General features: G+C 45.2%; 4 protein-coding genes and 1 pseudogene across 5 annotated transcripts; 4 read left to right on the forward strand and 1 right to left on the reverse strand.

Moving 5' to 3' along the window:
- Positions 1 to 4,097: 4,097 nt before the first annotated feature.
- On the forward strand, positions 4,098 to 16,577 carry COIL (coilin; the record flags this gene model as incomplete). Its single annotated transcript, XM_084237956.1, has 7 exons — positions 4,098 to 4,342; positions 9,086 to 10,199; positions 10,322 to 10,408; positions 10,826 to 10,873; positions 13,410 to 13,479; positions 13,635 to 13,723; positions 16,491 to 16,577. 7 exons carry the CDS (start codon positions 4,098 to 4,100, stop codon positions 16,575 to 16,577), a joined length of 1,740 nt encoding a protein of 579 aa, XP_084094082.1.
- An 11,855-nt stretch (positions 16,578 to 28,432) lies between these two features.
- TRIM25 (tripartite motif containing 25) lies at positions 28,433 to 50,637 on the forward strand (the record flags this gene model as incomplete). The annotated part of the gene is made up of 7 exons (XM_084237958.1): positions 28,433 to 29,029; positions 34,906 to 35,001; positions 39,486 to 39,719; positions 41,967 to 42,135; positions 46,688 to 46,780; positions 46,859 to 46,957; positions 50,108 to 50,637. The coding sequence occupies 7 exons, from the start codon at positions 28,433 to 28,435 to the stop codon at positions 50,635 to 50,637; spliced, it is 1,818 nt and encodes a 605-aa protein (XP_084094084.1).
- Positions 50,638 to 58,217: 7,580 nt separating this feature from the next.
- LOC311173876 (large ribosomal subunit protein uL23-like) lies at positions 58,218 to 58,728 on the forward strand (annotated as a pseudogene). The gene has a single exon. The product of its transcript is annotated as a large ribosomal subunit protein uL23-like (transcript).
- Positions 58,729 to 63,835: 5,107 nt separating this feature from the next.
- DGKE (diacylglycerol kinase epsilon) lies at positions 63,836 to 80,743 on the reverse strand (the record flags this gene model as incomplete). The annotated part of the gene is made up of 11 exons (XM_084237959.1): positions 80,283 to 80,743; positions 73,925 to 74,084; positions 73,072 to 73,191; positions 71,139 to 71,282; positions 69,946 to 70,103; positions 69,487 to 69,538; positions 68,233 to 68,346; positions 67,126 to 67,197; positions 65,321 to 65,448; positions 64,661 to 64,772; positions 63,836 to 64,018 (listed from the first exon to the last, which is right to left on the reverse strand). The coding sequence occupies exons 1-11, from the start codon at positions 80,735 to 80,737 to the stop codon at positions 63,836 to 63,838; spliced, it is 1,698 nt and encodes a 565-aa protein (XP_084094085.1). The 5' UTR covers positions 80,738 to 80,743.
- Positions 80,744 to 81,012: 269 nt separating this feature from the next.
- Positions 81,013 to 102,130, forward strand: LOC311173878 (uncharacterized protein C17orf67 homolog; the record flags this gene model as incomplete). The annotated part of the gene is made up of 3 exons (XM_084237960.1): positions 81,013 to 81,052; positions 92,444 to 92,544; positions 102,014 to 102,130. The coding sequence occupies 3 exons, from the start codon at positions 81,013 to 81,015 to the stop codon at positions 102,128 to 102,130; spliced, it is 258 nt and encodes an 85-aa protein (XP_084094086.1).
- Between the last annotated feature and the right edge of the window lie 42,049 nt (positions 102,131 to 144,179).

The raw sequence follows: 144,179 nt of genomic DNA on the forward strand, positions 1-144,179 counted from the left end.
CATCCAAGAATCCATAAAAGCCCACAATGCAGGTATTGAAGACAGCCTCTAGAGAAACTTTGATAGATGAACATAAAAGCTAGACCCTTAGTCAAAAACAAATAACTATGCACAACACGATCCTAAGCTTTTCCTGTTTATAGTTTGCAAGTCATTCTGTTGCCAGAACCTCAAGTGCATTTAACCCTCCGCAGCACTTAGACTTTAGGGTTTTTTTCAATGCAAAAATAACACTATAAAAAAAACCTATGTTTTTGCAAATGATACTTCTCATATCTGGGATTACTTATTTTAGCTAAAATAGGAGAAGTGACACTATCGCATAAAAAGCTACAAACATTAACTTTAAAATTATGATTTTTAAATGGGGGGGGTGATGGAGGGAAGGTCAAGAGAACCACCTGATTAAAACATGGTATAAAAATCACCTAGAAACTATAAAGGATAAGGGGCAGGGACTGACAGAGAATCTCCTGGGATAACAGTAATGTATATTCTGACAGGGGTTTGGGTTACACAGAAGTACACTTTTGTCAAAACTCAGCAAATGTATACCTATGATGAGTGCATTTCATAACATGCTATTTTACCTCAAAAGAAAAAAATCATTAACAAAAATTTAGCCCTACTTAATGATGTACATGTTGAAGAGTTTAGGGAGTATGCCAGTATATTATGCAATTTTCTTAGAAATGAACCCAAAATATAAAATGTATTGATAAATGAGAAGAAGAATGAATAGATGGATAAATATGATAAGTCATTATGGGAAAATGTTAATGGCAGAATTCGGGTGGCAGGTGAGTGGGTATTCTTTATACATTTTTTCCAATCTGTCTTGTTTGAAATTTTTTACAATAAAACAGGAAAAAATCAGCTAGAGAAAAAATTGTAACTAGAACCCTGGAAGATATTAAAAGTTGATGCTTAAAAATGAGCATTTCATTTTGAAACACATTATATCTACTTTCTTTTTTAAAATGAAAAATTTTTAGATGAAAACAGGGCCTCCCCAGTGGGGCAGCGGTTGAGCACTGGGTTGCGAAGCTGCCCGCAGCCTCTGCAGCGCTGGTTCGATACCCGGCTGCTCCCCAGCCACCGGAAGAGGGTCCCACATGGCGCACAGACCTCTCCTGCCACCCGCAGCTCCCCTCAGCAGTGTACTTCGGTCCTTCTGCCTGCTCTGCTCCCCGCTCTGGCTCTGGTGAATTCTCTCACCCTCCCGCGCTTCTGACTGTACCCAATGCTTGTATAAATAAATAAATAAATAAATAAATAAATCTTTAAAAAAAAAGAAAAGAAAAGAAAATCAAAGGTCAGGATTGAATAATAAAGGTGTAGCAACTAAAACTTTACAAACTATTTAAAACCTGGAATCACTGTTCAGAAAAATGTGGAATGCCTCACTAATTAGTGTGGCATCCTTGTGCAGAGGCCACGCAGATTTTTGTATATTCCCCTTTTTAGTATTCGTGCTGCCAAAGCAAAGAGTGTTTTCTAAGCTGATGTTATTTCCAGAATGGAATTTCTTGAAGAGATAAGTAAAGGCTATACATAGTTAGAGAACCATGATAATGCTCTTGGGACCCAAGAATCACCAAACAATGGATCACTGATGGTGGCTGTGTTGACAAATGTGGTGCTAAGTATGACAAGCTGTGAGTAGGAGTGGTATAATCTACACTACAGTTTGGCTTTCAACACACTAGAAGGTCTTTCGTTAAGAGAAATATTAAGGTTTTCCTTTTTCATTACAGTTTACAATTACAGGGATAAAACAAACAGAAAACATGTGGGAACCAGATGAAAACTTATACTCAGCAGCAAAGTCCCTCTTAAGGATCAGATTGGTCTTTGTTTAAGAAAAATATCATACAGACTCCTTGAGTTAGGAGGTGGCAGCTGAGAGTATAAGGGCATCGTCCAAGGCAACAAACTATTGCTAAATTGCTGCACAGGACTATGAGAGGAATTTGGTTTGTTCCTAAGAAATGGAGAAAGAGAGATGAGAGGAAGAGGAACTGGATGGCGACAAAGACCAGCCAAAGAGAGTCAAACAGGGATGAGAAAACAAATGGAATGTTCTCTGATGGGGAGTGGCTACAGAATGTTTTCGAAACAGGTGATGCTTATAGTCTGATTTGAACTTGTCATTTTTCTCTGATGTAAACGTGTCCTCTTGGGGCAGAAATGATTGGTTTTAAGAGAATCAAGTTTCCCTATCTCCCTCTTATACTTAGACTCTTTCCTAAAAGTGACTGAGAATGAATGTGTTTATGCATTGCTTCTGTTCCCCCCAAAGAAATGCAACACTTCCCCCCCCCACCATTGCATCTACATAGCCTCAAAACACCTTGCTTATTTGTTTCTACCAGATGTTGTTATATTTAGATTAACTTTAGGGGAAAAATGTATTCGATTCTATTAATCGAATCAGCAGTGCAATCATGGAGATCTAACATTCAGTAATGCCCTAAACTTGAGAAAACAACTTCACTTTATTGGCAGGAACTCCTCTTTTCTTAAAAATTGATGTGCAGTCTCTGATCACAATCCCCGTTCTTATAGAATTGTCATTTTTATCCCAGTTTCATCTAATTTTTTAAAAATAAATTTTATTTTTATATTCCCCATACAATTGCAATCCCCTTATTTTGACCCCAATCCCTCCCCTCCCCACCCCTCAGCCCCCATAGAGTGTCTCTTGTTCATAGTTGTTTGTTGATTTTGATATTTTCTTTCTTATAGTTATTCTTTTTCCTGGTCCCTTATTTAAGTTTTCTAGATTCCTGCTATGAGTGAGACCATCCGGTATTTTTCTTTTTCTTTCTGGCTTATTTCGTTGAGCATGATCCCTTCCAGTGCCATCCATGTTGCTGCAAATTGCATGTGTTTATCTTTTTTGAATGCTGAGTAATATTCCATGGTGTATATGTACCACATCTTCTTGATCCAGTCATCTATTTTTGGGCATTTGGGTTGTTTCCAAAGCTTAGCTATTGTAAACAGTGCTGCTATAAACATAGGGGTGCTCTAAATGTCAGAGTAAATGGTATAATCATCACTTAAGTCTTAGGCACACCTTCCCAGATATTGAGAAGTGAATGGCTCAGTGACTGGGTAAACGTTCCTTTTGAAGGCAAGTGATTTCCAAGTCTTTTTTTAAAAAAAGAATTATTTGTATTTATTTACACACACAAGAACTGGGGTACAGGCCAGAGCAGGGCAAGGGTGGTGGTGGTGAGAGGATTCACCAGGATTCTGGGGAGCAGAAGGGGCAGATCTACTGAAATACACTACTGAAGGGAGCAGCGAGCAAGACAGGAGAGGTCTGCTGTGCCATGTGGGTTGCTCCCTGACTGGGGATCTAACTAGTGCTGCCTAGGTTGCAGATAGCTTCACAGTGCTGTGCTTAACCCCTTGCACCACCAGGGAGGCCCTACTTTTATATTTTAAAATATGAATGGTTGGGTATTAATTGATTAGGGCACTTAAACCCCACTGGACACATTTTAAAGAACGATTAATCGTTTTATTTAACTTAAAACATATTTACCATACGCTCAGAAGTCCATCTTTTACAACTTTTTACCTTGAAAAATTTTGTCAACTAAATGCATAGCGAGTTGTGTTTTGATTATACCATTTACTCTGACATTTAGAGGTGCCAGGTGTATGGGGCTAAAATTAGATGAAACTGGGATAAAAATGACAATTCCATAAGAATGGGGATTGTGATCAGAGACTGCACATCAATTTTTAAGAAAAGAGGAGTTCCTGCCAATAAAGTGAAGTTGTTTTCTCAAGTTTAGGGCATTACTGAATGTTAGCTCTCACCTACGAGCAAATATCTTAGACGATCACTACTGAGAAGCTGCCCAAATTCCGTCTCTACATAGCGATTTTTAGGCAAGGAATAAAGGCATTTCATTTACAATCTTACTGCGACCTGCCCCGCATTCTCGCCGCTCACGAAGCCTGCAGTAGCCACTTCCCACCACTAGGTGTCACGCTCGCAGCCCCAGGGGGCGCGCCGCCCGAGCACGCCTCCCCGGGGCATTGTGGTACCTTTCGGCTTCCGTAGGCCGACGAGCAAGATGGCAGCCTCCGAAACGGTTAGGCTACGGCTTCAATTTGATTACCCGCCGCCAGCCACCCCCAACTGTACGTCTTTCTGGCTTCTGGTCGACTTGAACAGATGCCGAGTAGTCACGGATCTCATTAGTCTCATCCGCCAGCGCTTCGGCTACAGTTCTGGGGCCCTCTTGGGTCTCTACTTGGAGGGGGGCCTCTTGCCCCCGGCTGAGAGCGCGCGCCTGGTGCGAGACAACGACTGCCTCAGGTGTGCCGGGCCCGGCGGGGGCGGGGCGGGGGGCCGGGGTGGCGGTTAACGGGGTGAGCGCCGGGCTGGCCGAGAAACAGTCGCGCGCGCCCCGGGGCGCCCCAGGCCTTTGGGGACCGCTAGCGTGCGGGGTGGGAGGGGTGGGGATGCGGATGGGATAGGCAAGTTCAGCTGCAGCTTAGTGAACCCGGAGACTGATTGGTTTAGTCAGGTAGGGAGCTCAGGAATCTGCATGGCAAAGAGTTTCTTTCCTCGAATTGATGGCTGTGATGCCCGGCGTGGGTGGGCCGAGCTTGGAGAAACCCTGCTCTTGTGTTTAGGCGGGGCCGGTATTTCATGCAGCCTGGATTTAACAAGCTCTCCCTTAGCCAGGCACTACTACGTGGCCACGAAGTAGACATGCCTGAGACCCAGCCTTTTCCTGACAGCTCTCTGGGTCAGGCGCTGGAGACCCAAGTTAACTGAGAGGAAGGATGTTTTCTTCAAAACGTGCAGCTTGTCCTGTGATATCGAGAGACTTCTGGTGTATGACCTGGGCCTTTGAGGGTTCACTATGTTTGAGCTCTTTCTTTCTTTCTTTTTTTTTTAATAGAGGCATGTTTGTTTATTTATTTGTTTGTTTGTTTGTTTATACACGCACTGGGTACAGTCAGAAGCGCGGGAGGGTGAGAGAATTCACCAGAGCCAGAGCAGGGAGCAGAGCAGGCAGAAGGACCGAAGTACACTGCTGAGGGGAGCAGCGGGCGGCAGGAGAGGTCTGCGCACCTTGTGGGACCCTCCTCCGGTGGCCAGGGAGCAGCTGGGGATCAAACCGGCGCCCCAGCGCTCAACCGCTGCGCCACCGGGGAGGCCCATGTTTGAGCTCTTTCTTAAATCAGAAACGGATGATTTATTAATAATGTTTAGCTGTTATGACAGCTTGAAATTTGAAGAGTTCTTTTTCTTTTTCTTTTCCCGCGGTGGACTAGATCTCCATTTCCTCTGCAATTCAGGGACTATTTAAATATTACAATTGTGAGAACTGTAGCCCTTCGTAATATAGATTTATTTTCTGAAATATCCCATGTTTATATCACAGACTCCTACAAATGAATCTGCAGATTGAAGGGGGTACCTTCCATTTTGTTAGTACAGCCCAGTTTGCCCTACAGAGAGTTTTTTTTTAAAGATTTATTTTTTTTTTTTGAGGCATGTTATTTATTTGTTTGTTTGTTTTGTTGTTTTTTGTTTATACATGCACTGGGTACAGTCAGAAGCGCGGGAAGGTGAGAGAATTCACCAGAGCCAGAGCGGGGAGCAGAGCAGGCAGAAGGACCGAAGTACACTGCTGAGGGGAGCAGCGGGTGGCAGGAGAGGTCTGCGCGCCATGTGGGACCCTCCTCCGATGGCCGGGGAGAAGCCGGGGATCGAACCGGCACTGCAGAGGCTGCGGGCAGCTTCGCAACCCAGCGCTCAACCGCTGCGCCACCGGGGAGGCCCCAAGAGAGAGTTTTGAACGAAAGTAGAGAGTCTATTTTAAAAAATGTCTTGGAAGCAAATCTCATTAATTGCTAATTAACCACAGCTAGTTACTTTTCTTTGTAAAAACACAGCTGCATTCACTTTTGTTTGTAAAAGGGCAGCTACATTTGTTGTCTGTGATCAAGCAGAGCAATGAAGAACTTGCCCTGGAAAATAGACATCGGGAAAGGAATGTAATCAAGCAGACTCAGGTGGACCCACCATTTCTTGTTCTCAGGATACATTTTATATCTCAGTATGTTCCAAACTGAAATTATTCTCTTCAGCAGTAGCTGATAATGAGTGAAGGTCATACCTTCATCCACAGATCCATTGTCTTCAGAATGGGTAATATGATGTCAGGGGCTGCTTTAGAAAGTATGATACTGGTGCAGTCTCCTCTGAAAGACAGGGGTCCTGTGTATACGTGATGCAGTACATGCTGTGTTCCGGTGTCTTAGTAGACAACAGTGACTGAACAGTAAGCCATGCAACCATTTTCAAAGTTTGACGGAAAGTTTAATCCTAATTATTCATCTCAGAATTGAAACTGTATTGTAGCTATGAGAAACAAATTGCTCAAGAGCATCAGGAAACAATCTGATATTCTGTGAGATCCCCAGTAGTTCTTAGATTCACAGAGTGCCAAGCTAGCTTTTGCCAGTGTACGATTTTTTAGATACTGACGTCCACAGATGAAACAAGAATATGTTTTTGGAATTAAAATCATTGATATCTCAGTTTTATTTCTCTATTTGATATCAGTAGCTCTTATTTACTTTGATTTATATGTGCTTTGTATATTTGTGTAATCTGAAGAATAAGTGAGGATTCTTTTCATCTGCCACAGTATTATTATACCTTAAAAAGCTTTAAGGGGAGGGTCCCTGGTGGCCTAGTGGTTTAGGCTCAGTGCTATCAGGTTGCTAACCCACATATGGGGCAGTAGACCTCCTTTCTCACCTGCCTCTCCCCTTAATAGTGTATTTCAGTAGATCCGCCTATTCTGCTCCCCACTCTGTCTCTGGTGAATCCTCTCACCCACCACATCTCTGGCTTACACCTAGTTCTTCTTCTATGCATAAATAAATAAATCTTTTTAAAAAAGTTTTAAGGGATGCTTATATCTTCTTATTTGCCAGTTGTACTTTATTTGCAAATTTGATTATCTCTTTCCCTGGTCACTAAAACAACTTGATGAAATACATAGCTGGATGTGTTACTGATCTAACCAGGTCATTTCTCTCCCACTCAGAAAGCCATACTCTGACCCCTGAGATTGTTACCACAAAGGAAGCTTTTTATTAGCAAATGGTACCATGTTGGGAGAATGGCAGAGTTAGTACTCTAAAAAATGTTACACTGAGCGGCAGTAAAGGAAGATTATATAGGAAAGGAAGGAGTACAGGGATTTTGGTGCACGGGGAAGGTTTCTTCATTCTCAGGTCTGGGAGGGTACTGGGCAGTCTGGGGGCAGTCAGCCATGGCATCATTGATGATCTTCCTGGAATTGTTGCTCTCTTCTGCATTATCAGTTTAGCACTGTTTTCATCATCCTCAGAAGGAACAAAAATTGCTTATTAAGCAACCCATTACATTGCATAAAGCTGAGCTACTAAGTTAAAGGTTAAAGCAAGGGGACATTTCATGGTCCTTGGTTCAGACCTGATAATAGATATAAACATATTAAAAGTAAGATGTATGTTCTAGGCGGCATATTTGAGCACCCACTATATGTTTGACCTTGAGGACAGTCAATTTTCTATTATATTGGAATTCTGCACATACTAGAATTAGCCATTGTTAGTTCATGGAATAACAGAATGCCTTTCCTGTAGTGAAATAATTTTTTTTAAATATTTATGCATACAAGAGCTGGGGTACAGGCCAGCGATGCAGGGGGTGAGAGGATTCACCAGAGACAGAGTGGAGAACAGAACAGGCAGATTGACTGAAGTACACTGCTGAGGGGAGCAGCGGGCGAGTCAGGAGAGGTCTGCTGCACCATGTGGGTTTCTCCCTGGCTGGCCGGGGATTGAACTCATGCTGCAGAGGCTGTGGATTGCTTCATAGTTAGGTGCTTAACCCCTTGCGCCACCAGGGAGGCCCTGTAGTGAAATAATTTTTGATGGAGTGGCTTACGGTTCTCTAGAGAAATAGAACCAATAGGAGATATAGATAGGAGACTTATTACAAGGAATTTGTTCATGAGATTATGGAGACTGACCCAAGATCCACCACTGGCAAACTAAAGACACAGGAGAGTAGATGGTGTAATTGTCCAGTTTGAAGGTTTAAGAACCAGGAGAGTTGATCATATAAGTTCCCAGCTCAAAGACAGGCAGAGAGAGTGATTTCTCCCTTACTTCTGATTTTTGGATTGGGTGAGGCCCACCTACTTGTGGAACAGCAGTTTGATTTACTCTGCCAATTCAAATGTTAGTCTCATCCTTAAGCACCAACACAGACAAACCCATAATAATGTTTAACCAAGTATCTGGGTACCTCAGGACCTGTTCAAGTTGACTTATAAAATTAATAATCACAAATATGGGCTGTCACAGTGACTGTCTCTTATAGTAAATTATTCAGCATTTTCCTAAATTTAAACAAAACAAAAATAAAATCTGATTTTTGAAAAAGCAGCCTACATTTAAAAACAAAAGTGGATACTCAGCATTATCTTTTGGGTGTAGGCAATATAATGTAGCAGAAAGATTGTGAACTTTGAAGTTAGATAAACTAAGACTTGAATCCTATTTGTGCTGTTTGTTAGCTGTGGCTTTTGGACAGGTCTCTTGTCTGACCTCAAAATGAAAGATAAACTTTGCACAGTAGCAGTATCATAGCCAATAAGGTTTCTACAAGGTACAATTATTGCTAATTGATAACTTTATCCAATCCCCTACCATGATCACTTGAAATACAGTTGACAATTTTTGACAGTCTGCAGAAACAAAATAGAAAGAAAGAGAAAGAAAAATAAATCTTATGGTGGTGTTTAGATTAATAAAAACATATAGAAAATGGGATGCATTATATAATAAAGCTGGTCATTTGAAAGTTGACTAAATGATGCTATTTAGGATAGTTTGTCCAAAAAAAGTCATTTTTCCTTGAGTGATTTGACTTTTTTTTTTAATTGGTGGTACTGAGAGTCTGGAGTCTTCTCAGTATGTAACTTCATCCTAGAGACACGCTTATGAGTTACTCATTCTGGTTTTCTTTCTCATTCTTTGATAGAGTTAAGTTAGAAGAGAGAGGAGTTGTTGAGAATCCTCCAGTCACCAGTAATGGTGATGGTACTCTCTTATTACCCAGAAAATCGAAGAAGCGGGCATTTAAGTTGGAGGAGGATGAAGAAACTGAACTAACTTACATAAATTCAAAGAAGCACTGGAAGAGGCAAGATACCTGTGACAATAATGAGAAAACCTTGGATCTAGAACTAAAAACTGCCTCAGATCAGAGTGTGAGGAAAAAAAGCAAGCGGAAGAACAAAGCCACGTGTGGGATAGTAGACGAGGACGAAGAGGAGACCAAAAGAAGAACACCAAGGAAAAAGGAGAAGAGTGAATATAAAAAAAGGGCAAAGAATCCCAAGTCCTCTAAAGCCCAGACAGCAAGAGAGTGGACCATCCAGAACTATAATCCTCCAAAAGGTACTCCTGTCAGAAACAACCTTGTTAAAGCCAAAAGGAAAGGTGGAGTGGTTGTTTGTGCGAAAGGCAGTCCCAGTTCCTCCTCAGAGTCTGAGTCTTATCATGAATCAACTAGTGATGGTCTCAGCAATGTCACCTTGGATGTCAGAAATTCCTCAGAGAAAATACCAAATGAGTTATTAAAGGAAGGGTCCATTGGAAAAAACACAAGCACAAACAAAATGGCTACAAAAACTGTCTTTAACTCTGTCCCCATCAAGGGCAAGATAACCAGAGCATCATCTTCTAGTTCAGACTCTAGTTCAGAGTCAGATGACCAATGCCTAATGTCAAAGAGCAGCCTGGAGTGTGCAGCAGGTTTCTTAAACTCAGTAGGCCTGTTTCCAGGAAGAGATTGCCCAGATTCAGGGCCATCATTACAGACTCCAAATGCTACTGGATGGAAGTACTCTGACTCAAATGGTGGCAGACAGGCTCCTGGTCCACCTCCCAATGTGACTCTCCCCACCAGTTTGGGAAGAGGATGGGGTAGGGGAGAGGACTTACTTTCTTGGAAGGGAGCTAGGGGTCGGGGCACTCGGGGCAGAGGTCGAGGACGAGGGCAGGCTGTTGCCAATATTTTAAATAAAAGTACTGAATATCAGAAGCAGCAGCAATTGAATGAAATGTTAACGAACTCATCTACTATTATCCACGTAAGTATTGATTTATTATGAGTTTACCTCTTCTCCTTTCTCCATGTGGTATGTCTGGAATTAACGTCATGCGTTCACATTCTCACCAGCATCAAAGTCATGTGACGAATTCTGTTTTACAGAATCCAGTAGAGACACCCAAGAAGGACTATAGTCTGTTACCGCTGTTAGCAGCTGCCCCTCAAGTTGGAGAAAAAATCGCTTTTAAGGTATATTTTAAAACAACAACAATTACAATAAAAAAATTCTCCCTCTCCAAATAAACCTTGTTAGCAGGTCAGGTTAAATATGTTTATAGAAACCCTTCCTGGAGCCTCTCTTTTGTGTTTCCATGCCTTGTATATGGCAAGTATCCAGTAATTGTTTTCTGGATGAGTAAAAATGGCTTAATCTTTTGTCTGGAACATAGCATGTACTCCGTAAAAGAAGTTATGTTTATCACCCTCAAAGAATCCCTTCCCACTGGAACCCTTGTTTGTCACAGGATCATGGTAGCGCTCCCAGAGTGGTAGAGGGGACACCCCTCTCCCTCTTTTTTCTTTTCTTTTTTCTTTTCTTTTCTTCTTTGGGGAAGGGAAAGAAGTCACAGGGCTCATATGTGTTTTGAGCTTTTTCTTCTTTTTTAGCTTTTGGAACTAACATCCGATTATTCTCCAGATGTTTCTGACTATAAGGTAAGACTGTTTACATAAAATAATTGTTAGTATATTAAAGAAACTAAAGTCATATTTAGTACTGCTAATATGAGTAATATAGTGTTTTTTAGTAAATAATGTCATAGAGTAGAAATGAAAGTATTATCAAAATGTAAATTTTTTAATAGTATCACTGTGCAATCACCCAGTGTTATTTTTTAAGGTTATAATTGGTAATGTTAATACAGTAATGTAGATAGAGTATGTGGAGATTTGATTTAATCTAAGTTGATACCTTAGAAGTCTTTTAAAATCTTGATAAGAATCTTTCCTCAAAAGCACACTAGAAGAATCATTCATGAAGGGATTTGGTGTGTTAGCCTCCTAATATAAGTGACCATATAATTTATCACCTAAATCACAACACGTATAAGTGAAAAGAGGTAATTATAGTGGAAGGAGATGTAGCCACACTTGTCTTAGGCAAACCAGAATGCTTTGTCACTCAAACATAGAAAACTAATTATGTCATATATGAGGAAATGGTGATAAGTATAAAATGTCCCATAACCTCTATGGATTGTGATTCTAGATGATACTGGCTTTTATTTTTTTTTAAATGATTAAAATGAGGAATCACTAGTGGACTTTTATTTATTTTTTTTAAAGATTTATTTATTTATGCATACAAGAGCTGGGGTACAGGCCAGAGATTGGGAGTGCGTGGTGAGAGGATCCACCAGCGACAGAGTGGGGAGCAGAAGAGGCGACTAACAGAAATACACTGCTGAGGGGAACAGTGGGCGGGCGAGTCAGGAGAGTCTGCTGTGCCATGTGGGTTGCTCCCAGGCCGGCTGGGGATTGAACTTGTGCTGCAGAGGCTGCGGATTGCTTCATAGTGGGGTACTTAACCCCTTGTGCCACCAGGGAGTTCTGATACTGGCTTTTTAAATGCATCTTTTTTTTTTTTTAAAGATTTATTTATTTATGCATTCTGGTTTGCCTAAGACAAGGCACAGGTCAGAGATGCGGGGGTGAGAGGATTCACCAGAGACAGAGTGGGGAACAGAACAGGCAGAGTGACTGAAATACACTGCTGAGGGGAGCAGCAGGCGAGACTGGAGAGGTCTGCCTCGTCATGTGGGTTTCTCCCTGGCCTGCTAGGGATTGAACTTGTGCTACAGAGGCTATGAATTGCTTCATAGTGTGGTGCTTAACCCCTTGTGCCACCAGGGAGGCCTTTAAATGCATCTTAAATGGATATTGTGGGTCTCCCTGGTGGTGCAGGGGTTAAGTCTCAGAGCTATCAAGCTATTGCCAGCCATTGTGGCATGAGTTCAATCCCCAGACAGGGAGTCCACCCACATGGCACAGCAGACCTCTCCTGTCTTGCCGGCTACCCCCTGGCAAGTAGATCCTCCTGTTCTGCTCCCCACTCTGTCTCTGGTGAATCCTCTCACCCCTCCATACATCTGGCCTGCACCCCAGCTCTTGTATGCATAAATTAATAAATCTTTAAAAAAAATTTAAATGGATGTTGTTCATCATATTACCTTGAAAAGCTTTACCTTGCTTGCTTTATTTCCTGACATTTTAAGAACTTTTTTTTGAAATTGCTTTTAAAAACATTTCAAGAGTGGGGCCTCCCAGGTGGCGCAAGGGGTTAAGACATGACACTACGAAGCTATCCGCAGCCACTGCAACACGAGTTCAATCCCTGGCCAGGGAGGGAACCCACATGGCATAGTAGACCTCTCCTGACTCGCCCACTGCTCCCTTTAGCCGTGTGTTTCAGTCAGTCTGCCTGTTCTGCTCCCCACTCTGTCTCTGGTGAATCACCCCCCACACCTCTGGCCTGTACCCCAGTTCTTGTATGCATAAATAAAATAAATCTTAAAAAAAAACCAAAACATTTCAAGTGTGAAAATCTGCTTTGATCTCAAATAATGTTATCCAAGTTGATCACTTGCTTTATTCATTAGACTTGTCCTCAGAAATTATATCTGCATTCAAAGAATATAGTTCTTGGCCTCTGACCTTGTCCCATTTGTACCCTTGAGATTTTAATTTTTGGAGGTGACTGAGTGATGACACAGAGAAGTCAGTGCCATTGAAAGAATTTATTACTTGTATTTCTTGAGAGGAGGGGAATGCCAACCCATGCAGGGTGGCAGAGCACAGCACCCAGATGTGGTAGGAGGCAGAAGAAAGAGTGAGAAGAATACCTAGGCCAGAGCATTTATTGGAATTCCACAGGCTAGGGAAGGCAAGGTGGGCGGAGTAGCTTAGGACTGGTTAGTTTGAATACATAGCTGACTTTGGGGTATATGAGCTGTCCTTAATTATATGGTACCTAACACTGGGATGATTTAGACCAGGGGACATTTTGACTTGGTATTTGGTAGTTTTATTTCCTCTCTTTGTTGATATATTTATTTTTAAATTTTTAAGATTGAGATAAAATTCACATAATGTAAAAGTCATCATTTTAACTATTTTAGTGTACATACAATTCAGTGGTTTTAGTTAATTATATTTTACTTGTTGATTTTGATTTGGACTTTTATTTCAAAAGGAAGGAAAAATATTAAGCCACAATCCAGAGACCCAGCAAGTAGATATAGAAATTCTTTCATCCTTACCTGGTGAGTCTTCTTGAAAAGAATTTGAAAATTTCAAATCCTGTGAAAATCAATGGGCAATTTATGGCTGTTTTATAATGATATAAATTCTCTCTTGAGCACCATTTTCACTATTAAGAAATGACCTGTTGTCTCTCCTTTCTATAATTTGGTTTCAGCCATGAAAGAACCTGGGAAATTTGATTTGGTTTATCACAACGAAAATGGAACTGAGATAGTGGAGTACGCTGTGACGCAGGAGAAGAAGGTAGGCATGATTTTCTTGGCCTCCAGTCTCTCTTGACTGGTTACTGCTGGTCTGGAAGGTGACATTATAACTTCCTAAACTGCCTATATTGAAATCCTAGAAGATCTAGCCCCAGGGAACTCTGGCTTGCCTACAGGGTGGCAATAGCAGTGTCGAGTATCAAGTTAGGGTGCCATCTTGAACCTCAAGAGCCTACAAAACAAGAGAATAAAAATCATTATGTAAACATTTTAGTAGAAAAGAATGTTTTTTTTTTAAGATTTTATTTATTGGGCCTCCCTGGTGGCTCAGCGGTTGAGCGCTGGGTAGCGAAGCTGCCCGCAGCCTCTGTAGCACCGGTTCGATCCCCGGCAGCCGACGAGGGTCCCACGTGGCGCACAGACCTCTCCTGCCGCCCGCTGCTCCCCTCAGCAGTGTACTTCGTCATTCTGCCTGCTCTGCTCTCCTCTCTGGCTCTGGTGAATTCTCTTACCCTCCCGTGCTTCTGACTGTACCCAGTGCTTGGATAAATAAATAAAACTTAAAAAAAAAAAGATTTATTTATTTATCCAAGCACTGGGTACAGTCAGAAGCGCGGGAGGGTGAGAGAATTCACCAGAGCCAGAGAGGAGAGCAGAGCAGGCAGACTGACGAAGTACACTGCTGAGGGGAGCAGCGGGCAGCAGGGCGGCAGGAGAGGTCTGCTCGCCATGTGGGACCCTCGCCCAGCGGCTGGGGATGGAACCGGCGCTGCAGAGGCTGCGGGCAGCTTCGCAGCCCAGTGCTCAACTGCTGCGCCACTGGGAAGGCCCCCAAAAGAATGTTTTAAAAACTTTTCATTAATGTATTCGTTCAGACAAGTACACATAAGTATAGAGCTTGAACAATTTTCACAAATGAGCATACAAATGTAGCCAGCTACCAGAACAAGAAATAGGACATTAATAGTTTCTCTGGAAATCTCCATTGTTTCTCCTTGTAACAATTGTGCCCCAAATGTTACAATTCTGACTTATAACAGTGTTGATGAATGACATAAATTGTCTGTTGACTTTGTGTAAATCCTTAAACTGCCATTTTTAGGAATTGGCCCTGGAACATGTGTTTGAGGGTCCACTTAGATGCAGATTTTTTTCTGTGGGTGGGGGTTCTGCTTTCTCTCATTCAGCTGCCTTGGATATCAGTTGACCTAATCTGGGTGTAGAACTTTTTGTGTATGGAGGTCCAGCTCTAAGTCATACTGAGAATTTGTGTAGGGGTGGGTGCTTTCATCTTACATTGTTCAAGGGTCAACTGTGTAGGGTTTATTTATTTTTTTAAGATTTATTTATTTTTATTATTTTTTTAAAGATTTATTTATTTATACAAGCACTGGGTACAGTCAGAAGCGCGGGAGGGTGAGAGAATTCACCAGAGCCAGAGCAGGGAGCAGAGCAGGCAGAAGGACCGAAATACACTGCTGAGGGGAGCAGCGGGCGGCAGGAGAGGTCTGTGCGCCATGTGGGACCCTCCTCTGGTGGCCAGGGAGCAGCCGGGGATCGAACCGGCGCTGCAGAGGCTGCGGGCAGTCTCGCAACCCAGCGCTCAACCGCTGCGCCACTGGGGAGGCCCTATTTTTTTAAGATTTATTTATGCATACAAGAGCTGGGCTGCACGCCAGAAGTGTGGGGGTGAGAGGATTTACCAGAGACAGAGTGGGGAGCAGAATAGGAAGACTGACTGAAATACACTGCTGAGGGGAGCAGCAGGCGAGACAGGAGAGATCTGCTGCGCCATGTGGGTCACCTCCCTGGCCAGGGATTGAACTCATGCTGCAGTGGCTGCTGATAACTTCATAGCGCGGTGTCTTAACCCCTTGCGCCACCAGGGAGGCCCTGTATAGAGTTTAGAGCATTTTAGACAGCCAAACTTCTAGAGTTGTTGCCAATGACCAGCTTTTCTTAGGCTATGCTAGCATTAAAGTAAATAGAATTTACATATAAGAAAATGCTTTCTCTTAATTTGTTTATATTTGAAATGTTATAGATATTGTTCTTTAAGTTTCAGCGTTGCAAACTCACATTTTATTTGTCTTCAGGGTAGATAGGTAACATTTAAGGGATTTATTTCAAAACACATTTTCAGAATCTGTGTAAAGATTAGCAGATTTTGCCGTTCCCTGTACTTCTTTATTTGAAGTGTATGCAGGCCAACTTTATTTTTGTTGAAATGTGTTCTTGGAAATTACACTGGAAAATTAAAACTTTGGAGACTTTCCATCCTATTCAGAGACCTTATTAATCAGAGACCCAGAGTGAAGTCTGTAATTACCTCTTTTGGACACTAGATGGCTCTCGTTGCTCATCCATGTGACACCAGTATAAGCCTTCGCTTTTTTCTTGGTAAAATGGGAAATACCTCCTGTTTTTAGGCAGCACAGGAGAAGAACTACAGAACTTCACAATAGGGCACCAGCAGTGTAGTGATCAGCCTCTGGGCCACATTTCCTCCCACCTGTCCACAAGGCAAATGGACAGATTTGCTTGCTGGGCAAATTTTTCGGACCCAGCTACCTCTCACCTTCCCCACAATCCCTGCTCAAAATTAGAGAAAGATGAAATATATTTGATGTAGAGTTTAGCTGCATTCTGGGTAAACAAGGTCTTGCATTCTAGTTGAATGCAGTTTCCTGGGATTCAAATTATTCCAGGTCTTCAACTCTGCTGCAGAAATGAAGTTTTATTGACCGATTGATTGGTTTTTAACCAATATGAATTCTCTTAATAGAATATTTTGTGTTTTTCCTTAGATCACTGTCTTTTGGAGAGAGTTGATTGATCCAAGACTGATTATTGAATCTCCGAATACCAGCACATCCAAGTTAGAACTTGCCTAACTTTCACCTTTCCACCTCATAGTTTGTAAATGTCTTGTGAAAGTGACTATCACCTGAATTTTTTTTTTTTTAAAAAAAGAAAATTTGAAAGTTGTATGCATTTATCTTCACTTTAATGCATAGGATCAAGTCTACCTCATAAAAATAACATGGGTGTGGTTTTTGTAGACTTTTTTTTCCTGTTTCATTTCTGTAACAGAATTTAAAACATGACATTCCTGGCAGGCATTGTTATGTGCCAATATGTGCAGTTTCTTCTCTTTTTAAATTTTTCTTTCACCATCAAGTAGCCATCAGTAGGAGCTTATAATACCAAGTGCTGCATTCATAAATTGCTGCATATCTTGTCTCAGTAGGTTTTATTAAGTAACATTTTGAAACATGACAGCATGTTACTTGACCTAATTTTTTAACATGTAAGTTGTTCCACCAAATGTGGAATATCTTATAAATTCCAAGTATTTTATACTTGTAATCGTCAAGAATTAACAAGTAGTTTGGTTTGCTGCAGGCGATGTGTTAAGGAATCCTTTCACGTTTTTCCCAACTTTAAAATTAAGGATTCTCAGGGCCCTGTGTAGAGCAGTGGAAATAAGACTTTGAGTGTCTGCCTGGGAAAGAACTGGTTTTCCAGTTCCAGGGGGAGAGGGTTTACTCTGAGTTCAGGCAGGGAATGTGTTATCTTGTGACAAAAACCTAAGCACCTGGCTGAGGACTGGAGGAAGAATCTTGAACAGAAACTTCCTTTTCTGTTATTATTCAACACAAAGCTAAAATGGCTGAATATATACTGTGAAAATTGCTTTCTTTTACAAAAGATCAGATCCTTCCTTCAGCTTTGCAGATTTTTAAATAAAGTCATATTGAACTAAATCTTTCTTGCTGAGTCATTGTGTTTAGTTGAATATTGAAAATCACTGGGCTTAAGAGTTTTTACAATAATGTGAGAGATTAAAATTTTTCAGCACAAGGTTTGCCTTGACCGAAGAGTCTGGTGTTGCTAAGTTTAGTCCAACAGAATTTATTAGATCTGGGAGCTATTGGACCACTGATAATGCTTTGCATTTATAATTTGCATGAGTGACATATATCAAAACGTGGATTTATTGGTTTGTGATGGGAAGTATTACTCCAGAAAGAATGATATTAACATGAATAATGGAGTCTTAGTGCTGAAATTCTTGTTTAACACTTTCAGGGTTTGGAAGAAAACTGAGATAACTAGTAAATGCCAACAGGTACATGAAAAGATGCTCAGCATCACTAATCATCAGGGAAATACAAATCAAAACCACATTAAAATATTACTTCAGACCTACTAGAATGGCTAGTATCAAAAAGACAATAAATAGTAACTTGTGGTGGCTTACATATGGAGAAAAAAGGGACTCCTTGTGCACTGTTGGTGGGAATGTAAGTAGTTGTAGCTGCTACGGGAAACTGTATGGAGGTTCCTCAAAGGTGAAAATAGGACCTAGCTATCTCACTTCTGGGCATTTACCTGAAGGAAATGAAAACACTAACTCAGAAAGGTCAGTACCACTCCTATGTTCATTGAAGTATTATTTGTAGTAGCCAAGATATGGAAACTACATAAGTAGTCATCCATGGATGAGCAGATAAAGAAAATACAGTGTATTGTATAACATTCCATTGTACACAATGGAAATTTTGTGCTCAGAAAGAAATCTTGCCATTCGTGACAACATGGATGGACTTCGAGGGCGTTATGCTAAGTGAATGAGTCATAGAGAGAAGGACAGATACTGTACAATCTCTTACGTGTGAAATACAAAACAAAACCAAAACTAAACTCACAGATACAGAGAGTGGTTGCTAGAGCCAGGGGGTGGGGAATGGCAAAATGGGTGAAGGTGCTCAAAGTGTATAAACTTCCAGTGTAAAAAAAAAAATCTCTTGTGGGCATGTAATGGACAGCATGGTGACTGGCTAGGAATCCTGCACTGCACATTTGAGTTGCTAAGAGAGTCAATTTTTTAAGATTTTACGAGAACTTTTAAGTTCTCATCACAAGAAAAACTTTTTATAATTATGATGGATGGATATTAACCATATCACAACATATACAAACATTGAATCGTGTACACCTGTAACTATTATGCCATTTGTCAATTATACCTCAATAAAAAAAGAAAAAATAGCAGTAAATATTGACTTGTGCAAAGGTGAGTGTTCACCTGAGGGTGTATTTTCTTCAGATTACAATCAGTTTATGAGTTACCTTTTGCCTCCTTTGTGGTGCGTCAAACTATGAATAACAGCCTATAGAAAGGTCATCCTATCAATTGAGGGGGTCATGAACTGGTTTTTGAGAAACTGAAATACAATAGCATAGAAAAATCCTATACCACATCTAGTAAATTTGTTTATGAGACAACTTACATATAGCCATGTGTGTATTGGATTACCACGCAAAATGTGAAATCAGAGATATAGTTATCAGATGTGGAAACTCGAAGTTTACTCCAGCAGGATGAGAAGAGGTGAAAAGGTGCTGGGCAAAAAGTACACACCAGGACTAAATCTGCCCCACACTCCTGCGCCGGTGGTCCGGAAACACTGTTCTGGATGAGGAAGAAATCAAGTCCTCAGATTCCAGCTATTGCTATAGGATTATTCTATGGGCTTAAAGAAATAACTCATCTAACTCCTCTTAAGTCAATAGTGGACAACTTGCCAAAGACCACCCAACTAGAAGAGAGCGTCTAGTAACTTTGGAGCAGTGTTCCTCTCCTGTAGGGTGTTGCCTACTTTCCGTAAAGTGGCTTTGGCTGGGCCTGGGTGTAAGTAGCAGTTGAGGCCCTCCCTCACATTTCCTCCACTGCCTTTATCCTTGGGAACATGAATTTACTGGCTAATCACCTGTCTACTCCACGACTCAGTTTTGTCCATCTTGAGGACACCATTAAGTTATTAAGTTCTTTTCCCCAAAAATTGAATAGTTTGTTTATTTTTTTAAAGATTTATTTATTTTTATACAAGAACTGGGGTACAGGCCAGAGGCCTGGGAGGGTGAGAGGATTCACCAGAGACAGAGCAGGGAGAAGAACAGGCAGATGACCGAAATACACTGCTGAGGGGAGTAGTGGGTGTGACAGGAGAGTTCTGCTGCACCATGTGGGTATCTCCCTGGCCAGCTGGGAATTGAACCCGCACTGCAGAGACTGGGGACAGCTTCACAGTGCTGCGCTCAATCTGCTGCACCACCGGGGAGGCCCTATTTAGTTTGTTTAGATTAAAAAAATGTAATAATTTTATTGAGGTATAATTGATATACCAAAAACTTCATATTTATTCAATGTGATGAGTTTGGACATATTGTAAAACCATCATCATCACAAAGTAATAAACATCCATTAGCTCCAAGTTTCCCTGTGCCCTTCTGTTTTGTTTTTGTTTTTGTGGTTTCTCTTTCCTGATTGGATTTAGATGGAGACAGCAGGCCTCTCGAGCAAAAGCTAAGAACAGTAACCTGGGGAGAAAAACCAACCATTACAGTCACGCTCTAAAGGAAGGAGTATCCCTGTTGAGTCATCCTCATCTTCGTGAACAGTGGGAGCTGTCTACCTGGCATGGGGGAAAGAGGCAATGAGTTGGAGGAGCTGCAATTGGAGAGTGATAGCCAGTGAAGAGCCCCAAGCCCTGGGGCACTGGGGAGAGCTGGCTGGGAAAAAGCCCTGGGCTCAGCTCTGATCTAAACCATCAGGTTCTGTTTTTTAAAATCCACCAGCCAGCCCTGCTCTGCCCTGGCTGTCAGCACCCACTCAGGAAGTTAGGGGGATGGGGCTGTGAGATTCACACTATTACAAAACCAAGCTATTCCACTGGCTACATAGAGGCTAAAGTGCAGCAGTTTGTTGCACTAGCACCATCATTGCAAACATCAACACAGTGAAAAGACATCTTAGTAATTTGGGCATCACCGAGCCCTGAAAGCATCCTGAGCACCCGCAGGAGTCCACAGAGCGCTGCTGACTTAGAGGAAAGAAAATGGGGTTTTGAAGCAGAATCGGGTCCTCCTTCAGGATGAGTGTCAGATTGGGCCTCACACATCCTCAGACTTACACTGAAAAGCCAAAAATGTGACATCCAGAAAGTGTTGGTCTGCTTTTTAGCCTCTAATCAGACTTAATCAGAGGCTAATAAAGTAACTGCTAGTTCATTAACATTCAGGAATAAAATTGCAACTGAAATTTAGTATGGGATCTTCATGGTAAATTCATTTCACTTTGCAAAAGTTAGATTGATTTGGTCGGAAGGATATTTGTATGATCATTCTAAAGTTTCACTGCCTAAATAAGAGTGGAGTGAGTTAGTATCTAGCTCTTTTAGCAGCTCAGTAGACCCTTGGGAATGTGACCGCTGTGACAATATCATCTCTCCTTGTTCCATGGACTTGGGGAAATAAAGCTCTGATCTAAACCATCAGAGCTGGAATCTAGGCACCTAAGCTTTGGTCATTGTGAAGCATATAACATGAAAGCCAGGAGCCACATCCAGAATAATGAAACCGAAGCTCCATTTTACTCTGGGACACAGACCCAGAGGAAGTGAAATAACTATGTGGTTAGAACCTCGACTCCAGGGTCTTTTGACCCAGAGCTCACAATTTGGCAGACCAAATCTACCTTGGTCGCTTCACCTTTGAAAGTTAACTAGCCTCCCTAAGCCTCAATTTCCTCATGATGGTACCCACCAATAGGAGTGAGGTAAGAATTGAATGCGATAATAATGCATGTAAAGCATTTAGCAGAGGCCTGACTAGTAAGGATATAGTGTTTCATGAAGGATTAGTTACCACTTATGTTTCTGTGTTGTGATTTACCCAAGGTCTCACTCCAATTTTTCAGCAGACCATGAATCCCCTTGGTCCTGATTTATTATCTGTTAGAAATAGCTGTTACCACATTGCCTTTAAAGCTGCCATGTTTAGGCTTTTTTTTTTTTTAAAGATTTATTTATTTATGCATACAAGAATTGAGGTACAGGCCGGAGGTGTAGGGGGGTGAGAAATTCACCAGAGACAGAGTGGGGAGCAGAACAGGCAGATGAGGGGAGCAGCGGGCCAGACAGGAGAGGTCTGCTGTGCCATGTGGGTCAGCTCCCTGGTGGGGGATTGAACTGGTGCTGCAGTGGCTACTGATAACTTCATAGTGCTGAGACTTTACCCCCCGCGTCCCCATGGAGGCCCCTGTTAAAGTTTTTATAACTTATGTTTGTGACACTTATCCTAATATTTGAGTGCCGTAGCTTTTCTCCCATGATGGTAGCCACATAAGACATATGAAGCCCACTTTCAAAGAGGTTAAGAATACAACTCAATTTTCTTTTCCTTTCCTTTTTTTTTGTTTTTCCAGTGGACAGGAGAGCATGGTCATTCAGAGATGAACTGGTGAGGGATTAATGGAACATAATAAGTACAATGAAACCCCAGAAAAATGCATTTGGGATATAATGGGGTTAGTGGTTGGCTCCTGTCCTCTGCAGGGCACTCCCCCAGTCATTTTGTAACTTGGTAGTAATGCATCCCATGTGCTAACTGATGAGATTTGGCAGAGGTTTATGATATAAAATGTGGCTATAACGTCTGATATTTTAAGAAAACAAACCCACGAAACAGTCCAAAGGCCACAGCATCGCTCGTGTCACTTACATATCTCAACCAGCACGTTTCCTGGCATAGCTCCGTTCCCCAAGATACGCCCTCAGTGTCAACAGAATACGCCATCTCATTAGCTCCTGGACTTGCCCTCATGAGTCTGCCAAAGAATTCTAGTCCAGTTAAGGGGAAGGGCAGGTGAGCTAGATTCAGGTCTTGCTACTCCAGTGGGTCTAGAGCTCCGCAGCTACCCCCTCCTGGGAGATTATTAGGAATACAGAAACAGACAATTATAAACCAGAGACATCCTGCAGGGGAGGAAGAGAAAGACAGATCAGAGGTAGGGAGGGAGGAGCACAGGGGACTGTGGTGATGGTGCATGGGTGAATTGGTGAAGGAAATTTTATGGGGACTACACCTGAGGTGGGAGTGGGGGAAGCAAACATTGTTTAAAAATGAACAATGAGGGGCCTCCCTGGTGGCGCAAGGGTTAGATAAGCACAGTGCTATGAAGCTGTCCATAGCCTCTGAAGCATGAGTTCAATCCCTGGCCAGCCAGGGAGCTACCCACCTGGCACAGCAGACCTCTCTTGACTTGCCTGCTGCTCCCCTCAGCAGTGTATTTGAGTCAGTCTACCTGTTCTGCTCTCCACTCTGTCTCTGGTGAATCCTCTCACCCTCCCCCACCCCCCGACACCTCTGGCCTGTACCCCAGTTCTTGTATGCATAAATAAATGAATCTTTAAAAAAAAGAACAATGATGTAAAAAATACATAAATAAAAAAATAAAATCATAAAAATGCTTTAAAAATAAAATAAATATCTGTACTGTTAATACTTTATCATTGATAAATTAAACAAAGATAAAGTATTACTTAAGTTGAAAATATATATAAGTTCTTTTATTTTTTTAAAGATTTATTTATTTATGTAAGAGCTGGGGTAAAGGCCAGAAGAGCCAGAGGGTGAAGGAATTCACCAGAGACAAAGCGGGGAGCAGAACAGGCAGACGACCAAAAACACTGCTGAGGGGAGCAGAGGGAGAGACAGGAGAGGTCTGCTGCACCATGTGGGTTGCTCCCTGGCTGGAAGGGAATCAAACCAGCGCTGCAGAGGCTGTAGACAGCTTCACAGCAATGCGCTCAACCAAAATGTGATATAAGGATTAGAATGATACTTAAGTTGAAATATTTTTGGTTTTTCATTTTTTTGTGATCATGATAATATGAAATTTATCTGCATACAAATATAGAATTAAAATTTTCAAAATTATTTATTGAAATTAAAAATTTTAGTTAAAAAGTTAACAATTATGTAAAGAATATATAAATAAAAATAAAAAAAAAAGGCATGCGGGACCCCACACCACCCCAGGCCTCTGCATCAGAAGCTGCATTAGCCCATACCCGGTGACACACCCACAAGAACAGCTGTAAGTGCTGACAAGACCAGGACACAGTTGGGACCTTGATGCTGCTCCTGTTCACTAGACCAATCAAAGTACTCTCTCTGCCTGATTAAAAACTGCTGTCTGCGGGGCTTTCTCCTGGACAAACTTGAGGTGCTCTCCCACTTCAGGGAGAGAGGAAGTGGCACTAGGGACTGGCTCAGGGCTTGCAGAGGCCACACATTTTATGTGGGCCAGGACTGACACATTCAGTTGATCTACTAGTAAGTGATGCTTCCAGATCTTTCCCACATGAGCGTATACTTAGAGAATATTTGTAGGCACATTGGGATGAGCAGATACCGTCCTTAGAGGCCAGAGGTGAACACCCATGGGTTGTGGCTCTTTCAGAGTCATGGGGATCAAAGTTTTGAAACACCAGTGATGTAAGTTATTTGAGCAGACCAGTGTTTTGCGACATGCAGTGAGACTGGGAGCGAGAAATGGACCACGTTGACCTTGTCTTGTGATGGTGTCATTAAAGGCAGAGATTTTCAGACTAGATAAAAGAGCCAGACCCAGCATATCTGGCTTACAAGAGAAGTACTTTACACATAAAAACACAGAGAAGTTTAAAGTGACAGGATAGAAAGATAAATCCTACAAACAATAGAAAAGCCAGTGTGACTATATTGCTATCAGACGAGGTAGATTTCACGAGAAAGATTATTGTGAGAGGTAAAGAAGGACTCTCGGGCCTCTCTGGGGGTCAGGGAGGCCCCCTTATTGTTTACTTTTGGTTTAAGTTGCTCTTCTTTTTCAAGCTTATTAATTGGAATACTAGATCATTATTGTTAAACCTTTTTCTCACATATGTGTTTAAAACTATAAATATATCTCTAAGCACTGCTTTAATGATATTCCACAAATTTGGATTAAGTGTGTTTTCATTATTCATTTGAAATATTTTCCAATTTCTTTTGTAATTTTTTCTTTGTTATGTGAAAAAAAATGTAAGGATATGACTTATTTCCATACGTCTGGGGCTTTCCTGAATATTTTAAAAATGATTTCAGTTTTAGTCAGCTGTATTACCTAAATACCTAAATATATTTATTTATTTTGAAACATGTTGAGACTTATTTTATGGCTTAGCATTTGATCTTGGTGAACATTCATTCCTAATGCACTTGAAAAAGTATGTGTGGTAGTTGTTGAATCTATAAATGTTGTTTATATGAAGGTTCAGGCATTCTCTAGCCTTCCTAACAGTTTTGTCTAGTTACTCTATAAATTTCTGAGTGGATATGTTAAGTTTTTCAATTCGATCATGACCTTGTCTTTCTCACTTTGTGTTCATCCCTTTTTTCTTCATTTATTCTGAAATGTTTTTGTTAGGCATTATTATGGGTTGATTTGTGTGTCCCTCAAATATATTTTGTATCCCCAAAATATGTGAACATGATCTATTTGGAAGTAGTCTTTGCACATGTAATCAATTAAGATGTGGTCAGTATGGGCCTCCCTGGTAGCCTTGGGGTAAAGTCTCAGCGCTATCACTGCTGAGGCTTGAGTTCAATCCTGGGCCAGGGAGCTAACCCACATATAGGGCAGCAGACCTTTCCTGTCTCTCCCGCTGCTCCCCTCAGCAGTGTATTTCAGTCAATCTGCCTGTTCTGTTCCCCACTCTGACTCAGGTGAATCCTCTCACAACCCCCCCACCTCTGGCCTGCACCCCACCTCTCGTATGCATAAAATCAATCCTTTTTTAAAAAAGGTAAATAGTAGGAAGTAGTAGATAAGAGAAGAAATCAATAAAAAAAGTAAACAAATGACAGAAAAAAATTAAAGTCAAAAGTTGCTTCTTTGAAAAAGTTAAAACTAATAATCTATTGGGTAGATTAAGCAAGAAAAAAGGAAAGAAAACATATCACAAATTACTTATATCAGGAGTAAAAGAGAGATTATTACTTAGACTCTAATACATTAAAAGAGTAATGTGGTGACAGCAAAAATGGAGTCAAGAGCCATGGAAAATTCTGTGTACATGAAAGAAAACTAACAAATATTGTCAGGATCAACTTTTTTTCAGAACTCTGGAAATTAGCAGAGACCTATGGGAACACATAAAGGGGATTCCCAAAGGAGAGGAGGGAGGACGGAAAGAATATTTGAAGAACTAACAAAGGGATAAAAATAGTACTCTAGGGGCCTCCATGGTGGCACAAGGGGTTAAGACACAACCTATGAAGCTATCTACAGCTACTGTGGCACGAGTTCCATCCCTGGCCAGCCAGGGAAATACCCACATGGCACAGCAGACCTCTCCTGTCTTGACCGCTGCTCCCCTCAGCAGTGTGTTTCAGTCAGTCTGCCTGTTCTGTTCCCCACTCTGTCTCTGGTGAATCCTCTCACCCCCCTGCACCTCTGGCATGTACCCCAGTTCTTGTATACATAAATAAATGGATCTTTAAAAAAATAGTACTTTAGTAAATATATAATACAGCAGAGGTAGTACTTGAATATTCAATCCAAAAAGATGTGAGACCAAAAAGATGTGAGACCAAAAAAAAAAAAAAAAAGCAAATGGTAGATGTATAACCTACCTTATCAGTCCTTTAACGTAAAAGGGTTGAGTGTGGCAGATATTGGTAGAACACATTTAAAGACATGATCTATCTACCTATACCTACCTATACCTATCTATACCTATAGATAGATATCTATCTATCTACCTATACCAGAGTTACACTTTAGATTCCAGGCGAAGAAAGAATAAAAGTAAAAGGATGGAAAAAGTGAGTCCATGAAGTCAGTAACCAATAACAAGAGAGACTATATTCATATAATAAAGCAAGTCTCCATTCATAATAAAGCAAGTCTCTAAACATTTTCAAAGATTGAAACAGTACAAAGTATATTCTGTAACTGCAAAAAAAGGAATTTTAGCACAGTAGATCTTAGTAAATATTTACTGCATGGAATTTGATAAAGACATCTTCACTGCCTAGCCAGTCCTTCTGCTCTATTAATTCCACATGGAAAGAGAATTCTACCATTACTCTGGCATGAGTCAGCAGGCCACCTCACCTACAAGTGTCTGCTCAGAGGGGATTTTGTAGTGTTTATTTCCTGGAACTGCTCTATTCTTCCCCTTGGGAGAGAGCCCTTCAGAGAAGGAAATAACATGGCATCTGGAATCAGAGTCTGAACGCCAATATCCATTGTCTTAGGAAAGTTATTTAGTTTCTCTAAGCCTCAGTTTTCTCATTTGTAATCTGAGATTATTATACCTTCCTGCAAGGCTTATTGTGAAAGTTAAAAGAGATACTATGCAAGCAGGGTAATTTCCTACCTTTCTCATCTCTCTTCCTCCTTCTTCCCCAAACAACCAGGCAACAGGAAAGAGAATAAACGGGGTAAAGTGTCTGAGGAAATCAAAAGGCAGAACCAGGAAATACAATGGTGAGTAAAAGCAGCTCTGAGCTAGAAGCCCAGTTCTGTTTTGTATAAACCGTGTGACCCTTATCTCTAAAACAGATAAAATGACTTCTGTCTTGAGGGTTTGTAAGGATTGTAAGACATGACATTGTGACACTGCAGGTGCCCCATAAATGGAACCATTTATTACCAGTAGCAGTTTGCCCTTCGCTCATTGTTGCTGCCCACCCTGTCCCCAATGCAAACTCCACCTCGCTCCTCCCAAACACCATCTTTCTCTTTGCCCCCACCTGCCATGCCTTCTTTTGAATGCTTCTCCCCTCCTGGAAACACACTTTTCCTGTGGGGAGGGGGAGGGGGAGGGTGTGTGTGTGTGTGTGTGTGTGTGTGTGTGTGTGTGTGTGTGTGAGAGAGAGAGAGAGACAGAGAGACAGAGAAACACAGAGCGTGCACGCTAAAAAAAAAGGAAAGGAAATAAATCTAAATAATTTTTAGAAAACCGTTTGCTTCTGTATTATGTGTTCTTGCATGTGCGCATGGATGTATGTCCGTGCCTGAGAGAAAGAAAACCTTCATGGAGCTGGGCTGTTTCCAAACCCCAGTAAAGCCGACATGACAAGAAGAGGAAGAAGCAGAGAACATAGTGACATGGAAAGAAATCACCAAGTTGAGCCTGAGAGGGGGACTGGGCTGAAGCCTCGGGGGGGGGGGGTAGGGGGGTGGGGTGGGGGTCGCCTGTCCCTGTGAGAGCCCAGCACCAGCGAAAGAGGAAGGAAGGAAAGAGGAAAGAAGCGAGGTGGGGCTGGGTCAGGGCTGTGTGTGACTGTCCCCGCAGTGACCTTCTTAAAGCTGCGTTCAACGAGGCCAGGCTGGCTCGCGGGGCGGGGGCCGTCGGGGGCAGGGGTAGGGGTGGGCCAGCTCGGGTCTGGACGAGCTCCTCGCAGGAGGGGCCCGGCTGCAGGGACCTTTGTGCAGAACCGGACTTGATTTTGCTTTCGACTCCCGTGCTGGGACCCAGAGAGCTCGCACCCGACGTGTAAGTTTCCTCATGCGCAAAATGGCAGGAAGCACCCCCTCGGGGTGGACCCCGGAGCCCACCGCCCCGCGCGCCTCCGCCACAAGCCCTCGGGGGCCTGCGCGTCGCGCGCCTTCCCGCAGCGGGGCCGGCTGGTTGGCGACCCGGAGCGCAGCGATCCCCCGCGCCCCAGAGGCCCCCCAGTCTCCACCCCCGAGGCCCGCCCGCCCGGCGTCCGGCCCCCACCCCCGCCCACCCCTCACGTGACTTCCCGAAGGCGGCGGGACCTCCCCTCCCGGCGTCAGTTTCGTTTCCCGGGCCGTCTCGGAGCGCTCGTGCGTTTCAGGCAGGGTCGGTTCCTGCGCGCCGGGTCCGGTCCCCCCAGGAGCGCCATGGCGGAGCTGTTCCCTCTGGCCGAGGAGCTGTCTTGCTCCATCTGCCTGGAGTCCTTCAAGGAGCCGGTCACCACCCCATGTGGCCACAACTTCTGCGGGGCGTGCCTGGATGAGACGTGGACCTGCTCGGGCTCGCCGTACCGGTGCCCGCAGTGCCGCGCCGTCTACCATGTGCGGCCTCAGCTGCACAAGAACACCGTGCTGTGCGCGGTGGTGGAGCAGCTCCTGCAGGCCGAGCTGGCGCAGGAGGCGCTCCCCGACGGCTGGACGCCACCAGCCCGCGCACAGACGCCCAGCGCGGCCCACCAGGTGGCCTGTGACCACTGCCTGAAGGCGACCGCCGTCAAGACCTGCCTCGTGTGCATGGCCTCCTTCTGCCAGGAGCACCTGAAGCCGCACTTCGACAGCCCTGCTTTCCGTGACCACCAGCTGCAGCCTCCGGTCTGCGACCTGATGCGCCGAAAGTGCCCCCAGCATAACCGCTTGAGGGAGTTCTTCTGCTCCGAGCACCGCGAGTGCATCTGTCACGTCTGCCTGGTGGACCACAAGACCTGCTCGCCGGTGCCCCTGAGCCAAGCCACCGCCGACCTGGAGGTAGGGATGGAGGGAGAGTGCGCTGGACTAAGGGCACCGTGGTAGACATGTCCGCCAATCCTGGGTCACCAAGTGCTGTGGGGGTGTGGGCCTTGCTGGGCCTGAGTTCTGGGCAGGGGCAGACAGAGTGACCTGTTGATCTAGTGATCTATATGGGTGGCATACAGTGTCATCTGCCATCCAAGGCTACACTCCCTTCCTGTCCCCCCCACCCTCTTTATGATTTTCCGGGGGTGACCACTGAAGACACAGGTGGGGTGTTTGTCTTAAACCCAGTACTGCCTGATGTGGTTTTGTAAAGGGTTCTGAATATCAATAATGAGCACTGGAGGTTACCTCTGAGCACTGTGAAATCCTGGCAGCATCCATGAGGTGGATATAATTAGTTGCATTGTGCATCTGAGAAGTGGAGGTGCAGAGAAGGTAATTCAGCCTTGAGCTAATGCAGTAAATGACCAAGTGGACATGGAGACCCTGGCTGGTTTGACTCCACAGTTTACCATTTCTCCCTATGGCCCTGCCTCACATCCAAGTCTAAATTAGAGTCCGGAGCATGCGCCATTCCTGGAGGCTTGAGGTCATGCGCGCAAAAGCCTTTGGTGAACTGGATAATTATGGCCAGGGAGGATCATTAGGGGCAGGAGTGTTGGCAGATTCTCAGGAATCCCTGGAGATTCAGTACTCCTGCACCCCCCATAGCTTCCCTCTTGGCTGTGTGATGTGGAGCAGAGGATTTGGCCGCTCATCAGGAAATGGTGGATCAGTAAATGGCCTTAGTGGCCTTCTAGGCCTATGGTTTTATCAGGGGGTGTCACAATTTCCCCCTGTGGACTCAAAGGCGGAGACTGAAATGGTGTAATCAATCCCCCTATGGTTATATCAGTCTAGGCTCCAACGTGTGGCCTGGTTTCCTTCGGTCTCCATTGTCAGGGACAACAGGACTATCCTCCTGTTGGCAAGAGAGGATCTGAGGCTTTGGGAGGTTGGCACCAGGATCAGGGTGCAGGCCTTTTTCCCACTGGGCATCAGCCTTCCCTGGCCTGGTCTGCTTCAGATCCAAGCTAGGTTCCTCTGGACTTATTCCCAGAGTCTCAGAAACCAGACCTCTAGGTTAGGCCCGAAAGTAGACCTCTCAGGTACAACTAACTCAGGCCCCGTCACCTAGGTCTCCACCTGTCACCTGGAACACACCTAGTCTTTGGAGACAGGAGTCCTGCTCAATCCCACATCACCTGTGTGGTGTAGGGCAAGTCACTGTAATTTTCTGAGCCTTGGCTTCCTCATTTATAAAATGGGACTAACAGTATTGCTGTACTACCTCCAAGGGTGTTGGGAGGCTCTCAAGAGATGAGCTGGACTTAGTGCCTTGTGGGCAGGTCCCAGTTAGGCTGATTGACAGGCTCTAATCAGAGCTGGATGTTGAGGCCTGGGTTTGAATTCTGGCTCTGCTTCCTAGCTGGGAAATCATAAAGCAGGGTAATAATAGTACCTATCTCAGAAGGTTCTCGTGAAAATTAAATAAGACACTCTATAAATAGCGTTTTACAGTGAACATTCCATAAGAACAGCCCTTAGTGTTTCTGTTGCTTGAGTATAGGGGAGAGGAGAGCTGGAGGGAGGAGGCTGTAGGCCCCCAGTTCTTTGCCTCAGGATAGGTGGGCTTGCAGGGCCTGGGCAGCTGGCTGCTGTGTAGGGCTTCCCTGGTGGCACAAGGGGTTAAGTCTCAGCACTATGAAGCTCTTGTCAGCCACTGCGGCATGAGTTTGATCCCCGGCCAGGGAGCTAGCCCACATGGCGCAGCAGACCTCTCCTGTCTCGCCTGCTGCTCCCCTCACCAGTGTATTTCAGTAGATCCGCCTGTTCTGCTCCCCACTCTGTCTCTGGTGGATCCTCTCACCCACCCACCCCGCACCTCTGGCCCACACCCTAGCTCTTGTATGCATAAATAAATATAAAACCTTAAAAAAATTTTAAAAAAGGCCCTTCTAGCAGTTCTTATCCCTGGAGGCAAAAGGCAAGTAGAGGTAGGGCCCTTCTCAGCATCTCCTGGAGACAGGTTTCCCCACCACGAGGACCCCAGAGCGGAACCCGCACCCGGTTTACTTATGCATTGTACATGCACAAACCAGTAACTTTTATCTTGTAATAGGCCTTCCCCTGCCTGAGTTCTTTAATGAATCTCCTTTACCAGCCTTGCTGCTGCCCATGGCTAGCGGCGGCCATCCCTGGCTGGGCAGTGACCCAGCCTTGGGAGAAGGTTTATTATCTCTGCCACTGGTACCTCCCATGTGGAGTCCCCAATCTGTAAAGGGATCCTCAGTAATTAAAAAAGTTCTCTACAGGGGCCTCCCCGGTGGCGCAGCGGTTGAGCGCTGGGTTGCGAAGCTGCCCGCAGCCTCTGCAGTGCCGGTTCTATCCCCGGCTGCTCCCCGGCCACCGGAGGAGGGTCCCGCATGGCTTGCAGACCTCTCCTGCCGCCCGCTGCTCCCCTCAGCAGTGTACTTCGGTCCTTCTGCCTGCTCTGCTCCCCGCTCTGGCTCTGGTGAATTCTCTCACCCTCCCGCGCTTCTGACTGTACCCAGTGCTTGTATAAATAAATAAAAATAAATCTTTAAAAAAAAAAAAAAGTTCTCTACACTTGATTCAGGGACTGTCAAAGGTATTGGGTCACTTTTGCCTGAAGCCACGCGGGCTTTTCTCCACCACTGGGAGACTGTCATATGCATAGGTTAATTGAGGATAGCAAATTTTAAAAATAGAGGGTTCAGAGGTGCATTCGTGAAGGTGAGACCGTTGGTATGCCGAGATCTCTTCCAGCTTCATTGCCTGTGAGGCGGGATCTGCCTGGGCTTGGCCTTCTGCCTTGGGCTCGCAGTTTATCTTCAACAGTTAGAGGCCAGGTCAAAGGGCATTGTCACAGAGATCAATTCTGTAAAAGGTCAGTGTCTTGGGCTTTTGGGATTGAGTTAGGGTGACCTTGGTCTCAGCTTCCAGCCCTTACATGTCACTGAGTGTGCGCGTATAGATTCAAGGTCAGGTTTTGCCTTGAATATCTTGAGTGGCGTGGGAGAGGCAGGAAAGTAGAAGGAAGGCCAGAGTAAGTTGAGTCAGCTAGTTAGGGAAAGTAAATGTTTGTTTGTTTTTTCTAGAAATTTCCAGTGTTCTCAGTTTGGGCAGCAGTCTAAAATTGTAACACCAGGATCTTCTAACAGCAGTTACAGGGATGTGACCTGGTGTAAACCTCTTAGTCTGTGCTTCAGTGTCCTTATCAGTAGAGGCCAGGTAACTCCCCCTCATGGGATTGTCCTTAGCTTAAATAAGTTAACACATGTAAAACACTAGAACAATGCCTGGCTTATCGTAAGCACATAATAAATAGAAGCTGTTATTATCATGGTGGTTATTGTACTTCCCTTATCTGTGCCCAGCGTTTCTTTTGAACTGGGAGGTGGGCGACTCTGATGTTAATTATGGAAATTTATAGAAATGATGTGAGTCCTTGGATGATGTTGTCTACCTTCCTGCAAATTTACTTTTGATTCTGGAGGTGGCTAAGGGTGTAGTAGTTCTGAATGAATCACTTTAATTCAGTTTCAGGCAACTGCTGGCCACATGGAAACTGTTTGTTCATCCCTCTCTCCTGGGATGGAGCCCTTGGATCCCTGCCTTAGGTCTTATCAAGTGAAACTTGGACTTTGATTTTTGTCCCGCTGTGTCCCTGAGGCTGACAGCTCTCTCCCAGCTGTCTCCTGGAGCCACAGGCGTGGCTGTGAGAACAGCCCACACGCCAGGCTTAGCTCTGCGGGATTCCTTTCCCAGATCTTGGTCTGTTTATTAGCTTTCCATTGTCTTTTAGTAGATTTTCTTCCCAATATTCTGTCTGCTTATCTGGTTGTTCGTAGTGGGAGAATTGGTTTGACGACCTCATCTGTTACTGAAGCAATTGTCTCTGTGTGAGCTTGGCCTCCTTGCTGTTCTTCTTTCATCAGTTTTATCACCTTTAAAATGGGTTGCTAGTGAAGAAGCTCTTAATAATAAGGCTGACATTTAGTTTGTCCTTATTAAGATGCAGTCACTGTGTTGAGGACTTACGTGACTTCAGTTAATTCTGCTAACCCTGTGAGATGGGAACTCTTGTATCTAAGGAAATGAAGGTGAGAGGCACATGGACAACTGGGCATTAGGACTGGAGCCCTGATCACTCTGTCTCCAAACCCTGTGCTCCTAGTTTCTTTATTACACTATATCCCGTCATCAGACAAGGGAGGATCTGGGGTCTCTTAGTTCAATGCCACCCTCCAACGACACAAGTGGATAAGCTGAGAGGGAACCAGCCACCATCCACTGCTCCACCTGCTAGGAACTGAGGGAATGGATTGAGGGTCCTGCTCCCAAGCCCTGGAAAGGACCCTTGAGACCCTCCAGTCAAGACTGAAAAGAGGACTCCACAGACACCTACGAGGGCAGGCAAGGTGTCGGAGCTTATTGAGCAATGAAAGACCAAGGAAAGAGGGCTCTGGGGAGCCCTCCCTGGACATGAGAGATTCTTTTTTTTTTTTTTCAAAGATTTATTTATTTTTTTACAAGAGCTGGGGTACAGGCCAGAGGCGTGGGAGGGTGAGAGGATTCACCAGAGGCAGAGCAGGGAGCAGAACAGGCAGACTGACTGAAATACACTGCTGAAGGGAGCAGGGGGCGAGACAGGAGAGGTCTGCCACACCATGTGGGACCCTCACCAGCTGGCCAGGATTGAACCTGCACTGCAGAGGCTGCAGACAGCTTCACAGTGCGGCGCTCAACCCTCCGCACCACTGGCGAGGCCTGACATAAGAGATTCTGAGCTGCCAGGGCTGGGGGCCTATACAGGTTTTAGCACTGAGGCTTGAGAGAAAGGAATTAAACCTATTGGCTGAGAAGCCAAGCAGAGTAGACTTGGCTAACGTCCATTTGTCCATCTAAGTGGCCCATTTCTTGTGCTAATTGTGAGCACCAATCGGCTGCAGCTCAGCAGTCAGGTGGGGCTCATGGGCAGCTCTGGGGTGAGTGTTACATAGAAACTGTGTGCATGCAGCGCCAGTGTGACCTGGTCTAGTCTCAAGGTCTATGACTCCCTTCTTTGATAGGCTAACTTGATAAACTGTGAAGAGATAACTCAGGAATGCATGGGCTGGGGAAAAACTAGTGAAAAACAAAACAAAACACCCAAAACACTATAGGCCAAAGAAACTTATGGCATGAGATGTCTGGGCCTAGAGTCAGATTTATTTAATCTCTTATTTACCAACCAAGTTCTGCCTTTGAGTCCTGCCTTGTTTTTGTCCTGTGACCCTTCCTGCCCCACCCCTAAAAGAATGAGCAGAGACAGTCAATACAAGAACGCTTCAAAAAGCCTTAAGCGGCACCTATATGTGGAAAATAGAGAACAAAACAAAGGAACAGACCAAACTAAACCAAAACCAACCCTAGAAATCCAACTGTAGAATTGACAATGTTAAAGAAAATGGGGAGTAAAGGGAAGGGGGTGGAATGAAGTTGTGGGGGACTGTGGGTTCTTTGGTGGTGGGTGCGGTATGGTAACATACATCTGAGGAGCTGTGAACCTGTGTCCCTAAATCACATACAGATATCAATGTTACAAAAAAAAAAATCAATGTTACTTCAATAAAAGATTAAAATTAAAATAAAATTTGTTTCCTTTAAAAAAAATAACATTAGAAAAATAACAAAACAAACACTCAAAAACCCAAAAAGCTACAAACAGGCAAGATTTGGGTGGTGGAAACACCTGTAGGATGGATTTACGGGTGGTCCCTGGTGTTGGTGCTGGTGGGGGCTGTACTGAGGTGCTTTTTTAACCTTGTTTGTTTCCTCCACAGACCAAGATGAAACATAAGCTGACTGTCTTATATGGCCAGATTAATGGAGCGTCGAAGGCTTTGGAGGATGTGAGAGCCAAGCAGCAGGCTGTGCGGGTGAGTGGCCCCCAGGCAGGACAGGCTCAACTCTGACCCCCATGAGGCTCATGCTGGGTCCTTGTATAGTGTTAGAGTTAAATGTCAACCTTGCAAAACATTTAAAAAGCTTTGTGTCTTAGAGAGGCATGGTTCACGACCCAAACTGTGATGTGCCTATAAGTCCAACCTTGGGGAAATCATTAAAAAATTAGGAAATTAGGAAGCAAAAATGTATACCCAACCAGAGTTGCATCTGTGTATAAAGAGGAGGTATAGCTGTTTACTAGGACAACTGTAACACATTATCAGAAAGTTGGCTTAGAGCAACAGAAATGTGTGCTTTCACAACAGAAATGCCTTCTCTCATAGTTCTGGAGGCCAGATGTCCCAGATCAGTGTTGATACTTTCTCTGAGGCTATAATGAAGAATTCTTCCTTGCTTCTTTCAACTTCTGGTAGCTCAGGCATTCCTTAGCTTGTGGCTGCATCACTCTAGTCTCTGCCTCTATCTTCATGTGGTCTTTGCCCTCTGTGTCTTCTGTGTTTAATAAGGACACTTGTCATTGGACTAATCTGGGTAATCCAGGGTGATCGCATCTCAAGATTCTTAATTACATCTGCAAAGACTCTTTTTCTAAGTCAGGCCACGTTAGCAGACCCTGGACATATCTTTTGGGGGGTTACCACTCAACCACTCACAGGAAATATTAAAAAAAATAAGACTGGAAAGAAGTATAGTAAAAAGGGTAGAATTGTTGGAGTGTTAGAAAGAAGGATGATATTTTTCGCTCTAGTTTTCAAACTTTTTAAAGATTCTTTTTTATTTATTTATGCACACAAGAGCTGGGGTGTAGGCCAGAGGGGCGGGAGATGAGAGAATGCACCAGAGACAGAGCGGGGAGCAGAACAGGTGAAATACACTGCTGAGGGGAGCAGTGGGTGAGACAAGAGAGGTCTGCTGCGCCATGTGGGTAACACCTTGGCCAGGGATCGACCTCATGGTGCAGTGGCTGGTGAAAGCTTTTATAGTGCTGAGACTAACCCCTGTGCAACCAGAAAGGCCCTCTAGTTTTCAAACTCTTTTTAAGGTCACATTACTTTGATATTGAAAGGGGATTTGATTCTTAAATATCCGGTTCTGGAACTGCAGCACCTGTTTTTGTTGTGTGAGCTATGGCTTAATTAGATGAGATTTGGGTTAGATTACCAGCTCTGTAACAGACTAGCTTGTGATACTTTGATCATGTTGGCAGCTCCTGATTCTTCCTTTTCCCATCTGCATAATGGAATAACAACTTTCTGAAGGCGACCTTGAAGCTTAAATGAAAGGATGCATGTGAAAGTACCTGGATTGGTTAGGGGACAGGTTACACTCCTGCAACAAAAGTATCCCCAGAACTCATGGGCTTAACTAGATAGGATAAAAACAGGAGATAAAAAGATAGATCTTTATTTTGCACACTGTGCAAGCCCAGGCACAAACAACCCAGGCTAGTGGGGTGGTTCTGTTCCACATGATCATTCAGGGATTCAGCATCTTTCTTTCCTATTGCAACATTTCATATTGCTACATGCAGTTTTTTCCTCATCTCTTTGAAGTTGGGTCAGCATTACATCTTTGTTCTAGAATGTGAAAGGGGAACAGGGAAGAAGAATGTTGCATATCACTTCTGCTCATGCTGCTTTGGGAGCAGCTTAATCACATGACCAAATGTAGCTTCAGGGAAGGCTGGGAAATGTGTTTAGGCAGCCATTTGCCCATCTGAAGCTCCAGGGGTATGTTTTTTTTTTTTAAGATGTATCCATTTATGCATATAAGAACTGGGGTGAAGGCCGGAAGTGTGTGGGTGAGAAACTTCACCAGAGGTAGAATGGGGAAAATAACAGGCAGACTGAAATACACTACTGAGGGGAGCAGCAGGTGCGACAGGAGAGGTCTGCTGTGCCATGTGGGTAGCTCCCTGGCCAGTAGAGGATCGAACTTGTGCTGCATAGGCCGTGGGTAGCTTCACAATGCTGCTTAACTCCTTGCACCACCAGGGAGGCCCTCCAGGGGTATTCTCTTACTGAAAGGAAGAGTATGTATACGGGAGCATTGGTAGATTGGATAGAGAAATAACTGAGTTCCCTGTATACTGTCTCTGTTGCATGTGTTTGTTTGGTATGTTTGATTCCAAGCTACTGAGGTTACCCAAGATGTAAAGTGAAACTGCAACTTTAATAGCAGCGCTGTCCAATGGAAATACAGCATGAGCAGCTAGCTCGAGACTAACTATATATAACCTCTGATAAATTTGAGTAACACCTGAAATTAATTTTATTGTTTGAAATGAATCTTCATACTACATTGTATGTAACTTAGTACATCCAAAGTACTATCATTTCCACATGTAGTCATTAGTATTTCATTAACATTAAAATATTAACCAAAAAAAATTAAGATAATTATAGTCCTTTTTGTACATTTTAAATTTTATTTTGTATTAAATTTTTTTAAAGCCAATGTGTATTTTGTACTTATAACACATCTTTTTTTAAAAAGATTTATTTATTTACGCATAAAAGAACTGGGGTACAGGTCAGAGTTGTGGGGGGCTGAGAGGATTCACCGGAGACAGAGTGGGGAACAGAACAGGTGGACTGAGTGAAATACACTGCTGAGGGAAGCAGTGGGTGAGACAGGAGAAGTCTGCTGCACCATGTGGGTAGCTCCCTGATGGGGGAATCGAACTCATGCTCCAGTGGCTACAGATAACTTCACAGTGCTATGACTTAACCCCTTGTGCCACCAGGGAGGCCCCCCCTTAATTTGGACTACCCACATTGCAAACCCTCTTGTAGCAAGTGACTATGGTTATTAGTGCACTGCTAGAGGATGATATTCTCTAGACATTTTCTAGAACTGCTTGTAGCGTCAGGAAGGCACAGAGCAGATTTCCTATGGTCTAGGCAGATGAATAAAGGAGTCCTGGAGCCCTTGGTGGCTTTATCAGTGTAGGGAGCAGGAATGGCCACTGAGCAGGTTTTCTAGGATCCCATGCAGACCGGGTAAAGGAGGAGTTCTGGAGCCCTCAGGGGTTTTGCAGGCTTTTATTGGGATTACCAGGTACACAACAGGCAGGGGTGCTGGGGGGCCGGGAGGCTGGCAGTCCTCCCAGCCCCCAGCAAATCCGCACTCTCTCTGGGCTCTCTGGTGTTCTCTGCCTCTGCTTCTGCTTTTTTGCTTCTCTCTTGGCTTCTCCTTCGCCTTCTCCTGGCGTCCCCGTGACGCCGCTCTTAAAAGCCCAGTCTCAGCTCAGGTGAATCCCATCTACCTATGCCCACACCCTATTCCAGGTGCCCACCATCAGGCATGCATTCAGGACCTCAAGGATCCATCATCTATCCTGATGGCGGGAGGGCAAAAAAGCCTGCTACATTTTTCCTTACCCTACAATCAGGCTTTTAATGATCTTTCCATACCATTTGTAGTGAGGCAACCAGGTTCAGGGCAGGCAGGGAAGCCTGGGGGCCAGGAGGCTGGCAAACCTCCTAGCCCCAGCCAATCTTCACTCTTTCTGGGCTCTCTGGCATTTTTTCCTGGTCTCTATTGCACTCTGCTGCACTGTCCTCTGCCGTCTCCCTCTGTCTGCTGCTGCCACCCTTATATGCTCAGTGTCTTGACTCAGGTGCCCACTACCCATGCCCACACCATGCGCCAGGTCGGCCATCAGGCACTCCTGTAAGACCACAGGTGTCGATCATTGATGCTAATGGCGGGAAGACAGAACAAACCTGATACTTCCATTTATCCTACACTGCTTCTTACACTTTCCCTAAAACAATTGACTCATGAACTGTCTCCTGGGCTAAGAAATAAAACATCACCAATGCAGATAAATAAAATCCCCACTTGGCTTCTCCCTTTTTAGATCCTCCTTCCTCTCTGTTAGAAGTAGCCACTATCCTGAATTTAGTCACCCTTTCTCAGATGTTTCTTTATACTTTTATAATGCAGGTATCCACTCTTTAGCAATAAATACCACCATTCTGTTTGTTTCTAAACTTCACGCGGAGACCGTCAGGCTGTACGCCTTCTCTCATAGGTTGTCCTTTCCTCGTGGACACTTACCCGTGCATCATTGCATTCATTAGCTTCCAGTTTAGGCTAACTCCCAGCCTCTGTGTCCCATCTCCTCCTAATAGATGTGCAGATTGTTTCCAGATTTTTGCTGTTTCAAACGATGCTGCTTCTGAGCGTCCTTGTGTGTATCTCTGGGGCAGGTGTCTGAGAACCTTCCTAGAATTTATTCCTTGGGTTGAGTTGCTGGGTCATCGGGCATAGGTCATATTCATAGGTGACTCTGAGCACCTTCTGAGTCACTAAATACCAAATTGCTCACACTTGCCTCTTTGTACTCCCATGAAACACAGGTAAGAGGGCCTCGTGTGCTACATCCCCCCAACACCTGATAGGTTGTTTTGCCAGTCTGACGGATGCCCCCTTTTCTTGGCCTGCTTAGGAGACTGCACAGAAGAAGGTGGAGCAAATTAGCCAAGAATTCCTGGAAATGAAGGCTCTCATTGATGCCTCAGAGGCCAGCTTGACACGAAAGATCAAAGAAGAGGAGAAGCGGGTCACTGTCAAGTTTGACAGCATCTACCAGATCCTTCTCAAGAAGAAGAGTGAGATCCAAAACCTGAAGGAGGAGACTGAACTTGCTCTGGCTAAGGGGGATGAGTTCGAGTTTCTGGAGGTGGGTCTGGAGGTTGTAGTTTAAGTGTTTCTGCCTCCTGTTACTGTGTCCATTACAGGCGCACTGGGACCCTCAAGGAGATGGGGCCGTCAGCATCACTGAGACACCCTGTAGTCTTACTCTGTGCTGCGTGACCACCTGCCACACACTCAGGCTTAGAACATACACTTGTCATCCCATACTGCCCGTGGCTCAGGCCTCAGGGTGTGGCTTGGAGGGTTGTCTTCTGAGGGTCCCATAGGCTGCAGTCTGAATGTTGGCTGGGCTGCATTCCTTTCGGAGCTCAGGATTATTTTCCAAGCTCCTGTGGTTGAGGGCAGAATTTCGTTTCTTGTGGTCCAAGAACTGGGGTCCCGGCTTTCTTGCAGGCTGTTAACTCTGTCTGTTCTCAGTTCCAAGTGTCTGCCTCCATTTCTTGCCTCTCAACCAGACAGCTTTCTTCAAAGCCACTGGAGACATTTTCCCTCCAGGAAGGTCCAGTTCCTCTTTTAAGGACTTTTGCCTGACTCAGTTAGGCCCACCGAGGGCCTTTTTTTTTTTTTTGATTAACTCAAAACCAATAGAATTGGGATCTCAGTTCCTTCAGTTTCACCGTGTGATATAACCTAATCATAGCAGTGATATATTCACCACCATCCTGCCTGTATTCAGGGGGGGAAGTGATTAGATGGAGTGTGTACCCTGATGGAGGGGAGGATCTTTGGGGGTCATCTTAGAGTGTTTTCTACTGCAAATACCTCCTCCCCTTCCCCCATCCCTCCTCCTCACAGTGCCTGGAGGCATCTTTCTCCAACACAGACCTCCCCTCTGCCCTTCCAGGCATCATGTTCCTTAGCCAGGCTGTAAAGGCAGGAATGGACACGGTGCAGGTTTTCTGATCCCATGCACACCGGGTAAAGGAGGAGTCAGAGTCCTCAGTGGCTTTTACGGGTCTTTTATTGGGATTTACCTAGTACACGGCAGGCAGGGGTGCTGGGGGGCCGGGAGGTTGGCAGGCCTCCCAGTCTCCAGCAAGTCTTCACTCTATCTGGACTCTCCGGTGTTCTCTGCTTCTCTCTCGGCTTCTTCTGCTCTTCTCAGCTTCTACTGGCATCCCTGTGACGCCGCCCTTAAAAAGCAGTCTTAGCCCAGGTGAATCCCATCTACCTCTGCCCACACCCTACTCCAGGTGCCCACCATCAGGCATGCATTCAGGACCGCAAGGATCCATCATCTATCCTGATGGCAGGAGGGCAGAAAAGCCTGACATTTTTCCTTACCCTACAAAGGCCCACATGAGGCCTGCATGACCCGATATTAAGTTTGCCAGCAGCCTCATCTCTTGCCATCTACCCTAGCCCCTGGCTGGGACACTCAGGCCCTGGTTGGGGAAGCCATGGCTGACCTTTTCCACCTAGTGAATCATGTTCTTTTGCAGGACAACTCCAGTTTCCCCCATCTTCCTTGGATACCATTATTCTGCCATTACTGTTGTTTTAGCACGTTACCCTCATATGCTGCAGCCCCAGTCATGTTGTTTCAATGTGCTTGTTTTCATGTGTTTAGGCTGTCAGCCCCTTTCGCACTGGGCCCATCCCTTATTTTATTGCCCTTCCTCCCAGCGCCTTCAGCGCATAGCGTAGTGCCAGGCAGGTAGCCTGCCCTCCAAGGAACCCATTGACTGGGTGACTGCTGCTGGCCCACATTCCTTGTGCAGGTCATGGGGAAGGCACAGGAGTGACCGGGAACCTTCTCTGTCTCCACGCCAGCTGCTCACCCGCGCCCAGGTGGGATGGCATTAAGTTTCATCTCACACGCTCACTCCTGACTGCTCATCCCTTAAGACACTGCTGTTCTTTTTCAGAACATGTGTTCAGAGCCAGTGCTTGAGGGATGGAGATGGGTTCTGAGCCTGCTGTGCTTTTCCAGCCCCAGCTGGAAGGGTGGAGCGAGCATTACCCAGGGGATTTGGGACACCTGACAGCTTTGTCCCTGCCTTTGATTGGCAGAGTTCTGGGCAGGACTCTTGTCATTTCTAGACTTGAATTTCTAGACTTGTCAATTCCCTTCTGTAAGGTGAGGGGCCTCTCAGTGCCTTTGGAGCTCCAGAGTGCTGCATTTTAGAGTGGCGCTTAGCCCTGTGACCTCTGACCGGTAATTTGAGATAGCTGATTGGACAGAGCAGCCAGGGGCTCAGGGAAGCAATCCCTGGCTACAGTGGCTCTGGCTTCATAGGCACTGCTTGCACTAATCTCTGGCTTATTCTAGAAAGCAGCAAAACTACAGGGAGTTACCACGAAGCCCGTCTACATCCCCAAGGTGGAGATGAATCACGAGTGGATAAAGGTCATCTACCAGAGCTCATTAGACCTTAAAAAGGAGATGAAGCAATATGTAAAGCAGTGCCAGGACAAGGCCAAGGAGCCCACCTGCCCAGGTAACCACTAGCCATCTCTGCTGTCCCTACTGGGACTCCTGAAATGGATGCATCCCTCCTTTGGGTTAGGGGAGATGGACACCATCTAGACCTGGGAAGGGGGTGGGGCTGGAGGGGAGGTCCTGAAACATCTGCCTCTACCTGGAGCGTCATGGCCAGTCTGCTTTATCCTGGGAGTGTAACATCCTTCCTAAATTATTTTGGGGGCTTGAGGTTACGGTGGGACTTTCTGAATGGGCTCTTTCTGTCTGTGATCTTGGTGCTGACTCCGACGGGATTTGAATGAACTCTGGGTTGTAAGTGTATTTGGGGGAGGTGGCTAGTTTGGGGAAATTTTGACACCTCTTTCCTTCCCTCTCTATTTGATCCACCAACAGTCCACCTGACCTCGCTCCTCTGCTCTCTGTTGCTGTTATCTGGGGCAGCTTTCTTAACAGTCCCTCTGCATCTTCTCCCATGGCAGCCAGAGAGCTTTCAGGATGCAAACCTGGGCTTGTAGCACCTTTGCCCCTTCACTGCCTCCAGGGAATTCCCATTGCTTTTGGATCACAAACTGCAGTTTTCACCCTGGCCTACAAGCTTCCTGCCTGGTCAGGCTCTGACCATCTCTCCACCCTAAGATGCCTCCTCCTTCCGTGCATCTCTGTGTTCAGGTCTCATATGCTCAGCTGGGTTAAGTGCCCAGGGCTTTTGTAGATGCCCTTTCCACTTCACCGTCTTCACTAGGTAGTTGACTCTCACTCTTTGCTCAGTTGAAACATTAAACTTCTCAGCAAGTCTTCCCTGTTACCAGGCCCACTCCGCCCTCAGACTAAGGTCCTTATCAGCCCTTTGCACATCTGTCATTTTACTCATGCCAGTCCCATTTGTTTCCCCCACCAGGTTGTGATCTCTGGGAGGCAGGGGCTGAGTCTGTGTTTTCTTCAGCACTCTCCCCCGGTGCTTAGCACAGAGCCTGGCACACGTGGAATCTTTGCTGTGTGATGCAGGGGCTGGGCTTGAGTTTCAGCTCGGCAAGCTGAACATCCCTGCAGAAGGGTCTCTGATACGGGCGTGGCTCGGCTCGGGGTAGAGGGCCAAGCTGTTGATGAATTAGCCATGCATGTTACCTTCCCTCCTCCATCGGCGATCACTGGTTTAGGGCAGAGGGCTGAGAAGGAACCCAGGAGGAAGGAACTAATGTTGATTGAGCTCTGCTACACACCAGGCATCTTTCTTTAAATTGTTATTAAAGCATCATTATTTTACTTCCTTGCTAGTGTTTTGACAGTATAGGATTCCCACCCCCCAGTTGTAGACACTGTAGCCTCCCACCCACCCCTGTTGTTACCCCTCTTTCTCCTCCATCCCCTCTCGAAAGCTGAAGATCAACATACCAGGTGTCTTGCTCTCACCAACCACGAGAGAGGGGAGTCAACACCTTTGTACACCCAAGAGACTGAAGCTCAGAGAGGGTTCAGAGGTCAGGGAGCTGGGTGTCTGTGGAGAAAACACTCCACCCCAGAGAAAGGCAGGACACCAAACTGGCCCCTTCTGTAACCTTGTGTAGGGGCCGGACTGGCCACAGTGCAGGTTTTCTGATCCCATGCAGACCGGGTAAAGGAGGAGTCAGAGTCCTCAGTGGCTTTTTGCAGGTCTTTTATTGGGGTTCACCAGGCATATGGCAGGCAGGGGTGCTGGGGGGCCGGGAGGTTGGCAGGCCTCCCAGCCCCCAGCAAATCCTCACTCTGTCTGGGCTCTCTGGTGATCTCGGCTTCTCTTCTTTGCTTCTCTTCGGCTTCTTTCCCAGCTTCTATTGCTGCTGCTGGCGTCCCCGTGACGCCGCCCTTAAAAGCCCAGTCTTAGCTCAGCTGAATCCCATCTACCTATGCCCACACCCTACTCCAGGTGCCCGCCATCAGGCAAGGATGCCCGCCATTCAGGACAAGGATCCATCATCTATCCTGATGGCGGAAGGGCAGAAAAGCCTGATATTTTCTTTACCCTACACCTTGTTTCTGTAAATGGTTAGCTGGGAAGGTCAGTGGAAATGGCCGTCCGTGTAAATCCTCTACGCTCTCGTCCATGGCCAATCTGATTCCTTAGGTTGATTTAGAAGAGCAAAGAAACTAACCTTTCTTCTTTGGCACAGGGGACCCAGGGGAGCAACAGCCGACGACCCCACACAAACCCTCATACCCTATGAAGAAGGTCCCCAGTAAGTAACTCCTCGCGGTCCCCTTGGCAGCAGCATGGCTGTGGCTGGGCCGTGCCTCTGCTCCTTCCAGATGGCCCAGCCCTTGCAGAGCTGGCTTGTTTTGAGAACGATTTTTGACAGCAAGCTTTGTTCTTGGGTGGAGTTCCTAGAGGATATGGGAGGCTAAACCTCCTGGGGAGCACACGCTTCCCTTTTTCCCCCGTACTCCTCCCCCTGCACCCCAGGCATTTATAGAAAGTTTTTTTCTTAATTTTCCCACCCATGAAATTTTAATACCACATATATCTGGTCTATCTGTTTATGTTTGTACTTTTACACAAGGATTAAGATTTTTTTCATCACTCCTCCCTCAGAATCAGTTTTTGCCCCCTTCAGTGTGATGTTATCTCAGTAAGGAGCTTGTGCTTTTGAGAAGGGGGCAGGGGAAAGAACGGGCCCCGGTTTTCTCCTCTGTCAAACTGGGACTATGATGATATCCGCTTCACCTGATTCTTGTGGAATACTGATTGGGAAAGTTCTTTCAAAGCTATAAATACCCGCAGACCTATAATTGCTTCCCTGAGAAGTCCCTGTGAATGAGGGTGCGGGTGGTGAGGGAACTCGGGGCTGTTTGTAGGTTTCAGTGGCCTCTAGCAGACAACCGTGTGGTGTCAGTCTCCGGATGGCGTGGACTCAGGGGCTGGGTGCCTGGTGCAAATGGGAGGGGGTGTTCGGCTAAGCTGGAAAATCTCGAAGGGCACATTTTGGGAAAGAGCATGAAGGGCTGGGTGAAAAGGAACAGAAACCTGGTTTTCAAGTCATACCCCCACTGAAAGCTTCCTTTCGGCTGCCCCAGATCACAGGAAGCACTCAAGGCCTGAGCTGTGGGGCTGGGCGCAGGCAGGCCCAGGCCCAGGCCTGAACAGGAATGAATGAGGCTTCTCTGTAGAAAATGGCTCAAAATAAATCAGCAGAGGTGGGGAAATAGGATGGGGGAGGCCAAGTGTAGACGAAACTGTTGAGAATTGTGAGGCCCAGGGAGGGGGCCCTGTACCCTCAGCCGAAGTCACAGCCTTCCCACAGGTCTTCCCAAGATGCCCATCCAGTGGGGAGGAACAGCAGAGGGTTGGGAAGTGAAGAAATGGGCAGAGAGGGAGGGTAACTTCTGGGAAAAGTAGGACTCTGAAGTGAGAGGGAGTGGGGGGGGGGGTCATGGGAGGGGCCATGTGGGCCTGAGGGAGGATCTGGTGGGGAGGTGTAGAGGCGGATAGCAGATGAGCGCGGGGCACAGCTGTAATGTAAAGCATCTGCAGGCAGGCAGGCAGGGATAAGTCCCTAACACCCCTTCTTCATGCCAGTGTGGGGAAGGTGGAAAGAGGAAACCCCAAAATCTCCTAACCCACTTAACCCTGAGTGTGGATTGAAATCATCCGGAAGGCTTGTACTCCCGATTGCTAGGCCTGCCCCTACATGTTCAGATGCAGCAGGTGTGGGGAATGCAGAATTTGCATTTCCCACAGGTTCTCAGGTGATGCTGAGTCTGTTGGTTTGAGGCCCACACTTTGAAAACCACTGTTGTGGCTAAACTCAGTTCCCATAGGAACACACTCCACATACTTCTTAAGACTTGTGGTGCTTCACAAGCACTTTTTTTTTTTTTTTTTTGTGGACTTTGCTGGGTTGGGGGTGCATTTTTTATTTTATGGAGATACAACTTACAGCAAAACACAAATCTTAAATGTACGGTCGGATAAATTTTGACAAATGTGTGCATTGGTGGTGCATATATTTATGTCCCTGTTACATCAAGATAAAGACTATCCATTACCCCAGAAAATTCCTTCCTGTTCTTTATTAGTTGGTCCCTCCACCCATAACCATTAATGGAAGTTTCTATGCCCCCAGGTTCATTTACTTGTTATATTTGCCCCTTACATTTTTTAAGTCAAAACATCCTAGCTTCATTCTTGTGAGTGATCGTAATGATGGTGTTTTGAAAGTCTCATTTTCTTGTGCTTCAAAATAGCTAAATTCTGAAAATTTTCTTTTCTAGAAGAAGAAAAGAAAGCCAAGAAACCTTGTAAGTTAAGCATTTCTGCATCTTTTTGTCTCTTGAGGACTGCTGGGCTCAGAACTAGACGCTGGCAGGGGCCAGGGGTACCAGGGTTCTGTGTGCCATCATCTGTGATGGCAGGTGTGAGGCTGAGGGTGAGGACAGGTACAGCTGAGGGTAGTCATGTCTAGACTCACCCGTCACGCTGGCTGTCCAGGTGTGTGTTTGTGGAAGTGGCTCCTGAATGTCCGCGTGCAAGGGGTCAGTGGCCAGCAGGCCTCTTGTCATGTCTCCCGCTCACATTTCTCCCTTCTCATCCCCAGCCATTGCTGCCGCCGCTGCCCCTACCTCCCCCAGCAAGGTTCTCCCCTCCACACCCTCAGAACAGTCAGCGAATTTAAAACAAGTCCCAGAGGGTGAGTTACTGTTGGCAAAAGGGCAGTGGGTGTTCACTCTAAGTTTGTCCTGAAAATGTTCTCTGTTCTTTCATCCAGGTGCAACCAAAATGACCCCCTTGCAGCCAAATGCAATGTTTCTCAAGGCCAAGGTGCTGGAGGCCTTCTTAGCCAAGTCCAGGGCCGAGCTCCTGGAATGTGAGTAGCTTGGTCTCTGGCTCTCAGTCTCCCTGTTTGACTCTTTCGGGAGGTGCATTGGGGTTGGCCTCCCCGCTGGCCAGCGACTTATCTGTTCTCTACTTTGCTGCACCCTTAATTGCCCCTGTTGTCATCATCTGCTTTTCTTTCTTCTTTTTTTTTTTTTTTTAAGATTTATTTTTTATTTATACAAGAACTGGGGTATAGGCCAGAGGCATGGGAGGGTGAGAGGATTCACCAGAGACAGAGTGGGGAGCAGAACAAGCAAACGGACCAAAGACACTGCAGAGGGGAGCAGTGGGCAAGACAGGAGAGGTCTGCCGCGTCATGTGGGTATCTCCCTGGTGGGCCAGGAATCGAAACCGTGCTGCAGAGGCTGCGGACAGCTTCACAGTGTGGCGCTCAACCTCTGCGCCACTGGGGAGGCCCCCATCACCTGCTTCTCTTTACCCTTCTCTAACCAGCTTAAATTCCACAACAGTCCACTGAATCTCTTCTTGTTGTCCGGTCTGGCTCACACCCAGATGGAATACAAAGCACCCCTTTCTCAGCTGGAGACACCCCTGGGTAGTCCTGTTATGGTTTCTGGCCCTCCTCTGCCATTCTCAGACCCTCCTGTGCCACAACTGCATCTCCTTGCCCCTCCCGCGCTCTGCTTCCCAGAGAAGAGAGGCCCCTGGTCCTCTCAGGCATCGCCATCTTACTTGGCTCCACACCCTCTTCCTTCTCCAAGGTCGGCCCGGGCCCCTCTGCTGTCTCTGGAATTGTAAGCTCTCCGTTAGGCTTTCTCCCTCCGCCTCTCACCCGCACTGTCTCCTGGGGCCTGCCCACTCATAACCCTTATCACAAAAGCAAAGCACACAAAAACAAAACCAGCCAAACCAGCCAAGCTTTCTTGGCTGCGGCTCTGCCTGGCCCTCCCACCCCCTTTCACCTGAATTCTGGTTAAAAATTCAAATTCCTGGGACCGGTTCCAGTTCTTCAAGATCAGGCTTCAGGGACAAGCATAGAAAGTTCTGTGTTGATCTCATTTCCTCGGTGATCCTTTTGAGGGAAGTTTGGAAAAATACAGTCCTGATGATGATCAGCACGGGTGGTTCTCAACTGAGGTTCATGTTAGACTCCCCCCGGGGAGTTTTGTTCAAATCCCTGATGCCCAAGCAGCACCCAGACCAGCTCAAATCTCCATGTTTTTCAAGCTCCCAGGGGTGAGAGGCCAAGGATCCGATTCTCATTCTACCGGGTCAGACCTCTGTCTCTTCCCCTCCCGGGACAGCTCTGCCCCTGCTTAGCAGTGGCCTCTGTGCCACCGTGTATAGAGGAGGCCCTTCTGCCTTCATCCAGCTTGATGTCTTAGTGCCACTGTTCCTTCTAGTAACCCCCACTTGCCCGAGCCGCCACCCTACCCTGGCTCCACTGACCCATGCAGTCACCCTCTAGTCTAGCCTGTTTCTTCCTTGTCTCACCAGAAAGGGGTGGATTTCTCTCAAGATCCTTCTAGGGCTCGACCGCTCTTCCTTTTTCACCCAATCCCGTAGTTTCACATCTCCAGCGCCCTCCACTTGTGCACACCTCCAAACAGTGACCAAAACCTATTAATGAAAAGTGCTCTGGGTCCTCCTTTCTCTTTGCTCAGTGGGTATCTGTGGGTCTCTCGGTTTCTTAGGGCTGGCCCCCAGGCCTGTGGCTTTGCTGGAGCTGACTTCCCCCAGCCTCTGTGGCAGTGCCGAGTCCCCTGTGCTCTGTGACACAGCCGTGTAAGGAGGGAGTGAGGTTCTAGCATCTTAGTACCATAGAGAACACCTTCCCCAGCCCTTTCCTCTCACCCAGGGAACAAAACCCAGACCCCAGAGAAAAGCATCCTGCCCTCAACCACTTCACAGGGGAGTGGCCTGGGATGGTGAACTCTAAGGGGTTATTCCTCTCTGCCTTGCTGCCCCATAACCTGTCTCTCCCGGGGATCTGGGCCCCCCTACAAGGGGAGGGGCAGAGATGGGCATGTCTTGGGAGGAGATACTGGGTGGGGACAACAATCAGCTGAGCTCTGTCTTCAGATCTTCAGAAACTGGGTAGAAATAGGGCAGAAAGGGAAGGAAGGCCATACCAGCATTCCAGGCCAGGACTTGTGTGTGTGTGTGTGTGTGTGTGTATGTGTGTGTGTATATTTATTTATATCATTCAGGTCCTCTCCCAGCTTGCAAACTTCAGCTGGCACTCTGCTGCTCACCAATCAAAGTCTAGGCCTTTTGGGCCTCCCTGGTAGCCTAGGGGTTACGTCTCAGCACTGTCACTGCTATGGCCTAAGATCAATCCCCGGCTAGTGAGCTACCCACATGGTGCAGCAGACCTCTCCTGTCTCGCCCAGTGCTCCCCTCAGCAGTGTATTTCAGTAGATCCACCTGTTCTGCCCCCCACTCTGTCTCTGGTGAGTCCTCTCACCCCCCGCGCCTCTGGCCCAGTTCTTCTATGCAAAAACAACAAAGTCTAGACCCTGTAACTCTCTAGTCCGTGGCCCCAGCATTCCTCCTTCCGCCTGCCTGCTCCCAGCTGTGTGCCTTCGAGGCCCCAGCACACACCTCCCACCCTGTGGCTCCAGGTCTGCTTTTGCCATCCCCTCCCCCATTCCGCTCTTCTCTCTTTAATTCTTCTCATCTTCCTGCTGCTCAGCTCAGCATCTGGCTACCTGAGAGGTATTCCCTTGTGCTCTTCCGCCCCTCCAGTAGAGCCCATTGCTGGGAGTCTGTGCGCCTGACCCAGGTAGCGCTGCACTTTGTGGCGGAGCTTGGGTCATGGTGTAGTTACCGTGGCTGGCTTGCCACGAGGAGGGTGAACTTGAGACAGACACCATGTCTCTCTGCTTCATAGTTATGTTTCTTGCACCAAATCTGGCATGAATCAGGTGCTTGATCATTGGCTTGGGGTAAATGAATAGACAAACAGATGGGTGGCTGATAGATGGGCAAATGGCTGGATTGGTGGGCAGACAAATGGACAGTGTCTGGCTGGCTGGCCAGGATGGGTGGATGGGTGGGTAAATGTGTGAATGGATGGATGGATGGATGACACAGATGAATAATACTGGGGGAGAGGTTTAAAAATGAGCACACTTCGGGTTCCTTGTAACTGATTCCTTGGGGTCCCATTCCTTAGATTCCACAAAAGTCATCTTGGACTACAACACCTCACACAACAAGGTGGCTCTGTCTGGGAACTACACTGAAGCTTCTGTGGCTGACACCCCCCAGAACTACCGACCTCACCCCCAGAGGTTTGTGTCCTGCTCTCAGGTGATGGGCCTGCACTGCTACAAGAAGGGGATTCACTACTGGGAGGTGGAGATGCAGAAGAACAGCTTCTGTGGGGTGGGCATCTGCTATGGCAGCATGGACCGGCAAGGCCCCGAGAGCCGGCTTGGCCGCAACAGCGCCTCCTGGTGCGTGGAGTGGTTCAACAACAAGATCTCTGCCTGGCACAACAACGTGGAGAAAACCCTGCCCTCCACCAAAACCACGCGGGTCGGTGTACTTCTCAACTGCGACCATGGCTTCGTCATTTTCTTTGGGGTTGCCGATAAGCTCCACGTGATGTATAAGTTCAAGGCGGACTTTACTGAAGCTCTGTACCCAGCCTTCTGGGTGTTCTCTGCTGGTACCATGCTCTCCATCTGCAGCTCCAAGTAGGCAGGCCCTATGCTTGGACTGCTGTGGGGTCCCCAGAACTTTAGTGAACTCGCTATAAATCAAATCTCTTAGAGAACTTCCCTGACAGTCCCCAAGAATTGAAAGAATAGAAGGGGACTTGGAAGGAGAGAGGGTGAGGAGACTGGCTAAGAGAAAAGGGGTTTGGCCAGAGAAAGGGGTGGAGATGATTGTGTTGTGAGCAAGGAAGCGTTTTAACTTCCAGGTACTCGGGACAGGGCGGCCTCCCCTGCCCCACCCCTTGTTCTGGTAGATCTCCAGGCTGCTGGCCAGCTGGCCAAGGCCTTGGGGAATAAAGTCATTGTGCCCCTTCCTCTTATACAGCACCCACACCCCTGCAGGCTCTTCTGGGGCTATTGGATGTGTGCGCCTTTGCTCTCTGGAGTAGCCTTTCCTGCTTTGATAATTCTCTATGTAGCTATTCAATTCTAGAATTTAAAAAATTGCAAATCATAGAATTTCAGTACTACTACTCTCCTATGTACATGTATGTGTGTGTGGAGGGGGCGGTGAAAGGTATTTTCAGACTTTTGGTTATTTCCTGTGCTTGAAGGCACCTCTCCCAGCAGGTCTCCACCCAGTTTCCCAAAGAAGCATGTTCTTTTCCTTTACTGGAAAACAGCCCAGCTCCTCTTCCTGACCTGCACACCTCACCACCTCATCCAAGATTTCCAAATGTTTACTCAAGCAGGAAATTTTTCAGTCTGGGATTTCACACCATGAGCCAAGTCAGCCTGTACTGAATTATGATTCAAACTCGAGGTGACCCAGGCCTAAAACCCTCTCCCAAGTATTGCAAAAGGTACTCAGAAGCATCGTCAGCAGAGACACCACACTGTGGCTACTGTATGGAGCCTTGCTGGAGGCCTTGCTGTAACCTAGGCTTTGGGGTAAGGAACTCCACTGGTAAGTGGAACCCTAACCAGGCCTATCGGAAATGTGGCTTCCCTCTTATTAGAGCATCTTGCTTCTTATGGATCACACTGCTCGGTGGACTGGCAGAGAGGCTGGACTGGCAGGTGGAGGCAGGCCACTGACTCAGTGTCAAGCAGGGACAGCTAAGCACAATATCCAAAGCAGCTGTCGCACAGACAGACCCAGGGGACCATAGTAGTTTACCTGCTGGGGTGACTGTGACCCAAAGGGCCTTACAGAAGATGTCATGGGAACAGCCACATTGCTATTCCTCCCGGTTTCAGGCTGCAGACTCAGCGCTGGCCCTCACCTGGCACGAGACAGGGGCATGTCACCGGCCCCAGCTGCTGTCTTCCAGGTGTACAGGTTGACCAGGCAGGCTAGATTGAGGAGACCTTAAGGACCAGGGCGGGCAGCTACAGGGCTGTTAGCACAAAAAGTAGCCAAACAGTCCAAAGGGTTATTTTCCTGCAGTGTTTCTGTGTAGTGAAGATAACCTCAGGAGTTAATGGCCACTAAGGGGCAGGAGTGCATGGAGTGCTGGCATTTTCCAGAATTCCTTCTACCCTGATGTCTGAATATCAGCCCATCCCCAAAGTGGGAGATCTAACCTCTTGTGGCCTTCTCAAGAGAGGAGCTCCAGCCAGGCTCCTTGTGGTATAAAAAAAAGGTCACCACTGCGAAAGTGGGGCCCCATACATTTTCATGTGCATGCTTGAGAATGAACACTCTGGCCTTGTGCTGGCATACTGTGATGCTCTGGTCAGGCCCAGGAACTTGGTGTTGATCTGGGCCAGCTCTGATCAGGCCTTTCACTGCCGTGGGAGAGAGATTGTCTGTAGGGAACACATCCCTGCAGTAGCTGAAATGTGGATTTTAAATGTTTTCTTCTTCAATACTTGGGAGAAAAATTCCTTGGTGATTCTTCTCTGCTTTTGGAGATGTTCAATAGCATCTTCATCGATATGAAATAAAAGCCCTGGCTGAAGCCAGTTCATACTTGGGAAACAGCAAGGCTGAGAGGAAGAGAATGCTAAAGATGAATCCCTGGGCCCTACTCTGGCTCCTCTGTAGAAAGGAGGGCAACAGAGAGGGCTCTTCCCTGCTAACGCATAGCTCAGGTAGGGAAGCTCACTAAGTCCCTCTGTTTATGAGAGAGGCAGGTAGGTAGCCCAAGCTGAGTCCTGTGCAGGGGGCTCTGGAGATGTGAATTGAGGCTTATAAGCCCGTAATGTCTTGACCTTACATCTCCCCCTCCCTTGCAAGGCTGCTACCCAACCCTAGAGTCTGAGAGTTGGGGGGAACCCTTGTAGTCATTGACTTATTCTGCATAGTAAGTCAGATGCAAGATGAGAGGATGAGTCCATTCACCACTCTTGCCATCCCATAATAGAGGAGCTGCTGCTTAAGAGTGTGTGAGGGAACCACCCTCGTAGCCTGGCGGATTACTAGAAATTCCCGAAACAGAGAATTACAATCCCAGGCATCAGGGGCTGTCTCTGTGCCCCTGGCATGACGCACCAAAGTCAGTTCTTGTATTAGTCAAGACTGGCTGACCCTCATTTTACTTTCTCTGAAGTAAATCTGCGATCTCTAATTTAGACTGATATAGTATCTCTTACCTTATTCTCACCCCTCCCCCACTATTGGTTTTAATTAATTAGGGGTATTTGAGCTATTCTTTCTTGAACTTACTCTTTTAGAGTTGATTCTTCAGAAGATAATCAGGCTAGAGAGACAGATCTTTTGAAACCGATGAGAAATACTATGGCTGGCCAATACTGGCTGACGTATAACAAAGCGGTGTTTGATTTCTTTGCATCCTATTGCTTGTAGAAAATGGTACCCTGGAGCTTCAGAGCCCATCCAGGTCCCACCCAGCTGCCCCCAGGGGTTGAGACATCAGCAAATCTGCAGCAGGTTGGAGGCCCGCTATGGGTGTGGCACCCCTCAGGAGGCATTTGATAAAGGATTCCCAGTCCTTGTGGCCTTTGCTGCAGAACTTCTGAGGATGGGACATGGGGAGAGAAGTGGGCGGTATGAGAAAGGTACCCCATTTACTGCTAATCAGCATGATAATGTCAGTGCTCACGTTATTTTTTCTGTTGTATATGTTGGGAATCACCTATAATAAAACGTTTTAAAAAATACGAAAAAAAGAAAAAAAGGGCCTCCCCTGGTGGTGCAGCAGTTTCACGCTGGGCTGCGAAGCTGCCCACAGCCTCTGCAGCGCTGGTTCGATCCCGGCCTCCGGCGAGGGTCCCACATGGCACGCAGACCTCTCCTGCCGCCCGCTGCTCCCCTCAGCAGTGTACTTCGTCAGTCTGCCTGCTCTGCTCTCCGCTCTGGCTCTGGTGAATTTTCTCACCCTCCCGCGCTTCTGACTCTACCCTGTGCTTGTATAAATAAATCTTAAAAAAAATACATATAACAAAAAACAGACCAGGCCTTGTACCATAAGCAAAATGTTTGTGTTTCTCCAAATTCATTTTGAAACCCAGCTCCCAATGTGGTGGAAGTTATCCTTGTTTGAATTAGGAATTGCAGGATGTGTAGATTTGAGATTGTTCTAAAAGAATTGGACTCGATCCTGGTGGGGTGATGCTAAATTCATAGAATTTTCCCAGTAATAATCATGCCTTTGTTATTTGTGTGCCCCTTGGGTTTAGGCTAGGGGTGGAGCTTCTCAGAATGGGGACTGACATCAGAAAGAACAGGTAAGAATTAGGGGGTGGTTGGAACTTAGAACTATCCTGACCTCCAGGAAAAGGGGCTGGAGGCTGAGTCAGAAATTGTGGCCAGGGAGTCAATCAGTTGTGCCCATGGAGACCACCAAAACTCTGGACACTGAACCTCCACCAAACACATTGCTGCACCAGGAGGGTGATGCCCCCTGATCTGCAGGGGGAGGGAACCAAGTTCTGCCTTTGGAACCCCCCTAGATGTTGCTTTGTGTATCTCTTCATTGGGCTGGTTTTGATTTGTATCCTTTATAATAAAGTGATAATCATGTACATAGCACTTTCTTGAGTCTTGAGTTCTGGTGAATTATTGAATGTGAAGAAGGCCGTGTATCATAAGCAAAATATTTGTTTTTCCAAATTCATTTTGAAACCCATCCCCCAATGTGGTGGTATTAAAGGTGGGACCTGTGGGAGGTGATTCGATCTTGAGGGTGGCATCCTCATGAGTGAGATTATTAGTGCACAACTTAAGGGTACCTAGGGACCCCCAAACTTGAATGTTTTAAACGGGCCCCATTTAATCACGTGACTAAGTCATACCCAATGTAAGGTAAGTGGAGGTGTCCTGTGAAAGCTGCCAGGAGACATCTCTAAAATACAGACTGGAGCCTCCCTGGTGGCGCAAGGGGTTAAGACACAACCTATGAAGCAACCTGCAGCCTCTGCAGCACAGGTGCAATCCCCAGCCGGCCAGGGAACAACCCGCATGGTGAGGCAGACCTCTCCTGACTCACTGCTGCTCCCCTCAGCAGTGCATTTCAGTCTTCCTGTTCTGTTCCCCACTCTGTCTCTGGTGAATCCTCTCATCCCCGACACCTCTGGCCTGTACCCCAGCTCTTGTATGCATAAATAAATAAATCTTTAAAAAAAATAAAATACAGACTGACCCTTCCCCATCTCCCTGCCGCCTGGAATGTGGAGATGGAAAAAACCTGTCCATCAACTGAAATGGAAGACTTGTCATGAAGATTGCAGTCACTGCTGCTGAAAACAGGGAAGAAGCCAAAAGATGGGACCCCAACACTGAGCACTAAATCAGATGCCATAACCCTTAAAGTAACACAAAAAAGTAGAGTAAAAAAGCAAACTCTCCATAATTTTCCAGCCCCCTCCCCCAGCTAGATTTGGAGTCACAAGACTGGGCTGGAACCCCAGCTCTGTGTGACAATGGCATGTCACTCACCTTTCTGAACCATGTTGCCCTCATTTGGAAGACAAAAATGATATCTGCCTGTTAGAGAAAAAATACTTTCAGTAATAATGCTCTATAAATGATTAAATGCTTTACAAATATGCTGTTAAGCCACCAAATTCCAGACTAGATAGTTCTTAGTTTATATGTTCCAGTTACATCATTTCTTACCTACCTAGAAGGAACGGACTTTTATTAGCTTCTCTCCCCCTCCCCGCTGTTGTCTGGGTATTTCATTGGTCCAGAGTCCACTGCCATTACCTGAATCAGGTTCTGGTGTCAGACACTAAAGGTCATGGCTCCTGTTACCAAATTCAAGCAAGGCTCATGCAACATTTCAGCCAGAGCATGTTTGTTTATAAGGAAACAGAAACTCACTGCAGCTGGGTCCCCTCCTCTTCCAAAGGAAGCAGGCGTGTTATTTAAAGCAGTCCTTCTCAAACTCTCAGTGGTGAAGGGCCTGGAGATTTATTTTCTCATTTCCAATAGAGCATATATTGATACTTTATTTTTTTAAGATTTATTTATTTATGCATACAAGAGCTGGGGTGTAGGCCAGAGGGGTGTGGGTGTGTGTGTGTCGGGTGGGGGGGGTTGTGTGAGAGGATTCACCAGTGACAGAGTAGGGAACAAAACAGACAGATCTACTGAAACACACTGCTGAGGGGAGCAGCCGGCAAGACAGGAGAGACAGATCTACTGAAACACACTGCTGAGGGGAGCAGCTGGCAAGACAGGAGAGGTCTGCTGCACCATGTGGGTAGCTCCTTGGCTGGGGTTCAAATGCAGTAGCTGCCAATAGCTTGATAGTGCTGACACTTAGCCCTTCGTGCCACCAGGAAGGCCCTATGTGTTGATCCTTTTATAAAATACAATTAGGAGAAGTGACATGAGAAAGACAAAATATAAGCTGCAATTTGTGATTAGATTTAAGTTAATTGTTAAAATAGCTATAAACATTTCTAATCTTGTACTCTTTAATTTCTGTACTTATTTCCTGGTAAATTGAAAGTAGTTTGTGTGCAGCACTTGAGTAGGACAGATTTAAAAACTACAAAGGCATTTCATGAAAATGAAGCCCAGCAGAGAATGGGGTTGTCTGCTGGGGGAGATGTGCTCTCCCCCAATTCAGTCAGCTACTAGAGGACCAGCACATGGTAGAATAGGCCCTTCTGCAGATCCTTGAGGACAGGCTGAGATGTGTGTGGGCCTGCTCTGGGAGGACAGTGTTGGTTGGCCCTCGCTGCCCTGTGAACGCAGTACCTTGGAAACTTTTTTTGTTCAGACTCCCCAATGCCCCCTCCCCATGCAGAGGCCAGTGTCCTGCAGAGTAAATATTCTATAACACACTGAAAGAAACTTGACAAAACATAGGCATTATGTTCATCAATTTGAATGCAAATTGACCAGGGTAAGCTCCTCGACTTCAAAGCTCAGCATACACAGCTTTCCTACAGAATAACACATTTCTCTATGTATTCACAGGTAAGAAAAAAAAATACTATTTCTTAAGTCCATATGGCTGGGGTGGGAGTCCCTTTGAGAGCTGTATCATAACCCCCAGCATTCTTGGTGCCCAGCATAATGAACATACCTGCCTACATTTGACATTTTATATAATGTGTGTTAATTATATAACACATGAAAAAGCAGCAGGGGTGAGGACCTGGGGTTACTATTAGTTCTGAGTTAGTGTGTAAAAGGAAGTCAATGTGCGCCCCTCACTGAGTGTAGGGGGCGAGAGTGAGCACGTGTGCATTACAACTCCCTGTGCCCGATTTGTGGTGAAGGCATTTAAAAAATTAGACCATGGAATAGCCAGAGGTAGCTAGTCCATCACAGAGCCCTCCTTCTGAACTTCAGTGGCTCACAGCCAAGCACAGTTCAAGTTCACTGATCAAGAAAAGGCACATTATGCTTAGCATTGTCTGTTTTTTAAAAAAGCAGACAAATGAGTTATTTCAAAAATTTCTCTAAAACATGGACTTCTGGTTAAAGATGAAGGAATGAAGCTGGGTCACAGGCTCTCCTGCCTCTGCTACTTAATGAATAAAAATGTTCTGTCACAAAATGTTAAATGACATCCAGAGAACAGCTGATAAAGCCCTAAGATTTCATAAAAATTCAAATGGAAGGAAATGCTGATATTTGCCAAGTCTTCTCTCCCACTTCCCTTTATGTCATTACATAACCCCGCGGGAGGCTATAGGTTGCCAACCTGGGTATAAAATTTTATAGAAAATCTAGATTTCTGTTTTCTGGAAAAATGAGCTGTGTTCATGCCAGGCTTGCTGGCCTGTGATGATCACTCTCTGCTACTGCTGTCTCCAGCACTCTGCCCTTTGTCACTGCTCTCCAAGCCTCTGGGTTTGCAGCCGTAGGTCAAGGGCATCCACCGCTATGGTTTTCCTTTATGAAGAAAACTGAGGCTCAGACAAAACAAGTAACTTGCCCACTGTTAACCAATGGCAGAGGCTGGGGATTCAACTTAGGAATTACAAGTAATTCTATCCTTTTTCCACTGTACACACTGAAAATGAGACAAATTCACCTCATTTATTTCATTCTATTTACTGCTCTACTCTGTCAGGAGCCATGAAATTGTTTCTTCTGAGTGTCATTCAAATGTGTCTGAGCTGTACCCATAGGTTACAGAAGCGCTGGTGATATGTAATCTCTATGATGTGCCAAAAAACAACACAAGAAGCCCTTGGGAACGGGTTTCAGAATTCCTTTTCATGAAGATGGCACCAAAAGTAAAGGAAGTCTCTGCCCCTCCCAAAGCGGAAGCCAAAGCAAAAGATTTGAAGGCCAAAAAGGCAGAGCTAAAAGGCACCTACAGTCACAAGAAAAACAAGATCCACACATCATCCACTTTTCAGAGGTTGAAGACACTGTGGCTCCGCGGGCAACCCAAATTCCCAGGAAGAGTGCTCCCAGGACAAACAAGCTTGGCCACTGTGCCATCTTCAAGTTCCCGCTGACCACTGAGTCCGCCAAGAAGACAGAATACACACACACCGTGTCCACCGTGGACGGCAAGGCCAACAAGCACCAGATCAAACAGGCTGTGAGGAAGCTCTGTGACACTGATGTTGTTAAGGTCAACACCCTGATCAGACCTGATGGAGAGAAGAAGGCTTATGTTCCACTGGCTCCTGCTAGTATGCTTTGGATGTTGCCACAAAATTGGGATCATCTAAACTGAGTCCAGCTGCCTAATTGTAAATATATTTTTTATCATAAAAAACAAACAAAAAAAAACCACAAGAGCATACCTTTTAAGTCCCACACATCTACTTTTATTAAAAAAAAAAATCTTCAACATATCAAATGCTTTAATTTACATAGCTCTGTCTGTAGGCATTGACCACGATACAGATGCAGCACAACAAAATAACGCTGGGTCATCAAGTGGTAGGTACACAGCACTGTGGTCAGAGACAGGAGAAAGTGCATGAGGCCAGGGCCTCTCTGGTGGCACAGGGGTTAAAGCCAGCACTATCAATCCATTGCAGTCACTGCAGCGTAAGTTCGATCCCCGGCCAGGGAGCTAACCCACACTGCTCCCCTCAGCAGTGTATTTCAGTAGGTCTGCCTGTTGTGCTCCCTACTCTGTCTCTGGTGAATCTTCTCACCCTTCACTCCTCTGGCCTATACCCCAGTTCTTCCATGCACAAATAAATTTTTTTTTTTAAAAGAAAGTACACAAGGCCAGCTGGCTACTTCAAATGGAGTCCTCACAAGTGTCCTTGACACTGTGGGTTCAGAGAGCTGACCCAATTAGCTCACCCACAACACTGACAGGGTCAAGGACCCAGGTTGTTCTAAACTTGAACAGAACAGAATTAGAAATCAGAGGGACAATTTTCTGCAGGGCTCATAGAAGCAGATCAAATTGGAGAGACTGCTGGTAGGGACCAGACTGTAGGAATGAGAACAAATGTTCATATGAGCCACGCTCATCCAAGCACACACAATACCCTTTCTCCTTACTCTCGGACTTTCCTCAGAACCCCTCATGTGGTAAGGAAGCCCCCTTGCCTGGTCAATGTTAGAGGAACAGGGAAAGCAACATTGCTTTCCAGATCCCCCTTTTCAACGTTCCATGTCAGTTATCAAAAAGCACATGAAGGGAAGCCCCAGGTTAAAGTTTATCTCCCGCTACTTGCATTCCGTGTAGAGGCTGTCCCTCAACAGCGAGGTAGCTGGGGCACCCTCGCAGAGAGAGACAAAGTGCCCTAGGACTCATAGCAGCAACGCCCTTGTATTTATAGCTGCTGGTGACAGAGCTCAATTACTTCATTCAAGTTTTGGGAACTTCTGTATTAAAGGGTGACATTTTTGATTCTTTCTCCAGAAGCTGGGAATGTAGCTTTTTGAGACCTACATGATTCATGCACTGACCACAGTCAGGGCCATGGGGGTGAATACCTGTGTGTATTTACATAACTAAAATTAATTAAACCACACTGACTGCTTTCACACTTTACAAAGACTGGGAACACAAGGGACAGTGGCTAAGTCAGTGCTTTACTATTCAACAATATGCCATTAAAACTTGTGAAATAGCCAAGTGACCATATTCCAGGTTGCCACTGAGACCTCTGAAATAATCTTTTGACCAAAAAACACAAGGTGCCAGAATACATAAAAAGCAATATAAAACTAACCAGGTGAGAGTCATTAGAGCAAGTGGCTCCTTGACCCTCGCCCTGACTGAACTTGAGGTACAGACCAGTAGTTTAAAAATGTCAAGTGTGCATCAGAATTGCCTGGGGCACTTGCTAATAAAACCAGAGATATCTGTGTCCCAGCCAGACTGATTTATGAAGCCCAGGGCTGAGCTTAGGCATCCATAAGTCAGAGAGCTTGCAGATCATACTTTGAAAAACAGGAAATAGGCCTTGCAGGGAAAATTTGAGAAAGGCAGGGGGGCATATCTTTTAAAAGCAAAATAAAAACAAAAACAAAAACAAAAACCCCGCCCTTTTTTCCATGGTGCTGCTGGGAAAGCACTTTCATTTGGGTTAGGACAGATTAACAACCCTATTTTTCCTTTTAAAATTTCTAACTTTTTAAAAAATACATCTACCTACATTCCATTGTATCCAATTAGGTAGAAATAAAAAAATTCAGAATATAAAGTGCTGGTTCTTGCTTCAATATTATCACTTTGAGGGAAAACCACAAAAAATGATCATCCATTCTGTCAACCTTTTCAGGTGACCAAGTACAAATTATGTATTCGGATCCACATAAATATGTAAATTAATATAACCTTTAAAGTTTTCTAGTTAGTGCAAATTTAAAATTCCATAATATACATTAAATACAATTTTACTTTACAAATGCAAACTACTTTTCTTTTGACATGCTCGTAGTATTCATTTTTACAGCACAAAAGACTACCATTTCTGAGTCACAGTATATTTTATAATTCTAAGTAGGCAAACATATTTCAGAAAGCAAATACTACACTTTTTGAGACACCCTGAAAAATAAAATAATTTTGACTATAAAATTTTTATAAACATTAGCTATATTAAGAGTTCACAGCTAATTGTTGCAGAAAACCTAAAACACATTTAAGATCATGTAATCTTACTGGACAACCTGTATTTTAAAATACAAGCCAGTTTGATTTCTACTAAATACAATAAAAGCACTGAAAATTATTAACATCTATTTATGGGATCTGTAAGAGCTGCCAGGTATTCAGTAGTTAAGCCACTAAGTTTATATGGAGTTAGGAATATATTAGGACAGGAAAAGATGTGGGAAATCTGAAACAGACACAGAGATACCTCATGTATATCTTCCTGAGAATGCAGAAGTTCAGAATGGAATAAAAAAATCTTGTGGCAAATTATGCTTTTTTTTTTTTTCAGTGTGGAATACTTAGATGATATCCTAACACAAAACTTGCAAACATGTCTTGTAAATTGAACTTACTTGAAACAAGTCACATGCCTATACATTTATTTGAAGTGCTGGGTAAATGTGCCTTAAAAAGGAAGGAAATTTTACTAAAGCAAGATATGTCTTATGATATGGTACTCTGAAATAACTTTCCTAAATAAAAATTAAGTGTAAAGAGTAAATAGACAACAGAAAAACTTCACAAAGGGTCAGTAGGGAAAAAAATCTAACTACAAAAAAGTTTAAGCAAATGAAGGCATTCTATATAAATGTGTTTTAAATCCAAAGTAGTATTATGGTCAGACTGGTCTCAACAATTAAAAAAAAAGCAAATATATAGTTATTTTGATTATTCCGATATTAACTATTTACTTTGAGTCTATAATTAGTAAAATGAATTACAGACAAAATACAGCCTAAAACAAAGTGAATTTAACAATATATTTATAAAATGTGGTATATGTAACAATTTTGACTATTAAGGAATTAAACTCATTATATTCAAAACATGATCAACCCCCAAAAGAATATCTATAAAACTCTTCCTCCACGCAATAGGGTACTATGAAAGGTATTCTGAATAAGGTAAAACCATGAAAACAGATCTGCTCGCAAAATCTTTCAATGCTAGAACTAGCATTTCCTGCGAGATCTGGAAGAAGCTAATTGAAGCAAAATAGGTATTTTTATAATGTACTGACTACTGTATATATTACTGAGTTGTTCTTCAAAACAAAGCCTGGGTCTGAAGATGATTAAAGTGAAAGTTTATGGCAATTTGTGGATTATAGATTTATAACAGATGCGAAGGGGAGCTAACGATGTTTTGGGGAATACATTCAAGTCTTTCAGAGATTTACCTTCTGAAAGACCGCCAGGACCACAAAGGGACCATTTGTCAGAAAAAGCACAGGCTGGAAATCAGCCCCATGGGTCAGCCTATCTGCAGAACTTGATGGACTAGACTGGCTAACGACAGAAGAGCACCCTCTAGTGGGGAATGATCAGACTAGCCTTTCAATAAGTTTTTGGCAATTGAGGGACAAATACTAACAATACTTCTAAAAAGTTTGCCAGTGTTTTCACTTCCCCTCTTTGTAAAAAACACTTTATTCTTCTTTTTGAAAATATTGAATATTTCTGAAGAATGAGACTATATTTGGATAATGTATTTGTCAGAATTACTATGGGTTTTAATATGCAGCCAGTGGGCTTCATTTCTGATTTTGACTCACAGGACATCTGTGATCCATTTAACTTACTAAATAAAACCACATATTGCAAACTGTAAACACAGATATACCACAATAAAGAAAATAAATAAGTAAAAAAAATATATCTCTCATTTTAAAATAAATATGATATAAACATTTTAGCAGAGGATTCTCTCCACTTTCCCTCAGGGAAAATTTTGTTAAGTAGTTTAGATATAAAAGACCACTGTATTATGCCAGACCACTGAAGTTTTTAAACTTTATCAATCATTATTCAGCTATTTTTGAGCAATTAATCTGACTAGTGACAAGGAAACTAGTAATCTGACTAGTAACAAGGAAACTAGTAATCTGACTAGTAAATTTTCTTTAGTATACTTTTTTGAATTGTTGACAGTCTTTTAATCAAAAGAGAAGCTGGTGAGCTATACAGTTCAGAATCCGTAACTTTCAATACAAAGTGCTCTGAATGTTAATTTTTACCAGCTCACCTCTGTGGTTCTCCTCTGGCTATACTAGGTTATAAACGAGATGCTGACTTTCTCTCACCACGGTCATGAACACAGTTAACCAAACAACATCTGATGGCCTAAAAATGCTCCTACAATAAAAATTAAAAAGTATTAAGTATTGGCTTTTCTCTTTTTAGGACTTCTTGGAAATACATGCTTATGAATGGACTAGGAGCCGGGGTGCAGGAGCTCTGCCGAGGCATGCTACAGCACTGCACCCACACTGGCCATGCTGGTCTCACACTAACCATCTCCTTTCAAAAGAGCGAGTTAATTTTTTAAATGTTATGATGTTACCATTTCCAAATGAAGATGGAAATGACCCTCCACCTCCTCTTGTAGATATATGATGTGTCTACCAAACGCCTGGTTCAAGAACAAGGAATGAGATGCATACTTCAGAGACTCAACACTCTCAAAGCTAGGGAAAACATTTCACCTACAAGTAACATTCTGGGACATTTTAAAAGTTAGTACTATATGATCAAGGAGTTTTGATGAAAAAAGAACAGGCATTTATAAACAATTGGAAGTCTGGCTATTTTTGGAATGCTATTTACATGAACACATACTCCTATATTACTGGTGAACTTAAGATTAAAGAGTTGATAGAGCATTTCTACTTTTGGATGAATAAGATTCTACTTGTTTGTGAGAATTCTATATTAAGTTTTCATTTCTTCATCCATCAGTTTCCTTTAAGTCCTCTTGATCCGAAGCACTAGAGATGTCATCGTCCGTTTGTTCTCCAGAGAAATATAACATCAGTGCATGTGTCTTGTGTGTTATGGTGACAGTGCAGGGCCCTTGGGCCCACGGCTCCCCATCTACCTGCATGGGCATCATCGAGCACTTCAAAATCAGCTGGCATCAGGGAAAAAATAGAAAACAGTTAGTCCCCAATATGTTCAGAAAGGTCTTCCTTTATCTCATCCATGGTCTCTTATCCCTTCTTGGGGACTTTTTTTACACTTCATCTTTTTTTTTTAAATATATTTTTTATCTATTTATGCACAAAAGAAGTGGGGTATAGGACAGAGGATTCACCAGACACAGAGTGGGGAGCAAAACAGGAAGATCCACTGAAATACACTGCTGAGGGGAGCAGCGGGTGAAACAGGAGAGGTCTTCTGCACCATGTGGGTCAGCTCCCTGGCCAGGGATCGAACTCTGGCCATAGCCATGATAGCACTGAGACGTAATCCCTAGACTACCAGGGAGGTCCCCATTTACTTTATTCTTAGAAAATTAATCTTAATACATCTTTATTCATTGATAGTCTAAGAGATTCTTTTCCAGTCAATGTTTTATTTCTTCAACTGGATTTAGGGCTATTTCCTATTTCTTAACCATCCCCTGAAGCCCCTGGCATAGGATAATCAATAACATGGGATGTAAACCACTGATAAGGAAAGCTATATACAGCATGTGTTATTTTCTTCAACATTATCTACTGCTTAGAAATGGACTGAGATAAATTAACCTGTTAGCAAATACTTCACCTACCCTCACTGTATGTGCTTGTCCTATTCGGAAAGGATTTGCCAATTTTACTTGAATTTGGGCACAGTGGAAAGATCCATATACTCCAACGACTTCCAGTAAACCATCATCATACCTAAAATTGGAAATAGGAAATATGGATTATATGATGCAATAAAAATCAGCCACATTAGGAAATCAGCCATATTAGCATGGAGTAATTTCTTTTTTTTTTTAAAGCCGCCTTTTTAATTTTTAAAGATTTATTTATTTATATAAGAACTGGGGTACAGGCCAGATGTACAGGAGGGTGAGAGGATTCACCAGAGACAGAGAGGGGAACAGAACATCCAGACAGTCAGAAGACACTGCCGAGGGGAGCAGAGGGCAGGCAGGAGAGGTCTGCCAAGCCATGTGGGTTTCTCCCCGGCTGGCTGGGAATCAAACCGGTGCTGCAGAGGCTGCAGATAGCTTCACAGCACTGCGCTCAACCTGCTGAGCCACCGGGGAGGCCCAGGTCAATTAACTTTAAACAGAGGTGAACCACCAACTTACTACAAATTTATGTTAACAAAGTACATAAAACAGAAAATTTGAGGGAAAAAAATATCTAAAATTTAAAAAGAGCCAACAGAATACTTTAAAGAAAACAGTGACATAAAAACCAATCATAAATGTACGTACCTGGCTAGAGGGTAAGTTTCATCTCCCATCCCTTCCCACAGTCTGCAGCCACCGCCCCAGTATCCAATGTTCAGAACTATGATACCTTCCAAATTAGGCAGTTCTACTTGCTCACCATCCAGTTCTAGCTTTAAAGAAATACAAGCAGTCAGTTACTACAGGCACACTATTTTCAGACATACCCACATAGGATTCATGTTCAATTTCATATATATATAAAATATATGAGAGGTGCAGGGCCCTTGCCCCTGGGCCTTTGCACATATTTTTTTTTTTAAAGGTTTATCTATCTATCTATCTATCTATTTATTTATTTATACAAGAGCTGGGGTACAGGCCAGATGTGCGGAAGGGTGAGAGGATTCACCAGAGACATAGCGGGAGCAGAACAGGCAGACAACCTAAGTACACTGCTGAGGGGAGCAGTGGGCGCGACAGGAGAGGTCTGCCGCGCCATATGGGACCCTCGTCGGCTGGCTGGGATCGAACCGGCGCTGCAGAGGCTGCGGACAGCTTCACAGTGCAGCGCTCAACCGCCTGCGCCACCAGGGGAGGCCCTGCACATACTTTTTAAGCATGCTGTAATTTCTCTCTTTACGCCTATTTAATTTTCAGATTCCAAATTGTCACGTCTTCCAGAAAGACTTGCTTGTTGTAGTCACTTTCCTCAGATAACTTCTCCAGCCCTTGAGTTATGTATTGCTCTTATTTATAGCTCTAAGACTACATACTTCCCATGTTATATCACTTCTCATACTGTATACAGTGTGTTTTAAATGTTTTTCTTCTCTCTAGACTGTAAATTTAGGAGAGCAAGGGATGATTTATCACTGAATCCCTAGTACCTAGGAAAATATCTGGCATTCTGTAGGTGATTTCAAAAACACGTTTTGTATAAATAAAATACCCAACAATAAGATGACATGCTATCTTGTATGTTTCACTCTACCAATGCTATCAACACACAGGAAAAAAGGGAATATGATAAAGCAGAAGGAAGCTTTTTAAAATGAAAAATCTTGCCATTTTTTTCATGTCATAGCTGCAAAGGCTGTGAGCTAAGTGTCTGCCTACCTTGCCTAACATAAGGGAAATGTTTGCAGTTTTCCCTGGCTCCTCATTGCCTATTCAATTTTTCATTTTTTCCCCAAGCTGTTTGTTTGGCTCTTCCCATTTCACTAGTTCTAGTTTCTCTGCATTAACATCTTTGTTGTTATTGACCATTACAGGTTCTTTCTGTAAGCAAGCAAGGAATATACACAAGACTTCGCTATACTATGATGTCAGGGATTCTGTAGTGATAACTAATCAGTATAATTTTTTTACTGCTCATGTATTTTTATTTTGCTTTGGTATGTAAGAGAAATACATCATAACTATAAAATGAATTAAACTTTGGATTTAAATTTCTCGAGTCTCCATGTGTCAGGCACCACATTAGTAACCTTAATTTGTCATCATGTATAAATGAAGGCCATCTGGCATAAGAGTTAAAAGTTAAACAGACAATGGAGTTAGATAAAGTTAGGTTCACACTCTGGTTACATGTATACTTGGGCACTGGGTGAATCTGGGCAAATTACTTAATTTCAATTTTCTTTTTTCTATGATGGGTATATAACAGCATTTATTTTACAGAGTTGTGGTGAGAATTTACCAGGATAATGTCTGTAATGTGCTTAGCAAAGTGTGTGGTATAAAAGAAATACTCCATGTATTTTTGCAGAATATGTTAATAGAAAATTCAGCATTTTTGTTAAAAAGATCTTCCCAATCTAGACACCACCAAACCTTGAAAAACTTACCTCGACTTTTTTATTCAAATCTTTACATTCTTGCACCAAACAATCTTTGGTTCCATAGAATAAGTAAACAGCCTACGAGAAATGGACAGAAAATGGTATTAAATCAGGCTAACAAGGCTTCTAAACATTAAGAAAAACACTCTGTACTAAACATTAAGAAAGCTCCCTGACATGGCTACAGAGTCACATTTCCTTAGAGTGGGCTAGAGATTGATGGGAAGAGCAGCAATGTTACTTTTGAGTTTAATTAGCCCTCCCGGGGGAAATGTGGGAGAGTTTGTGGCTAGATGGTATTTTCTCTCAGCTTATCCAAAAGCTACATTTTATTAAGATATATTAGAATGAAATGAAACAGTCTATCCTTTCCTATATTTCACATTAGTTAATGAAAGTAATAGGTAAATCTAGCAAACATTTCATAATCACTTTTGATTACAGAAAACCTGATGAAAACAAATTTAATTTTGAGAGATATAACCAACTGTACATGCTGTAATACCTACTGCCTTAGCTATAAAGTAACAAAAGGGAACTATTTATAAACATGAAATATTTATAAAGAAGAAACAGGAGTAAAGTTGTTTTACATTTATTTTTTACCTTCTGTTGCTCAATCACCAAGTCACTCAAAATTTCCAAAATAAAATTTCCACGAAAGGAATCCATTGTACCAGAAACCAGAGCAATGATCTTAGTTAAGAGCTGTGGGTAAACAGGTGACTCCTTTTCTTATCCCATCTGCCTTTTGGAGGTTTTTCAAGTCAAGGGAATCTATTTTTCCATTACTACTTCACCAAAAATTTATCCTGCATTGAATTTCTTTCCAATTCTAGTAGCTGTTTAAGTAAGATAGGCTATTCCCTATTTCATTTAGTTGTCATTTAAGCAAAACATCCCGTAAAACATTCCCACTTTGAATTTTAAAATTTAAAATATTTTAATAAAGCACACTTAGGATCTAAACTGACAGTCTTACACAAAATGGCAGGGAAATGTTTCCATAAGGCAGCTCTATTTGAATTTACTTGAAAGAGTGCTAGATATAATTGTATTGATTTTTACTGTACCTTTGGTGATAAGCAGGAAATGTTATTTTATCCAACACACCTTATTAAGAATTCTGCTAGAAAACAGAGATGGTGCCTTCTCACGATGAGCGTGAAAATTGAGAGCCATAAGAGCATCAGGTCCAACAGAGAAATAGTTGTTCATTGTGAATTCCTATTAAAAAAAGGCAACAGATTATCTTTTTCCAGGACATGTCACATAGTAAGCAATATTTAATCTTTGTTTGTTATGAAAATTTAATATCTTACATTTACTTTACAGATTAGAGCCATTGTATGTTATTCAGTGAAGTTTCCAGAAGTTTCAGCTCAAAGGCTAATAACTATAGTTAGGGATTTCATTTTCTATTTCTGTTTAATATGCTACACCTCAGATTGTATCTAGAATGGCTCTAATTTGCATCAAGGCTTCCCACCCCTGTACTCCATTCCATTTTTTACTTGCTTTTTCAACTCTCAGTTTCCCAGACTACTGCCACCCCCTTTTTCCCTCTTCCCTTAATCATACTACTTTCCAGTGCAAGTCTGCATTCCTCAGGCTCCATTTCCAGCCGTCTTGTTCCTGAGCGATAAGCCTAAATTCCCCATTCTCTATTCAATGTGCCACAGCCTCAAGGCTGATATGACCAAAACCTAACTCTTTTTTGGTTCCCTATCCAACATCAAACTTTTTATCTTGGCTAATGTCATTTCCATATATCTAGTCATAAAAACCAGAAACCTGATGGTCATAAAAACTAGAAATCTGATGGCAGTATGTATTTTCTTCCCTTAATACCAATCAGTTGTCAAGTCTTGATCAATTCTACTTCTAAAATGTCCTCCTCCCCAAACCCTTGTTTTGCCCTAGTTCAGGTTTCTAAGCTATTTCTCACTATCTCCAGAGTAGGTTTTAAAAAATACAAACCTGTTATCTCTGTATTATTTGCTAGCTATGATTTGCACCCTCTAGTCTCTTATTTCATCCACCTAGAAAGTCCTTTGTTTCATTCTTTTTTGGTCTAAATTATATTTACCTTTGAAGGACCAATTGACATGTTACTTCCCTTTAGAAATCTTTCCAGCCTGGATTTCTAGGGATGAATTAAGCACACTTATAGCCTGTTCTCTCCCACGGCACACTCTACAGTTCAGCGTGAAAGTGGACCACACAGGTTTCTCTTCTGCTCCATAAGCAGCTCCCTAGAGATAAATACCTTGTCTCTACCTCCCACTACAGCACAGCATTTTATACAGTGGAGGTGTTCCATCATGCTTGTTGGAACTATTCACAACTGAGGCCCTAAAAACATACCTTGGGTTTTCTTAAGTTATAGTATCCTTTATTTGTTACTTGAACTTTCCATCTAAAAAATGAAGTTCAAAAAAATCAGTATTATCAAATGAACTGCCAATTAAATATATTTATTACTAGTCAACTCTGGATACCTGGTAGATGAGGTTCCTTTATTAAAACAGTATTTGAAAAAATAAGTGCATTGAAGTGAGTATACAAATCTTAAGTACTAAGCCTAACTTAAGACTCCAATCCTAATATGAAAAAAATACAACAAAATACCAGCATCTATGTATACATAAAACTGACAGTCTTTTACATTTACATTTTTAATGCAAACTTGTAACTTTTAAATTTTAATTTATAAAATTTAAAGTTTAATTTTTAAAATTTATAACAACTTAAGGCTTCATTTATAACTCAAATGATATTCCCAATACTTAAGAAAATCTACCTTTGGGGGGAATTTTATCTTACCTATCTAGTTTAATTGCATCTGCTTCCATCACATTTCTTAGGACTTGCGCGACTGGGATTTCTCCAGCATAACCTGTACCCCAACCTAGGGTATTGGATAGATCATTGCCTGTCCCCAGAGGCAACACAGCAACCTGTGGAATGTACTTTTCTTGTCCCTATAGTATAGAAGATAGATATTTTAGATTCTTCTCTATAGGCTATTTGTAGGGTGATAATACTCGGCAAAACTTAAAAACAAAGCATTAAAAAATACAAATATGAGAAATGTGTTTTTTTATATATATATAATAATTATTTTTTATTTATTATTTAAATTTTATTTTTATATTCCCCTTACAACTACAACCCCCTTATTTTGACCCCAAGCCCTCCTTTCCCCGCCCCCTACCCCTCATAGAGTGTCTTTGGTTCATAGTTGTTTATTGATTTTGATATTTTCTTTCTTATAGTTATTCTTTTTCCTGGTCCCTTATTTAAGTTTTCTAGATTCCTGATATGAGTGAGACCATCTGGTATTTTTCTTTTTTTTTCTGGCTTATTTCGCTGAGCATGATCCCTTCCAGCTCTATCCATGTTGCTGCAAATTGCATGTGTTTATCTTTTTTGAATGCTGAGTAATATTCCATGGTGTATATGTACCACATCTTCTTGATCCAGTCATCTATTTTTGGGCATTTGGGTTGTTTCCAAAGCTTAGCTATTGTAAATAGTGCTGCTATAAACATAGGGGTGCAGGTGCTCTTTGGAATTGATGTTTCTGTGTCCTTTGGGTAAATACCTAGGAGTGGAATTGCTGGATCATATGGAAGCTCTATGTTTAGTAGGTCCAGAAATCTCCACACAGCTCTCCATAGTGGTTGGACCAGTTTGCACTCCCAACAACAGTGCAGGAGAGTTCCTTTTTCTCCGCAACCTCGCCAACATTTGTTGTTGCTAGTTTTTTTAATATGTGCCATTCTCACTGGTGTAAGATGGTATCTATGAGAAATATGTTTTGCTAAAGGTTATATGAACAGACTAATCAAAATAGCTGTCCCATTCTTAGCTATTGGAAACTAATAATATCTTCTAATCTTCTGCTGCATAATAAAAAATATAACCCAACTATTGTATAATTATATATACACAATATAACTAGGTAATCTTAGAAGTGCGTCTGTGAAAGGCAAGCAGGTCTTCAAGACTGATACCTTAATTTTCATTTCATCAACCGCATCCAGGACCCAGCCCACAGTCCCATCCCCTCCACAAACAAGTACTCGAGCTGAGTAATAGGGAAGAAGAGTGCAAAGTTGCAGGGCTTTGGCAGGGGGAGTTTTAGTTACATCAAAAACCTAGAAATGAAAGAAAAGGAAATAAAATTATTTCCTGAACACTGTCCTCCACTACAAGGATGGCTTTCTTTTAGATGAGTACAGTTATGTTTAAATAATAGCACTGCCACAATGCATTTATTTTTAACAATATGCCAGCCACGATGCACTTTATACTCACTGTGGCTCACCTTGCTCCTACGAAGTATAAGTGTCATTCTATTAATCAGGAAACTGAGGCACATGCAGGTTAAATCACCTGCCTAAAATCCCCTAAATAATGAGGTGTCGACATACAAATTGATAACCATTTATATAACACTGTCTCCTTTCATTTTACATGAAACCAGAACGTGCTAAGTTCACCTTTAATGAACTCTTTATATTTTATACTGGGTTTTTAAGAACGACTATTAGTACGAATTAGTGTATCTTACTGGAAAACAATTTTGCAATATTCATAAAATGACATAAAAACACAAGGATTTTTGATAGCTATAATTCTTTTTTTTTTTTAAAGATTTATTTATTTATTAATACAAGCACTGGGTACAGTCAGAAGCATGGGAGGGTGAGAGAATTCACCAGAGCCAGAGCGGGGAGCAGAACAGGCAGACAGACAGAGGACACTGCTGAGGGGAGCAGCAGGTGGCAGGAGAGGTCTACGTGCCATGTGGGACCCTCACCTGGCAGCCAGGGATCGAAACGGTGCTGGAGAGGCTGCAGGCAGCTTCGCAGCCCAGCACTCAACCACTGTGCCACCAGGGGAGGCCCTTTGATAGCTATAATTCTATAAAAATTCTTTTTTTAAAAATATTGCTACAAATATTCTCAGAAAATATTTCAAAAGATGAAAACGCACTGAATATAAAGGTATTCACTGAGGCATTATCTATAATCATACAACCTTAGAGACTAATGATTCAATCAGTAATAGCAAGAGAGTAGAAAAATTGTGACATATTCATTCAGTTAATTATCTCAGATATTACACATATAATTATGAGGATTATGGAGACACATGGAAAAAGCATATGCTTTTTTTTTTGAGATTTTTTAATTTATGCATATAAGAGCTGCGGTACAGGCCAAAGGTGTGGGAGGTGAGAGGATTCACCAGAGACAGAATGGGGAACAGAACAGGCAGATCGACCGAAGTATACTGCTGAGGGGAGCAGTGGGTGAGTCAGGAGAGGTCTGCTGCACCTGTGGGTTGCAGAGGCTGCGGACAGTTTCATAGGTTGTGTCTTGACCCCCTGCACCACCAGGGAGGCCCTATGCTTTTTTGTTAAAAAAAGATTATTTATGTATACAAGAACTGGGGTATAGGATAGAGGTCCAGGAGGTGAGAGGATTTACCATAGACAGAGTGGGGATTGATTGAAATACACTGCTGAGGGGAGCAGTGGGCAAGACAGGAGAGGTCTGCTGTGCCATGTGGGTCTCCTCCCTGGCTGGGGATTGAACTAGTGCCACAGCGGCTGTGGAGAGCATCATAGTGCTGAGACTTAACCCCTTGTGCCACCAGGCACACCCCCCCCCCCAAATGTATGCTTTTAAGTAAAGAAAACAATCAAATTTGTACCTAGATTACTGTTTGGGTAATGCTAATAACATAACTGCATAGATCATTCATGGGAAGAACAGGGAAAATAAAAATAATATATCTGTGTGGAAATGGCAAGTGATTTCTCTTTCTTTTTTAATTATTTCAATTAAGCTGTGTAATGTTGAAAGGGAAATTCCATGGTATTCTGATTGTTGCACAAAATAAGGATTAATATAGAAAATATGTTTTCTGTTTAGTTACCTGGACTGGATTTAGGAGGATCTTAAATTCGCCCAGTAGCCCTTCTCCCATGTTAGTTCCACTTCGGGAGTTGGCCAGGATTATTAATGGAGTCCACTCCTTTCCAAGCTTAGAGGCTAGCTAAAAAAAAGTAACATGATGGTTTAATATCTCAAAGATGGTGAGCAGTAAATTTTTCATTCTTGATAATAGTAATATGCTAAGAGAAAAACATCTATCCTGGTACAAATCAATACATATAAAAATCAAAGAACTCTACAAACGGAAACAGATCTTGGAGAGGGACTAATTTAACTGAGTACAATGTGTAACTCTGTGACCTAATCATTCTAGGTTACGCTACAGTGTATGCTTGGATAGTCACATAAGAAGGAACTCACTAACATCAGGCAGCCCATTTCACTGCTAAATCAAATAATTAGAAAACTCTGACTGAATCTGAGTTTAAAAATCCATCTTTCGATAACTTCCATTCATTGTTCTGATTTTGGTTCCTGAAGCAACTAGAGGTAATTATTTTTTAAAAGATTTATTTATGCATACAAGAACTGGGGTGTAGGCCAGAGCTACAGGGGGTGAGAGGATTCACCAGAGACAGAGTGGGGAGCAGAACAAGCAGATTTACTGGAATACACTGCTGAGGGGAGTGATGGGTGAGACAGAAGAGGTCTGCTGTGCCATTTTTGGGTTAGTTCCCTGGCTGGGGATAGAAATCAGGCTTAATTGGTGACAGCGTTGAGACTTAACCCCTAGGCCACCAGGGAGGCCCTCACACACACAATTGTAATTGTCTTATACACTGATTTAAATAACTTTTTGAAATCAACTATTTAAGGAAAAATAAACTGATTACCATGGCATAATCTGTTTTCTTGTCTTTACGCATCTGATTAATAGAGGTTAAGTAACTTGGGGGAATGATGAGGTTTTTGAATTCTCCAAAATCACACTTTTCATTCTTTAAGGTATTTTTCATGCACTCATCATGAACAGTTTTCTGACACCAAATGCACCTGGGGATACAGAAGAAAGAAAGACAGTAATTTTAAACCATAATCTTAATGTTCTGCAAGCGAATCAATTTTGTCAAAAAAAAATAAAGCAGTAATTTTATCATCATTGAACATGAAATCCAGAAAGTAAAAATATGTTAATTTATCTGCTTAATGAATGCATTAGCAGTTTAATTCAACAATGGTTCTTAGAGTGCGGTCTAGAGCTACCAAGATCCTTTCAAGTTGTCTGTGAGTTTAAATTCACTTTAATAATAATACTACAATGTTATTTTACTTTTATTCCCTCAAAAGTGTAGTGGAGTTTTCCAGAAGCTCTATCACATGTGCTCTATCAAAGACTGAATGCAGAAGCAGATAGGAGAATCTAACTTCTAAACTAATGCACTACAACAAAAAAAAATGTAAAATGTCACTGAGCTTTCATAAAAATACTTATGTTACCATAATTGTTATTTTTAAAAGTATTTAAGTTTTCTCAGTTTTAACTTCTAATATAGGTAAATACATCACCAGATAAAATTCACATAACAAAGTTGGTCTACAACAATGATTCTGTGTATTACTTATTTGTACTTGGGTTGAAATAGGTTCATCAGGCCTAAAGTCCTTGTTGCTTAAATGCCCTGCTGAAGCCTATGGCCTGGATCCTTGGAAGTATTCCTCAGGGTCCAGTGAGAAAATCTCTTAACTTATGACCATCTTTCAACAACACTTCAGTAAATATAAGTACAACAGTCAATTTCTTGTTGGCAGTTAAGACAAAAATAATCCGCATGTTGCATTTGAAATACAGACAGAACACCACCAACAGTCGGATTTGCTTCTATGTTTGGACCCATGTGTAAAACCAGCGAAAAATAGCACCAGTAAAGTTCTGGGGTTTCTATTATTAATCTGCATTTAACCACTCACAGATAGGCAGATCTAACTGTACAGACAAAAGCAGGCTGACAGAAAATAAACGGTCATAATTAAATGAATTTTAAAAAATGGATAAAAATTCTTTTATCTCAAGGTCAGCTCTCCTAGTCTTCTATTTTAAGGCTCTTTTTTCCCAGCTAGATGCTCAGATATGTCAAGCAATTACTGCTATTTACTCAAGAATCCTGTTTATGGCTGTCTATCTGCTGGAGTTTGCTTTGGTGTGACACATTTAGTCCTTTTCTTCCAAAGAGGATTTGTCCTAACATAATTTATAAAATAATCTTTTCTATGTACAATGATTTGTGACATCTTTTTCAATTACAAAATTGTCATAAATTTTAGAAAAGATTACTTTAACCAGCACAATGGGTATTATTAGCCTTTGCTCTGTAAAGGTGAAGCCAAAATGTTTACTAGTTATTCAGCATCATACTTTCCCTTAGAAATGCCTGATTTAAAATTCATACTGGTCTCTATACATATTTTCTAATTAATATTTAACTTGATCTAGATTTCAAACCTGTTGGGAAAACAAGACATTACTAGTAATATCTTGATATTTTAGTCTTAGCAATCAAGTCACTAATTGTTTATAATCATTATTTCCCTCCAAATTTTTATTTTGAGAAATTCTAAACTATGCAGAAGTCAAAAGAATAGCAAAATAAATGCCCCTAAACCAACCCTTCACCCTGATTCTTAATTAACATTTTCTCCTACATTTGCTGAATCATTTGAAAATAAACTGCAGACATTATAAGACTTCATGCTTCAAAGCTTTAGCAAGTATTTTCAAAAAAAGATTGTATTCTTGCATTTTAAAATGTTTTGCTTTTTAATTTCTTTTTACAGTGAACAAAGTTTGTCCACTTCTGCTACCGTCCTGCATTTTTTAGATCTTACTGTAATTGCTTTGTTACATTTCTATCCACCATATTTTTGGTGCATTCGAAGAAAGTTGCAGACATCAGAATACTTCCAAAATATTTCAACAAACTGGCATGTCATTATCTAAATTCATAATTTATTTGCAGGTTTTTTCTTTTGATCTAAATTTTACATATAATGAAATGTACAATGTATGTTTGCTGATTATTGACAATCATATTCCTATAACTACAACTCTTATCAAGACAGAGTATTACCCTACAAAATCCCCTCATATGAAAATATGGAATGTTTCATAAGTTTATGCGCCATTATTTTTTTGTGTGTGTGCTACTCTTGTACAGGAATATGACTGCTTTACATGTAAAAAAAAGTTTTGGGGTTGGGGAGAATGAACTGCTGGTGACTTTATTATTTTCTCAAAAATACTTATCTGTTCACAAGAGCTTTTTTCTTTAGTATTTTGGAGAAGGCAGCAATAGTAAATGTGAAGTGAAGATGGTTATTTATGAAATTTACAGTAGAACAGAAGTTGACAAATTATAAGTGTGTCTGTATCTGATTTTGTGAACAACCTTTTAGTGGAAAACATCTATACCTATTCATTTCTGCATTATCTATGGCTGATATTGTACTATGGCAAAGATAAATAATTATGACAAACCATATGATTTGTAAAGCCTAAAATATTTAGTTTTGGGTATTTACAGAAAAAGTCTGCCCATTTCTGCTCTAAAATATTTGTTATCTTTCATTGTTTTAGATAATTAATGAAATGAATAAACATATATCAACAGAACACAGAAGCAAATTAAAGACAAAACTAAAGTGGTCAGTGTGATTACCTACTAAAAATCAGCTGTTTCATTAACACACGTGTGTGTGTGTGTGTGTGTGTGTATGTGTGTGTTGTGTGAAGGGGCAGGAAGGGGGAGAAGTATATAATGAAGAAAGTCCTTCAGAAACCTTAGGTTTTCTTAATAAGAGACAGAACATTATAAGGAACAAAGGTTCATTTAACAAGTGTAATACTTAAAAATATATAACCTAATTTCCTATTTTAATAAGAACAGAGGTAAGAAGAAAAAAAAAGGAAATTTAGGGAACAAATGACATAATACTAGATGCAGAAACACACTGTAGTATTTGGGGCAGAAAAAGAGAAAAAACTACAAGGAAAGTAAAATCTACAGTGTCTGGCACTAAATAGATGCTCAATATGTGAACATGATATATTGACTGATTATAAATTAAAGGGCCATTGTTACTTACTCTGCTGGGTTTAAATGGTCTATAGGTTTTAAAAATCAGTTAATATCATTCTTCGAAATGTTAATTTGTTGACCAAACAGTCTTAAATGTTCACTTAAAATTCTCCAGTTCTGGAGAATGTGATGCAGACAGGGAAGAAGCCCAGAGTTGGGTAAAACCCAGTCTAGTCTGTGTTTGAAGATTCTAAATAGATATTTGTTTATCTTTCCCAAAACATCATTCCTACAGAAGGTCAAGCCTGACAGTAATACTGCATAAAATTACTGGAATACTGCAGAATGCATACCTCTTGAGGACATGGTACTCTTTTCTCTTGACAGTAACAAATACTTCCTAAATTACAGAGGCAATTTCTACCATAGGTGAGGCATGCAGCATGCTGGGGACAGACCGCTCAGTAACCAGCAAGAACAAGCTAATCAGGAACAGCTGATGTAGCATGACAACTATTCATTATGCTCAATGTGGAGGACAAAAAATTAAGGATACAAGCTTGTGTTTTAACAGGTACATAGGGTCAGTTGCAGTTCTCTAACTTTAGAATTATGTTCAGGGCCTGTTAAAGCAAAGATTGCAGGTCCCCAGACCATTTCTGATTCTGTGGGTTTGGGGTGAGGCTAGGGTTGCCAGAAAAAAACAGAGGATGCTCAGTTAAATTTGAATTTCAAATAAACAATAATTTTTTGGTATAAGCACAAATATCTTACTTTGTTTTCTTTAGCAACTCCAGAATTTGCATTTCTGACAAGTTTCCAAATGATGCTGATGGTCTGGGGACCTTACTTTGAGAACCACTGAGCTACAGGATTTATGTCACCATCTGGGGGCTGGAGTTTGGGAGGAAAGGACACAACGAGTCTTAAAGAAGCCTAGAAGTTAGCCAGGAGGAGGATGCTTAAGACAGAGAAGGAAACTTGAAAAACAGAAGGGCAGTAAGAAAAAGTCTGTTATTTTAAGGAAACCACAACTATCTGGGTGTTGCTGGTACATAAAATTTAATGCAGGCAGTAGTAGATAAGACTCTAAGGCATGCTGGGTCCAGAGAGCATGTAAATCCTTGTGTACTGTGTTAAGGCCTGGCATTTACACTGAAAGGCCATCAGTGTAAGTCTCAGGAACGACTGAACGGTTTTACGCTGAGCAGGGACTTAGTCGGATATATATTTCTAGAAAGATCATTGGGTGGATGATCAGAAACACTGTGATTATCTGTTCGGGAGTATTTGAAACAGGATATTTATAGAAGCCATTTTTATCTAAGTTACAAAGACACAAGGAAGGAAGGAAGGAAATATAATAATACTCAATTCATGTCTTTTTTCCAACTAATCCCAGTTCTCAAAGATTAAAGCTTAATTACAAGAGAAATAAGAAATTTACTTAAAGATACCTGGCTCTCTCACTGATGCCAAAAGGAAAACATCTAAATGTGAAAGATAGCAAAAACTAATGGGTACAGAACTTTGTAGTTGTTTAAAATACATATTTTTGAAAATTTACTTTTAATCTAAATCTGATAATAGGGAACAGTATTTAAAATAAGATTTAAGATGTCCCGACGGAAGTCTATGACAAGGTTAAGTGTTAGTATTCCTAACCCTGTCTTGGCCACCAATTTTATTTTACCACTGAGTAGAATTCCTCGACTGTAAAACAAGAATAGGTGATGTGCAAAGCAGCATCTCCTTTAACCAATCTCTTCAAGAGCAAAGGACATCTTCATATATTTACAACTAATATTTAAGAACGCAAAAGTGTTTTTAAAAGCATTAAAATATTCTTGGCTTAATCAAAGTCAACTGTTTAAGATGCTACAGGTCCCAAAAGACCATATGAAAAAAGGTGTTAATATCCCTTTAAGTACTCTTTTTTTTTTTTTTTTTTATTTGTACATGCACTGGGTACAGTCAGAAGCGCGGGAGGGTGAGAGGATTCACCAGAGCCAGAGAGGGGAGCAGAGCAGGCAGAAGGACCGAGGTACACTGCTGAGGGGAGCAGCGGGCGGCAGGAGAGGTCTGCGCGCCATGTGGGACCCTCCTCTGGTGGCCGGGGAGCAGCCGGGGATCGAACCGGCGCTGCAGAGGCCGCGGGCAGCTTCGCAACCCAGCGCCCAACCGCTGCGCCACCGGGGAGGCCCTAAGTACTCTTTTTGAGTATATTTCACTATAGCACCAATAACTATAAATGTCGCCTTGTAATGACACTTGTTTTCATTCAAAACTAATGGAACAACACTAAGGATGAACCAATTTTGTGAGTCTATGAAAAAGTTACTTTGTCCACACTTAATTTTTCCTTATCTAAAAGGGAGAAAATCAGTAGTAACAAAAATGAAAATATAACATACAGGAATCATAAAGCATGCAGCACTTAGAGACTTCTGGAGGAGAGTTAAGAGCCAAGTTTTATCACCTAAAGGCAGGTGGATGAATGCAGGCTAGATCCATCACCCTTGCAAATGATTATTGCAAAGCTGCCACGCCTGGACAATAGGAAGGATGTTTATTAGCTTGTTTTCCTTGAAGTGGGTAATTTAGGTCATTTGCTTAGATCAAAGCAGGCCACCGCCTTTTACCCAGGCAGAGGAAGAACAAGAGGTACTTCAGGAATGGTGAGATCAGCAGAAGCTTTATTACTCATGCATGAGGTCCCAGACCTGGGTAGCCCTGTAAGGTCTGAGCACCCGTTTAAAGACCAGGGGTTCCATTTATACACAACTGTGTCCATATCTGTTACACTGATAGCATCATCTTTCAGCAGACACAACCATTTGCAGCACAGTCCCCAGCCAAGGGGGGCAAGGCAAGGTGGGCAAGAAGCAGGCATTCGGGGATGGCCTTGGAGAGAGAGACCAGCTTGGCCGGCTTCCCCACCTTGTCTGTAAGAGTGCTGAGGCCCTGGCCAGGAATCTTGAAAGGGAAAGAGCTGTAAGTAAGCAAACTTGTTAATCATGCCTGCATTGGGGTGTTCATTTCACCTGGGCTGGAAGTTCTTCTGGAATCTTTATTCTATTCATTTGCTCAATAATACATTTCCGCTACACAACCACTCTCTGAAATACCGACTCCCACAGGGCATTCAGGGACAGTCAGCACCCACAAAAGGCCGTACCTGGAATCGCAGAGCTTGGGTAGAGTGCCGCACTGCTGCTTGCAAACCACACAGTAGCTGCACAGGGGGACGTTGCCCCGGATCCAGTGGTGGGGCATGGCGTCCGCGGCCCTGCCGTCATTCTTGAGCATGATCTCTTTGCACTGGAAGCGCTTGTCCGCCTTCTTGAGGCAGCCCTCATCCACGCGCAGGCCGCAGCAGTCGCAGAAGGCGCCCTGCAGAATGTGCTGCGCGCACACGCAGCAGTAGGTGGGCTGGCTGAACAGGTCGGTGTCCCGCCAGCCGTGCTTGCTCTTGCGGAAGATGTCCCTGCGGTGCAGCTGCCGGCGAGAGCGCTGCAGGCTGCACCAGAAGGTGATGAACACGGGCAGCAGCACCGAGCACAGCGTCCACAGCACCAGATGCCCGTCCGCAAACAGGCCCTCGTAGGGCGCCGGCCGCTTCTCCGCCTCCATCTCCTCCAGCGACGATTCCTAAGCGGGAGAGACACGGGCGGGGTTCACCTCCGGCCCTTCCGGCCTTTAGGGGGGCACGAGGGCGCAGAGGACACCGGCTGCCCAGGTGGCCCTGCCCCTCCGAGGGAGAGCGGGCGCACAGCCGGCCCCGGCCCGAGCCCGTCCCGCCGCGTCCCCCGCCTCCTCGCCGCCGCGGGGTCCCCTCGCGGGGCCGGGAGAGGCGCGGTTAGAGGGTACAGGCCGCCCCGCAGAGACGCCCCACAGGGTGGCCCGCGATGGCGCACGTGGGCCGCGCGCACCTCCAGCGCCGCAGCCGTTAGAGCAGGCCCCGCGCGGGGGCGTCCCGCCGCGCCCGGCCCCCGCCCCGCGATCCCGCCCCCGCGCGCCGCCGCGGCGACCCGGGGTGCGCCCCGCCCGCCCATCTGGCCTCACCTCGAGGGGGGCAGGGGCGCGGCCCCCAGGGCCAGGCCGCGGGCTGTCCTCCCGCCGCCGCCGCGCGCGCGCAGGACCCCGGCCTCGGCGTCGGCCGGCGGCGCCCACGCCCGCGGGAGGCTGAGCCAGTCGGCGCCGCGCGGACGCGGAGCCGGAACGGCCGGAGCGCGGGAGGGGCGGGCGGCGCGCGAGCCCGGCGGGCGGGGGTGTGAGCGCGGACGCCCAGGCCCGCGGACGCCCAGGCCCGCGGACGGGGGGCGCGGGGGAGGGTGGAGGGGGCGCGGGGGAGGGTGGAGGGGGCGGGGCCGTGGGCGGGGCCGGGAGGGACGGGCGGGGCAGCTCGAAGGTGGGGGGCGTTGAGAGCGTGGCGGGCCCGGCGCTCTGTAACCTCGTCACCGGGCCTCGCGGGGCGTGAATGACTTGCAGTGTGAGGTAGATGGAGCTCTCACCTCAGCCCCTCCTGCGCCTCAGTGTCGGGGGGGGGGGGGAGCTCGCACGGTTTTGATGCGGGTAGGTGTGAGGCGGAGGCTGGGGCAGAGTTGGGGTGTGTGTGGTGGGGGGGGGGGGACTTGAAACTGCCGCCACCTGCATCTCGGCGCCGGCTCTGCCCGGGCCCTGATCAGCATCGTTGAAAGAACAACCAGTTCTGAGAGAAAAACTTCTTTGAAAAGCAACTTCCACTCCGTATTCTCCACCTCCCTCCAAGGCCAGACCCCGCCCTATAAAAGCTTGCCCCCATCCCCCAAAGGGCACGACTTCTCCAACCCCTCCCTCCCCGACCCCAGTAGGGGAACCTCGCCTGGGAGCGCGATAAAGTTCCTACCTGTGGACACTTAGCCTGGCTTTCCTTGTCTTTACAGCACCAATCCTTTCAGTAGGGAGAAAACTGGCAGTTTTGAGGGTGTCAGATACCAGAGGGATGGGACAGTCCCAGTAAAAAACTGGTAGGTATCGCCTGCGCTCTTGCTAGTTGTTTATGAAGCACGTTTTGGCTGAGGCTGACTATGTGCCACAGCTGTGCAGGGAACCCTGCCTTCCACACCGCGGCAGGCTTGTTGAGACGTGTGCTAGGGAGCATTTATTAGTCTTGTGTTAAGGCGTAGGGTCTGCCTGCTTCACTGCTCTAATTTTTTTCATCTTATAGACAGACTGAGAAGCAAGCCTGAGGTCATAAAGCTAATGTGGGGGCAGAGATCACTTTGTTTTAACTTGTTTTTCCAAATTGGGATCAATCTAAATTAAACCCTCAAAGAGTTTCTTTTCTATTGTTACCTCTCTTAGAATCTTGCTCCAGGGAGCCTGTTAAAATGTAAATTCTGGGGCCTCCCTGGTGGCGCTGCTGGGGTTTAAGTCACAACACTAGGAAGCTGTCCACAGCCACTACAGCACTACAGACACATCCCCGGGCAGGGAGCAACACACATGGCACAGCAGACCTCACCTGTCTCGCCCGCTGCTCCCCTCAGCAGTGTATTTCAGTCAGTCTGCCTGTTCTGCAAACCACTCTGTCTCTGGTGAATCCTCTGACCCCTCCACACCTCTGGCCTGTACCCCAGTTCTTGTATAAATAAATTAATCTTAAAAAAATATATAAATTCTGATTCCATTTCTGGGGAAGAAGCCTGAGAGTCTGCGTTCAGAAAGCAGGCCAGTGAGCTGATATTGCTGGTTCCAGGCCTGCACTTTGAGTAGGGATGCTGAAGTATTTTATAATCCAGTTTGTGCAGGCTACAAGGGGCTCTTGTGGTGAAATGGGGAAGAGCATTAGATGACATAGTGAATGCTGGGATCAGATCCCTGTCCTCACACATCTTGTCAAATCACCGCTCTGGGCCTCATCTGTCACATGAGGATTGGGTGAGATTTTGAAGTCTTGCTTCTATTCTGATTGTGTACCTGTATAGACATGTCATTCTCTTTTATGAATTCTAGTTGAGGAAGAGCCCTTAAATTAGTTTAGATTTGATGAAGTGTTCATCCAGGTACAGGACATGGTCGAGTTTCTAACACATGAGACCTCTTTGCTTAGCTAAAAGACAATCAAGGTCTATAACAACTTTGACCAGACAGTAGTCTAAGGATTTTTTATTGGGCATCTTTAGCAGCAGATCCTGCAATATCTTCAAGAGTTAGGGAGTGCTGATAGCCACAGGCTTGTAAAATCTAAGAATTGGTGACCTTCAGGGGTGTTTTCTCTTGCCAGTGCCCTTCCTTTGTATAGTACTGGGATGCAAATTTCCCTGGGTTTGGTTGTTAACCAGAGTCCAGGAAATGGACACTTGGGGTTGGAGAGTCTGATATAATAGAGGTTGAGTTTGTTCACTGGAAATTAGGAAGGAGCTGTGATGGGAAAAACTATACTATTCACTGGAAGAGCACAAGGGACTATGGTGATGGCAAACGGGTGAACTGGTGGTGGAAATTCTATGGGGACTACACCTGAGAAAAGAAAGCAAACCCTGTAAAAAAAAAAAAAAGAAGAATGATGTAAAATACATATAAATAAATTAATTAATAAAAAAAAGTATACTATCAGCACAGGGGAAAATCCAATAGTTTCAAGTTATTCCCCTCCCCAGCAATGGCCTGACATATACAGAGGGGGATTATCTTTCCTGATTGATGCCTAAGTAGGAGAAGAAAGAGGGAGAGGGAGGGAGTTAAAGTATGACGTCTTCAATCAGACTCTTGGGTGGAAGCTGTGTATGTTGATGTCAGTTACTTCTTTACCTCATCAATTTGGTTTGCAGCTCTTCAGTATTTGTTTAGGACCGGCCATGTGGAGCCTTCTTTAGCTGAGAGATATGTACCCAGACTTCCGAGTCTCTGAAGCTTGAGGGCCACCTGGGGAGTGAGGAGGACTTAGTACAGTTCCTTCCAAGGAGAAGTTTTGGATACTTGACCAAAAGGGTCCAAGATCGGTATGAAACAATGCTAATGATTCACTTAATCAAAATGAAAATGAGGATTTCAAAAACAAATATAGAAACTTACATGGTTGCAAAAAAACTTAACTTTTAAAATGAAACGGGGGCCTCCCTGATGGCTCATGGAGGTGACCCACATGGCATAGCAGACCTCCTCTCTTGCCTGCTGCTCCCCTCAGCAGCGTATTTCAGTATATTTCAACAGCCAAGGATGTTGTATGTCATCAAAATAATTTCACATGCTTTGTTTCATTTTAAAGATTTTTAAAAAGATTTATTTATTTATGCATATAAGAACTGGGGTACAGGCCAGAGGTGCAGGGGGTGAGAGGATTCACAGAGACAGAATGGGGAACAGAACAGGCAGATTGACTGAAATACACTGCGCTTCCAGGGATGCCCCTATATCTATTTAATTCTTTTTTTTTTTTTTTTACTTAATTTTGCTAAACTTAAATAGTCATACGTAGCTAGTGGCTACTGCATTGGACAGCCCATGTTTAGAGAATGATGTTACTTCTCACTCTAGTTAAATGACTCTTAGCCTTTTTCCCTACCTGAAGAAAAGGGTTAGACACATTTCCATTGATTCCTTTTTTTTTTTTTTTTAAAAGATTGATTTATTTATACAAGCACTGGGTTCAGTCAGAGGCACGGGAGGGTGAGAGAATTCACCAGAGCCAGAGCAGGGAGCAGAACAGGCAGAAGGACCGAAGTACACTGCTGAGGGGAGCAGCAGGCGGCAGGAGAGGTCTTCGCGCCATGTGGCACCCTCGCCCGGTGTGCGGGGATCGAACCGGCGCTGCAGAGGCTGCAGGCAGCTTTGCAATCCCAGCGCTCAACTGCTGCGCCACTGGGGAGGCCCCTATCTATTTAATTCTTAATCAATTTTTATTGCAGACAGATTTTGTGATAGTCGAGATAACATGAATTAATTAGATTAATAAACCTGGGTAAAATGAAGTTGTATGTCAATTCTGAAAACATGCCTATTTTATCAAACCAACAGACTTTAACTTTCATGTACCCAAAGTTACCTTACAAAAGTTACCTACAGAAAAGATTTCATCTTAGTTTTTATAACAATTTGAAAGTTTTAGGAAAACTTAATTTATATTATGTGCTTAAATCTTAGGCCAATCAAAAATCATTATCTAAGAATACCACCAAATTGTCACTTGCATAGAGAGCATACATGGGGACACACATAACAGGCAAGCACATCCAAACACATCTTGACAGGCTAACAGTTGGAGAGGACATTTAAGAATTTTTATTAGCCCAGTTTTCAAATGATTCCCTGATTGGCTAACCCCGGGCTCTCGGTTCAATTTTCAGGTTGTACCCAGTGTAGCCTCCCAAGTGCAGAGTTCCAAGTGCGGCATCCTCCCTGCTTCAACACGTGCACGATCACCCCTACTGTCCTCTTGCAGCACCAAAGTGGTACATTTGTTACAATCGATGTCCCTGCATTGATATACCACCTTTACCCAAAGTCCATAGCTTATTGTGAGCATTCACTTGCTGTTGTACATTCTATGGGTTTGGACAGATGTATAAAGACATGTATCCACCATAGGGATCATACAGAGTAGTCTCACTGCCCTAAAAAGCCTCTATTCCCAACCTATTTATCACTCCCTCCAAATCCCAGGCAACCACTGAGCTTTTTGCTGTCTCCATAGTTTTGCCTTTTCCGGAATGCCACATAGTTGGAATCATTAGGTATGTAGCCTTTTCAGATTGGCTGCTTTTACTTAGAAATATGCATTTAAAGTTCTTCTGTGTCTTTTCATGGCCTGATGGCTCATTTCTTTTTTTGCACTGAATAATAGTCCATTGTCTGGATATAGCACATTTTATTCATTCATTTATTGAAGGACATTTTCATTGCTTCTAGGTTGTGGTAGTTATGTGTAAAGCTGCAGGTTTTGTATGGACATAAATTTTCAACTCATTTGGATCAAAGTCTTTAAAATATTTTTCTCTTGCTTTTAAAAAAAATCTCAGTTTTGCTCTGTTTTTCTGTAAGATTTTCTTAGCTTTATTCTCAAATGTTTTTTTTATTAAGTTTTGAACTTCTATTATGTTTAATTTCTAAGAACTTCTTTGTTGATTTGTCTTCTGAATATTCCTATTTTACAGTATCCTGTTCACATTCATGAGAGTGATTTTTTTCTCAGAGAGGATGTTGTTAGTTTTTTCCCCTCATCTCACTCTGCATGGTTTCTGATTGCCCCAATTTGCTTTTTCCTTTGGCTTCTTTTGTCTTTATCTTCCATGTCAGCAACTTTCTCAGATGCCTGGTGAATCTTCAGGTGATTCTTATGCATCTTAAAGTTTGTAAACACTGTCACCCTTAATCTCTCTGAAGTATGATCATCCTGCTTGAGACCCCACAGAGAAAAACAACAGGCATTGCAGTATTTTTCCCCAGAAGAACGGAAGTTTTCCTTTCCCTGTTAAAAGCTTGGCACTTTCCCTGAATGAAATGTAATATGACAGTAGCTTTAGAAATGTTTTCCCAAATTATTCAGTCTATGCTCCATCCCCTGCTAAGTTTATTTGTACCATCTTACATTCCTACACCTTTGCCAGTGCTCCTGTCATTCCTATTTAGGTTGGAGAGACGCCTCAAGCTGACCATTAGGAACCTGACACTGACCTTGAGTGTCCTTACCTGCTGGGCAGATGTGACTTGAGGCCAATGTCCTGGACTCAGAGCAGAAATTATAGCCCACTTGGGGAGAAAACATGCAGCAGGCTGGAAAGGCTTCTGACCAAGGCCAAACCATCTTACGATTGTGCTGCTTCTCCAAACAGGAAGGTGCATAGTTGTGTAGAAGTACTGAGGATGTGAAAGGGCAGCCGAGGGCATGGGGTGGGGAGACAGAGGGGAAACCAATTCATATTTAAAAGGAGCTGTATTTTCTTTCCCAATGAAGATGTATTTTGTATTTCAACACTACTTAAAAGTTATCTTAATATGTGTTTGATTCATCTATATTATTTGGTCACTCAAAAATGTTTAGACTTTCTATCATTTGCTCTAGATGGATGGGTGTTCAAATATAGGTAAGTGTGATTTCAGAGTGAGGACAAATAACAATAACAGCTGTTTCCAAGTCTTAGAGCCTTGCTAGATCTGCCCAGCTCTTGATGTATACTTTCACTTTTCATTCTAAAAAACATCGTATGAGCTAGGTTTTGTTAGAATTCTTTTTCTTGGGCCTCCCCGGTGGCGCAGGGGTTGATCGCTGGGTTGCGAAGCTGCCCACAGCCTCTGCAGCACTGGTTCCATCCCCGGCTGTTCCCTGACCACCGGAGGAGGGTCCCACATGGCGCGCAGACCTCTCCTGCTGCCCGCTGCTCCCCTCAGCAGTGTACTTCGGTCCTTCTGCCTGCTCTGCTCCCTGCTCTGGCACTGGTGAATTCTCTCACCCTCCCGCGCTTCTGACTGTACCCAGTGCTTGTATGTATGTATGTATAAATCAATCAATCAATCAATCAATAAATCTTTAAAAAAAAAGAATTCTTCTTCCTTCCTTCCTTCCTTCCTTCCTTCCTTCCTTCCTTCCTTCCTTCCTTCCTTCCTTCCTTCCTTCCTTCCTTCTTTCTTCCTTTCCTTCTTTCCTTCTTTCTTCCTTTCTTTCATAAATGAGAATACAGTGATCTGGACAGTTAAGAAGTTAGCCCAATGTCACATGGCATCAAGAATAGTGAAGTAAAAAAATTGCAGAGCCAGGATTTAAGTCCAGGCCTACGGATGATTCTGCAGCCTGCAGTCTGGATGTTATACCAGATGACCCACATAGTAGCTATTCCCTCACTTTTGAATGAAGCTCTGGCAGGAACCTACTGTTAATTTAGACCCAACAGAACCCAGATTTGGACACAGTAGCAATCCTGTTAGAATACCCTGTACAGTTAGCTGTTGTCAGAGCAGTGCTGTGTATGTAACAAACCACTCCTAGACTCCATGGTTTAAAATAATAACGTTTAATCTCCAGGATCTGCAGGTTGAGGGGTGGCTCTGCTTCAGGCTATGGTACTAGAGGTGGGCTGGGCTGGGCTTGGCAGGACTGAGTGGATCTGCTGTAAGCTGCACTTCTGTGTAGACTTCTTCTTGTTCAGGCACTCATCATGTGAGTTCATTCTGAGATTTAAGGGGCAGCAGTTATGTGAAGAATTTTTTTTTGTAGCAATGGTAGAAATACAAGAGTGCACTATAACTGCAGGACCATATTTTATACCTCTATTTGTGTTGTGTCTGACCATTCTATTGCTCAAAGCAGGTCACTGGTCAAGTCCAAGGTCAAGGGTCAAGACTGCAAAGAGCATAGATATGCAGTGGTGAGTAATTGATGCTACTAAATCAACCTACCTCACCTGCCCAAAACTACCATCTGTCTGCATAGTGTGCCTGTAAATTAATGTGTGTTTGTGCCCACATGCAGTTATGGACTTAATATTAAAAGAAAGTTAGATGCACACTGTAAAAATACAGATTCTTGTCCAGTGGGAGAGGCAAACTAACAAATAAAAAAGATGAACACAACCACGAACATGAATGTTAGATTTGTTTTACTCTGGACATGAAGAATAGATGTAGTATAAGTGTCTTGGAATAGATTCGAAATTTTTCTATAATTTAAAAAAAGATGGGTCCTCCCTGGTGGTGCAAGGGGTTAAGTCTCAGTACTGTGAAGCTATCAGCAGCCACTGCAGCACGAGTTGGATCCCTGGCCAGGGAGCTACTCACATGGCACAGCAGACCTCTCCTGTGTTGCCTGCTGCTCCCCTCAGCAGTGTATTTCAATCTGCCTGTTCTGTTCCCCGCTCTGTCTCTGGTGAATCCCCAACCCCACACCCACCTCTGGCCTGTACCCCAGTTCTTGAATGCATAAATAAGCAAACCTTAAAAAAAAAGATGTTTCCTTATTCCCTAAGGTTTTTTTAGCTTATAAATTTCAAACTCATGGTGTTATCCTGTAACAGGAGTAATGCATTATGATGCTGCTGGCAGCTGTTGGTGTGGTTGCATCCCTGATGCTTAAACATCTGTGGAACTTGAGAATTCTCTCAAAAAGAAGATGGCAACCCACACGAATGAAAATATTAGGTATGTTATGGTGCTGTGAGTGTGGGTGGTAGTGCCTGTATATTTATAGATGTTCTTCAATGTTGTCACATTGTTAATGCAGCTTTCCTAGGCTTCGGCATCTAATGAAAACCTCTAAACCAATTCAAATCATAGGAAAACATGATCAGGCACTATAGGACCAGCTCTTCCCATCTCTTATGGGTCCCCTGATAGGCCTGAAAACGTCTGGAATAGTGAACCTTGGCACCTGGCAACTTATAGAATGGTCAACCTTGGTAACCTTGTTTCTTTGCCCTGACCTTGGTTGTTGCTGTTTTGCTTTTCTGCTCTGCCACCTCGTGGATATTTTGGGAATTGGGTCTTTTACAGATTGACCTGCTGACTCACCCTAGTTGATGTGGCTGCTGTTTCCCCAAAGAATGGGGTGGGGTGGAGTGGGGAAGCACCTGGCAGAAAATTCTTCCCAAGAGAGTGACACAAAGTGACTGACTGTGTCCTTTCAGTTTTCCTCTAGCCTCCCTTTTGGGGACAATATCCCCAGAGATTCAGTTGAAGGACATTTGGACAACCCTGTCACTATCACACCGGAAGGGCTCTTTCTACTCGAGACCTTGAACCAGTGGGCTACAAGCCCTAACTTTATCCTGTATCACCTCTTTAGTTCACCCAAAGTTCCCTTTTTCTTTTTAAATTAAAAATGTAATACGAGCTTACTTAAAATTTATAGTCTAGTAGAGGATGCAGATTTTTAAAAGTAAATAAATAAAGAAGTGTGCATATTATCGTGAGTACTAGGAGGTGTAGATATTTAATGTGACAAATATATATTCCTAAAATAAAATCATGCTCCTAAAATTTCTCAGTTATTGAAAACGCTATAAAAACAGAAGGATGTTCACAGCCTCAGAGTACATAAAACCAAACATCTAATTTTGAGCTACTTTTATGATTGTTCTTCCTTGTTTACCATCTGTTCAAAGTGTCTTTTTTTTTTTTAAAGATTTATTTATTTATGCATACAAGAGCAGGGGTACAGGCCAGAGATCTGTGTGTGTGTGGGGGGGTGGGTGGGTAAGAGGATTCACCAGAGATAGAGTGGGAAACAGAATAGGCAGACGGACCAAAGTACACAGCTGAGGGGAGCAGCAGGGCAAGTCAGGAAAGGTCTGCTGCACCATATGGGAAGCTCCCTGGCAGGGCGGGGGATCAAACTCGTGCTGCAGAGGCTGCAGACAGCCTCATAGGTGTCTTAACCTCTTGTACCACCCGGGAGGCCCTCAAAGTGTCTATACCAAGAAAGTGAGTAGAACATTTAGGTTTAATATCAGTCACACAACATTAGCATACAATTGACCAATGCTAGGGAGGGTATTGTTTTCTTCTGAGCTGGCAATGTGACCACAGAAATATCAGGTCATTTCTCCAAGTTAAGAATTTTATCCCAGTACATGCTACATGCCTTCCAGACATAGTTTTATGATGTATTTATAGTTTCTTTATATGATATTTACAGATGATTTGAAGTTAAAAGAACTCTAGCTTACTGAGGTTTTATTATCTTTATAAAAATGTCCTTTATTCTGGAGTAAGGCGGCTAATAGTCTTAAAAACAGGGTATTGTGGGAGGGTCTTTTGGGATATAACCGGAAGGGCACTAGACTTTAAAGGCAGAAAGATTTGACTCTGTCTCAGCATCTATAATATGTGAACTTGGCCATGATTTCAACTCTCTGAACCCCACCTCCTTATTTATAAAATGGAGAGGATAATGGTGAATAATGTCACATATTATACGTTATCTCTTATACTTAACCATACCCGCATCATACGTGCTGGAAGCTCCTTTTTACAAGGGAGAAAACTGAAGTTCACAAAGGGCAAATGATTTACTAAGGTTAAGATGCTAGAAAGAGGGGAAGCCAGGACATGGCTCCCAAGTCAGCTGAAAAAAAAAAACACTTCACTTTATGCCCCTTGTTCATTTCCCTGTCTACTTCTGAAATTACAGGCAAGGTTGGATTGGTGCTTTGGAAAGCATGTCATAAAAATGTACACAGCAGAGATGACTTCTCAATGAAACAGTAGGAGCATAATCTAAAGCTACAGATAAACACTCAAATGACCATAGCATGCCTGTAAATCTCTGTAAGTGAAATGAACATCAGGGATTGCTTTCTCAGATTCAAGGTCTAAAAGCCAAATTACAGAAGAATAGTTTCCTTCCTCTGGATGAAAATTTCAGGGGTTCAGAGGAAAATATTTTAGTGGTTATACTAAAAACTCAGATGCATTTAGCATTATAAGGTAAGCGCTGCTGTTTATGAAAGCATAAACAAGCCGTGGGCCGGCCTTGACTTCCTTCAAGTAGGCTGGCTCACTGCAGGGAGTTCATTCTGCACCAGGCAGAGAGGAGCCAAGGCAGGATGAAGAAATTATTTGTGCTTTTGCTCTTTCTTACCTTACTGGCTTCCTTAGGTGAGTTTCTATGCTGATGTGATAAACTGAGATGGGTCGGTTTTCTATTTTTAAAGTTTTGATTTTCATTTCAAATAATATGTAATATAAAACAATTAAAGCTTTTTTAGTTTTCCTAAGAATGAGCTCTCAAAGTTGCTATCATCAGGAATAAAGCATTTAAAAAATATCTTCAAATATTTGAGCACTGAGTCTCAAAAATGCTGATAAATTTTCAACTCTGTCTTTTAGAATTTGATTTTGATTTTTATGTTCTCTTTCAGAGTTTGTGCATGGTTATCTTAAAACTGAATATAATTATCATATTATTTTCTTTGAGGAGTCATGGTGTGATTATCGAGTTTAACAAAATCTTAGTGTCATTGGGTATTTTACAATAATAACTTTAACTTGATTTAGTGTGTTGGGTATTAAAAAAATCCCACCAAAGCAACACTAAGGGATGACAAACACACTGAACAGAGAATCGAAGAAAATATGTTTTCAAAAACATATTTATTAAATTAACACCCACTTTTAAAGGAATGAGGCATTGTAAGAGGTGAATTTGTTTAAGGTGCACAGCTTTTGCTCCGAGTTAACCATATTAGAAACAATTTAGAATTTTCCTTTGGGCCCTCTGGAATGCCACATTCTTTGGGACAGGTTCCTGTGAAGGAACTTTTGTGTTTTGAGTGAAACTGAATTTGTAAATCCTTTGTTGTGAGATGGGGCATGAACTTGTGTGCCCAAACCTCCCTTATGCCCCTTCCCGACTTTTCCTTCCAGGGCCCTCTCCGATTCTGCCCGAAAAGCAGGCCAAGCAGCTTCTGAGATCCCGGCGCCAGGACCGGCCAAGCAAACCCGGGTTCCCGGATGAGCCCATGCGGGTGAGTGCCGGGCCCTGGTTCTTGGAAGGGCAAGTGTCATCATTTGAATGTTCTTTCATTATGAAGCCAAACCAGGTGCTGGTCCCAGCCCAGTGTGGGTGCTAGGTCCAGGTTCTGTGAGTCCCAGGTTGTAAGGTACAAGCTTCCTCACCCTTCTACCCAGGACTTTTCCCCCCGGAGGTGAAGTGCCACTTAGCTATGCACTAGGCACACAGTACAGTAAGTCCTCACTTGACGTGGCCCAGCAGCTCTTGGAAATGCTACCTCAAGCAAAACAAAATATCGTGAATCCAATTTTACCACAAGGTAATTGACGTAAGCAAGAGTAAGTTCCTGTGGCATAGGTCATGGAAACATCACCACACTTCTAAGACCCCCTAACACTTCTAATAGGAAACAAATGTTTATTCTTCAACCTGCTTAATCCAGGTAAGTGTCACACAGGTGGCTGGACCTTATGTGGTAGCTCAGGGGGTCAGGTGGGACCTAGCCTTGGACAGGACGCCCTTCCATCACAGGGTGCACACACCCCCTCACTCACTCAGACTGGGACAACGAGACATCTGACACTTGCAAGGGCTCTTTGGGATGCAAGAAAAAACCCGAGTCCCTGGAGGAAACCCACACAGACATGGGGAGAACGTGCAAACCCCACATAGACAGTGGTCCCAGCCTTGAATTATTTTTAAAAATCTTTTAAAAAGATTTATTCATTTTTTTATTTATTTTATTTTTATTTATTTATTTTTTAGATTTATTTATTTTTATACAAGAACTGGGGTACAGGCCAGAGGCATGGGAGGGTGAGAGGATTCACTAGAGACAGAGCAGGGAGCAGAACAGGCAGATGGACCGAAATACACTGCTGAGGGGGCAGCGGGCAAGACAGAAGAGGTCTGCCGCTCCATGTGGGTTGCTCCCTGGCCAGCCGGGAATCGAACCAGTGCTGCAGAGGCTGCGGATAGCTTCACAGCACTGCCCAAAACCCGCTGCGCCACTGGGGAGGCCCTCTAGAATAATTTTTTTTCCCCTCATCAACATCATAATGAAATGACATGATTCGAGGACCTGCTATACTGAAAACAGAAATAGTGTGGCTGACAGCAAGAGTCCAGCACCCAAAGAAGCTGCTCCCTCCAGGTGCTCAGGAGACAGTCACAATCAAGTCCAAAGTCAGCATCTGGGGATTTTGTCTTCCAGCCTGACTCCTCTGAGCCTTTGCTCTGGTTGAAGGCATTTCAGGTGTCAGGCAGAATTGGGTGGGCTGGGAACTGACATCTCAGTTTCTGGCCCCAAGCCCCTTCCTATGTCAGGCCGCGGGGCCAGAGAGTCGCCCTACCAGGTGTTGGTGTGTCCTCCCTGCCTAGTACTTCCTAGAGCTCCTTTCTGGCTTGTGGTCATCACCTGCCTCATCGGTGACAACCTCTATTTGCCTCTGACATTGTCATTTTCTGAATATCTGTTTTTTGTTTTGTTTTGTGTTTGGTCATTTTTTTTTTTTTTTGTGGGACCCTCGCCAGCGGCCGGGAACCGGCGCTGCAGAGGCTGCGGGAACCTCGCAGCCCAGTGCTCAACTGCTGCGCCACCAGGGGAGGTCCTGGTCATTTTTTTTATCGGCTTGACCATCATCCTCTTCAGCCTCCTGGTCTGGTTTCTCTGTGACTCTTGCCTCAGAGTTTCCTGCTGATTCCACCCGCCATGTCCCACCCTTTTTGTGTACAGTGCCATCCTATGTGGCCCTCACCTAGTCACCCTGAGGTCCAGAACCCTCTCCACTCGGCCATGTCTGGAAAAGTGACTGTGTGAGTGGAAATGTGAGAGAAACAGACCATAAATGATGTGGTGAGTGTTCTCAACCAGGGGTGATTTTATTCACCCACACCCCATCCTTAGGGATATTTGGCAACGCCTGGAGACATTTGGGTTGTCATGGTTGAAGGGGAGGGAATGCTGTTGGCTTTGAAAGAATTAAAGCCAGGATGCCTGTGAGTGTCTCACAATGCTCAGGCCTGCAAGGAAGAATGATTGTGACTGTCTCCTGAGCATCTAGAGGGAGAAGCTTCTTTGGAGGAACTGTGGACGCTCCAGACATCATGAGGGACCATTTAGAGCTCCCCAGGGATGATTGCTCCCCATCATTGCTTGACATCCTGCTCCCCATCATTCTCATGTCCTCTTCTTCTGCCTCCACCGGCCTCCTCCTAATCCTCTTTCCCTCTTCACAGTGCCAAGGTGAGGAAGCTGCCTGGAAATGCCCAGCAGCCTCTGTCTCTTTCTCTGCATCTCTGTGGATTTCCCACTCTCATCGCAATTACACTCAATACATGCAGAACTGGCTAAATCAACAAGTTCTGGTATCCTGTTCTTCTAGGAATGTGGTTTTTTTTTTTTTTTTTTTTTTAACCTTGGCTGCATCTTGGGAACACCTGGGGGATTGGAAAATCTGTGCCTGGGTCCCACTTTTAGAGGGGCAGCCTGGATGTGGCCTAGGCATTGGGTAAGTGTTAAAGCCTCCCAGGAAGTACCATTGTGCATCCAGTAGAGAACCACCAAGCCAGGCCTTCTGGGAGAAAGCCACCGGGTGTAGGGTCAGCTCAGTAGTCTGGTTGGAAACACAAAAACTTTCGGTGTAGAACATTGAGGAGACAGTTAAATGTCAAACTGAGTGGTGTGGGGATTAAGTGGTGTGGGGAGTTGTCCAGGCAGTTCAGACAGACAGAGAGGACCAGGCGGTGCATACAGAGAGCTCTTCTTGCCACCACGACAAGCTGCCTTTGTCTGAGCGCCCGTGTCCATTGTGCGGACTCAGAGCTGCAGTTCCAGCCTGACTCAAGAACTCTACTAAGGTGGCCTGGTACAAGAGGTCTGGGAGGAGAGGAGCCTGGGTATGCTTCCTGGAGGAGGCTTGAAGGATGAGCTCAGGACCCAGGCTTGAAGGATGAGTTTTCAGGTGGGAAGAAAATTTCATCCTATTTTGCCACTAGCTAGTTGTGGACTTTGGACGTTGGGCAAGTCATTTCCTTTTTCCAGAGCCTAGTTTTCTCTGTAAAATGCAGTTTGGCTCTGAATCTGGCCAGAAGGTTCATTCCAGGCCTCATCTTTAGAGTTCTGGATAGAGCTTCAGGGATGACAAAGGTTTCCTGCCCTGTGGCCTGGACAGCGTGTCACAGACCTGGCCAGGAACATAGGCTGGAGGGTCTTTCTGAAAATCCCTGGCCCTCCCTCATCCTGCTTACCCTGCTGGTCCTATTCTTACTCTTTGACCTGTTCCCTCCCCTTATAGTTGACTTTTCCTTTTAATGGATTTACTGAGAGCAAAATGAACAAAACTGATCACTTGTCATGTAGAAAGAGGTAAATTAGGGCCTCCCTGGTGGCCTAAGGGTTGGGTCTTGGCACTGTCACTGCTGCGGCCTGGGTTCAGCCCCCAGCCAGGAAGCTAACCCACATATGGCTCAGCACACCTCTCCTGTCTCACCCACTGCTCCTCTTAGTGTATTTCAGTAGGTTCGCCTATTTTGCTTCAGATTCTATCTCTGATGGCTCCCCTGCCCATGTCTCTGGCCTGTACCCCAGTTTTTCTATGCAAAAATAAGCATTTAATTAAAAAAATTAAAAAAAGAAAGGGATGACTTGCTCCTTTTAATGGAATAAGTAACAGCAAAATGACTGTGGACCTGCATCAGTGTTGAATGGGTTACACACTATGACCCACATTTGTCAGCAGGTGGTAAGGAGGCTGCGAGGTGGGAGTGCTTGAGTGTAGGGGAAGCAGGGGCTGGAGGTTAGAACTCTTACAGCTCCTATCTGGGGATCAAGGAGCTCAGAGCCTAAGGCCCTTTGATTCTAGGGAGCCAACCCTTCCTTCTCTTTTATCTTTTGCCAAAACCACTTCCTACCCTTCTTTCTTTGTGCAAACCATCTGCTTATGGGTGTCCTCTTGCTAGGGAAAAGGGAAGGCTGGAGGTGCCATCCTGTATATTCAGGATTGCAAATATTGTGTGTGTGAGGAGGTATGAGTGTGTGAGGGTATGTGTGTGTGTGATGACTGAATGTTTGTGTACATGTGGAAGGGTGTGTGCATATGTGTTTTGGAAAAGGACTTGCAGAATAATTTTTTCAGATGGTCAGGATTCCAATTCCCTTCTCTCCACTTTTCACCTTGACTGTATGGAATGACAGCAGAAGGTCTTTTCAGGCCAGGCTGGAAGCCCAGCTGTCATAGCAGAGTTGACTTTTGTTGTGTGTTCATTGGGAGATGCCAAGGATTTTAGGCAGAGGAATGATGTGATTAGAGCTGGTTTACGGGAGCCATTTAGAGGTTCAGGACACAGTCTCTTAAATGCTGGCACTTCAATGCCTTTTTACATGGGAAATGAGAAATGACATTTTGGACACATTAAATCACCTCTTTGCCATGTTTCCAGGAGACAGATGGGCTGGGACAAATGAGCAGAGGTGGCCTCTGGAGAGTGTGACCTTGGGAGCCGAACCCCGACACCCATGTCCTCATCACTAACTCAAGTGACCAAGAGATGACTGGTTGGAGAATCATTTTGATTCTCTCTTCTCAGAGACTGGGCCCCAAACCCAAACAAATAAAAAACCCAAGAAAACCAAACCAAACCCCAAACCAAACCCCAAACAAACAAATACCCCTAAACCCATACCTTTCACAGAGGGGAAGGACCCCTGAGGAGGGCAAATGAACAGTGCTTTGGGAGGTATTAAAATTTAAAATGAAAACGAGTATGAAGAGCCACAGTATCCTCTCCCTGTAAATACCTATTAAGCAATGTTTATTGTCTTGATACTTGGCTTAAATATGGGCAGATAGTGGTTTCTGTGGAATTACAGGCTTTTTCAGAGCGGTTCAGATGAGCTGTGCCTCACATGGGAGGAGCTGCAGGGTTTAAACATTGGGGATCCTGCTAGTTTGGGGCAATGACTGTTCTTTTCTGACTGTGTGGTGGGAAGGACAAAATGCCATTGGAGAGATTGCTGGTGGCCCCTGCATTGTGGGGGGGCAGTTCCCATCTTTCTAGGACCCTTGCTAAGGGAAGGCAGGGCCCAGTGGGGCTGGAGAAGAAGACCAGGGGAGACAGATGGCTCTGGGTAAGCAAGTAAGAGGGCTTTGAATGTCTGGAGGCAGCAGGAGGGGGTGGGGTAGGGGCATTGGGAAGGTTGGGGAGGAGGATGAAAGGCCCACGTGGGGATGTGAAGGGGGGTTAGAAAGAGAAGTCACCCCATGAAGGGCACACCATTGTGCTGTTCCCTGCCTCAGGGAACAGCTAAGGCATTGGTTTTATGGTGACACCTGACCTTGAGCTTGAAGTTGTTTTCTGCTGGGTGCTGTCATTACCCTCTGCAGCTGTGACTGAGCAATGGGCTTGCTGCCTGAAGACGCAGAAGCTATGACACTGGTCTAAAGGGCTTGAGGAGACAGCTTGTCTCACTTCTGGGTCCCCAGTGCCAAGCACGGTATTGGGCACTTACTAAATGCTCACTATACTATTTCCATTCCTTCCTTTGCTTCTCTCAGGGGAGAACTCTTGCAGGACATAACTCTACCAAGGAACCTGGGAGTTATTTCAAAGAAATCTGAATTTCTTTTCTATTGCCTCACTTACCTTCATTAAATTTCTCTTAATCACCATAAGTTTTAGGGAAGAAATTATTTGCCAACTGCTGGAACTATGACAATTCTTTGAAAAGATGACATCCAGGCCAAAAGGATGCCTTCTGTGATTGTATTTGTGAAGTGCTTGCATGCCCTGGGAATAAGCTTTCCATTTTGGCCTGTGTTCTTGTAAGGAATGTTCTTCTTGAGCAAGTATAAATCATATTAGCTTTATTGTGAGTAGTCTCTGTGAAATACGCTTTCATGATTCTCCTCTTGACAAACGTGTATAGAAACTCCATTATCCTTTGGCTCCCCATGATCTCAAAGACCCCTTGGGAGACAATGAGCTGTAAACAGTGCACATCCCCGATGTGCCTTCTTTCAGTGTTCTGCCTTTTAGTGTCACAGTGCACTTAGGTCTGAGCCACCCTCCTACCTCTGGGATTACCTTGCTTTTTCTAACAAGCAAAAGAATTCATCCAAATGTGGCTGGGCCTTTTAATCCACGCAAATGTCACAGGAAGGATTTTGCCTTCTTGGAAAAAGTTCCCTCCTTTGATAGATTAGCTGTTCACTTTAAGATTCTTAGCTCAGATCAGGTTCTGCTGGGGGTTTAATTTTGTGATCTCCTCACTCCAGTGCCGTCGTGAAGGACCACTTCTAATTTTTCCTCCAATTGCTGAGATGTTATTTACTTAAATCGTCACCGTCGGCGTTGCACATGGACACAGATACTGGCCTTTGTTTTGCTTTCATTCTTTTCCTCTTGAAGTCAGGCGTCTGAAAAAATGAAAACTTCTTTTCCATCTACCCTGTCTTTCTTGATCCAGGAACATTTGAGATTATCATTAATGCTGGGTCATTTCTAACTTAGCCAACGCAATTGTTGAATTTGTGGTTTTCAGCAGATTTGCAGTTTGGCTTTTCATCTTTGACTAATGATTGCTTTTAGGCCTTTGTGGCGTATTCACTTTCCTAACATTTTAAATAAATAGTGAAATGTCATGGAAACCAGGGCTCGTTTCTTTCTCTATGTGTGTGCTTGTTTTGGTTGTTTCTCTTCAATGATGATTTCAGCTGCTGTTTAGGAGTGTGAAATATATATGCCTTCTCCATGATTTGGTGTGCTTTGGGCCCAGGCCATTATAATGAGCAGATTGACACCAATGTCAAGGATCCTTCTAAGGAGGATTTGGTAAGATTCTGGAGAATGAGCATCATTTTGTGTCTTCATTTACTCATTTGTGCATTTCACAACTGAGTTTTATTGAGGTCCTACTATGTGCCAAGCACTAAGCCGTACACTTAGGTATACCTTGGTCAGTTGGATGGTTGCTGAGGGATAGGGAATAAATGAGTTAGGAGCCTTTTGGCTGGAACCACCATCTTCCAGTAAAGTGCTAAAATGACCAGTACGATGGGAAAGAGGAGAGGTACCTCATATATGTTCTCCAGTTCCTTTCAAAAAGGAGTTGGTCGGTCCTTTAGCCACATACATGCGAATATACAAGAAAGGTGGTGTGGTATTGTAGACATTAAGGGGATGGGTGCTGTTCAAGGAAGAAAGCCCCACACATGTTACCATGGCAAAACTGAGAGTCTATAATGTTACCCAGTATGCACTTGGCATTGTAAACACACAAGGGCAAGATTCTTGCCAAAAAAATTAGTGTCTGTCTTGAGCTGAGATGGCTTCCTGATACATATGAATGAAATGATTAGAAAAACAAGGAAGCCAAAGAGAAAAATGTTTGGGTTCAATTGAAGCGGTAGCCTGCTCCACCCAGAGTAGCACACTGTGTGAAAGCAGGAATGGGAAGGCACTGAGCTGCTGGAACTCATTCCTTAGGAATTCACGGCATGATAGATATGGAAAAAATAAAAGATCTCTGAACTATGAGGATAAAAATGAGTAAGGATACAAATGAGCATATGACTATAAAAGTTGTATAAATGCTGTTTGTCAGAGGGGACATTCATTGATATCACCACGGATCTCATCAGAAAAGTCTTTAAGTGTTGGGGGGCCTCCCTGGTGGCACAAGGGTATTAAGTCTCAACACTGTGAAGCTATCAGCAGCTACTGCGGCATGCGTTCGATCCCTGGCCAGGGAGCTACTCACATGGCACAGCAGATCTCTCTTGTCTTGCCTGCTAATCCCCTCAGCAGTGTATTTCAGTTAATCCACCTGTTCTGCTCCCCACTCTCTCTCTGGTGAATCCTCTCACCCCCACCCCGTCTCCCTCCTCTCCTCAGGCCTACACCCCAGCTCTTGTATGCGTAAATAAATAAATACTAAAAAAACTTAAAAAAAAAAGTCCTTAAGTAGCCAGAAGCTATGCCTTCTGGGAGCAGACACAAAATCCCAGTTTCCCCTTGAAAGCGCGAATTTTGATATTTAGCAACACGCACTGTCAGCGTTTTCCTTGAAGTGAGAGGTGCACATATGGCACAGCCAGTTCGATCCTTGACACCCACAATCCCCCAGGACTCTTCCTGGAGGCTCTTTTCACAGTGCTCCATCCTGCAGCCGTCTGCTGCTCCCCTTGGGTCACTTCCCATTGCTTTAGCAGTGTCTTCTGTAGCGAAATGGGCATTTTAAGAATGTTTTACTCTTATTTCTCTTTAACTGCAAGTGCATGATGGTGAGCGATGCCATAGGATGAGGACAGTCGACACAACTGCCTTGACCTTGGCTCACCAGCTCATACAGTGGGAGGGCAAGTGAGGCTGAGTAGTATAAATATAGAGCTGAATTTGTGGAGCCCAGAGGGGAGTGTAGACCTCACTTTGGGGGATGTGACTTTAGTCTTTCATTCCAGAGGCACTTACAGATGGTTTCCTGTGGGCCTGTTCTTGGGAGAGATGCTTAATCCCACAATCTCAAGGACTGCTCAGAACTTTCTTATCTAATAGTAACCAAAATGACTGAGGAGAGTTTATTCAAGAGGCTTTTTCAAAGGTGTGTTGGGATGAGGTAAATGAAGGAGAAATATAAAAGATCCAGGGTTTTGTTTATCTTCCATATCTGAGTAAAGCAGAGAAAAATAAAGGACATCTGTGACAGCCAGACACCCGGGCTGTTTACCTTGCAACATCTGTGTGCAAGTTTTTGTGTGAGCATATATTTTCATTTCTCTAGGGTATGTAGAGCCATAACTTAACCCCATTGACAGTGTTATCTCTGTGACAAGACTCTCCCATGTTGTTTTATGTAGCTAGAATTCATTCATGTTCATTGCTGCCTAATATTCCACAACATGACTGTACCATAATCAATTTGTCCCTCCTCCTGTCACTGGTCATTTGACACAGCTCCAGTGTTTTGCTACTCCATTTACTGCCTCTGCAAACATTCCAACATACATCTTTTGATAGATTTCTTTTGTTCTCAGTGACTAGCAATATCAACATGGGCTGGAAACTTGTTTTAAATGCAAACTCTTAGACCCCACCCCAGATCTACTGAGTCAGAAACTCTGGGAGTGGAGCCCAAAAACCTGTTTGCATTAGCTTTCCAGGTGATTCTGATGTTGATAAATAAGGAGTGCAATTCCTAGATTTCAGAAGCCAAACGCTTTTTTGGAGGTTGTGCTGAGCTGTTCTCTAGTAGCTGTGTATGTGAGTTTCCATGGATACAAACCCTCTCGGCTGTTAGGATTGTCAGGTTTTTACAATTTTGCCCTTGGAAAGGGTTGATGACTGGTCTTTCCTACCGAACTGTGGTCACAGCGGTTTCTGCCCGTGGCTGCATCGGGTCTCAGAACCACAACCACACCACACGCCGGCAACATGACTGTCCCTGCGCATAAAGGCCTCTCTCCAACATGTGTTTGTCTTGACAGGAGTACATGCACCACCTGCTCCGCCTGGAGCAGCGAGCCGAAGAACAATTCCTGGAGCATTGGCTGAACCCCCACTGCAAGCCCCACTGCAACCGGAATGTGGTCCATCCTGTGTAAGGGGCTGGGACCCACCCTGTAAGTTCCTTCTTCCAGGCCATCTGTTTTGAGGAGACAGTAGCGGGCAGCATGGATCTGGGCTTGGAGACCTCCTAGCTCATGTATTAGGGGGACCAGTTGCTTAGGGGGTCCTGTGGATTTGGGAGTGGCAAGATTGAGGCAGGTGAGATAGGAGGGGGCGAATCATCAAGAGATCCCAAATAAGGAAGGGGCGTGACCCTACTTGCCAGCTAGAAAAGGTCACTCTGGAATATGTATCTGAGAAGTGTGTCTCCCCAGGCAGGTTCAGTGTCCATGGGCTTGACCAGAGACATCACCACTGCTGTCAGCAGGACCAGCACTGTTTTTCTGCCTTCCCAAGCCTGTCAGCCTGGGAATCTGATAGTTCTATTGTTGCCTTGTGCTTCTGTGATCCCACACGGGAACATTCCCTTTAGAGCACTTCTCTTTAGAATTTTCAGGGTGCAGGCACATCTGTTCTCTTATGTGCTCCTCTTACCACCCCTGTGTCAGTGCAGGATATGCTGAAAGCCCTTGGCAGTGCCCTCAAAGGGTGACAGAGGCCTTTGCCCCTGGGTATAGAATGGATCCTGCTGTGAGCGGGAAGGAGGCCTGGCTCCTGCAAAGCACAGGATTCCCAGAGGCCTCACTCCAGGCAGTACCCAATGGCAAGAGCACAAGGAGGCCTTGGAGGGCCGTGTCAGCTTGGAAGCGAGAGGCAGAACACTCAGACCCTGAGTCTGCTTGTTGGAAAAAAAATGTCCAACTTCTCTCTCGGTTTCCTCATCTCTAACATGAGCATAGTAGGAGTTCCGCCCTCATATACTTATTCTGAGCACCAAAAAGTCGATATGTGGAAATTAGCCCTGTCCCCTCCATACCAGGAGGTGTTCAGGGAGTGATGCTCCAAGGCTGCCGCTCCCTCCACCTGCTCTGTCTCCTCTCTCCCCCCTTCTTTATCATGGCATCATTCTCTAACCAGGGCTTTATTTTCCTGCTCTTTTCCAGCAGCCATTTTGATAAGCGATGGCCGGGATAATGTTGGAACAAGATGTGGCTGCATCTCTGGTGTGTCTTTCACTCACAGAAATTGGCGTCTCCAGACCCTGTGAATGGAGGGCTTGGCAAAGGTAGCCCTGGGGTCTGATGGCAAATGTATCTGCTGCTTCACTTTCCTAATCTTTATAACCCATTCAAACCAATAGCTTAAAATATCAATCCCCAGTGGTGGTGCAGCGGTTGAGCACTGGGTTGCGAAGCTGCCCGCAGCCTCTGCAGCGCTGGTTCAATCCCCGGCCACCGGCGAGGGTTGCACATGGTGTGCATACCTCTCCTGCCGCCCACTGCACCCCTCAGCAGTGTACTTCGGTCCTTCTGCCTGTTCTGCTCTCTGCTCTGGCTCTGGTGAATTCTCTCACCCTCCCGTGCTTCTGACTGTACCCAGTGCTTGTATAAATAAATAAATAAATATTAAAAAAAAAAATCAATCTCCGGGCAGGAGAATCGAACCTGGGCCCATGGAGTGGGACCTGCCGGACAGGAGTGGGGCCAGGCTGCCTGCCCAAAGGACAGAGAAGCATGCCTGTTGGGGCTGGAGTTACAGGGTCAGTAATTTACTCCCCCACCCTGACTTTTTCTGCTCTAATAAACACCACTGTTAAATCTGCTTTCTGTGGTGTCTCCTTTCCTTACAAAAGAAAAGCAGAGCTTTCCCTTCCTTGCTTATCTTCATAACGCCAGCATCAGAAAACTTAGTGTTCCTTGCATGAATGAATTTGTGAAAATACAAAGGCCCAGCCATTTTTCCAAGAGGGTCATCTTTTTTGGTAAAGAATTATTCCTACTCTGGAAAAAGAGCTATAATTTAACCCCAGGTGCATGTTGGTCTTCTAGCCAAGGAGCGACTTCTTGTGGAAAGTGGGTTGCCCCTCTGTATCCCTGGGTCTCTTACCAGCCCACGACCCCTAGGATCTGACATTGGACTTTCAAAAATGAACAAAAGCAGATATGAATGAGGAGGGCAAGGGAAGATGGGCTGAACTGTCGTAGGGAGAGTGTTGCATCAAAAAAATAGGTAAGGAGGGGCCTCCCTGGTGGTGCAGGGGATTAAATCTCAGCACAATGAAGCTATCACCAGCCACTGCAGCATGAGTTCGATCCCCAGCCAGGGAGATGACCCACAAGGTGAAGCAGACCTTTCCAGTCTCATCCGTTGCTCCCCTCAGCAGTGTATTTCAGTAGATCTGTCTGTTCTGCTCCCTATTCTGTCCTTGGTGAATCTTCTCACATCTCCCCCCTAACCCCCCACTCTGGCCTATATCCCAGTTCTTGGATGCATAAATAAAATAAATCTCTAAAAATTCAGTTAAGGAGGGAGGCCTGTTCATCTGGGCGACAGAGGCCTATTTCAAGGGAGGCTGGCTCAGGCTGGCTCAGGGACAAAGTTACGGAATTTCTCAGCAATGATGCACCCTATGGGCCAAATCCCGTAGCCCAATTTTTAGACGGTATCTCATCTGATCATCACACCTACTCTCTGCAGTAGCTGTGTTCATTTTCCCACCTATGAGGAGACAATGATGGATGGGCTTTAGGTAGGATTTAGTGGTTATCTATCGTGGCTGTAACAATTACTAGAAACTTAGTGGCTTCAAACAATACACATTTATTGTCTTATCTTCTGGAGCCTGATATGAGTTGCATTGGGCTGATATTGGGGTGTCCTCAGGGCTGTGCTCCTCTTTGGAGGTGAATCTGTTTCCTTGCCTTTTCCAGACTTTAGAGGCTACCCCCCTTCTCAGCTCGGGTCTCCCATTGTCCACCTTCAGCGCCAGCGATGACTATCTCTTCTGTTAACCTCTTCCCCTCTGAAGGACCTTTGTGGCTTTCTTGGGCCCATTCAGATAACCCAGGGTGAGCTCCCCATCAGTTGATGAGCAACCTTAGTTCTGCTTGCCACCCTGATGACCTAAAGTAACATATTCAGAGGTGCCAGCAATGAGGATGGGTGTGGGGGAATCATTATCCCACCTGCCAGAGGCAGGTTATTTATGGTCACAGCTAGAGGGTGGAGCAGCTAGCTGGGATGTGGACTTGGGAAAACCCCCCACTACAGGGTCCCCAAATGCTGTATCACTGCTGGAAATCTGAAATCCTTCTATCTTGATTAAGTGCTTTTCTCAGCTGAGCAACTTGAGGGCTCAGGATGTGTTCTTAGTGGGGCACCACTGTGCCCCTTACCTAGTGGGAGCAGGTAGTGCACACCTCACCAGTGCCAGACTCAGTCCATGGGCACAGAAATATGCTGCAGAGACTTGCCCCAGCGGGTGTGGAATGGCAGCAGTCAGACTCTTCTGCTCAGTTCACCACGCTACCTGGCTTTCTAACCTCTTGGGAGTGTTTCCTGAGAAGTAGGAGCTGAATGTGTATGTGGGGGGCAGAATGCAAGGGAATGAAGATAATAGGTCACAAAAGAGAGAGGGAGGGAAGCAGAATTCAACATAAAGCAGATCCACTGGGATCCGGGGTCTTGTCTATGCAGAGGAGGGGCTCCCTGGAGTTTCTAAGAATCCTGGTCATGGCACACATCTCAGGGGCAAAAATTTCCCTTGTGAAGAAGAGATTCTTCATCTGTCCACATAAAGCCTCGTTTTCACCCTCTTCCTTGGACACTGAATAGCACACTCCCCTGAACCCACAGGCAAAGGGGCTAGAACTCTGCATTCACAGTGAGCTCACGGCAGCTTCACCTACCCCGACTCACAACAGCTTCTCAGAAGGTAGGAGAGAGAGTCAGAGAACCACAGCACGACCTTGACAGCAGCGGGTACAGAGGATCAGAATCCAGGCTAGGAGCCAGACTGCACTCCAGCCCTTGCTCCACCACTGTTTAGCTGTGTGCTCTTGGGCAAGTTGATTAACCTCTCTGGTCTCATCTCCTTTGTCTGTAAAATGGAAGTAATAATAATAGTAGTACTTAGTCCAAGTGTTATTGTGATACTTCCTTTAATAAGTAAGCACTCCAAAAAAGTAACTATTACTATTAAAAAATTCTTGGCCAATATTTTTTAAATTAAGATAAACTCTCCTTTTTAATTTTGGGAAATGGAGAATGTGGGGGGCCCAGTGTACAGAGAGCTGCCTCCTTACTTGAAAGACAGTTGCCATCTTTACATTATTGAATCTTTCTGTGAACATGGTCTGTCTCTCCATTTACTTAGGCCTTTTTGGGTAATGTTCATCATTAACATTTTATAATTTTCTTTGTAAGGATCATGCATATGATCTTTACATGCAAAGGTCATACATATCTTTGTAGGATTTTAAAATTATAACTGGAATTTTCTTAAATTATATTTTCCTACTTGGTTATCCTGCTACATACAGGAACAATCTGATTTTTATATACTGAGCATATCCAGTTACCTCTCTGATATCTCTTATTATTTCTAATAGTTTGGGGTTTTGAGAGGATTACTATATATGACCATTGCTTTGCCCCCAAGTTTAGAACAAGTTGAGAAGTAAATGTAGGGGTCAGAGTAAAAATGATCACCTTTATTACCAATGAGGTCTTTGGGAAATATGGATTATATCTCTGGTTACCATAGGCTCCTTAATACTCCATTCCATAGTTAATGTACCCAGTAGCAGCCAGAGCTGGAAAATGGCTGGTGTCTCTTGTGGCCCTGCCTTTGTAAAAATTATGGTGTGGAGGAGCAGGAAGGAGCATTACCTATAGGTGAGGTGGCTCTCCAAGGGAGGAGAGAGGATGGTGCAATAAACTTGATAAACTACTTTTTGGGGTAGGTGAGAGAGCAAAGGGAGAACCAGGGTGTTATTCCAAAGGATTACCACCATGAAGAAATGTGAAATAAATGTTCCTTGGATGTGGTGGGGTCCACCACATTTTCTAAGCAGAAAGTCCTATTACCCTTGGCAATATTGTTTCTTTTTCTAGATGATCCTTATACCTCCTGTTAGTTTTTCCTGTTTTATTGCTATATCTAGAGGTACTACACAGCATTGAACAGATGTCCTAATAGTGTGTCTTCTGGCCTCATTCCTGTCTTCAAAGGATATAAATGTGATTGTGATAGCCTTTTGGTAGAAAGCTATTATCAGGTCATGGAAATTCCCTTTTGTTCTTGGTTTGAAGCAAATTATAATGGTGTATTTAAATGTTTGAGTGCATTCATTGAAATGGCCATCTCATGTTATCACTAATATGATAATAAATTTTTCTGATGTTAAAATTACCCTTCAATTCCTGAGTTAGTGTATTTATCAGGGAAGGCTTTCTGGAGGGGGTATCTTCTGTGACTGTGAAGGAATTAGCTTGATAAAGGAGAAGGAACATGGGCATGGAAGGTAGGAAAGAGCGAGGATGTTAGTGGTGAGAGTTGTTGCATGTAGAGGTGGCGGCAAGTGTAAAGGCCCTGGGGTGGGGAAGAAACTATTTTATTCTAGGAGCTTACAAAAAACCTGTATAGCTTCACCTCTGAAGAGTGAGGGTCTGAGAGAGTCTGTGATGAAGATGTAGGTAGGTCTCATATAGCCCAGCTATTCCCCTTAAAAACTGTAAACTCATCTGATAGAAAACCAGTCACCACTTCAGAGATTTTTTAAAAGCTGATTTAAATTTAACAACTGAATTTTTTGGTGTGTGGTTCAGTTTTTATATAGTTGAAATTGCGCCCTCTCTCTCTCTCTCAATTAAATGTGGACTCTGATGTTTCTCTATCCTGGTCAAATTAAGGTTCTTTCTTGTGGTTTAGTGGATATCAAAGAGCATTCATTCTCAAAGTGTGCCCACCCCCAGGCCAGCAGGGAACTTGTTGGACATGCAAATCCTCAGGCCCTGCTTAGACCTTCTGGATCAGAAATTCAGGAGTGAAGGTCCCGCAATCTGAGTGGTAGCAAGCCCTCCAAGTGAGTCTCTCATGCTCCCAGGAGTCTGAGAACCACTGGGCTGGAGCTTTCTGGAGTTTCCTGATGGGGAAAGAACCCACACTGAGAGCTAGGAGGCCTGGGTTCTGGTCCCTTCACTCATTTCTCTAAAAAATATATTATGGGCACCTACAGAGTGACTTGCACTGTTGTAGACCCTGGGGACCCAGACCTGAACAAGACAGACAAGGCTGATTTAAAAAAAAAAATGTAAATCTCACATATTATAAAATATACCACTATATCTCGGGCATACAAATCAGTGGCATTTCATACATTCACAATTTTGTGCAACTATCAACACTAATTCTAGATTTCATTATCCTGGAATGAAACTACCCATTAAGCAGTCACTCCCCATTTCTTCCTCCCTCTAGTCCCTGACAGCTATTAGCTTACCATCTCTATGGATTTGCCTATACTGGACATTTACTCTACATTGACTGATATGATATGTGTTCTTTCATGTCTGGCTTTTTTCACTTAGCATAGGTTTTTAAGAGTTACCCATGTTGTAGCACATGCCAGCACTCCACTCCTTTTTATGGCTAAGTAATATTCCATTGCATTGTTAGATCTCATTTTGTTAACCCATTCATCTATTGGTGAACATTTGTGTTGTTTCCCCTTTTTGCCTATTGTGAATAGTGCTGCTCCAAATATTCATGTATGTGTTTTTGTGTGAGTCCCTAGTTTCAGCAGTTCCTTTGGATATATACCTTGGAGGTGAATTGCAGGATCAAATGGTAATTCTATATGTAACTTTTAAGGAACCACCAAATTGTTTTCCACAGTAGCAGTATCATTTTCCATTCCCATCAGCAAAATAGGAGGGTTTTAATTTCTCATTGTCCTTATCAACACTTGTTAATTTCCATTTTTTTGTTTATAGTCACCCTCGTTGGTATGAAGGGCTGTCATATTATGGTTTTGATTGTCTTTCCCTCATGACTAATATTGTTGAATATCTTTTCATGTACTTTTTGGCCATTTGCACGTCTTTGGAGAAATGTTTATTTAAATCCTTTACTCGGCTAGTTTTTTTTTTTTTTTAATTGAGAAGGGCTGGTATGTTTGTGATGGCCAAGAATAGAGATCACTAACAGTGGAAACTCAAACAAGTTACGGAACGTCTGCCTCAGTTTCCACTTTTAAAACATGGGGCTAATAATAGAACCTATGGTAAAAGATTAAATGACCTGCTATGTGTAAATCCCATGGAACTCTGGCATGTGGTAGGCTGGTACTATGTAATCAGTAACCCTGTTATACACAAGACGAGACTAACAATAGTAACTAAACAAGAAATGAACAGAGATTAATAACTTCTGGGAAGAAAATAAAATAGTGATGCAACAGAGAGTAACTGGAAGGCTATTTTCGGTTGGGTGGACAAGGAAGTCTCTTTGGAGGAGGTGACATTTGAGCTGACACTGGAATGACAGGAAAGAGCCAACTGCATGAAGATTCACGTACAGGAAGAGCATTCCAGGCTGAGGGAACAGCCAGGGCAATGGTCTTAAGAAAGGAACTATCCTGGCCAGCTTCAGGAATAGCCTGAGAGAAGAGCAGGGCTGCTGGGCTTTCCTTTGTGTGGGGGTCCAGGCTGCCAGTGACTGTGTGAGAGAGGGTGAGCTCTGGAATTAGGAAACGCGGTGTCCAGGTTTATACATATTAGCTGGGACACTTGGGACAAGTTACTCAGTCCATTTGGAAAAACCCTCTTTTTCTCATGTTAAAGTGGTGGTGATTATAGCTACCTCATGGTGCTGCTCTGAAGCTCAAATGGGGTAACACACAGAGGGGGCACATACATTTTAGGCAGTATTAATCACTTCAGTGTGGCATAGGGGAGGTTCAATTATAGTTTAGCTAATTCCCTTGTATTGGCCAAAAAAGCATGGGTGCTAAATACCTCTTCTTGTGTATGGGGGTGGAGAGCATGACCTGGAATTTTCTACCTCAGTGTTGTGGATCATGCTTCTTAACTTCTCTCCCATCTTCCTGGGCTTTCATTGAACACCTCTTTGTGCCGGGCCTGAGGCCTGAGAGGCTCTGACACAGTCTGCGATGGAGCTCAACATCACCTTTGCAAAACTTCTTCCCGGGGAGGCAGGGAGCACAGCCCTCTCTCCGGCACTGCTGCAGCGCTTGTCCCTAGTGGAGAGAGGAGGTGTGGGGAAGAACTTGGGCGTGGAATTCTGGTCTCCCCTTACCTGTGTCAGGGTCGAGGCAGCCCAGGGGCTGGCTGGGACTGCTCTGAGGCCAGACTGCCGGGGCCTGCACTGGGCCTGGCACTCATAGTTCCTTCACCTCTCAGTACCTGAGTTTCCTCACCTGAGAAATGGAGTGAACAGTAGTGCTTATCTCACAGGTTGTGGTTAGGGCTCAGGAGAGGTCATTTTAGCCTAGGTAAAGGGCCAGGAGAGTGCCAGGCTGAGAAGGGCTCTGTAAATATTTGCTCATTGAAATAAATAAAATCAACAAAAACATAGTGTTGAGACCTGGAAAACTCATCTGACAGCCCAGTTTCTGTTTCCAAATCTGTATATTAGAATCATTGTGGGGCCCTGTGGAATCATGTCTCAGGCCCTGAGTGCCGGCACAAAGGAGTCTCTCCACAGACGCCCCCTTCTTCCCTGTCAGCTGCGTGTCCTCCTGGGAGGAAAGCTGTTGGCTTTCCCTCAGCAACTCAAGGCTGGAGCAACAGGCGTTGCTGACATTAAGAAGGTCCTTAGAAGTCTGTGCTCTCAGGAACTGGTACAGGAGAGATGAAATTGGACATGGTGTATGTGTGCATGAGTCTGTGTGCCCATTTCTGCATGTCTCTCTGTGTGTGAATATGTATGTCTGTGTGCGAACGTGAGTATGGGGCAGGCAGTGGAGACCTGCAGGGGCCACCCCGACTAGCCCACACAGACAGTGGAAGGAGCGATTTTCCCTAAGCGATGGTGGGGCGAGAGGCTGCGAGGACCCTGTCGGCCACTAGGGGTCAGTGTGTCTCCGCCATACGCGCTGAGGGCCCTTTACCTGATTGGTGCCGGCGCCCGCTGACAGTTTGCAACATCTCCTGCTTAACATTAGGGAGAAAAAAAATTAATTTATGTATTTTACTCCGTAGTAGAAAAGGGAGCCCAGACAACCAAAATAACAAGCCGACGCTCTCTGCAGGAAAATGCAGAAGATGGTTAAACCGTCCGGTCCTTGGCATTCCTGGGTTGAAGGAGTAAGAATTTAATTGTGGTTGCTGCTCTGGTTATCTTGGTGCCGCTGAGGGTGCCACAGGGAAAATTCTGCTGAATTCTTCCTTTTCTATTTTCTGCCTCGATGAGGAGGAGGAGGGCGTTAATGCCGGCTGCCCTGTTACATGAAACTGAGATGGATGGTAATGGGACAAGGAAAGGAAATAAAGTGTCATATTTTCTGGAGGGTGAACTTCTCCCTGGAGACATATTGGCAGGATTGTACTGCAGAGACACTTTGATGAAAATAAAACACAAAAAACAAACAAACAACCCCCCTCCCCAACCCTGCATAATCTCCTCTTTCTTTCTCTGTCTCTCTCCCTCTCCCCTTTATGGTGCCTCTTGGGTGAGACATAAATTCAGTCTTATCCTGACACTTGGATAATTGGCAAATAACTGGGCACCAACAAGAAAAGAGAAAATAACTCGATCCTTGCTAAAATATTTAGTTCTTTGTCTCAGGCGGAGTCTGGAGGTACAGACAGCTTCACAACATCACAGCTACCTGCCTGCTTCCAGGCCCTGTCTGCAAACTGTCACCATCCAGCCTCAGGCCTCCAAGCCACAGATCTAATGGCCTGAAGCTGGCAGTCGACTGGTGTTTTGCACAGGCGGAGAACTCCCTCACCTGCATCCTTGTCACTCTGGTCCACGGCACCTTCTCTAATTCCTTCTGCAAAGACCCGAGACTCCTAGCACCTTGCAGCCCTCCTGTCCCACCGTCCTTTGCGCAGACCCAGGTCTCTCTGAACAATGTGCTCTTTGTAGGCCTGGCTGTTATCTCTTTCTTTGCATGCCTAGTACCTGGGGTGCCTGGTACATTGTTAGAAGGTATCTGATGTATGTTTGTGAACGAATAAGCGATGTTATCCTGAGCACCTCTGCTAGAAATAATAATGGCTAATGTTTATCGAACACATTCCCTCTCCTAAATGTTTTGGGTGCTTTCTCTCATTTAATCTTTATACCATACCCCTGAGTTAGGGACTAGTGTGTGGTTATCATTGCTGTCTTCATTTTAGATTTGGATGTTGAGTCTTAGATGAGGGAAGCTGATTTTCCCACAGCCACAAAACCTGGTAGCTGTGGAGCAGGGATGCAGACCCAGCGCTGGAGTGCTGCTGGACCTCTCCCTGCTGGGCTGGGCCACTCCCCAACCCATCCTGACAAGGCATTTCATGCATGCTAAACGCCTATTATAAAAGCACCTGTGCTCCCTGAGGCCAGGGTGGTGCTGGCAGCTTCTCTGAGCCCGTAAGAGAGAAAAGACCAAATCAGGGCAGGTCCCTGAATTCCCTGGAAGCAGGCCCCAGGGTTTGGTATTGGTTGGAGTGAATGGATCGCTATGGGACCTGATTTCTAGACTCTGGAGCCAGTCTGCCTGGAGTCAAATCCCAGCCCTGCAACTTACTAGCTGGGCCCATCAATTTACCCCTTCAGTCCTTGGTTTCCATATTTGCAAAACGGGCGTAATAGTAGCAGCTACCTCCTGGAACTGGAACTGTTATGACGATTAAATGAGTTAATATGTTGGTGTTGAACAGTATTTGGCACAAATATCCACTAAGTGTGAGTGGTTCTCATTTGAGACACTGGACACAGAATCTGTACTCTTTGCTCCCACTTCTGAATTGTGTGTGTGTCCCGACACAGTTCATCAAATGTCTGTGGGCCTCACAGCTCCTTTTTTTTTTCATTTTAAAAGTAGTCATTCCATTAAAAACAAACAATACACCAAACTAACCACATTTGTGCCTTTGAGATGACGGGGAAGGCAAACCCTTGGCATTCTGCCTTAGCCATCCACTTCATGTCACTTATTACCGACGTATAAATCAGCAAAGGATGCCCATATATGGCCTGGTATTTGATACATTTGGTGCATGGCTGCTTTGGGTGGACACACGCTCACAATTAATGAAGCCAGCCGGCTTCTCCGGATGGATATAAATACTCTAGGAAGAGAAACCCAAGCCCAAAGGCTCAGGACACCCGCCGTGGCACCAGCTCATGCTCTTCCTGTGTGTGATGCAGCGTGACTCAATACTGACTCCTTCCTGAGAGTTCGGTGTACCCACTGCGGCCACATTTTTGTCAGTGTTCCCAGTGGGGTCACCAGATACCATGTTCTCTAAGAGCAGGAGGCATACTATTGCATTTTCATCAGAATGTGTATGAGAGGAGTGTGGGCTAGTGGGGATATTCAGACTGCTTGGGAGCAATCCTTATAGTTTCTCTTCAGTTTCCAGGTATTCCTGGAGCACTTGCTATGCCCTTGTTTTATGTGTGCCAGCTATGGGAATGCTGTCTCTATGGAGGGTGTGGCCTAATGGACAAGAAGTGCTGTCAGACTGAGCATTGTGAGGGAGAAGGCCAGGGCCTAGGTATTTATATGGGGATAAGGGGCCCTACTTTGGCCTGGGAGTCAGGGATGGCATCCCAGAGGAGTGCTTTCTAAGCTTAGAGTGGGAAATGAGCAGTAGGTGGCCAGGCAGACAGAGGAGATAGCCTGTTTCAAGCTCGTGCAAACCTTGTAGTAGAGGAGACCTTGAGGGGAGCCCTGAACACCTGTGGTGAAGAGAACAGTGGCATGGAAGAGTGAGATGAACCTGCAGAAGTAGGTGGCAGGTCATGCAGCCTAGAGAGCCACATTAAGGATTTGAGGACTTGCTACAAGGGCAATAGTGTACAGCTGAAGGATTTCAAGCAGGAAAATAAGGTAGTAAGACTTGGGAAGAAAATGTTGCTTGAGGCTGTGATGTGGATTGGAGAGGATTAGAGAGAAGCAAAGCTGACTGTGGGAGTCCAATTAGGACCCTCTGCAGTAGGTTGAGGGGGAGATGTGGGTGGTCAGGAGTAGCGTGGGGGGAAAGGGAGTGTGGATGCTGAAGTTTATGGATTCCACAAATATTTAGGTGATAAAATTGGATGTGGGGTTGGATAAGATTGGATGTGGGGGGACAAGTCATAGAGGCCCCCTCAGGTTTTGAGATTGAGTAAAGGAGTGGATGGTGGAAGGCAAGAGGGCTTGGGGAAGGCAGGATGTATGACAGTTTGGGTTTGCTGAAGTTGAGGTTCTGGAGAGATGTCCAGGTGGCATTGGGTAGGGTTCCGCGCGTGGCGATAGCTTGGGCGTCACTAGTTTGGAGGGCATTGAAAGCTCTAGCATGGATGAGGTAGCCCAACAGCTCAGCCCTGGATTGGCGAAAGTGAAGGGTACCCATGGAATCGTAGAGGCGGCACAGGAAGACTGTGCAGAGTGGGGTTGTGCTCTCCTGTAGGGCAATCTGGCGATTAGTGCGTATAAACAATATTAAGCAGCAAAACATTTTTTGTACTTTTCTAATTCTGAAGATGGCAGAGGAAAGACTGAGAAACCAGGCCATTGACTCAAGAGCCCATGGACTTGACCATCGAACTACCTGCCTGAATGGATTGGTGTGCTTCACCCATGCTGCCTGATTAATGATTGCAAACCCTCAGTGGACAACATCACGCTTCTGTGGTTCACTGTCCGGGAGGGTTCAGGCGTAGGCATCACAGGCCTGAGCTTGAAGAATACTAATGTTCAGGCTTTCTTATTCTGTGCTTAGAGGTCCCCGTCCCCAGATCTTGGTGTCAATGACTAAATAAGTATTTCCAGAAAAATAAAACTACTATAAAAGCAACCAGACTCTTATGCCTTAAAGAGAAGGAAAAATAAAAACCAATGAAAATAAAGCAATTGTTACTGGAGAGTAACTGAGCTGTGTGAGGCCTCTGTCTAGCCCCAAAGCCCTGCTCCTTCTGTTGAAAGCAAAGTAGTAAGAATTCAGCATTCACTTATGTCCGGGTCTCACTTTCATTGTATGTTATGTCAATTGGCAAAATGACAACGAGAAACAAAAGCCTATCTTTTTTCCCCCTATGCTTGGTTGTTGTAAGTATCACGCTCAAATAAATCTAGATCACAGCACTTCTTGTGAATAGCAAAGTGTGAAACATATAGAGCCAGTTTTTGTAAAATAGACATAATGAGATGCTTGTCAAAAGCAGGATAATAGCAGGAAAGTGCACTGGAAAAAGGCACGGCGGGGCCCAGCAACAGAGACCCTGAGTAGAGGTCCTGATGGCAGTGGCACAAGTATTAAGCGCGGATGACACTTGTTGAATGGACAAATAAATGATGAGACTTGGAAATGAGAGCCATGGTTGAAAATCTGACAAGGAATACAGACCTGGTCACAGAGAAAGGAAAAAAAAAAACAAAACGACTCAGATTCCTATTTCCATCGTGCATTTCATAGATGAGGCACCCACGTTTTTGTACCCAGGGAGACTCTGCCACTTTGCCCCGACCAGCTGCAGACTCAGGCAGGTCCTGAGAGCGCAAGTCTCTTTTTCCTCCGCTGGCATTCAGGGTGGTGAGGATTAGGTGAAATAACACCACCAAGTGCTCAGCACGGTGCGGGGCTCCTGGGAATCCCTCAGTCAATATTAGCTGCTATTCTTAGTGGTGGAAGGACCTGTTCTAAAGTGAGCCCGCCCATTGCTGCCCTGGCAGATGTTGGCTTGTGTTTCTCCCCCTCCACTGAGATGCTGGAAAGGGTGGCTTGGGAGGGGGGTGAAATCTCCCTCTGAGATCCGCACTCCTGTGAGGTCCTTTCTGGGGGTTCTTGCAATTCTTGCAGCCTCCCTCTATGCCCAGCTTGTCTCTGGCGTTGAGTCTTTCAGGCAGGTAACATTGTGCTTCAGTGGAGAAGGCGCCAGGTACAGGAATGAGCTTGTGGCTTCTCTTCAAAATAAAAATGCTCATTTCTGAGAGGGTCTGTAAGATGACAGGCGCAAAGCACACAACTCCCAGCAGCCAGCGTGCTGGTGTGCTGTTTTGGGGGGCGGTGGCAGCCCATCTTTCCTGCCATCTTCCACTCCCCCCGCCACCAGCGTGTTATCTATGGGGATTGGAAAACATTATCAAAACAGGCCCCCTCTGTTCCTGAAGTCGTGGAAGAATACTCGTGTGATAAATTTATAGGGTCACTGGAAGACCCTCTAATTTTCTGGGAAATGACAAGGCGTCTGTGGCCACGTTGTGTAAAATTTCCTCTTTTATACCCGAGTTACATGCCATGGACTATTTACCCGGAGTCTGAGGGTATGTTTACCATTCAGGCAACATCTCAAGCCGTCAAAGAAACGCACTCAGAGTAGGATGTGTTGGGTGTCTCGCCTTTCTAAAAATGACACTCGGCTTGTTCTCCCTTTTTTAATAAATCTTTTTAAGCATTTTGTTCACAGTGCAAATAGCTCAGGAAGGACACAGGTAGGGAGTCAAAGGTTAAGTCAGGGCAGCCTTCTTGTTTGGACACGAGGTACAGCCCAGCAGTTTTGCCCAGGAGGAAAGCTGCCTAGAGTTTGGTGCCCTCTGCAGGGCTGGTCCAGAGTGGGATTATTGATGAATTGATGGCCGAGGAAGCCCCTCATGTGTTTGAAGGCTCCTTCAGAACACACACAGACACCGCACACTACAGGGAAGTTGCCTCCAAAGTCAATAGGTGAAGGAATGCTTTGGGATCGAAGAACATGTTTTTCCTAATTTAGAACCCACTCACATTTTGTGGGTTCTGACATTAATATTGAACTTGAACATAAAGTTCTGCTGAAATACAATTTTCTGATTCAAAATAAGTCCATCTAAGGGATCCTGGGAAGGTGTCTTGGAAGGTCCCATTTGAGGATTTGAGCATGAATGACAGGACCAGATGGCAGCCATTTCCCTTGAAATCCACGTGGCTTCTAGAATTGACCAGCAAAGAGGTGGGAATCGGGCTGTGGAAAAGTGCATTGAGGTGTCACTGACCTGAAGACATTTAAAAATTAGTTTGAATTCCTCTGCCAGGATCTGACAGTCCATGAATCTTAGTTTGTTTTTGGTCTGATAACAAATCCCCCACAAGAGTCACTGGTGGACACGGTGGGCATAAGGTCACCTCCCCAGGGGACATAGCACATCCACCCTGGGGCCCTTCCTGCCCATTGTTATCACCACGCCTTGGGCCTGGTTTGACTCTGTCTGGTCTCACGCCCTCCCCCAGGGAGGAGATGGTTCAGCTGCCTTGCTTTGGTGCTGCCTCTGAGCTTGACTCTCCCATGGCCTGAGGTTGTGGTTGAGTGACCCCATATCCTGGCCCCTATGGTTTTTCTAAATTCTCTAGTCATGTCACTTCTAGACTCAAGATCCCTCAGCAGCAGCGTGAAGCGCCCAGTCCTCAGCTCACCTCGCTCTGTGATACCATTCCCTTCTGTCTCGTTCCTGGGTGTTGTTTCTCACAGCTCCTCATATGTGATCCTCCAGCCCTGCTGAACCACCTTTATGCCCTTAATCACCATCCCTTCTCTGATTTCTCCATCCTCATCCTTTGTTCTGTGTTAGTGAAGCGGCCACCAGAAATACCCTCTCCTGAATGGAGAATCAGTGAATAGTTGCTGGGTTGAAAGAACGATGAATAGAAGGATGGGTAGATGGATGGATAAGTGCAAGAATTCTATTCTTTTCATGCCACCACCAAAGGGCATCAGGAACTGACCCTGTTGTGATTCTCACCCCTTCCTGTATTGTCATGGTCCACTTATGTGTTGTGGAGCACATTTGACTCACCAGATTCTGGGGACCGTCAACGGTCCCTGGGGGTACAGGAGAGAGGCTGGTGACACTCCCAGGGGCTGTGCAATGCAGAGGGTCTCTTGCTAATAGCTTGGGCTTTTGGGAAGTGGGAGACTATTGGTGGGAAAACACAAGGTGTTGGAAGACAGAGTGCAGAACATAATCCTTCAGCATAACTCCACAGGTTTACAGTAAAGTCACCAAAGCCACAAATCACCGCTGGAGTTGTATTTCTTATAGAAGAAATGACAAAGGAGCCTTGTCCCAACTGGCTCATGTCCTCCCTGGGATGACACCTATGGATAGGACTGTAGACAGGATCAGGAGTAAGAGAGTAGGAGGGAGTCTGGACTCACAAGTTACAGAATTGGGGGTTTGAGCTCTAGGTAATATTTATTTGTCTTTTCACTGGACTATGAGCTACTTGGGGGTAGGAAGTGTGACTGATTGATCTCTGGATCCCCAGTGTCTAACATTACACCTTGCAAATAGCACACAGGGCTCAGTGAATAGTTGTTGGATGGGAAGAAGGATGGCTAGAAGGATGGATGGAGGGATGGCTAGAAGGATGGATGGATGGATGGAAGAATAGCTAAATGGATAAGACTTGAGCCACTAGATTGTCAGACTTGCATCAGCCCTGTTGCTCCCTTCCAGGAACAATGTGAGAGCCAGTAAATTCTCATTACATACATGGACTCCTTTTTCCAGATAAGCTGTGGCCTCTGCCCTGGTGGGGCACTAAGAATTACTCGAGGGAAAGCCCACAAATCCAAAATAGTGCAGAAGAAAGGGCTGCCCTCAACCTCTACCATCTACCCTTTCTCCGTCAGCCAGAGGATGCCAGCATCCAGCTGTTGGGAGGTTCCGCCTGTTTGACCAAGTCACTCAGGGAGTTTGTGTTCAAATTTGGGGGCCATTTCCAAGGCTCTAGGATGTTCTGTTGATATAAAATCTACAGCTCTCCAGGGACTCCTCAAGTCCACATCTAATAGTGTAGAAGGAGATCCCCAACATGAAGAGAATGCACTCTACACCCCCGCCTCTTCTCCCATCACCCACTACTCACGACCCGCCACCCTGGCCTACTTACCATTTGATACTTCAGAGTTGCCCAGGGACTGGAGAGGATGGATTTTATTTTATATCCTACAGCTGTTGTGAAGCTAGAGAAACCCTACATATTTAAAATAGTAAAATTACTTTCAGACAAAGGATATTTTTATGTCAGTATTTGAAGTTCTGGAGTTTGCTATGCAGTTAGCTGACTGACCCATCTCTGAAAAATAAACATGTAAAATGCGAAGGCTTTACCCTACACCCAGCACCCCCATGTACTTAAGAGCAATTTAGGGAGAATGTAGTGTCTACTTGCTTTCTGAACTGAATTATGCACCCAGAAATGCAGAGGGGATCCTCACTTCTTAGGTTAGAAAGTGCCTCCTGGTGTGAGAAAAAAGGGCCTGAGAATCCCTCCACCCTTTCTGCCTGCCCCTGGGCTGGCCCTCAATCCACCAGCCCCAAGAAACAAGAACCTAAAAACTTTTCGAGAAGGCGATTTCACAGTCTCCCTAGGAATCCTCTTTCATGGCTCAATAAGCCCTTACAGTCAGGAAGTTGTTTCTTGGTCTGACCTATAGCTCTTATGCTGCATTAAACCGTGCTGATCTTAAAGAGTTGGGGTTTCCTGGATGGCACCTATCATGGGTTTTCCTGGGGCCAACGAAGGTAAATGAGCTGTCTTTAAAGGCACATTTCAGAGGAAATCTGTCTTCCTCTGTCTAATGGCTGGAGTGTTCCTGCTGCTGGGGCCTTTGAAGATTTCCTTGCTCGCCAAGGATGCCTGCCCCCCAGCAGGGAGCCCGGCCGAGTTCCGCAGTGTCCTGGGGATGGTCTGGTAGGTAGGGTTCAGATGAGACTTGCTGCCCTATATTCCAATCCTAAACCCTCCTCGGGGGCCAGTGCTTAGAGGGGTCTTGATTTTGTTCTTTAATTGCTTTACTAACCCACTGGCTCCATCTCATTCTTCATGCTCCTGTTTAGGACACCTCAGTTTGGGAGGCAGCTCAGCACAGCCCTGACTCCAGGACAGAGGACACGTCCCCTCTTCTAACCACATGGTTCTCCTTTCTAATTTTGAATGAAACTTCTAGACCTGAGAATCCTCGCACTGTAGCTGCCAGCAGTGGACAGGCAAGAGATATTTGTGAATGGAGATATTAATGAATGAATGGGATCCTGCATTACTGAGTACCAGATGAGGCATGTTGGCATTTTGGGTTTTCGATGGTTTCCCTGTTTAGCAGTGGGTTTTCTGCCTCCCACTAACTGAGATCACAAAGCACATTTAGTAAGTAGAGAATGTGCCAGTAACCCCAGGGAGACCCAACTGGGAATCCGGGACAGAGTTTGGCTTTGGCACTCAGCCATGAACCTGGTAGGACCCAGCCGAGGAGACAAAATCACCTCTTGTATTGGTGGCATCTGCTCCAAGGTGCTTTTACGACTCTACCTTTAGGGTCCTGTAAACCCTTCTATCTGCGCTTCTATAAGCCCCTACCTCTGTCTCCGGCCTAACAGAAGAGCTGAGGAGAGCAGCGTGCATTCAAAGTCCTATGAACTGAGAGGTCAGCTTGCTTTCCTGGAATTCCTAACCAGGGACACCTTATAAACACAAAGTCTTCATCTCCCTGTCCTCCCTGACAAAGCAGCCCCCGGAGCTTGGAAGTCTGGCGTCCAGAATGAAATGTAATAATGTAAACTACTGGACTGGAGGGGTGGACACTGTTTTACAAGGGCCATGAATAATCAACAAGTTTGGTAACTGATTGTCCCAGGAATCAACTCCTTATGGTAAAAGGGAATTTCAACAAAAGAAGCTTGTCTGTTTAACATTTCTATTAGTAACACAATAACTCTTCTCTGGCACATACCCTGGCCCTCCAGATCAGAGGGGGCCCTGCAGTCTTTTTCTCAGGAAGCCCATGGGCTGCAATGGTTGACCCTCCCCCAAACCTCACGTGGGAGCACCTGGGACCTCAGTTCCCAACACCTTCAAACTGCAAAACTCCACATCAGCCACAGGTTCTCAGACCAAACAACATTCCCAAAGTCACCAGAGTACAAATTGCAAACCAGCGAAACAAGTCAAGGAACTGATGAAATAATACATCTTCCTACTTGCTTTCTACTTAGCAAGGCTAATTATTTATAATTTATGATGGATGAGTCTCCTCAGCATTTCCCAGTTTGAAAAACAAACTAAAGTACACTTGGGCGTATCTTGACTTTCTTTCTCTTGAAGGTGATTTAAACTTCTTTCCCCCACTCTGACTTCTCCCCCAGGAAACAGCATGTGGCCCTTAGAGCCCACGATGCCCTCCAAATTTGCGTGAATTCCAACAGGCCCTCCTTTTTATTTTTTTTATAATAAATTTTATTTTTATATTCCCCATACAATTGCAACCCCCTTATTTTGACCCCAATCCCTCCCCTTCCTGCCCCCCACCTCCCATAGAGAGTCTCTGGTTCATAGTTGTTTGTTGATTTTGATATTTTCTTTCTTATAGTTATTCTTTTTCCTGGTCCCTTCTTTACATTTTCTAGATTCCTGCTATGAGTGAGAACATCCGGTATTTTTCTTTTTCTTTCTGGCTTATTTCGCTGAGCATGATCCCTTCCAGCTCCATCCATGTTGCTGCAAATTGCATATGTTTATCTTTTTTGATTGCTGAGTAATATTCCATGGTGTATATGTACCACGTCTTCTTGATCCAGTCATCTATTTTTGAGGCCTTCCTTTTTATCCTCAAGGTCACTGTTGAGTTCTCAGCCCTCTGGGAAGTTGTCTTTTCTGTAGTAAGTCTTCTTCATCTGAGTTTTACCCTGCTTATTGTTCTTGGTGGGCCCCAGGAGACAAGGCAAACTTGCTAATAAACTAGCAAGTGTCTTTCAATGATGCGCACATCATTGTTTCCTTTGTGACTTGGCCACCAGGAAACTCAGTGAAACTTTTTGATCAACTGCATAAATTTTCTTACATTTAAGTATTTGATGAGACTTTTGGTGCCTAGAGTTGAATCACACAGAGTGCTGGTAGTCACACTGCTACCAGATCAATAGAGAAGAAAATGAAACTGCTGGGGGTGTCAGCCCATTCCTGGGCTCTCACCTCTTCTCAGGCAGGAAGCGGACAGGCCATCTGCCTAGGCACTAAGGAGGACATATCTCCAGTGGATACTTGAGAAGAGGCTCGGGCTAATGGAAAGGGAGGAACTCCCAGAGAGCAGAGGAGGGGAGTACTGGGGAGCAGCTCTGAGGGTGTAGACAAGGACCGGAGCAAGGAACATGCTCCACTCCCAGTTATTTCCTTTTCCAGTGGAAATGTTTTCGCTGTCATTCTGTCCCATTTCCACCATTGAATGTTGCGTGTAAAGGGGAAAGCAACTTGCCTTTTAGATCTTTACATCCCTGGGTCAATACAGTCTTCTGTGAGCTGGGATGCAGATCATAAGTTTCCGTTTCCAGCTTTGTGTCATGACTAGATAAGATTTGGGGGGGTGTGCTTAAGGATGGAGACGGTGTGTCGGCACGTGGGAAAGGAATGGATATCTGTGATCAAAAAGGCAGAGGGTGTTTTCTGTAAATACCCCCTTTCTTTTCCTTTTTGAAGGCTTATTTTATTTATGCATACAAGAGCTGGGGTGCAGGCCAGAGGTGTAGGGGCTTGGGGGTGGGGGTGAGAGGATTCACCAGAGACAGAGTGGGGAACAGAACAGGCAGACTGGCTGAAATACACTGCTGAGGGGAGCAGCGGGAGACTGGGGAGGTCTGCTGTGCCATGTGGGTCAGCTACCTGGCCAGGGTTTGAACTCGTGCTGCAGTGGCTGGGGTAGCTTCATAGTGCTGCAACTTAATCCCTGTGCTGCCAGGGAGGCCCCTCAATATCCCCTTTCTGTCCCTCTCCTTCCCCTTTCTGTCCATCACCATGAGGCAAAAATACTTCTTTGACCATGACTCTGGGCTTCATTATTTTTACCTGTTCTGGTGAGTGAGCTATTAATGGTGGTGACTTGAATTGTGCTATTGGGCTCTTGAACATGCTGTCTTGTACTTCTACCACTGCTATGAACAAACAAGAAATGAACCCAGGAGAGTGAGAGCCATGTGGAGGGGCATTGCCCAGGTGACCTTAAACCAATGCTGCCCAACCCATTCTTAGGCATATGGGTGAGAGAGACCGAATTGTGTGCATATTTGTGGTTGTTACACAGCAGTAGCTGACTGAGACAGCCCCCTACAGCAACCTGGAGCTCCATGGCCTCCTGAAAGATGGGAAATAAATTCCTAACCTATTAGAATTGAGTCCGTGTCAACAGAAGGGTGAGAAATTTCTCCCGATGACTTTGAAAACGCAGCATAAGTAGTGGGCTCTGGAAAAGGCTGCTGCAGAGGCAAGTGTACCTCAAAGTCTCCCATGCTGGTCAAAGAAAAGGAATAAAGAGTTGCTTGAGGTTGTGGTCAAGGTGAATGGGTTTATAGACTGAGGTTGCCCAAGAATTCTCTGTGTGTATATACAATGTACATACTTCATGTTTGATATAGTTGTTATATAGTAATTTTCTGATAATTAAACTTCTTAATATAACTTTGTGGTAAGAGTGCATTTCCCACATTCCAGAGATTACCAGGAGTCTGGCTTTTTTTTTTTTTTTTTAATTCTTGTTGTATTGTACGTATTTTTAGAAGGAGGTAGAGCAAATATAAATAGATTAACCAGGAGTGCTGGGAAAAGGGGGTTGGGTGGGAAAGAAAAATTGCCATTCAGAAATAGACCATGAAACTAACTACCTGGATAAACCAATGTAAAAAAAGTTATTGTTTAAGTCAGGGGTCGTAAACTCACATAGCTTAGGGGCCAGCGGTAACCTCAGCAAGTGCAGCAGGCTGGGCAGGGGCTGTGGTGGTGCGGGGAGCGCGCACCCTGCCCCGGCAGGACCATCAAGGCCTGACTTCCTGCCATTGTTACCACATAAGAATGCAGCCCCGTGTTGCCAAATCTGAGTTTTCCTGAGACATGGGGCTGCCAGGCATGCTTGCGCAGGTTGCACACGAGTCATCTGGAATCTTTGGTTGCAGGTAACATTGATTATCATTCTCTAGGGCCAGGATTCTCAGCCTCAGTCCAACTGGCATTTGGGTTGCATAATTCCTTGTTGTGGGGCTGGCCTGTGCGTTTTAGGATGGTTAGCAGCTAACCTGACCCTAAAGGAATGGTCTCCATGCTCCTACATTGAAGTTCCCAGAGTTCCTGCCTCGCTCCACGCTCTGCCATTGAGTCCATGGGTTACCCCAGTGTCCTTCCCAGGCATGCTCTTCCTATTATTTAATCAGAGCCAAAGTTACCTGTGAGCAAAGATCACACAGAGATGAATGAACATTGAACTGTTTTAGAGGAGTCAGGTAAGTAGGAAGAAGAGCATGGGATGGTTTCTGGGCTGGAAAGACATAGAAGCCACATGCATTTATTTCCTTTCCTCCTGTGACTCTCCCCTTCCACTTCACCACTGTGTGCGATTCCATTTTAAATATATACCGCGATTCATACTTTGTTTACTCATTCTTGAATATTGAGGCTATTTCCTTTCTTTTCTTCATTATAAACAATGTTACAATGTACACTCTTTACACACAAAAGCTCATACTTAGATGAATGTTTCTCAAAGGCTCATGGCCAGAAGTGAAGTTGCTGGGCCAGGCTATTTGGACACCTTCAGTTTTATTGAATACTCATTAATAGTGTCAATTCCTCCTCCCACCAGTGAGATATCAGTATCTCCCCACATCCTGATCAACACTCACTGCAGACAGATGTACAGATTTTTGCCATCTGTTGAGTGAGTCATTATTTTAATTTGCATTTCTCTTATATTAGGGTCATTGATCAGATGATCAAATGCTTTTTGCTCATTTGGGTTTTTCTTTTTGAGATAACTATTACATTCTTTGCCCTTCCTCTTTCATTTTACATTCTTCCCTCTGGCTTGTTTAATTTCTAGTGATAGGATATATTCTGGTTGCTAATCCATTACCGGTTGTGTGAACTGAACATCTATTCTGTAATTTGCCTTTTATTTTGTTTATGGTGCCGTTTGTTGTATAAAATTTCAAAATTTTATACACTTCAAACACATTAAACTTTTTGGATTATTTTTCCATCTTGCTTTAAGAATCCTTCCACATATTAATATAATAAAGATACTTTCTCCTATCTTTAAAAAAATTGAAGATTTTACCCCCAAATATAGTTTTAAAACCATCTAGAATTTATTTCTATTTATAGAGTGGGCCATAAATCTCATTTTAATTTTCCTCATGTATATGATCAATTGGTTTAGCACCAATTATTGAACAGCACATCTCCCTACTGACCTATAAAGTCACCAACATGTGTATTCAACTGAACACTTTGATGGAGAGTTTGAAAAAAAAGTAATAAAAATAAAACGTGCAAGAAAAAAGACAATTAGAAACTCCAGGAGAAACATAAAGCTTAAATAAAGGAAGCATAATCATCCATTACTTATAATAATGTAAAAACTATTCATTTTCAAATTTTAGAATCTTTCCATAGATAAAGAATTGTTGCCACACAACAGAATGTCAGTGTTATTAGCCTTGACAATGTAAAAGTATAAATGTCAGAAGTTGAGAGATGGGTGTAGGGAAGAGAGCTGAGAAAATATAGAGGCCTTAATATTTTTGATAAAGTAGGAAGTTAAGAAACTCTAACAATAGGTTAAGGATTACTATATTGAAATTTATTTCTTAAAGTTAGGCATATACTTAACAATGATACAACTCTTTGAGAGAAAGGAAGTAGAAATGACAAAAAACAGTTCAATTAAAAAGATAAAGCAGTTAAATTCATATCTTGATTTCATAGTAAAGGATCAATAACTAACATATAAAATTGGCAAATGAAGAAACAATTAAATAACCATATTTAGAGATCGAAGTTAATACCAGAATGAGCAGGCAAAAGAGTTAAAAAGAAGAGGGAAGGAGTCTTCTGTACTATTTTTTTTTTTAATGTGTGCATTGTTAATTCCACTGAAAAACCAAGTTAGACAACAGTCATGGGCTCAGTCAAGCAATCCATATGTTATTCTAGCAGATTTGAAATCCTTCCTTGACACTTGCAAGCAGTGTCGGTGCCTGGCCCAGAAGCCAGGGCTAGGAAATATTAATTTCCGATCCCTCCTTCTGAGGGTTCCTTGTTACCACCAGGAATGCATGCTTCTCTTGGCTTAGTTTTTATTCAGCTCCTGACCTTGAGCTCTGAATAAGACAACAGAATTGTTGTACCAAATTCTGGAATCCACTTTGTCAGAAGTGCACATATGACCCCAGCTCTGGACACATAATAGCACTCAGTAAATATTTGCTAAAACTGAAAGAAAATGCCTAGAGAGGCCAAACGTACCAAGCATGGTCTGTCTGTGAACTTCTCTCCTTGCAGCACCAGAAATAGCACCATGTTTATTCTTTCAACACGGATTTGTGCAACTCCTACTGTGTTCCTGGTAAGCCAGTGAGACAGGGATTCTTTTTGGAGACAGACATTCAATAAGTTGGTATGTAATTACACACTGCAAAAAGTGCTATAAAAGAAAAGAGCTGGACTCTTAAGAGAGAATAACATTATTGGAGAGTCAAGGGTGCCCTTTTTGAGGAAGTGACATGTGAATTTAGGATGAGCAGGGGCAACCCAGGTTAAGATAAAAGAGGACTATTCTAGATGAATGGAGCAGCATATGTAAAGGTCCTGAGGTAGAAAAAAGCTGGATGTGCAATGGAGGTCCTTCTCATGCTTTAAGGTACACCTGGGAATAGTATTAAAAGGCAGGTTCTCACTCAGTAATTCTGGGATGGGACTGGACTCCTGAATTTCCAGTCAACTCCCATGTGTTGCTAGAACTGCCTGTCTGAAGTTGCAGACCACTCTTTGGGAACACTGAATGAGAGGAACTGAGGGAGTTTTGAAGGTGGGACACAGCATAGTGAACAAGCACGAGGGTGAGGAGACCGAACTTGAGGGGTAGGCAGGAACAAGGTCATGCAAGACCTTAGGGGCCACCTTCTAACTCTAAGCAGGTGGGTCGCACAGTCTGCTCTGGCAATTGATAAAATGCTTCTTAAAACTTTTTTTTAAAAAATGCTTTGTAGCATTGCTGAGAATGATAGTGGTTGAATCAGACAACCTTGGGGGTTTATCTAAAGAACCAAGGATTATTAGGGCTGTTTTTTTAAAAAGATTTATTTATTTATGCATACAAGAAATGGGGTACAGGCCAGAAGTATGGGATTAGGGCTGTTAAAACTAGAGGCCGGTGAACCATGCAGCCAGAAGTCCCCACTACCTTTTGTGCTTACCTCGCCCCCTCAGGTCTGCTGCTGAGTTTACAAGGAGGCAGTGTCTGTGGTGTGATGGAAAGAAGAGCCTAAATCCTCTATCCCCCTTGGCACCTGTGTATCTGCTCTTGGACAGGCCCCTATTCTGCCTGACTCTCAGTTTCCACATCTGTAAAATGGAGACATATAAACTGCCCAGCAGGGCGATTGAGAAGATTAGGGATCGTGTTCCATAAGCAAGACCATTTGGTGAATGAGATCTATTTTTCCTGCTTTCTGTTCCCAAGTCCCGAATTTATGAAAAGCTCACACACACCACCTCCTGCACAGTGTGAGGACTGGAGACCGTGCGTGAGGACCTTCTTCATCTTGACATGCCACTCCACTTGGAGAAGTCTCCCTTGTCTAGGTAAACCAGTTGTAGCTTGGGTGACATGGGCAGAATATAGGCCAGAAGAAAAAAAGGCGAATATTTTCTTTTTGAAAAAGAAAATTCTCCATAGGAAAAAAAAAAATGAGCTGGGTTCTCCGGCTGGGGTCTGTGCTGACCTCTCCCTCTCTCCCTCCCTGTCTGTCTGTCTGTCTCTGTCCTTCCTATTCCACAACAGGATGTCTTCCTTCTCCCCCTCCTCTTGCTGCAAACAACCCCGGAGCCACTCTGTCTGCCATGCTGTGCTCTGTTTAAAGGAACAGACACCCATTTCTCACAGAAGAGCCCTTAGGTAAACAATAATATATTTTTTTAAGCCCAGAAAGTGGCTCAACACACTCAGCGTGTAGTGACTGTCTCTGGCATTCCCTAGCTAGTTTCAGGACAAAGGTCTCCGGGGGGAAGGATGCTTCTTTTCTTTCTTTAAAAGAGTAAAAGAGGACAACAGGAAACCTTGGCTGAGATGGGCCCGGAGGCTTGAGGCCAGCAGACAGGAGCCCTGTCTTGGCCTGAAGATCTCCAGGAGGCTGCTCTGAGGCACCCCTAGCCAGAGTAGGCAGCGAGGGCAGCTTTCACTCTGACATGCCCCCCACCCCCAACATACCTCTCTTCTGTTGGGTGCTTGCAGCATTGTGTGAAGGCTGATCCCCTCGTCTTTCCTCCTGGAGGATATGTAGGTATGGCCCTTGGAGGTGCGCACCACTCCCCCTGCTTCCCAGAGGAGGAAACTGAGGCCCAGAAGGATGAAGTAATTTGCCCAAGGTCACACAGGTCAAAGACTTGTCAACACTCAAAGCCAAGATTCCAAAGTTCATTTCCAAACCACCCCCAACTTTGACTTCCCGGATCCCAGCTTTTCGAATGACTGAACGTCACCCCATAACCTTGAGAGGGAGGAAAGGACCTGTTTTCTAGGTCTAGGGGGCAGAGCCTGGGTGTCATGAGTGGGGGGACTGTGGTCCCCAGGGTCTTGGCTCAAATACCCAATGCTGGTAGTTTGAATAAAAGAAAACTCTGAAGTCCGAGATGCAGCCAGCCATGTCTCCAGGTGGCTGTCCCACGCTGAACTCTTCCTTCTGGCTGCTCCTGTTTTTTTTTGCAGCATCTCTGTAGCCGCCCTCCATGGGGCCCCATGGCGGCACACCCATGCTCTGTCATTGCAACAAGAGATAAATACCAGAAAATAAACCTCCAGAATATGTTCTCAAACCTAGTAGAAAGAAAAGGCTTTTAACTTCTTAAAACAAAGCGCTATGCCCTGATGGGGACAAGTCAGCTGGGAGACATGGTGTGGGTGGGGAGTGGCATGCCCTGGCTTTAGGTGATGGAGCCTTGGGTACCCCAGGTGGCATAAGAGATCCTATGAGAAATCCCTTCCTGGTCCCGGTCCTTGGTGCTTCATCTGTCACACCTGTGCCAGGGATTGGCATGAGAGCCAAGAAGGCACAGAAGGTTCCTTTTCTTCTTCTGCTCACGGCACCCCACAGAAGGGCAGCATTGCATTTGTATAGTGAGGAAACTGAGGCTCAGAAAATCTCACTAGCTCACCCAGGGTTGGCCAGGCTCCAAAGTGGATGTTCTTAACCAGTGAGTTACCCTGTGCGTGTGAACGGAATGTACTTGGGCATACTGGGCTCCATCAATCTGATTCATTTCCTTGACCCCTGGGCTCCAAGGGACTAGGGGCACATGAGTGGCAGAAGCCCTGCCTGCTGCCCTATGGCCAGATGAAGGGTCTAAACCTTTCATGAAGATAAGGGAGGTTTTGGTGTTGCGCTGTGACCCCCTCCGAACTGAGACCCAAGGTGAAATTTGGTCAACAGAAAAGAGCTGATTGTTGTCATCATTATCGATTATTTCCTCCCCAAAAGACAAGGGAGAACCAAATTCTTCCCTGGCACTGCAGAAAGAGGGAACAGGAGAACAGAGCGGGCAGTATTTAGGCCAGAGAAACAGTGCAGTTGACAGGGAGGACAGACTGGGCTGCACAGAGCGCTGACTATGGGCAGGGGTTTCCCCCCACGCAGCTGTTTGCTTCTTTCAGCAGGGGTGCTATGGGCAGTGTAGTGCCTGTTCCCCCCAGACCATACTCTGTGCTCTGAGAGGCTGGATGCCTTCAGAGGACATTGCCTGGGTTTGTTTGAGATACGAGCAGGAAGTCAGATTCCAGGAAGAGAAAGGCTGGGGAGTCTCCTCCTTCTTCCCTGTACTACATCGAGGAGTCCCTCAGCTAGTGCTGCACTGGGCCCTGCCTGTGCCTCCGGCTATTACCTGGCCTCCCAGCTCCCTGCCAACTGTTACTTCTGTTCCCTCAGGCCCCTGGGTGGATAAGGCCCAGGGCTTCTTTCCCCACCCGCAGAAGAGGAGGCTGAGCCCCAGTATGGCAGCTCTTGCCAAGGCCACATGCTTGCGAGGGAGGGCCTGTACTCCCTCTTCCCAAATCCACCACCCAGGAGAGGCGGGTGAGCAGGATAGACTGGGCTGGACCTGGTGGAGGCCTCCTAAGTTGCTCCTGGGGCAAACTCCTGGAGGGGCCTGTGTGTGTGGGGGGGTCACCTGACTGGCTGAGTACCAGGCCGGGCATGGCTGTGCTGAGAACAGAGCAAATCGCTCCCCTGACCATGCGCTTCCGCTCGAGTGCACCTGGCATCAATTTATTTCCTTCCTGCGTGAAGCAGAGGGTCTGCCGGAAGTGGATGTGGGCATGTGAGCGAACACCAAGTCTTGGTGCCCGAAGCCATCGCTGTTACTGCTCGTGTTACTTCAGGTTTTTATTTATTTCTAATTTTTTTTTTAAAGATTTATTTATACAAACACTGGGTACAGTCAGAAGCGCGGGAGGGTAAGAGAATTCACCAGAGCCAGAGCAGGGAGCAGAGCAGGCAGAAGGAACGAAGTACACTGCTGAGGGGAGCAGCGGGCGGCAGGAGAGGTCTGCGCGCCATGTGGGACCCTCCTCCGGTGGCCGGGGAGCCGCCGGGGATCGAACCGGTGCTGCAGAGGCTGCGGACAGCTTCGCAACCCAGCGCTCAACCGCTGCGCCACTGGGGAGGCCCCTACTTCAGGTTTTTAAACAGCATCTCACGTTCACAAAGAGTGTTCCTCTTACTCCTCTCTCCCCCCCCCCCCTTTTCCTTGTGGGCAAGCTGGGAGATAACTGGGCCTTGTTTCCCACTCCTGCTTTCCAGATGGGGACTTTGTGGCTCTGAAAAAGGCAGAGCTGGCCTGGAGGGCAGCAGATGACTTGGAGGTTCAGCTCCACCGGCTCTTTTGCGCCTGGCTCTAGAAGCTGCTTGTGGGGAGTGCAAGTAGCAGCGGGTGGTGGGCATTTTACCACCCACCCACAGTGTCTCACTGGGGCTCAGGCTGCAGATGGAGGCCAACAGTGAGGGTGGACAGCAGTGGATCCCCACCACGTCACCCCAGGGCATGCAGCCCCTGGTTCAGGGATACAGGGGGAGCATGGCCCCAAGGGCTGGCTCCAGTGCTATGGTTCCTTCCAGCTGCAGGCAGTAGAGAGGCCCTTGGATTTGGTGCCTGGATCACAGAATGGACTGATCAGGTGCAAGCTCTGAGCTGATTGGTATGGTCCAATCAGGCATAGGATTGTAAACAGTCCAATCAGACTAGTAGGAGGGGGACCCAGAAAGAGGATGTAATGGCTGCAGGAGCCGGCTTGGGACTCTGACTCTCGGTTCCTGGCCTCAGGAGAGAGAGACTTGAACTCTCAGGCTCACACTCCGACTCTGTTCCTGTGTTTGAGAAGAACTCAGACTCACAAAAGGACTGTTCTTGACCTCTGAAGAAAGACGAGAAGCCAAAGAGCTCTCAGAGGTTGGGCCGGCCGCATCCGCCTCTGGCCTCTGACACCGCCTGAAAGAAGCACCACAGGCCCCGGGCCTGGTGTCTCAAAGAGATGTTGTTGGTGTGGGCCAACACCTCACAAAGAGCTGTTAACACTGGCATGTCTTACACCGCCTCCTGGTGACCAGTGCTGTGGACGGGTGACTGGTACCTGTGTCCAGGTCACCTCTGAAAGCTGTTAACTCGCTCTTGATCTGTTGCTGTGTGGTCTAGTGTCGGGTGACATCCACCCCAACCTTCCGGCTGTTGCTGAGGCCTGCTGCGGCATCGTCTCAGCGGCCCCACCTGTGTGTGCCTCCAGCCATCATGAGCTGGACCCTGGCCTGCTGCTTGCCAGCTACCAGGAGCTCCAGGCCTTGTTGGCCTTTTGTTTGGGACTCCTGGACACCGTGGACATGATCTGGGGTGAGTTAGCCAGCCACTCGTGGCCTTAAAAACTTCGTTTCCTGTTTGTTAAATAAACCCCATTGTTATTGTTCCCTGAAACCGAGTGGTCTTGCAATTGTGCGTGCAGGTGGAATCCATAGACAGTGACCAGTCTTCTATTGGGCACTGTCCTTTTGAGGTTAGAGCCCCCCTGTAGCTCTGTTTCAGGTTGATCCCAGAAGCTGCTCCATCTCCTGTTGCTAATCTCCGGCTATCTCAGTCCTTGTTTGGCTTCTCTGTTCTTCCATCACCAAGAAAGCAAACTCTGCTTTACCCTTTCCCCCAGCCCCGTTTTAAGGACTCAGACCATTTCTTTTCCTAATGGTATGTCTTGCAGTTTATGTGAGAATTAAGCTGATCAAGACCTAAGTGTTCAGCACTTGTAGGTCTCTGTTCTCATTACCTAGTCACTGGCTTGTTCAGCCCAAACCCGGGGTTCCTGACCCTCGTGCTCCTCCGTGGCTGTCCTCACTTGGGAGTGGAACATTCCACATCAACAGTAACAAGTGTGGCAGCTGCTGTTGTGCCTCCTCGTCTGAAACCAGTGACAGCGCCACCGCCCTGTGTCTGCCCCTCCACTGAGCCCTGCAAGGCAGTGGTGGTTACTTTGTTAATGGGGAGACAAGCTTGGAGTCGTGGTGCTGCCTGCTGGGGGTCAAGGGGCCTTGGTGCATGAGATGCAGGGCTGGTGTCCCCCACCATGCAGGGAGGAGCCTTACAGTAACATTTTCCAAAGTTGGAGGGGGAACTGAGTCTTGTCCCAGATGCTTTTTTCAGGGTTTTTTCCTGGCTGCTGCTGGTGTGTGCGGGGTTTTTGTGCGTGTGTATTAGGGGGTATATTCCTCCACCTACTCTGAGCTACCTTCTCTGGGCCCTGTTGGAATTTCTGTGACATTTCACACCCTATAGTAGGGGAAATATTGGTTCTTTACCTAGAGTCTTTGTGTGTCAGTGGAAGGCCCCTCTGAGCTGGGGGTACAGGAAGGTGCTTGTAAGAGGCTGGACAGGACACAGTGCAGGTTTTCTGATCCCATGCAGACCGGGTAAAGGAGGAGTCAGAGTCCTCAGTGGTTTTTTGCAGGTCTTTTATTGGGGTTCACCAGGCAGGGGTGCTGGCTGGGAGGCTGGCAGGCCTCCCAGCCCCCAGCAAGTCTTCACTCTATCTGGGCTCTCTAGCGTTCGTTCTGCTGCTTCTCGGCTTCTGCTTCGGCTTCTACTTCTGCTTCTACTGCTGCTACTGGTGCTGCTGGCGTCCCCCTGTGACGCCGCCCTTAAAAGCACAGTCTTAGCTCAGCTGAATCCCATCTACCTATGCCCACACCCTATTTCAGGTGCCCGCCATCAGGCATGCATTCAGGACAAGGATCCATCATCTATCCTGATGGCGGAAGGGCAGAAAAGCCTGATATTTTCTTTACCCTACAGTGCTGTATTAGGAAGGGTAGGGGGAGATGACTTTGGATAAGCTGAGTTAACGGCGTTAGAGGATGCTTTCAGGCATGGGGAAATTTGGTGTGAGGGTCAAGGGTGAGATTCAGGGGGACAGACAGAAGATGGTGACTGGAAGGTAATGGGAGGTGGCATGGTGAGGGGAATGGCATCCGTGTGTATCAGTCGGGTAAAGAGGGTCGTGCTCACTGGCTTGGATATTGGGAAGTTTTCGGTGATCCTTAACAAGACTAATTCCAAAGTAGCCACGAGGACAGAGGCTGTTCTGCACCAGAGGGTTAAAGAGTGCAGAGTGGCCTAAGTGGGGAGCATAGCCAGGCCTAGAGAACAGAGCAGAGGATCGGTCTGTAGGGAGGGAAGAATTAGGCAGATGTCCAGGAGAAAATAGAGATGGGGGTGTGGGTTGAGTGAAAAGGTCAGGCTTTTACGCTGCTGGCCTCTGTGGCTATCACCTGCGGCCTAGAATGCAGGAGGCGCTTGGGAGCTTGGGCCCAGGGCACCCGTGCCTGATGGTGGACACCTGGAGTATGGCGTGGGCGTGCGTGAGTGGGCACACCTGAGCCAGGAGGTGGAGTCTATAAGGGCGGCTGCGGCGATGAGAATGGTTGTGGTGGAACCTGCTGTGAGAGGCCATGAGATGACACCAGAGCGAGTCCAGAGAGAACCCAAAGAGAGTGAAAAGATTTGGCCGGGGCCAGGAGGTCTGCCAGCCTGTCCTGCACCTGGTTGCCTCATTACAAAAATGCAGAAAGATCCTTAAAAGCCTGAAAAAGCCACTGAGGGCTCCAGGACTCTCTTTACCTGTCTCCTGAATCCATAGAGAACCCGCCTCGTGCGTGCGTTGCTGGAACTACAGGAGCCCGTTCAATGGAGGGAGAGAATGGGGGAGGGTGGGGGTGGGAGTGGGGAGAGGTGTCTGATCTTTGGTCTGGTCTTTGTGGTCTGGAAGGGGGTGGCAAATGGCAAGTGAAACACCTCATCAGTAGAGATGGGTTGAGCAAATGGTGGTCAAGGCCACACCACAGAGTCCTCGTCGCCATCATTAATGACACACACCTGTATTTTTTGACGTGGAAAGCTAGCCAGAGCCTGTTGTCTAGTGAGGACAGGGCTGAACCCCTCTGTGCAGCTTGGCATGTATCCCTGGTGAAGAGACTGACCTGGGGCTGTGCAGCCACCTGCGAGGCCCAGTTTTCTCAGCTGAAGTGACTGTGACTTTGGTTTTTCAACTGTTGCTGTATAATTGACCCTTGTAAATACACAGTGAGCATATGCCCTGCTATAAACAGAAAGAAAAAACCCTAAAAGATTTTGACCACTGAAAGCCATGAATGGAAAACAAGGAAGACATCAGAAGCTAGTGCCTGCTTTCAGGATTCTCAGCCAGAAAGGCAGGGGGGACGTCAGTGGCCACTGCAGGCGAGAATATGAGTCGAGGACTCTCTTTTTCCTGGACACCATCGAGGATTGGTGCTGAGAGGAAGGTGCCCTGGTTGGGGGAAGGATGCAGAGAACAGAGGGGTGTACTCCTTGGGGGGGACAAGAAGTCAGGGAGGTGGGGGTGGGGTGGAATCTTGGCACAGGTGGTGGGATTAATCCTGGACAGGTGAAGGAGCCCCCTTTCATGCAGCAGGAAGAGCCGGCAAGTGTGCAGAGCTTGTAGGTGGGGTGGCAGGAAGGTGAGGGCGTCCTTTCCTGAGTGCCTCTATTTTCTCTGCAAAGTGGGAGGCGAGGTCATCCCAATAGAGTGAGCCTGTCAGCTTCTCAGGCTGGGTGCTCTAGGACCTGGGGGAGGTGGTAGTGGGGCAAGAAGGGCCAGGGGGACAGAGTGGGGCTTAGTCTTTCGGGGCAGCTGCTGTTTAGAGGCCTTCCCTTTGGTCCCTGTCCGAGTGGCTGGAGGTCTGTCTTTAGTGGGACTCTGGTGTCCAGAGCTGGGCACTACAAAGATACAAGGCTTTGTTGGGCAAACGTGACCAAGGGACAAGGTGGCCAGCGGCTGACTGTGCCAACAAGAGTGGTTTAAGGGGGACTCATGACCTGCAGGCTGGGCAGGACGGGAGGGAGAGGGGCGTGAGGGGTTTGATAGGACACAGGAGGGGCGGTGGAGGAGTAAACAAGCAAGAGGATGGCTAGCGTGGCCAGAGAGGAGCAGTAGGCCCGGTAGGCCGGTAGACGGTGAGACCTGGAGGTGGGAGGAGCCTGCTGTGACCATGGGAGAAAGGGGGGAAGTGGACAGGAGTCAAGGTCACTGGTGGAAGGGTCATTCCCTTGGTGAGGTAGAACCTGGGGTGGAGAGGAAGCGTGGGAGTGGGGAGCCCTCAGTGAGTACATGTGGGGGAGGGAGCAGGTGGTGGGGACAGCAAAGCGGGGAGGGGAGACAGGGGGCTCCGAATGGCAAGGAGAGGCATTCAAAGCAGGAAGAACAAGAGGAAATAAAGCCTGGAAAGCAAATTTTCAGGACAAAGAGCAGGCCCCGGTCCCCAGAATGTCAGAGCGGAGACTGGAGACCACAAGGACAATCACAGTGGGTGCAGGAGAGGCTGCAGAGGTGAGGTGAGAGGCTTGTGGTTAATTAGCAGCAGAGCCCATGTTACTTGGTGTGGGGCTAGTGCTTCTTTACGGAGCTGAGATTGTGAAATCGGGAGACTTTAGAGCTAAAAGTTGTCGGGCCTCCCTGGTGGCTCAAGGGGTTAAGCGCCGCACTATGAAGCAATCTGCAGCACAAGTTTGATCACCGCCAGGGAGCAACCCACATGGCGAGGCCGACCTGTCCTGTTTCGCCCGCTGTTCCCCTCAGCAGTGTATTTCAGTCAGTCTCTCTGTTCTGTTCCCCACTCTGTCTCTGGTGAATCCTCTCACCCACTGCATCTCTGGCCTGTACCCCAGCTCTTGTATACATAAATAAATCTTTAAAAAAAAAGAACTAAAAGTTGTCTGAGATGCTGGCCGACCCTTTCATTCTAAAGCTGGGCAGACAGATACTGGGAAAATTAAAGTTTAGGAAAGCTGAGACCAAACCCAGGTTTCTTGACTTTTGGTTTCTTGCCAGGTACTGGTGATAGAGCAGGGAGGCATGTGTGAATTCACATGCAGGTGTCTATGTTTGGAAGAAAACTAGACCAAGATAGTCTCTTTCCCAAGAAAAACACCCTGCTGCCTTTGTCAGGGTGACATTAAACACTTCCCTCTGCCAAGAGTGGAGGTGGGAGAGAGGCTCGCCCATTCTGTGTCACCTCCCTATTCTGGGGGTGCACGCTGGGGAGGCTGTGTCTGGGGCTCTGAGTGAGCTCGATGACCTTGAGCCTGCTGGAGCTGCCTGGGCACTGGCCTGCCCTCCTCTAACCAGGAGGCCTGTAGCCCAGACTCCCCACTGCTTGTATTAGCACCCAGAAACCTGCACTGGGTATATTTGCTTACTTGGGGTTTGTAGCAGTCAGCAAAGGCTGCTGTCACAATATACTGCAGGCCAGGGGCTCAAACAACAGGAAGCTTCTACTCTTGCCCCACATCTCTGATCGTAGTCTCCCTATTAGTCAAAATAATTGAGAATCGATCATGAAGGTCAGGGACAGGGCCATGTGTCCTGGAGGTTGGGCCCAGCCCACCCAGAACATCTTCTATAGTGTCTACTTCCATGATCCAGCCCAGCTGGCTGAAGAGGAGTCACCCCAAGCCCTGCGGAGCTGTGCTGCTCCTGTATTAAGGAGAACTCCCAGTTCAGAGTCATAGTGTTGGCTTTAAGATGGAAAAGCGCCCTGTGACCATCCTGCTTATTCTCCTCTGCTAGCAGGAATTCCTTTGATTATATCAGAAAGAAGAAATCTCCAGGATCACCTTTTAATACCCCCTGGACCTGTGCTCGTGAGGGGCCTGCTAGGGTGTACCTGTCATCCATCATTTGCATTGGCGCAGACTTTCCACAGTGGAGCTGCATTCACTCTCCTCGCTTACTCCTTGGTCTTCCTCCGTCCTCAGCTGTCACCCGGGGAAGTGATTCTCTCTTTCAGCAGGCAATATATGAAATAGTTGAACCCCTGGGACTCGGGTGTCATTACTAGAAAGGATGACCAGAGTGGGGGAGGGAGAGAGAAGCTGACTTGATTTTACTAGGAACTGACGAGTGTGGGTAGGGAAGCCAGCTCCGAGGTCACTGGCTCAACTACTCATTCTTTTTGAGCATGTCTCTGTCTTTACTGCTTTTCACGGGACAGTATGCCTGGCTTGCTCCTCCTTTTCTGTATTAGTTTTGTGGGGCTGCCGTGACACATTACCACAAACTGGGTGACTTAACCCAAGAGAAATCTATTCTCTAAGGGTTCTGAAGGCCAGAAATCTGAAATCAGGCTCTTGGCAGGGCCGGTTCCTTCTGGGTGTTCTGCGGGGAGGGTCTTGCCATGCCTCTCCTAGCTCAGGGTGGCTTCCTGTGGTCCCTGCTGCTCTTTGGTTCAGTCACCTCGCTCAGTTATCACCTCTGTCTCCACATGATGTTCTCTGTCTTCAGTGTCTCTGTCCAAATTTCTTCCTCCTCCTAAGGACATGAGCCATTGGACTAAACCAACCCTAATCCAGGATGACCTCATCTTAACTATGGCTATAGTTTTGCTTAACCATGGCGGTACCTTCTGCAAAATGCCTTGTTAGGTGACTTTGTTATTGCACAAATACAACAGTAGCAGTGTGTTTTGTACCTGAGGTGCCACAATGAACAAAAGACTGCAAGATCAAATCAAGCACAGGGAAACACAGTATTATAAGGAGACAGGTAAGCGGGCCATGAATGAGGCTGCAGACGGTATAAAGTGCTACCACGTTAGGGTGACTATAGGAATTGGAGGACCACCCTAGTATGTGTGCTCTGTCATTGACTAAGACATCACTGTGTGGCAGATGGCTGCCACATAAAGTCACAGGCTGAGGTTTCAGGTGAGGGTGAATATTGGGGGGGGGCACTATTCTGTCCAGTGAAATTTTCTTCCATTTTCCCCTCCTTTCCTCCATATTTCTTTCCCTCCATTTTCCTCCTCCCTCCATATTTCCCCACGGATGCACAAACACGAGTGCCCAGTGTTTTTTGCAGGGGCTGTTGTTTCTGTCCTGTGCCTGCTGTAGCCCTGTATATAATTTGGTTGGAGGTCAGAGAAACTTCAGAAGGCAGGGGCCACATAGCTTCTTGTAGAGACTAGCAAATCATTCAGGCGTGCATGCTATTTTAGCCGCTGACCCACCAGGAGGAGGTGCAGAGAAACAAATGCAGTATGTGAACTGAAACCATGTTTGCACCTTTACCACATGACTATGGGGAGCTCAAGTTGAGATGAAAGTCTTTCCTGTTTTGGAATAAAGGTGAATCAAATAAGGATCACACTTCCTTCTGTCTGAGATTCTCTCCATACCACACTCAGCATCAAAGTCATGGTGGAATCCTTTGAGGCTGAAGCAGGCTGATAGTATAACTATGAACCACTGTGAAATGAGAATGTGCTCAAAGCACCAAAAACACACTGGATTTAAAATACTTGGTATGAAAACAAAGACTGCACAGTATCATGTTAACAAGTTTAGAACGATTACCTGTTGGGTTATGTAAAAACATGTTGTTAAACCCAATTTCACCTGTTTCTTTTCTTTTTTTTTTTTTTTTTTAATGTGGCTACTAGAAAATTTTAAAGACCACATGTGACTAGAGTATCTTCCTATTGGGCAGCACTGTTGAAAGCAAACGTGATATAAAGCATGCTATCATATAAGATTTAAAGCATGAAATAAACTCGTTGGCAGGGTTTGAATCTTGGCTTTGCCACTGACAAATTGTGTGCTCTTGGGCAAGACCTGTCTCTCTGGGCTTTGTTTTCCTCTATGAAATGGGCATGATTCCTGCCCCACCTCCCTCTGAGAATCACTGAGCATCAAAGGGGAGGATGTATGTGGAAAGGCTTCCTGGCTGTTAAAGGTAACACAACTAGGTTTAGATCAGCATCAGCTGCAGTAGCAGCAGCAACATCTACACCGCCACCATCATCATCATCACCGTCAGCACTGCCTCTTCTTTCAGCCAAGAGAATTAGGCCACCAGGGCAGGAGCATAATACCAGACCCAGGGTAGAACATAGCCCGCAGGAATTTTTGCTTTCAGCTCTTCCCAAACCCTGTGGCTGGATTATAAGTGACTTACCCTTTGCCAGCTGCCAACAGTGCTTTTGTCTGCTTAGAGGGGGTGGGGTGGGCAGGTCTCCGAGAAAAATGTGCCTTCCACCTAGTATTCTCCAATCAATACAGCATTTATGCGTGCTTTTGGATTAGAATAAGACATCTCGCTTTTTTTTTTCTTCCAAAAAAGCATTTCTGTTGCATCAGACCACCAAAGCATTTCCCCTCTCTTTTTTTGGCCACCAAATATTTTTATGATTTTCCACATAAACAGTTAGGGAAAATGCTAGCAGCCACTCAGGCGGCAGTGGCAGGCACACTATGTCTCCCATGAGAGTGAGGGATTAAAAAAAACAACACAACAAGACCAATGCCTAGGGCCTGGGGGTGGCAAGGGAGTGCTAATTAGTCTAAGATACAAGGATTTCTATGAATTCTTCTTGGGAATTCTGGGATAATAAACTAGAATTCACCCTGTGGCTTTAGGCAGTGAGTGCTCACTTTGGAAAGGTTCAAACATTTGCAGATGAAATTAGCCATTGGTGAGGTTAGGAGGTGGGTGTGGAGCGACCCACCCATCTGAGGGCTAACCCTGGGCCGGGGACCTGCCTCTCTCTGGCCCCCTCTCTTCCCAGCCTGACTTTCTGCCCCCTCCCCCTTCTTCACTAAGTGAGATTCATGATAAAGTTGGGGATCTGCCTCCTGATGGAGACTGTGTGGAGATGCCCAAGAGCTGTGGTAACTATTGATTATTTGGGCTTGCTTTTTTTCTTTCTTATTTCCATCCCTGGCCAGCTTTCCCAGAGACATAGCGGGGCCTCTCGTAGCCAGCCAGCTGCTCTGTGCTGAGAGATTTAAAATCCTGCAATTGATTCTGACTGTGTCCAGAACAATAGGCGTCTGAATCTGATTTATTAATCTTCTGGGGCGTGAGGGAGGCGGGCTTCGGGTCCAGGCTGTTTACTGTGATGACAATGGGCAGGGCTTGGATCTGTGTTTTAGCTGGGTTTATTACGGGGTGAGGCCTGGGAGCAGCGGACAGAGGACACCTCCAACCCGAGTGAGGCAGTAAGGACCTGCTCCGGGAGACGGACAAGCTGAACTAGCAGTAGGAGGGGCGGGAGTTGTTGTAGGAAACATAGCCCAGTGGGCACCACAGTGACTTAAGGGATTGGTGGGTGAGGTTTCTGGTAGCTGCTTAGCACATTTCATTCCATTATCTCTCTATTGTGGTCTCTGGAAGGCACAGCTAGATATGCAGGGCAAAATGCATCTCAAAAGCAGGAGGCTGGAGGAGATGACCTTTGAGAAGTTGATGGCATGTGGGTGAAGGCCTCCACAACCCTGAATGTCCAGATTGGGGAGACGTGGCTGGGCTGCAGCCCGGGGAATTGGATGGGTGACTGCTCTCGGCAGGTGTGTGGTCACAAAGCCAAAGCATCTTTCTCTGCAAAGAAGTGGAGAGTCTTAGTATTTGGAGGTTTGCAAATGGAAGACAGAGGAAAACTAGTGCTGCCCCATGGTTAACAGAACTGGCTTTTGAATCAGCTTGTCGGGGACCAGTTCTGCCCCATGTTGGCCGTGAAATGTGGGGCAGGTTATTTAATCCCTCCTTGTCTGTTTCTCCATCTCTAAAATGTGGGTAATAGAGAATGTTTTCCTTGGGGTTGCTGGGAAGATGAAATGAAATAATGATGCAAAATTCTTGGTACAAAATAAGACACTGGCCGATATCAATATCATCATCCTCATTGATCATCCTCATTGTTATCATTTTTATTTTTATGTATTGTGCATGGTCCCAGAGGGCAGAAGCAGGAGCAAGTGGATGGAAGCCACAGGTGGCAGATAGTGCTTCAACCCAAGCAACGAAATCTAAGTGTTAGCTGTAGGGAGAAGGGAAGACGTCAGAGAGAGGGAGGGGCTGACACAATATAGACTTTAGTGGCCAAGTCTGCAGAAACAGTGGCATGCCTATGGAAGGGACGAGCGTCTGCGGTGACCCCCAGGCTGTGCCAGAGGTACAGAGAGAACAAAGAACGGGGACATCTCTGCCGCCATGCGTCACTCACTGAGAAACAGAAGTCTTAGCATCTCTTCCCCTTCCCCTCTCCCCACATGGCTGGACCCCAACCCAGGACTGGCAAGTTGGTGAAGAAATGAGGGCTCGACTTTCTGGAAACGGGGGACCGGGGCACTGCCCATCTCCTGTCTTCAAGGAGGGCTTCTCCTCCAGATCCCTTCAGAAATGGAGGCTGGCAGTGTCTGCAAGGAAGACCCAGAAGAGCCTTCAAGGGCATGGGGAGTCTTCTGCACGGCCTTTGCCCCGCTTTTTTATTTTTCCCCACTCTTTTCCTAGAGTTTGGAGGCATCCCTTCCTTTTCCTTCTCCTTCTCCCCAAAGCAAACTGGTTGATGCTGAGTCTACCCCATGCACCTCCTCTGTCTACTTGCACCATCAGGTGCTCCTCCTGGCCTTGGCTTCTCTCCCTTGTGTGTGGTGGCCCTTCCAGCCTCGAGACTGGGGCTCTGGGACTTGCTGTGTACACACACACACGCATACTCTCCAACCTTGACCTCCTCGTCCTGGATCTCTTCACAGGCCCCTGCCAGTTTCAGGCTGCTTATTTGTAAAATGGGGCTCCATGCAGATGCATGAGCTGAGGACATGAAGCGCCTAGCCTCATGCCTGCACAGAAAGCAGAAGCTCTGATTATGCTGTTATTGTCAGATCGGGGGATGATGGAGCCAAGCCCTCCATGCAGGCTGGAGGAAGAGACCTCAGCCTTGACAGAGACACCACAAACTGTGAGTGTAAGACAGGGCAGGGGAGGAGAGCGATGGCAGGGGGGGCGGAGGGGGCCTGATGTTAACGAAGTTCATGCTAAAGATACTTGGCGGCAGTGAGGCCACAGGCCTGTGGCTGGGCGCCAGGCCCAACCACGAGGCTCATTTCCATATTCAGGTCAGCCTGTGGCATGTTTATAGCTCGCCTCTCCGCATACTTTACCAGGAAGGTCTGGCCCCCCCCAGGCCCCTGGGAGGGAGGCAGCCACTGGCTGTGGGAGGTGGGCTGCGTGCCTTTGGCTGGGAGAGCACGGTTCCCATCAGAGTCAATTACCGGCGTCTGGCCCCTGACGTGAGGTCAGGAAGCAGGCCCGGGGCACCTCGGGGATGTGTGAAGTGATGTAGGTGAGATCTAGACGTGGGGCTGTCCGCACATGGCTGTGTGGTTATAAATACACACAGGCCAGCTCGTGCAGCCCCGCGGTGCCCACACCGCTCTGCATGCAGCTCTGGAGGAGATGTCACAGGCACGGCCAGACCCGATGGGGGCCAGACCCGATGGGGGTCAGACCCGATGGGAGTGCGAGCTTGGCCCACTTCCCGGGGGACGCTGGGCATGCGCTTCTGTTCCTCAGCAGCCCAGCGCTGGGGGGCTCATGTGGGGCTCATGTGTGGGGCTGGGCACCTTTGAGGACAGTCTACCCTCAGATCCAAAGAGCTTCTTTATAAACAGCGCATTCTCTGCCTGGAGGCATCCTTCTCTTGCTTGTCCCTCTCCCTCAGCCCCCAGAGCTACCTGGTGGACTCCGATTCTGTCCCAGCCTCTGCTTATGCTGTCACAGACCCATCCTGGCCTGTCCTTTGCCTGCACTCACCTGTGCTTGTAAACGTTTAATAGCTGATTCTCAGGTAGGGGCTGGGGAGGGAGGAAGCCCTGGTGTGTAGCATTTGTCCATGGTGTAAATATTCCCAGGCAGCTGATCTTAAACTGCCAATGTGAAGTCACTGCTTGCAGAGCTGGGGAGGGGTGCGTAGTAACGTGTCATGCATAGCTCGCCGACCACAGGTAAGTCATCTCCAGAGCAACGCACATAGCAGGATGTCATAAAATAATGAGAAATTGATGGGTTTTTGAGTATTTACTGCCCTTGTTTTAAATGTAGTTTGCTTAATTGTAACCTCATATAATGCAAGTTTTAAATAATGACTGTGTTCAATAGCTGGCTTACAAAAGTTCTTGAATACAGTAAGTTCTCACTTAACACTGTTATTAGGTTCTTGGGAACTGTGACTTCAAGTAAAATGAATTTACTCTGCCCTCAATATTACTATAGGCTAATTGACATAAATAGGAATGAAGAAACTATGGTGTTGTCTGGTCGTGAAAACATGATCAAACTTCTAAATAAAGACCCCAAACACGTCTGATGTTGAACAATAATTTACATTCATTCATGCATTTTCCAACCTGCTTATTTCAGGTTAGGGTCATGCACGGGGGGCTGAAGCCTGTACCAGCAACTCAGGGTGTAAGGTGGAACCCCTCCATCACAGGGGAACCCAACTCACCCACACTCATGCAGATAGAACAGTAGAGACACATCAAGGGACAAAATGGGCACATCTTTGGGGTGTTGGAGGAAACCAGAGTCCCTGGAGAAAGCTGTGCAGACCCCAGGAGAACCTGAAAATTCCA

The sequence above is a fragment of the Talpa europaea genome, assembly GCF_964194135.1.
Source record: "Talpa europaea genome assembly, chromosome: 7".
Classification (NCBI taxonomy): domain Eukaryota; kingdom Metazoa; phylum Chordata; class Mammalia; order Eulipotyphla; family Talpidae; genus Talpa; species Talpa europaea.